Here is a 133877-nt window from a genome sequence, read left to right on the forward strand (position 1 = left end):
AAATCATGTTCTTCCGCTCTTTCACTCCCTCTTTCTGTTCTCTTCACCCTCTCTATTGCTCAAGGTCATCTGCCATCTGCTTGGAAATCAGCCAACATCACCGCTTTGCACAAAAAAGGTGCAAAAACAGATCCCAGCAACTACAGACCAATCAGCCTTCTCCCAATTATCAGCAAAGTCATGGAATCCATCATTGCTTCAGATATGAAATCTTTCCTCTTCTCCAATGGCTTGATCTCTGATCATCAATTTGGTTTCAGACCTGGTCACTCTACTCTGGACATGCTGCTTCTGCTTTCTCAACAATGGATGGAGGTCCTCAACGCCAAACAGGAAATTAGAGCTGTCTCCCTTGACATTTCACGTGCCTTCGATACGGTCTGGCACCCTGCTCTGCTCACCAAACTCTCCTCCTTTGGTATCCATGGAAATCTCCACGCATGGCTGGCGGACTTCCTCTCTGGTCGTAGTCAACGTGTGGCCCTGAATGGGTTTCTCTCATCTCCTCTTCCTGTTCAGGCTGGAGTTCCCCAAGGTAGTGTTCTGGGCCCTGTGCTTTTTCTGGTCTTCATCAATGATCTCTCTGACTCTCTTGAAAATCCTCTCTATCTCTTTGCTGACGACTCTACTCTATGTCGCTCCATTCCTCATCCCTCAGATCGGCAGTCTGCAGCCTCCTCACTCTCTGCAGACCTGGACAAAATCACAGACTGGGCAAACAAATGGAACATGTCTTTCAATCCTGATAAATTTCACACTCTTACGATGTCTCTCCGAAAAGACCGACTGGAAAACCCTCCCATCCACTTTCTGAATAATCCTCTCCAAGAAGTTCTGTCACTCAAGCTTTTGGGTCTCACTATTTTCCATGATCTTTCCTGGGAAAACCACATTTCAAATCTGGCCTCCAAAGCCAGTCGCCGACTGGGCATCCTCCGTTGTGCGAAGTCCTTCCTTGGCACACCTGAGCTCCTCACCACATACAAGGCTTTCATCCACAGCTCTATGGAATACTGCTCTCCCCTCTGGTCTGGTGCTCCTACCTCACACCTAGCTCGTCTTCACGCTGTTGAAACCAAAGCGTTCAGAATCATTGGAATCTCCCGCGATGAAGCTAACTGCAAGGGCCTTTCACTCACTCACCGCAGGCAGGTTGGTGGTCTTTCCGTCTTCTACTGACTCCTCTCTGGCCTTGCCCCCCCAACTCTCTCTGGGCTCTGTCCCCCAAATATTCCTACAGGTCACACAAGATCTGCCTGCAACCCTCTTATGGTTAAACTGCCAAAATCAAGACTTTCTGCTCACCTTCACTCCTTCATTCCTCTTTTCTCCCGCCTTCTGGAACAAACTCCCTCACTCTCTTCAATCCCACTCCACCCTCCAGGTCTTTAAAACAGCTGTTCACCACCATCTCTTATCCTCCCCCATCCAAAACCTTGATCTTTTCTACCCCCGCTAATTTCGGTCCCCTTGTGTTTTATACCTCTCCCCCCCCCACCCCCCTCCCCTTCCCACGCCTCCTGCCCCCAAGCCCTCTCCCTCCCACACTTCTCCCTGCTCTCAAATGTTGTGGTTGTGTGCTTCCCTTTCTCTCCCCATCTTGTCTTCCGCTCCCTCTTTTTGTATATTTTGTTTGTCTGGTTGATTTGTTTGTGAAATAAATGTTAGCTCTTTCACGAGCCTCGATTCAGTACACAAGAAAAATAATAATAATAATAATAATACTTTTGCACGCCACTGTATATATGAAATCATCACCATTCACCATAAAGTATCCATTTTACATCAATGAAAACAAAATACTGCAACCAAAGGTGTGCAACTCTCCACACCACCAATCTTTGGAAACTCACTTGATGCATTTCAACTGAAGTGTCTATTATTATTCCATTGGGCAAACTTTTTGATTCCAAATGTTCCAGAAACGAAAACCTGCAAGAATATAGAAACAAGTCAGTACCTCACTTCCTGAGTGATGAAGTAATGTGTTGATAACATTTTTAAAGGGGTTTGTAATCTTCACTATCCTCTTCATATCAAGAGAAGTATCCTCTTCACTTCATCAAGTGGAAAAACAAGTACAACAATAACCTCGTTCTCCCAAAAATTCAACTCTTCAAAAGCCTTTTACACTTTCACGGGCCAAGATTTGTTTTAATAGTAATCTTACTATAATTCACCAAATGTCCATCCGTCCGTTCGAAAGTACCGCAAAAACGGCTCAACCGATCGAAACGATATTTTAGGTGGGTATTCCTGGGACCCCTGGGAGTAAAATAGGCTATATTGTAAAATAGGCTATATTGTTTTTCCAATTCTTCCAAATTTTCCCAAACACGATGGAATAATATTTACTGATATGAACAGTGATGTGGCTTTTGTTGAAATTCTACAAATACTGTTTATTCTATTTACCAGGAGAGAGTAGATCGACTCATGACGAACTCTTCCTATATAAACGTGCGGCTCCAAAGTAACATGGCAGCGTGTGCAAAGCGACTGAGAAACAGGTGTAGCGGCCGCTTCCGTGTTGCAGATTCGGCGCGCACTCTTCACACATAAACGTGCGACTGAGAAAGCCGTGCAGCGGCCGCTTCCGTTTTGCAGAATTCAATCTTTTTTCAAAATAGGCACCATGTACTGTTTAAATTTTGATGATTTGCGTGCGATATGATTCAATGGATGTTTATATGAATCGTTTAAAATAAAATAAAAGCCTTCAATTTCTGATATTTTGCCTTTTCATTTGGGCTTCCCAATTGAAGCCCCGCCCATAGGGCAGGTACCGTTGCTAGTAATCATAATAAGTGAAAGGTTGCATTTGTCATCTTTACAGGGAACCAAGTATGCTTGTAAAATGAGATTTTGAAATGTCCAAAACACTACACGAGCAGAATAAGACAAATGATTGCAAACAGATTGAAAGCAATTTGCAACAAACATGATGGAGCAACCTTGTCTCAGTCAAGTTCACCTGTAAGCCACAGATCTTCTCAGGCATTAAGGCCTGCCAGGCACAAACAAGGATCCATGAATAGGGATGTAAGGAAAAGAAACGACATGGAATGAGAGAAGAGCTAGAGAAGGAAGAACGGGCAGACACAGGCAGAGATGGAAGAGACGCATGAGAAATAAGATAAAGAAAAAAAAATTAAGCAATCAGCTGAGTAGCAATGCTATCAAGGTTTCAACCCATAAGGGGGAACCCAAAAGCTCACCCACAGACGCTAATCTATCCCTTGATACCATACAAAATAGATATGGTATGCGTTTTTCCGATCTGCGATTTATAGAGTCGGCAATTTTGTGATGGAAAGTCGAAATCTTCATGCTTAACTGTGACGTCACACTCAGCAGTCGACCACTATTTTCATATTATCTACGGGTTACATGCGATTGAACACAAACGGCTAATAATTTTCGATTTTCCACAAACATGCTGAGTCGATGTGTTCTTGGTGGTTGTAATAATGCAAACCGAGATAGTTTCATGCCACACCAATGGACAAAAGATCCTAAGTTTGGCAGAAATTGGACTGGTTGGGCAACTCCAGAATTAGAGGTTTACCCAAAATACCCGTGTGGATGGGGCCTACAAAAATGTTCGCGTTTGTGCTCGGAACATTTTACAGACACAGTTATGAAACAACCGATGGCTCGATCTTGTGGTCATCCGCCAAAATGGAGAGAGGATGCCATCCCCACAATTACGCAGAAGAAACAGCCGTTACTCGAAACTGCAAGACCATCTCTACCCAGCTACCAGCATATGTGCATACGCGATTTGAGCGGTGAATCAAGAATCAAACAATTATGTTGGCCTGCCTGCATCCAATGTCACTTCACCCTCGCCACCATGCTCAAACTCCTCGCCACCATGTAACCCCTCCCCCACCCCCCCACCCCAACTCCTCTCCTGACAACAATCCCCCCTCTACATCAACCAACACGGACATCAACCAAAACGGCACGACATAGCACGACACACAGACACTAATGGTGTCCTGGGAAAGTATTAAACGGGACGATCCCGTAACATACAGGACACCGTTCAGCCTGTGACAATGGGACAAAGCATTCGTTGCCCATTTTGTCGGCAGTGCCCATGCCATGTCCATGCCTTATTTCTTCTGGAGTGATAAAGCGATTTATCAATTAATACAAAAATCCCTGATAAATCATCAATTGAAAGAGAAAACATAACCTACCAATCTGTAGTGAACATGCAACTTGAGCTTTCATTGCTCCATTGTTGCCATGTTCGGCTGAATCGCCCACACAAGTCTTGAAACGACAAGGCTCCATAATTCCACCAAAAGCATTTCCAATTTTCCATCCCTAAATGTGTCTCCAATAGTATCAATAGATCAGTTTCAATATACTGAGAACCTTCAGAGTTGCTAATGACGGTGGAAACAATATGGGAATCCAAATTCGAAATACACTTTCTCTATGCAAGTCGCCAATTGGATCAAAGTGGGCGTTCTGAGTGAGACGTCGCTGGCGAAAATTGGAAATCAACACTTTAAGGCCTTTTCCGCACTTCGATTCATAAAAAAAAATATATATATCAAAATAATCTTACATTCAAATTAGACCATGATGCATTTCAATGGTTTTCAGGGGGAAATAATTGAATTTGGGGTCTACTTTAAACTTTTGGGACTCTCCTCCCCACTCCCACCCAAGAACGGGATGCTACAGAAGCCTCTGTTTGATGGATAGCTTATTTTTCTGTACAGAATACTCATCCATATGGCACAGGATTTTACAAAAGCAAAAAAGGTCATCAACGTTGACCAATAATAAAATTGGTTCTATCATGTTGCCTTGCAGAACACCAACCTCAAGAAGTAGATCACAAGACAAAAACATCCAGTGGCTAAATAGGGATAACCCGTCCAGTCCGTGTTTAAGATCAGTCTTGGCACCCTTCTTGTGGATAGGGTTGTGTTGGCAACTTTTCAGGATAAAGGCAGGTGACAAACTGAAAACCATCAGACATGGACTGGTGGGGATGATCAAAAAGGGTGCAAAAAAAAACAACCAAATAACGTTTCTGCATATAGTATGAAAACATGGCAAAGGTGGAGGTGCACAACGTTTCAGGTCCAAAGGAAAAAAAAAAAAAAAAACCATCCCTACAACAGCCCTCCCCTATTGGATACTGGACTTGGTGAACAACAAGGTCAGTGAGAAAAGGAGAATGAACGCACATGTGTGATTCCTCACTTATCCCGGTTATAGAACTGCATTCGAGACAGTTGTGTCACACTCTTCCCTCCAGGGATTCAAACAAGCAGTGCACCCCCATCCTGATCCATGTCTGTATTCAAAACTGATACTCGTTTTTAAACTGATGCTTGTGTGCTTGAAAATTACCCCCAATAACAACCCTTCCTTATCCAATCGTCTTCCAGATTTCAATGCTTGCATTTTTCTCTTTCTTTTTGGTTCTCTCTATTTCCTTCTTTCATTTATCCCCTTGCTGGTTGTGCCCAACTGTTGCCCTGCTAACTCACTGTCATTTTTCCTTGCTCTTCAATAAGCCTCACTCAAGAAGAAATAAATGGAGGGGGAAAGAGAACATTCAATAGTGTAGCAATGAAGGGAAGATGTAATGCTACCTGTGCAAATATGCTGAACCGTTACTCATACTGCGACCAATGCAAGTATGTTGAACAGACTGTATTCAACAAAACATGTACAAGTTCAGGGGAAAGGAGCAGGGGGGGTGGGAGGGGATATCCAGGGTTAGGGAGCGCGTCAGCAAGACGAGGGTCGGGGGTAGGGGGCACGTCAGCACGACGAGGGTCGGGGGTAGGGGTAGGGGTAGGGGGTAGGGGGCGCGTCAGCACGACGAGGGTCAGGGGTAGGGGGTAGGGGGTAGGGGGTAGGGGGTAGGGGGCGCGTCAGCACGACGAGGGTCAGGGGTAGGGGGCGCGTCAGCACGACGAGGGTCAGGGGTAGGGGTCGCGTCAGCACGACGAGGGTCAGGGGTAGGGGTCGCGTCAGCACGACGAGGGTCAGGGGTAGGGGGCGCGTCAGCACGACGAGGGTCAGGGGTAGGGGTCGCGTCAGCACGACGAGGGTCAGGGGTAGGGGGCGCGTCAGCACGACGAGGGTCAGGGGTAGGGGGCGCGTCAGCACGACGAGGGTCGGGTGTAGGGGCACGCGTTAGCACGACGAGGGTCGGGGGTAGGGGGCGCTTCAGCACGACGAGGGCCGGGGTATGGGGATGCGTCAGCATGCTGAGGGTATGGGGGGGTGGGGAGGTGAGGTCAGCAGGGATATGAGGTGGGTGAGGACAAGGGTATAGGAGAGGAGTGCAATTGGAGAGGAACCAGAAACCATACCAGGACTTGACGAGTGGTGGGTTTGGTAGTCCAGTGTGCAGCAAGCAAAAGCAAAAGGGAATGAAAAGACCAGGGCAGACAACAGTGAGAGGTAAAGAAAACAAAGGTGGAAATTGTGCTTGCTTTTTTTTTTAACCGTCATCTCGAACATGCAAATATCAATGAGACTCGATGAGCATCCACCAATATTACCAGCAAACTCCAGTCGTGGGGTTGTACATACGATTTGGCATTCCCATAATGTGAAATCACATTTGAGGATTACAGTGCCTCCATCACCATCACAATGCAGTGGTGTGTCAGCATGAACCCTGATATAACCTCCATTCAAAAAATATATATACAGTGTATGTATGTATATGTGCATATATATATATATATATATATATATATATATATATATATATATATATATATATATACACGAGGTGTGTTCAAAAAGTATGCGACCTTAATTTGTCGTGCGTAAACAAATGAAGCTAGGGAGGTGTTGATTGGTGCACGTATGTAGGCGATCCTAATGCGCACGCGTGAATTTTTTCCCACCTGCAGAAGCTGTCATTCGACGGCAGACCGCCGATGAGTGAGGAAGTGTAAGTGAGCGCCGTCGGATTTTCGTTTTTGACAAAATGACGGAAAAACTTGAACGCTACTGCATCAAATTTTGTGTAAAGCTTGGCTATTCCCAAGTGGAAACGATCTGCAAGATTCAACAGGCCTTCGGGGACGAAGCAATGAGCACCACACAGATAAAGGAGTGGTACAACCGCTTCAAAGATGGCCGCACATCAGTGGAGAGTGAAGCACGTTCGGGTAGGCCCTCAACATCCCGAAATGAGATCGTCATTGACCAATTGAGGACCCTGGTGATGCAGGATCGTCGAATCACGATCAGAGAACTTGCAGACGAGGTGGGCGTCAGCATTGGATCCGTTCATTCCATTATGAAGGAGGATTTGGGCTTCAGGAGAATCTCAGCGAAGTTCGTACCAAAGCTGCTAACGATTGAGCAAAAGCAACTCCGTTTGGAGATCGCACAGGACATGCTGGAGACTGTGAACAGCGATCCCAGCTTCCTCAACACAGTGATCACTGGCGATGAGTCCTGGGTTTATGGGTACGACCCAGAAACCAAGTTGCAGTCATCACAATGGAAGCATCCAACATCCCCGAGGCCAAAAAAAGCAAGGCAGGTCCGCAGCAATGTCAAAGTCATGCTGACTGTCTTCTTCGACTCCAGTGGCGTGGTTCATCACGAGTACGCACCACACGGCACAACCATCACCAAGGAGTATTACCAAGAGGTTCTGCGTCGCCTTCGTGACGCTGTGCGACGCAAACGGCCGGACCTGTGGGCAGCAGGCAATTGGCAGCTCCATCACGATAACGCACCCGCCCATTCTTCACATTTGATAGAGTTTCTTGGCCAAACACAACACACCTGTGCTTCGTCAGGCTCCCTACTCTCCCAACATGGCTCCGTGTGACTTCTGGCTTTTCTCCAAACTGAAAATGCCCCTGAAAGGGACCAGATTTCAGTCCAGAGAAGACATCATGCGGAATGCGACGGACCAGCTGCACACCATCCCAAAAGAGGCGTTCCAGCGCTGCTTCCGACAGTGGCAGAACCGTTGGGAGAAGTGTGTGGCAGTCCAAGGGGACTACTTTGAAGGAGATTAGTGTGAGTTTGTTGTATCTGGATACGAGTATTTTTTATGAACAAAGGTCGGATACTTTTTGAACACACCTCGTATATATATATATTGTTACAGACGTGGCTTGGATGTTATTTACCGAGCGGTTTTATGGTATGACCACGTCTGCACAAGTTACCCGATTGTGCCCGAACGTTGACTAGTCGCGCGATGCTGGCTCAATAAGAAAAAGAAGACACCCGGCTGGATTACAATAACACAATACGACACCAATGTTTCGATTCTCAAGTATATTCGTACGGAAAAGGTTAGATTACAGGGGCTAGAGGTATATTACAGGAAGACAGGCACTTAGACACACTCTTATATTAACCCCGGACAGACGACAGACAAACGGGACAACGGCTGACTCACACGGGGGTTTGATGGCTAGGAAAGGCAGGATCGATGGCTCCAGGTCCTCCTGGGCTCGGGGCAGGGTACAGTACGGTCCGGTCCGGTCCAAAGATGCGGGGAGGTATCGTCGCGCTGGGGGTGGCGGTGGCTTCTCTCTCCAAGCTGAGGCGCATCTGACGTCACATCCGGCGCGGGGCCGCGTATATCCGGCGGGGAGTGACACGCCCTCGGCTCGTTAGCTCCGCCCCAGATGGAATCGGCACGTTGCTTCTCATTGGGTGCGTGGGGGGGGTTACTGGCTCCGCCCCTGACGAGGAGCTGACAGCCAGCCCCTTCGGGGTAACGCCGTGGAGCGCATGGTCATGGCGGGTAACCGAGCCGGTGTGAGGACGCACACTCCCCGCCCCTCTGTTGTTGTAGTCGTAGTTGTAGTTGTAATTGTTGTTGTAGTTGTTGTTATTGTTGTTGTTTGGGGAAGAAGATGGGAGGAGGTATGGGAAAGGTCCTAAACTCACTACTGATGCCATATAATCACATTCTGGTGCAACGAAGAGTCATAATTAATGGAAACGAGGCCTTAACTGACATAGATTAAGAATAACTAGGAAGATGTCCGAAAGTTGTCTACGTGTGGTGCGGTGGACCTGGGCACGACATTTAATGGGGGAATAAGGGGAAGGTCGGCTCTACTGATTGTTGTTTACATGCAATGGGACTAGGGAATGGGGGATTGGGGAAAGTTGGGGAGTATTGGAGAAAATAGGGGAATATTTACAAGCGGATATGGAGGCCAAATTCCATATTCGCAACAATATATATATATATGTATATGTGTATATATATATATATATATATATATATATATATATACACTGATGCTTGCGAGCATGTGGCAAAATGCTCCGAGATACAGTGGTGAGAAAAAGTTTGTGAACGCTGTAGAATTTTTTTGGGGATTTCTGCATAAATTTGACCTAAAATGTGATCAGATCTTCATCCAAGTCCTACCTAACAAGGGATCAAGAAAACCTGATTAAGCAAATAGCACATTTTAAAAATCGACTTTTTCATTTATTTATTGAGCAAAATGATCCAACATTCAATTTGTCAGAAAAAGTATGCAAACCTTTACATTCAGTAACTGGTGGCATCTCCTGGAGCATCAATAACTTCAACCAAACGTTTCCTGCAACTCTTGATCAGTCCTGCACATCGGCTTGGAGAAATTTTGACCCATTCCTCTGAACAGAACTGATTTGACTCAGATATTTATGGGCTTTCTTGCATTAATTGCTCATTTCAGGTTCTGCCACAACATTTCAATTGGGTTAAGGTCTGCACTTTGACCTGTCCATTCCAAAATGCAAAATCTCTTCTGCTTCAGCCATTTTGTTGTAGATTTACTTGTTTGTTGAGGATCATTGTCCTGAGACATAACTCACTTTCTGTTAAGCTTCAGCTCATGGACGGATGCCCTGACATTCTCCCGTACAATTTTCTGGAACAATCCAAAATTCATGGCTCCCTTAATGATGGCATGCCGTCAGGGTCCTTAAGCAGCAAAGCAGCCCTAAACCATGATACTCCCACCACCACACTTCACGGTTGGGATTGGGCTCTTATGTTGGAATGCAGTGTTTGGTTTTCGCCAAAAAATTGTTTTTCATTTATTGTAGGCCTTTTTCAGAATCATTGGAATCTCCCGCAATGAAGCTAACTCCAAAGGCCTTTCACTCACTCACCGCAGGCAGGTTTGGTGGTCTTTCAGTCTTCTACCGACTCCTCTCCAGCCTTGCCCCCCCAGCTCTCTCTGGGCTCTGTCCCCCAAATATTCCTACAGGTCACACAAGATCTGCCTGCAACCCTCTTATGGTTAAACTGCCAAAATCAAGACTCTCTGCTCACCTTCACTCCTTCATTCCTCTATTCTCCCACCTCTGGAACAAACTCCCTCACTCTCTTCAATCCCACTCCTCCCTCCAGGTCTTTAAAACAGCTGTTCACCACCATCTCTTATCTTCCCCCATCCAAAACCTTGATCTTTTCTACCCCCACTAATTTCACCCCAAATCCACTTTTTTGAAATACCAACTCCTGTCCTGGAAGTCCTTGGTGTCCTTGTGTTTTATACTTCTCCCCCCCCCCCCCCCTTCCCACGCCTCCTCCCCCCAAGCCCTCTCCCTCCCACACATCTCCCGATGTCCCTGCTCTCAAATGTTGCGTTTGTGTGCTTCCCCTTCTCTCCACATCTTGTCTACCGCTCCTTCTTTTTATATATTTTGTCTGTTTGATTTGTTTGTGAAATAAATGTTAGCTCTTTCACGAGCCTCGATTCCGTATACAAAAAAAAAAAAAAGCCAAAAAGTTCAACTTTCGACATCTGTCCACAGAACATTCTTCCAAAAACCATCTGGATCATCAAGGTAGTCATTGGCAAACTTGAGACAGGCAGAAATGTACTTCTTGCAGAGCAGTTGTTTCCTCCTTGTTATCATCCCATGTACAACATTCATGTTCAGTGTTTTCCTGATTGTGGACTCATGAACACTGACATTTGCCAATGCAAAAGAGGCATGCAGACTCTTAGATGTTAGCCTGTTCTTTGTGACCTCTTGGATTATTGTAGGCCTTGCTCTTGGAATGATTTTCGTTGGACAACAGCTCCTGGAAAGAGTAACAATGGTGTTGAATTTTCTCCATTTGTACACTATCTGCCTGACAGTGGTTTGGTGGTGCCCAACATCTTTATAAATGGTTTTGTAACCTTTTCCAGACCAACAAGCAGACAATTATTTTTCTAAGGTCCTCAGAAATCTCTTTTGATTGGGGGCATGACACTTCCACAAACCTGTGTGGTGAAGACCAGACTGATGGTGACGAAAAACGTTTGTTTTTCATATAGAGCAGGACCACCCAAACTCACTCCTGATTGTCATCCCGTTGATTGAAACACATGACAGTAATTACACACTTAATTGAGCTGATTAACCCAGAGGTTTGCATACTTTTTCCGACAAAGCAATTTAATGTTTGATCATTTTGAGCAATAAATAAATGAAAAAGTAGATTTTTTGTGTCATATTTGCTAAATCAGGTTCTCCATCATTAGGACTTGGATGAAGATCCGATTACATTTTAGGTCAAATTTATGCAGAAATACAGAAAATTATACATGGTTCACAAACGTTTTCTCACCACTGTATCTGCACCTGTTCATTTATTCATATATTATTAGGATCGGACACAAGTCCTAAAAGTCGTGATTGCAAGCATTACACAGGAAGCAATAAATCATCAATATGGCACATAAAAACACATCCCCCTCACCCCCCAATCACCACCCTCGGCCCCTCGGCCCCTCGGCCCCTCCCCCCCCACACCCATCCAAGCTGCTACCATCCTAGCTTTCTTTCCCCAGTTATACTTTGTGTTTTCATACCAAGTTTATGATTGCAGCACTTCAGATACAAATCTCCCTGTGCATCTTTGGCACAAACGGTAATGATAAGGGGAGTCATTTTGCCAACTTGCACAAAAAACATAATACCTTTGTATAAACCAATTTGCATGTGACCTTTGCTTTCAGGATGGTTGTAGAATTTTATTATTTCGCACAACTACTTTTTTTAGTTATACCCACCAAAATGCTTTCCAAATAGACATTCAAATAAAATTGTTCTTCAATCCCATGGTGGGAGACATAACATCATCCATGGATGCTCAAATAATGAACAAAATGAATTTTAAGGTTTAAAAATAAGAATTAACAATGGACACTCACTGGCCTCATGGTTAGAGGGTCCGCTGTCTGGGAGGGCAGCCGTTTGAACCCCAGGCACACCATCTGTACTCAGATGTTTAAAAATTGCTTTACAATGCCTGAGCCTTTGTAGCTATATGAAAGGTAATATTAAATTATCGTGTGTGTGTAATATCATATCAAATATACATTCTCCTTATTCGGTGTAGGTCGGGGAGTGTTGTAGGCACCTACAAATAAATGGAGAAAAAAAAATTGATTTCTTCAAAATGCCAACAGGTTTAGAACATCACCGGGCAATGCCGGGTACTCCTGCTAGTACCAAATAAATTTTAAACGGTGTGTGCTGCTTCAATTATAGACACTCGGCATTTAAAGATTCAAGAATGTATAATAATAATAAAAAATAAAATAAAATAAAAAAACCACCAAAGGTTGACATCCATGGGGAGGAGGAAATTCCTTAATTTCCCCACTGAGTGTGGAGAGAAAGGCAGTGTCATAAATAGGACGTCGTTGGTACCCAGGGGCTCTGAGAAGGGAAGTCAATTCCCCCAAACTCAGTGGCTGTTTGTGTGAAAGTAAAGTATTGTGTTGTTGCATGTGTGCACGATTTGTGTCACAGCTCCTCCACAAGCCTTGAAGCATGTAAAATAATAAATAAAGAAAGAAAAAGGTTCCAGCTTCATTTCAGGGATAAGGATACATCAACATAAAAAAATTGTCTTTGGTGATGTAGAGGTACAACCTTTCACATCTATAAACAAGAAAGAGCAATCAGAGATTGCATACCCTCGCCAAAACGTGTTTTTGGTGGTTTTTAAGGCTTTTGTGTTAAAACAAATATGGCGGCCAAATCACGGGACCGATGACGTCATTATTTTTTCTCCACCAATTTATCCCCAGATGACCCTAACCCTAACAAGAAATTTCATCTTGATCGGATGAAATTTTTACTTGTCAAATTATGACGTCATAAGAGGCGCCTATGACATCATCATAAACATGTTATTCCACATGGAGAGTTCTTTACAATGAGCCATCGCTCAATTTTGTCGATGCAGCGCTTTTGTAGATAGAGGTGCAACGTTTTTTGGTTTTTCCAAGATGGCGCCCATGCCATATGACCGAAGACGTCATAATTATCATTAAAAACATTCTACAGGAGGCTATGGTGAAATGGTTGGCTATGGAGGCTATGGCGCTATGGAGAAAATTTCCTGTCAATCGGACCAACGGTTGCAGAGAAAAATCATATTTATTCTGTGTGGACAAACAAACAGACAGACAGACTCAAATGCATTACCCTCTCCTCTGGCGAGGGTAATAAATATCCTAATATATTGTGGGAGCAATTTTCGAGCAATTGGTGTTCAGGTTTTAGAATATACTTATCCTCTCCCTTTCGCACAATTCATTTTATTCCTTTTATATTAAGAGCAGTCAGGGTAGGAATTGTGAATTTGGAAATGGTACCAGCATACTTGTCCACTCTTGATGAAGGACAACTTAGGATCTTTAATTTAATGACAGCCAGTAATCTGATAATGCTGAGAGATGGATCCCCAGCTGATCCTCCCTCCGTAGAACCAGCAGACTAACTGCGAAACACTGCTCCGACAGTTCAGTGGGGTTAGCAATTGAAGCCAGATATATACAGTCACGTGAAAAAGTAAGTACACCCCATGTAAAGTTTTGACTTTTTCAACATATTTCAACATACAGCTATTTGATCTTCATTTCAACAATATTGATAGATAAAGGTGATATAATATAACAAATAGCATGAAACATTTACATTTTGTAGTCCATTGTATAATTTAAGTAAACATAAATGCAAATTTCGCATGTGGAAAAATTAAGTACACCCTTGGCTCTAATAGGTGGTATGGCCCCCTTTCGCAGAAACAACCTCAAGTAGGCATTTCTTATAACTGTCTACCAGTCTCCGACATCGACTGGGAGAAATTTTTGCCCACTCCTCCATGCAGAATTCTTTCAGCTGTGCGATGTTTGAGGTGTTTCTTGCATGCACAGCTCGTTTCAAATCCCCCCACAACATCTCGATGGGATTTAGATCCGGGCTTCGACCGCCATTCCAGAACCCTCCATGTCTTTATTTTCAGCCATTCCTTGGTGAATTTACTGGTATGTTTTGGGTCATTGTCATGTTGCAAGGTCCACCTTCAGTTGAGCTTCAACTTTCCGACAGATGGCCTCACATTATCCTCAAGCACCCTCTGGTTCAATGAAGAATTCAGAGTGGATTCTATGATGGTGAGCTGCCCAGGCCCTGATGCAGCAAAGCTGCCCCAAACCATAATATTTCCACCACCATGCTTTACAGTTGGTATCAGGTTCTTGTGGTCAAATGCTGTCTTTGGTTTTGCCAAACAAGTCTTCTGGTACTGTGGCCAAATAGCTCTACCTTTGACTCAGCTGTCCAGAGCACATTGTTCCAGAAGTGCTGGTGTTTGCCGAGGTGTTCATTGGCAAACTTTAGTCTTGCCCTGATGTTCTTTCTGGACAGCAAAGGTTTCGTCCTGGCACACCTCCCATGTAGATCAAATTTGTGCAGCCTCTTTCTAATGGTAGACTCATGCACTTTGACATCAACAGTGGCAAGAGGTCCTGTGATGACATTCTGGGGTTCTTAGAGACTTCTTTCAGCATCTTGCGGTCTGCTCTCGGGCTGAACTGGCTGGGGCGGCCTGGCCTGAACAAGTTGGCAGTTGTTTGGAATCTTCTCCACTTGTATATGATCTTCCGGACAGTCGAATGATTGATTTCAAATTGTTTGGAGATCTTTTTAAATCCCTTCCAAGACTCGTTGGCATCTATAACCTTCTTTCTGAAGGCCTCAGAGAGCTCTTTTGATCTAGGCATGGTGACGCCGCACACTTCAACAACAAAGAGCAAACCAAACTAAATGTCTGAGGTTTAAATAAGACAGGTTCCTCCAAGATCTTCTCCAAGGATGTTCTAATCATTTGCACCTGAGCTGGTGCACCTGATTCTAATTTTAGGTATTTGAAGTAGTGATAAATGTAGGGGTGTACTTACTTTTTCCACATGCGAAATTTGCATTTATGTTTATTTAAATTATACAATGGACTCCAAAATGTAAATGTTTCATGATATTTGTTATATTATATCACCTTTATCTATCAATATTGTTGAAATGAAGATCAAATAGCTGTATGTTGAAATATGTTGAAAAAGTCAAAACTTTACATGGGGTGTACTTACTTTTTCACGTGACTGTAGCTCAAAAGTGAGTGAATGAAACACCTTTCATTTCCTGAATCCATTTCGGCTGAAAAAGATCTGTCGTACTTACATATCTCTTTCATCAAATGGTAGACTTGGGTCGTTGTCAAATGGGTCAGCCATCCTGGTCCTCCAAGGCAATGATCACCTGTATTATATAAAATAAGGGTAGAGCAATCACATACAAATTTCACCTTTACATAATAAACGATACCAGTTCTCGTTTCAAAAACAGATTTAACTGCACTCGGTGGAGCGTATACCTCCGTCAGGCTGAAGAGTTTACGTTTCGTAGCCCACTGATAGACCAGATCTGGATTCTGACCTTAAACAAAATTTAATCGGCTTGTTCTGGTCCTTAACCAACTCATTCCCCAAGTTTTGTCATAGCTCATCCACAACTTTTTGAAATCATGTGATATATCGTTTTGAGTCAAATGTCTCATTCGTGAAGAATAGTTTGGAAAATTAAAATATCCTTGTGTCCAGATTTTCACCAAAATCTAATCAATTCGTCATCACACACCCAACGCGTTCACCAAGTTTCATCCGAATCCGTTCAAAACTTGAGATATCCTGCTCAGACAGAGACAGACAGTGGTGAAAACATACCCCCTGTCCATCACATCTCAGGTAAAGTTGGTCTCGCTTTTCCAGCAATCCTCAGTCCAGAGAGACCATTATTTGCGTCGACCAATTAAAGTTCATGGGTTCCAATCTCGCCAATTTATTTGTCTGTTCTCAAGCTAATAACTGCTGCTTTACAGTAAATGGTATTATTCATATTAGCTCCACCACCGAAGTGTTGGACATTATGGTTTCACCCCAATCTGTTTGTGAACAGGGTATTTCAAAAAGTTGTGGACGGATTCGGACTAAACTTGGTGGACAGGTTGGGGGTGTGACAAGAACAAGCCGATTCGATTTTGGTTGAGGTCTGGGTCCAGATCTGGTCTATCAGTGGGATACAAAACGAAAAATGATCAGCCTGGTGGAGGAGGTTATGTTTTCACCCCTGTCTGTCCGATTGTCCGTTTGTCTGTCCGTCCGTTTGTGAACAAAATATCTCAAAAAGTTGTGGACGGATTCAGACGAAATTTGGCAGAGATGTGGCGTATGTGACAAGGACTAAATTATTAGATTTTGGTGAAGATCGGATTCGGATCCGGCTACTAGAATTTAAGTGATTCTTCACCATTGGGAGATATGGACAACCAGGCGGAGGTATGCTCTCTACCGAGTGCCGTTCTAGTTGATGCTGTGGACGTTGGTCCAGTCACTGTCCAGGACCAGGAGCAATAACCTGCGAAATCATCAATCCATGTAATTGTATCAACTACTATTTATATCAAAGTGAAGAAGATTCGACACCATTAAAGAAGTTTGGAATCGCCAGTTCGCACAGAAGTCAGAAGAGGAGTGGAGGAAACCACCACCAGTGCACAGGCTCAAGGAAACGATGTCTGTGAACAATCGGTGAACGACCGTCGTACAAACAAGTCAGAACATCCCTGGCTTAATAACACGGCTGCCGTATCAAGTTACCACAACAAACGCCTGACGTGAAATGTGTTTCGACTCGCAGACTTCGTTTCTTTGTCAATTAAAAATAAAAATGGGAAAATAATAAAGTACGATTAAAAGCAGATAAAAAGTATTCTTTAAGAGTTGGGAACCTGAAAAAAAAAAAAGAAAAAAAAAAGTGAGGTAAACCCCCATCCTGCTCCCCTCCCCCTTCTGCCAAAACATTTCCTCCATCGAAGAAACCCGAAGTGATGGCGTAATTAAATAATTAATCTGTATCACGTACCAAACACCAATCCACATATTCGGGTTCAACGTCTTCACCGTGAGGTACTCAACGTAAACTCGAGATTTCTTTTACAGGAAACGTAAACCTCTTCTCGTGATTAATGCACTTACCGAGGAGTGAAGGACGACGAACGAAGAATCCGCCACCTGCCCCGCCAATCGCACGCATGCACTAATCAATACAATACAAGTACACCACACACAGAACCGGAACTGTCCGCTTGAGGACGGGAAGTTTTATATTAATTTCGATTAAATTTCAAACAAAAGCACTAATCTTGTTTAAAAACAGATTGGAATGGGATGTCAGCGGTGAAGTAATGGTTGCAGTGTCGAAAAAATTCCATTTTGCATATTTTATAATGTAAATATGTTCGCCACGGCGGGGTGATGTATGATGACGCTGTGTGGCGTCAGGCGTGCGCCCTTGGTTTTTTGGCGGGAAAGGTGGAGGTGTGTGGCGCGTGTATCTCGGTGAGGAAACGCATCGCAGGCGCCATCTTGCTATCAATCTGTACAATGATACAAGTTCAGTTTTATTTATGTATGAAGTCTTGAACTTCTAAAGTATCGTTTCCAAAGGTGAACTGTGACGTCAAAAGCATTAAAACAACTCAGAAACGGCATAAAATATTTAGAATTTTTTTGGGATCGTAAGACTTTATACACCTTAAAGCGTCTCCTGAAGGTACACAGGAAAATCGATGAGGTAAACATCCACGATAAAAAAAAAGATTTCAACTTGATGCCACCGAGTTCCTCATTAGATTCTTCATTGACTTGCACCTTAGTACAACAGCCCTGCTCGTTCTGCACGTGCTTACCTGCGCAGCTCCGCCTGTCCGCCACCGAAGTTATTGTTGTGGAAGTGCAGTTCATACATATCCTAATGAGGGACTGATGACGCGTTGCTGTGACGTTTTTTTTTTTTTTTGTTGTTCTACAGAATGGAGGCTCGTGTAAGAGCGAACACATTGAACATGAAAACATGCACAGACACATTTAATTTAAACATGCAAGGAAGGGAGCGGCAGGGAGCGGGAGACAAGAGGGAGAGGGTGAGGGAAGCACACAAGCACAACAACAGTAGAGAACAGGGACGTCAGTGGACCTGTGGAAAGGGGAGGGCTGGGGGAAGGGGGAGGACTGGGGGAAGGGGGAGGACTGGGGGAAGGGGGAGGGCTGGGGGAAGGGGGAGGACTGGGGGAAGGGGGAGGTCTGGGGGAAGGGGGAGGACTGGGGGAGGAGGGAGGGGTACACGGAAAAAGCAAATGAACACTACCAGGAATTTCAGGAAAGAAGTTGGGGATTGAAAGAGGTGGATTTGGTGTGAAATTAGCGGGGGTAGAAAAGATCAAGGTTTTGGATGGGGGAAGATAAGAGATGGTGGTGAACAGCTGTTTTAAAGACCTGGAGGGTGGAGTGGGATTGAAGAGAGTGAGGGAGTTTGTTCCAGAGGCGGGAGAAAAGAGGAATGAAGGAGTGAAGGTGAGCAGAGAGTCTTGATTTTGTCAGTTTAACCAGAAGAGGGTTGCAGGCAGATCTTGCAGGAATCTTGCAGTGCGTCCTGCAGGAATATTTGGGAGACAGACCACAGACATCGCAGGGTGAGCAAGGCCAGAGAGGAGTCAGTAGAAGACGGAAAGACCACCAACCTGCCTGCGGTGAGTGAGTGAGAGGCCCTCGGAGTTAGCTTCATCGCGGGAGATTCCAGTGATTCTCAAAGCTTTGGTTTCAACAGCGTGAAGACGAGCTAGGTGTGAGGCAGGAGCACCAGCCCAGAGGGGAGAGCAGTATTCCATTGAGCTGTGGATGAAAGCCTTGTATGTGGTGAGGAGCTCAGGTGTGCCAAGGAAGGACTTCGCACGATGGAGATGTGTACTATAATAAAATAGTTCTATCATGCCTCCTCATTCATTCTCCTGTACTTCCACAACAGTTATGTTTTCACCCCGTCTTTCTATCTGTCTGTCTGTTACTTCCAAAATCGAAGATTTGTCAAGTATATTGGTTGGTCGACTTTGTTATTCCGTTTCATTGTTTATCACTCGCCTATAGGTCACAATTCTAAACCGGTCATCATGAAACTTTACCATGTTGTAGAGGGAGTCACAACTGAGAAGCCTATTGATTTTGAGGTCCAGGTCAACTCAAGGTCAAACGTCTAAAATCATCAATTTTTATCCGATTAACCTGAAAATTAATCAGCAATTGCATAGTGCATCACTGAATTGGGAAACCAACTATTTTTCAGGTCAAAAGATCAAAGGTCAATCCATGGTCAAACTTATGAAATCATCAAATTTAATCTGAAATATCATCAATTTTTATCTGATTAACCTGAAAATTAAACAGCAATTGCATAGTGCATCACTGAATTGGGAAACCAACTATTTTTCGGGTCAAAAGATCAAAGGTCAATCCATGGTCAAACTTATGAAATTATCATCAATTTTTATCCGATGAACCTGAAAATTAAACAGCAATTGCATAGTGCATCACTGAATTGGGAAACAAACTATTTTTCGGGTCAAAAGATCAAAGGTCAATCCATGGTCAAACTTCTGAAATTATCAAATTTAATCTGAAATATCATCAATTTTTATCCGATTAACCTGAAAATTAAACAGCAATTGCATAGTGCATCACTGAATTGGGAAACCAACTATTTTTCAGGTCAAAAGATCAAAGGTCAATCCATGGTCAAACTTCTGAAATCATCAAATTTAATCTGAAATATCATCAATTTTTATCCGATTAACCTGAAAATTAAACAGCAATTGCATAGTGCATCACTGAATTGGGAAACCAACTATTTTTCAGGTCAAAGGTCAACTCAAGGTCAAAGTTCTAAAATCGTCAATTTTCATTTGAAAAATAAATCTGTTTTCATCTGATTGACTTGAGCTTTAATTAAGATCGTCAATTTAAATCTTCATGAAATGGACAATTTGATGTGTCCATGGCAACTGTTTTTGGGGAGGGGGCGTGGATCTTGCAAAACAACTTTCTTTTCTGTTTGTGAGCAGGATATCTCAAGAAGTTGTGGACGGATTTGGATGAAACTTGGTAACCAGGTTGGGTTTTGGATGAAACATGGTGGGTGTGTGACAAGGACCAATTGATTCAATTTTGATGAAGATCCAAATCGGGATCCGGATCCGAGAATTTTTTAATTTGTGATTCTTCATTCACCCATTGAGGGCCAAAAACGATATATAGCATGATATTTCAAAAAGTTGGGGATGGTTATGACAAAACGAGATGGATGAGTTGGGTAAGTGACAAGAACAATCCAATTAGATTTACTTTGACAACAAGTATATTGACACCCCCCACCCCCTCCCGGCTTTTCTGCTCCCTTCTCAATCTCCCTCCCCTCCTCCCCCCACCCCTGTCCAGGAGGCTCTCCTGCTCCCCTTCTCAGTCTTTCCCCTACACCCTACCGCTCAGACAGTTCTCCTGCACCACCCCCTTGTCCCGGGCCACCGGCTCACCTGCCCCCCCCCCCCCTTCTCGGTTCTTCCTCCTCCCAGGCAGCACAAGCTACCCCTGCTAGTAGTCCATATCCACTGACAAGCACAATTCAAACCTAGTTACTTGCAAAGCTCTTTTCGCCGTGCCTTTTAATCACGTGATGCTGTGGAAGATATCATTCGAATCTCACAATGACATTATGACCTAATTGAATAGGCCTGGATGTCGGATTTTGCGAAGTGGTTGACAAAGCCTAGGTTCGACCTTGGCATCCTTCCTCTGCCTACAAAGCAGTAAACAAAGGACATGTTTTGTTTCACATTTATATGTTTTGAGGTCTCTCTGTCCTTTGAAAAAGTATTAAAGGAAATGTAAATTATGATTCGTGGTCGATATTGGTGCCTAGCTGTGGGAGTTAGGCCTAATATTCGAACCATGCATGTATAATCTTGTATATAAATACATTTCTTGTATAATCTTGGTCTGAATTGAGAAGGGGCTCATTCTGAGTCGGGGGTAAAAGGGGAAATCCACAACAATGCCTCGCATTGTCTGTGACACAGAAGGATTCAGGGGATCTGCAAAGAAAAGAAACTTTGCTTATTATCTCTTTTATACTTATAGTCAGGTTCACTATGTTAACAAATATAATTTCGTTCAATATTTTGGTAGATTAGCAAAACTATACATTTCTAGAATACTCAGAGCATGAGGAATCCAAAAATTAATGTTTGCATTTGCACAGACACCTGCATGGCCGCCATTTTGGATTTTGAAAATGGCCGCCATAAAATACATATTTTGCGCTATCTCGGCTTCTAGTCAACCTAGAGACTTAATTAAATATGCTAATCCTATGTTTTCTGGGTCAAGGAATCCAATAAAGGCCTTAAAATAGTGCTCAGGATTATAGAAAAGCAACAAACAAAGGTAATTGAAAACCATTGTCTTTATATTTGTGATATAACTGTATTACATAATACATGATATTGCAAGTCCTTTGAAGTTATAGGTTGTTATAGGAAGTTATAGGTAGTATCAGATTGAACTATTAGTCCTATACACAGGATCTACGAGGTCTATACCGTTCAGGAATTTGCTTTTACAGATCTTCATCACTGTCCTGAGTGTCATTGTCGCAAAGGTGTCTACGCAAATGTAAACATTAATTTTTGGATTCCTCATGCTCTGAGTATTCCAAAAATGTATAGTTTTGCTAATCTACCAAAATTTTGAACGAAAAAACATAGTGAACCTGACGATTATTTTTATTACAAATTTTTATGCATAGTGAAGGCTCATGAAAGAGCGAGTAATAGTACACTGAACGGATCAGGACATAACAGGATAAAAGTAGCAGTTGAGACAGGGGGGACACCAACAGCAGACCTCAAGGCCAAGACAGAGGTATTTTGGACAAACAATGTGTGGGAAGGAATGGGGGGCACGGGAGGATGCAAGGGGTGGACAAGCTGGATACAGAAGGAAAGTCTCAGGAGGAAAACTGGAAAACTCTCAGGCAATCTGGAAATTTGGAAGGAGGGATTTGGGTGGGGTTAATGAGGACAGAAAAGATCATGGTTTTAGATCGAGGACGATATGAGATGGTGATTGATGGACAGCTGTCTTGAAGACATGGAGGGAAGAATGAAATTGAAAAGGATATGCAAGATGATTACACAGGTGGGGAAAAAGGGGAACAACTAAAGAGGTGAGCAGTGATACTGGATTTAGGTCGTTTCAACAGAAGGGAGTTGATGGTGATGGTGGACCGTGTGATTGAAAAAAAAAAACACGATTATGCAATCTCAGATAGGAAACAAGGAGAACAAGAAAGAACAATCAGAAATTGCAGACCCTCACCAGGATGCGTTTTCAGTTGTTTTTAAGGCTTTTGTGTTAAAACAAATATGGCGGCCGAATCACTTGACCGGTGACGTCATCATCTTTTTTTCTCCACCAATTTATCCCGAGATTATGCTCAAGAAATTTCATCTTGATTTCTTGGAACATGGACCAACTTCTATCCATTCATCCCAACTTTCTCTTCCTCATATGTGGTGACTTAAACAGCTGGCTGGGTGTGGGTATTTCTCTCACCAGCCATGGAACCTCAGCAAAGGACTTCTGCGACTCACTGGGACTGACACAATCTGTCAATTTCCCGACCCGATCTCAGTCAACGGAGCATCTTCTCTTCTAGACTTGGTTATGGCCAACTTCCCTCCAAATGTCTGCTGCTCTTCTTCTGCTCCAATCGGTTCTTCTGATCATGTGCTTGTTAAAGTGGACATCTCTCTGGCCATTCTCAGAGAGCCTCCTCAGCGTCGACAAGTCTGGCATTTCACTCAGGCCAACTGGCACGGTCTTCAAGCAGCCATCAATCATCTGGACTGGTCTCCCATCTCTACCGCCTCTAACATCAACTCTTCCTGGGAATTCTTCCAAAGTAAACTGCTCTCTCTCTCATGCACAGATTTATCCCATCTCGTCTTCAGTTGTCATACCCTTCCTCCCGTCCATGGTACACTGAATCTTGTGGTGAGGCAGTTACCTTGAAACAACTTGCCTTTGCCTCATGGAAGGCTAATCCAACTGAAGGCAATCTCAGTTCCTTCCACCAAGCTCGGAACAACATCTCTCCACTCTCAACAATATCTCTCTACTCTCAAACCTGTCTCACTTCTCAAAATCCTGGTGGTATCTGTTCCCCTTCCATCCCCTCCCTTACCTCAAATGGCTACAAAGTTGACACCGCACGTGACAAAGCCAAATGGCTCAACTCTGTTTGCCTCAAAATATTGTGTCCCAAACCCATATCTCTCTGTACCCACCTTACCCAGTCGAACCCAGGTGCTCCTGGACTCTGTGTCTTTCTTTCCTGACAAGGTGGAGAAGTTTTTGTCAAAGCTCGACTCTGATTCTGCAACTGGACCAGACGGCATCAGTCCACGGGTCCTAAAATCCTGCTCTGCCGCTCTATCTCACCCTCTCTCTGTTCTCTTCACCGTCTCTTTTGCTCAAGGTAATGTGCCATCAGCTTGGTAATCAGCAAACATTACCGCTTTACACAAAAAAGGTGCAAAAACAGATCCTTGCAACTACAGACCAATCAGCCTGCTCCCAATTAATCAGCAAGGTCATGGAATTAATGTTCTGACGTCCCTGTTCTCTACTGTTGTTGTGCTTGTGCGCTTCCCTCTCTCTCCCCTTCTTGTCTCCCGCTCCCTTCATTGCATGCTTTCATGTTCAATGTGTTAGCTCTTACACGAGCCTCGATTTTGCATCCAAAAAAAAAAAAATCACGTAAAACTCAAAAGGAAAAATACAGCCATTCAGTACATGCTGTTAATTATGGTAACACGACGAACGGACTAGAACACCCGATTTATGTTCGTGGGTGTTACGTCTGAAGAGGTGAACCAAAGGATCAGGAGACGGGATTCTTCCAAGGTCAGTATATTCAATCCAGAACCGTAGAGCAATTACTCCAAAGGAGCGCAACATACACCAACATGCACCAAGTCATGTATGTGTAAATTGTATTTACACATGAAGTCGACTTGTGTAAATGTAATTCCTATAAACTTATGCATGATTTAAGTTGGTTTTTAAGTCGTATTTAACCTTTTAGTCCTCCAAATCGTTGGCGGACAGGAGTTGCCAAAAAAGGACTCTAACAAAGCATGGTACTTCAGAATCAGAATTATTATGTGAAGTGCTTAGAAACATTTGTATTATGTGCTCAATGAATGTAATTTTTATGATTATTTTAACCTCCAAAGAGGAAAACCTTTGAGTTTAATGAGAAGCATAATGGTCCGAGTACAGTGTGTGATAAACAGCCATGTGTTTACATTACACTACCATACACACCCATTATTATTGAACGCCTTAAAGTCCTGCGGTTATATACAAAAATGCAAACAACACACTCCCAAAAGAGTAAGTTATTTCTGGCACATTGGTGGAAAAAAAATACATCTTCCCATTCCCTAGTGTCACTGAAAAAACCCAGTCCCTGCATGAGAGACAGAATGCTCCCAGCAATGTTGAAAAACAAGCCCCCCTCCCCCTTCCCCACGTGTGGCGCAAGAATGAACAAGAAAGAGCAATCAGAGATTGCAAACCTTCGCCAGGATGTACACTACCGGTCAAAGGTTTTAGAACACCTCAATTTTTCCAGTTTTTATTGAAATTTACGCAGTTTAATGTCCAGTGAATAACCTGAAATGAGACAAAAGTAAGCAGTAAACTGCTCGAGGTTAAAAAAAAAAGTTTAGGTTAGCAAAAACGGGAAAATAATGTAAATTGCACTGTTATATTGTAAAAAAAAGGCCTTCTTCAGGGAACAAGTATTGGGTTAACAACTTACAGCTGTTCTTCAGCAATGTAAGTAAATTAAGCCTTGAAAGTTGATGCAAACAATTCCTACAGGTGTCCCAACCTCTGCTGATTACTTGATTACAAACCCCCTGTCTGCATAAAAGCAGGATAGGAACAGACGGTTATTACACCCTCCGAAGCATTATTTGGACAATATTTCACTGCAGGAAGTAGTACATTGGAAACTGGAGGAAACTGACAGGAAGACGTCTGGCAGACCCAAAGCCACAACAGAATCAGAAGAGAAGTTTCTGAGAGTCAACAGGTTGCGTGATAGGCGGCTCACAGGACAGCTTCAAGCACAGCTTAACACTGGTTGAAGTAAGCAAGTCTCAGTTTCAACTGTGAAGAGAAGACTTCGAGCTGCAGGTTTGACAGGTCGAGTGGCAGTAAGAAAGCCATTGCGAAGATGGCAAAAAAAGAAAAAGAGGCTTGCCTGGGCCATGAAGCACCGCCAGGGGCCTACTGAAGACTGGAAGAAGGTCTTATGGACCGATGAATCAAAATTTGAAATCTTTGGTTCATCACGCAGGGTTTTTGTATGCCGTCGAGTAGGCGAAAGGATGGTTCCTCAGTGTGCGACACCAACTGTCAAACATGGAGGAGGAAGCGTAATGGTCTTGGGCTCTTTTTCTGGATCCAGAGTCGGCGACTTGCACAGAGTCACTGGCACCCTGAACCAAAAGGGCTACCACAGCATTTTGCAGCGCCATGCAATACCCTCTGGTATACACCTAATAAAAACATTTATTATTTATTTATTCAACATTAAACATTAAACATTTATTAATATTCTGGTATACGTACACCTAATAAAATAAAAAATATCTGGCCATAAAAACATTGCCTCAAAAAGAGAACCATGACAATTACAACTACATATGGGCAGGGTACAGCCCGAAGTGGAGATCGGTTTCTGAGGTTTGGGACATGGAATATAGGGACAATGACAGGGAGATCAGGAGAAGTGGTGGAAGTATTGGTCAGACGAAGTGGACATATGTTGTGTGCAAGAGACGAGATGGAAGGGAAGTGGTGTGAGAATGGTGAAGGGTAGGCAGGGACAGAAATACAAGTTTATGTGGCAAGGGTGCCCGGAGGGCGTGAATGGTGTTGGTGTCCTGTTTTCTGAGGAGTTTTTAGACAGTGTGGTGAGTGTGACTAGAGTGAGTGATAGGTTGATGATGGTGAAAATGATGATTGGAAAGCTCTTGATAGGAACGTCATATGTTCCTTAGGTTGGTCGGAGCGATGAAGAGAAGGACAAGTTCTGGTGTGCGATAGAGAAGCTGATGGAAAACGTGAAAGATGCGGAAGTTGTTGTGGTAGGAGGAGACCTAAATGGACATGTGGGAAGGAGTATGGACGGTTTTGAGGGAGTTCATGGGGGTTACGGATATGGTGTGAGAAATGGAGAAGGTGAAAGGATTTTGGAGTTTGCTGATGGAGCTGATTTGTTGATTTGTAATACTCAGTTACAGAAAGAGGATAATAAGCTTACATACACATCAGGTGGGTCGACGACAACCGTTGACTACCTGATGGTGCGTAGGCGAGATAGGGGGCACCTCTGGGAAACAAAGGTGATCCCGGGGGAGGAGGCTGTTTCACAGCACCACTTGGTTGTCTGCGACATAAGGGTGAAAGGTGCGAGGAGAGCTCGGCGGGTGAAGTACCAACTGAGAATGAAGGTATGGAGGTTGAAAGAGGTGACAGGAAGGGAGGCTTTAAAAGAGAGGCTCAGTAGGGTAGAGGATGATGTGGTTGAGCTTGAACGTGGTTGGATGTCAATGAAAGATTGTCTGTTGGGAGCCGTTGGTGAGGTTTGTGGATGGACAAAAGGATCACAGAGGCACTCGGAAACATGGTGGTGGGATGATGAAGTTGGAAAGAGGATTGACGAGAAGAGGAAGAAGTTCAAGGAGTGGCAGAAGGCGAAGGGTACGGGAGCAGAAAAAGCAGAGCATGAAAGTTATAAGGCAGCCAAGAAGGCTGCAAAGAAAGAGTTAGCAAAGGCCAGGAGGTATGTAGGAAAACGTTCGGAGAATGCTTGGATTCGGAAGAGGGTCAGAGCGGTATTCAGGATTGCAAAGCAGATAGCGAAAGAGAGGTGTGATGTGATGGGGGTGAGTTGCTTGAAGGATGAGTGGGACAAATCGTTGTGGACCCAGATGGAATTAAAGGAAGCTGGAAAAGATATATGGAAATGCTGTTGAATACAGAGAATGAATGGGATGGCAACATAGAGACTAACCCAGTTTTAGGACCGGCAGAGAAGATAACTAAGAAGGAAGTTGAGGAAGCGATAAAAGCAATGAAGAGTAGAAAAGCGGGAGGGCCGACGGGAGTTGTGGGAGATATGTTGAAGGCAGCAGGAAGTTGGGGTGTGAAGAGAATGACAGAGATCTGTAATCTGGTGGTGAAAGAAGGCCGCATTACAGTGGATTGGGAACTGAGTACCCTCCCCTCTATACAAGGGGAAAGGTGACCCTCTGGAGTGTGGCTCGTACCGAGCGATAAAGTTATTGGAGCATGGAATGAAGGTATTGGAAAGGGTGTTGGAGAGGACGATAAGGAAGAAGGTGAAGATCGACGAAATGCAGTTTCGATTTATGCCAGGAAGAGGAATGACAGACGCACTCTTTATTGTGACGCAGTTGCAGGAGAAGTACATGGAGAAGAGGAAGAAGTTGTTTCTTGGGTTTGTTGATCTGGAGAAAGCATTCAATAGGGTTCCACGCGAAGTATTGACATGGGGCATTGAGGAAGTTCGGAGTGGAGGAATGGTTGATCAGAGTAGTGATGGCAATGTGCAAAAGAGCGCGCACAGCTATAAGGACGAAGGACGGGAACAGTGGTGAGTATGAGGTGAAGGTGGGAGTGCATCAGGGGTCGGTACTAAGTCCACTACTATTTGTAGCTGTGATGGAGGTGCTAGCTCAGAACGTAAAGGAGGGTTTACCAAGGGAGTTGTTGTATGCAGATGATCTGGTGTTGATTGCGGAAAGTATGGATGGACTGAAGGAAAAGATGAACAAGTGGAAGGAATGTATGGAGACAAATGGTCTGAAGGTGAATATAGGAAAGACGAAGGTGATGGCAAGTGGTAAAGCATGTGGTGAGGTGGAAAGAACTGGGAAGTGGCCATGTGCTGTGTGCAGGAAGGGTGTCGGAGTGAACTCCATTCAATGTACAATGTGCGCTGAGTGGGTTCATCAAAAATGTAGTGGTCTGAGAGGGTCATTAACCAGTGTGGCAGCTACATTCAAGTGTAAGGTGTACACAGAGGGAGCTGCAGATGGAGGAAATGTTGAGTTGGATCTTGGAGACAGCGTGAAGCTGGAAGGTGTGAAAACATTTTGCTACCTCGGAGACGTGCTGAATGGAGAAGGTGGATCAGACTCGGCAACGGTTGCTAGTGAGATGTGCATGGAAGAAGTTTCGGGAACTGAGTGGCGTGCTGACGAGGAGGGGAGTGTCGTTGAAGCTGAAGGGAAAGGTGTATGCTGCATGTGTGAGAAGTGTTATGATTTATGGGAGCGAGACATGGGTAATGAACGTCAAGCAGCAACGAAGGCTGGAAAGGCGAATGGTTCGGTGGATGTGCGGAGTATCGTTGAGAGAGAGGAAGACAAATGATGAATTGCGAAAGATGATGGGAATAGAGCCTGTGATTGATGCTGTGAAGAGGAACAGGTTGAGATGGTTTGGTCATGTGTTGAGGAAGGATGAAAGTGACTGGTTGAGAAGAGTGATGGAAATGAATGTAGAAGGAAGTAGAGGACGGGGAAGACCGAGAAAGACTTGGCTAAAGATGGTGGAAGAAGAAATGCGGGCAAGGGGGTTAACAAGGAGAGATGCATAAAATAGGGCAAAATGGAGAAGATTGTCATGGGGACCGCAAGGCTAACCCCCGCTCTAGCAGGGAAAATGGCCTTAAAATGCATGTTGTTGTTGTTGTTGTATACACCTAGTTGGTCAGGGGTTCATCCTCCAGCAAGATAATGATCCGAAACACACCTCCAGGCTATGTCAAAACTACCTTCGAGGAAAAGAACAAGACGGTAGGCTTCAAATCATGGAATGGCCAGCACAGTCTCCAGACTTAAACCCCATCGAGGTGGTTTGGGATGAACTGGACAGAAGGGTGAAAGCAAAGCAACCTACAAGTGCAACACATTTGTGGGAACTTCTGCAACAGTGTTGGGAAGAACTTCCCGAACAATATTTGATTTCCATTGTAGAAAGAATGCCACGAGTGTGTTCGGCGGTTATATCTGCAAAAGGTGGCTACTTTGCCGAGTCAAAAATTTAAATGAAATTTTGTTAAACAAAATGATTCTATGATTTCTTTTTTATCTCCAATTGTTTATTTGTTCTATGTCTAATTTCGGAGTACATTGAGACATTAAACTGCGTAAATTTCAATAAAAACTGGAAAAATTGAGGTGTTCTAAAACTTTTGACAGGTAGTGTATTTTATGTCGTTTTGAAGGCTTTTGTGTTAAAAACAAATATGGCGGCCGAATCACGTGACCTATGACGTCATCATTTTTACAAATATTATTTTACATTGTTGCATGAATGAGAATAATTACAGTATTCTCATTGTAAAGAACAGATTCGTATATTGTAGACTGGTCGTCTTGTCAAAATGGTCGTCTAATCAAAATTTGATATGCCAGGACCCAACCACCCCCAACAAAAAGGGCTCTCCCTAGCGTTTAGGCTGTTAGGGTGTGCTAATGGAATATATTGTTACGGAAATAACTCCTCGGGACTAATAATGCATAAATTAGAATAGTTATTTCCCTTAATTCATGTTTTCACACAAGTGTGAGGTAAAATAAACTAAAAGGTAGATATGTCGATAATCATTTAGGGAGCATGTCGTCTCTCCTCACAATGCTTGTGTCTAAAACAGCCTTTCCCTGAACTCCCTTTCATTGCTTTATCCCCAGTAATCTATCCTTTAGGTTTTTTTTTTTTTAAAGATAGCGACCTTGCAAGCAGGAGTGTGAGTTCAAGTGCACTCTTGCAGGACCTGGAACGTTCAAGAAAAACTAAGAAGCCCATGTGTGGGATTTTGGTTTGAGTGAAGAATGAATGGCCAATGAGAGCAGAGCGGGCAGGGCTTAGCGACATCCTGGGGCAGGGCATGAGTGGAATTAATAAAAAGGCTGGAGAAGGAGAGCGAGGAGGAGAGCAGACCTAAGCATGTTCAGACGAGGAAAAGCACAGAGATCTTCCCACCATCCTCTCCTCACCTACCCAGTGTTACAACCTCTGAGCCTGTGCCATGTCGATCCGCACTGCCACTGTTTCCTGCCTGCTTCCTGCAGCTCCCACGTTGGTCCACCCCCTGGAGTCCGTTTGTCCACCCCCAAAACCTTTATGGATTCAAGGCACCCAAATGGGCCACCAGACAGAATTCCTTAATCTCCTCCCACTGTCTATTGTCATATGATTGAGGCCTTGATATGAGACGATTATGGTTAGCATCCATTCAAGTCCACAGGGCACGTATTTCATGGCGGAGGTATGCTTGGCGGAGGTAGGCTGCCGTTCTAGTTATAATGGTTACTTTATTATAATTGTCTGAACTCCTATTTTCTTCCCTTCCCATTTAATACACATTTAAAATTCACTGCGTGCCTGTGCGTTTGTTTGGGCTGTTATTGATCGCTTAGGCCATAGAGAATAGCCGATTTGGAGGATAAATCCTTTCATCGGATGTTTGGGTTAAGCGCGCAACGTCCCGTTAAATGTAACTCTTCAGCTGAACAGAGGGGACCGCTCGCATCTCCATTTTGAATTGTGACCTCGGCACGGAAAGGAGTCCAGCGCACTGCCAGGTAAGCCGCAGGTGTTCCAATTTGAGCTAGGTATCGGAACAAATAGGCCCTTCCTCCAGCTCGGATCATCTTGGCCGTTTGGCCAGCCTGTTCCCACAGCAATATCGCAGCAACCGCCCAAAAATAAAATTCGATATCACCTTGTAATTTGGTCTGCAGTTCATGTATCGCAACAAAAGCACTTATTGAACTGGCCAAAAATGAGTTTTATTTACTTTGATAGTAGAAATTCTACTGTTTGTTATGAAGTTATTACAACAAATTTCTCGGCCAAGTGTCATCGATCAAAAATAAATTCGTCACATGCTCATTACAAGAGGAATATTGTAAAAGGAGGATGGGGAGATGACAAGTGATTTTCGCCTGTACACATGGAATAGTGTAAGTGCTTGAACCACTGACCCTTGCCAGAGGGAGGGTATTGAGGGTGGAGAAACAATGCCAATTTTGAAAAAAAATCCTCTCGCTCCCAGAGGAAGCGGGTATGACTAGTGCATCAAAACAGTTGAAGGGGATTTCATTAAATCCCTGCTCTGAGGGGGCAGCAGTGTTCCAGGTTGAAAAAAAACCCTGTGACCCAATTCCCTGGCGTCTGGTTGTCGGACTTTGAAAAACTGTTGACACAAATGTCCCATGATTGGCCTTGGTGAAGCATTCTTTCCGAATGAGACTTGTCCAGCCTTGTCAACTTTGTACAATTTCTCTTCGAGGCGGCAGTCTGAGTATTGTTATGAATTTGGGGGTAGAGTGATATATATCAGGTAGATCTGTGTAGGTATCATGCTCTGATTATCGTGATAGGGAACCCCACTTGTAATAAGTTTGTTTTGGCGGTTTGTTCGCGTAAGTGTATCTTTGTGATCATACAAAGATGATCCTTGTGCTAACTAGAGTAGAGATTATGCTCATTCCCCTGTTTGTGAGACCTGTGATCTATCCATTGTCCCATATGGCACTACACCATAGACACTAGTTAGACCCAATAACACACACACACTAATTAAATTCCCCCCCACAGAAAAACTCACCGGAAGCCAGTTCGGGGCGCTGCCTATAGACCCGCAGCCAGCTACATCACCAACTTGCATAGCAACACTCATTGTTCAGGCCGGCTGAGGCCATGCCACCTCACAATGGATTTGTCGAGGGGTTGATCACACCATTGGGCCAGGTGTCAACCAACGGGAAGGCCAGAGTAAGGAAGGACATGTGATTGGCCAAGGGGCAGAGGAAAGAGCGACCCGCTGATTGGTAGGCAGAAGCGACTAACTGATTGGCCACCGACCGATGGAATGGGGAGAGCGCGTAGCGCTCTGCCAATGGTGAGGGACTGACGCTAGAAGAACATTCTAGAGGTCGAGAGGCGACAGACTGATTGGAAGGGAGGATCGATGACGTCAGAGGACGGGTGGTAAAAGAACTCGCTGGCCGACATTTTCTCTCTTCTCTTCCTCGTGTGACGCTCTTCCCCCCTACTCTTGCTACCTTCCTGACGTTGTCCTCTGCCCTCGGCTCGTGTCCCTCATTCCGGACCTCGCAAGAAAACGATACCAGGACAGCAGGCTCCAGGCAGCGATCGGAAATGCCACCGGGAGATGTGCCAAGTTTTGCAGATGGAGAGCGGCAGTTTTGCGAGGCAGAAACGACCCGTGGACGAGCGCTGCTTGCCGCTGGAGCGTGACGAGGCCGGGTGGGCAAGACGCCGGTGGGGCCTGGCGGCGCGTGGAACCGAGTGGACTGCGGCCTTCTCCCCGTGCGGGAATGGGGGGCGGGGGCTGGACTAGTTTGAACAAGGTTCAAGCCGCTCGCAGCTAAGTGCACGATAATCCCACACCATTATTTTTTCGAGTTTATTCCTTCCTGTGTCTGTGTGCAAGTCTGGTGTAGGAACGCTCCATTTTAGGAACATTATTTAGTAACCGGTGCATTTCCTTGTTATCGGGTTCCGATAAATAAACCAGTTATTTTCTTTGTACATTTTAAACCCGTTCCCGCTTGAGTTTATTTCCACAGGATTGAAGGCTGCCGTCGGGATCCGTGAGGTGAGTTTCAGCATCCTCACCCTCCTGCTCCTTACCCTCCTCCCTCCCCGCGTGTATAAACTCTGTCATATTTGAACTGAATGCCTTCGGAGTTAAAGCTTGCTCGGCTAATCTGTTTCCTGGTAAAGATTTTAATCGCCAGGAACACGACAGTATATTAAGCCGACTACGGGTTGTGGCTGGCTAAGATGTTGGGGCCGGTTGTGTGAGGAACATGACGTCACTGTGATGTGGTGTTACTAGCCTACACGCCACGCCAAATGTCTCCCATGCATGTATTCCTATCTATATTATAATCTCCGTAGGTGATTGTCTGTCTGTCTGTCCGGGGGAGTGGCTACACCTGGTCTGGGAGGGGCTTCAAAAACAAATATCCACCATTTTGTTTCCTCAAATAGCTTTGAGGCCTCTTTTGTTTGGCCGTGGTGTCTTGTTCTCTTTCACAGTTTTATTTCAACTCTAATTCGATATCTCATTTCATATTTCAGTCGCTAACATGGTTTTAGACTCGGTTGGAAAAAAACGGGAATACAATTCGATAAAAGCTTCCTCTTATAGAACGAAATGCATTTTTAATGGCCTATAAAATAAAGGCCATTGAGACTCTCACGCCTTTTTCTCCACTCTAACACCATTTGATTTCATTTTTATCGATGGTTTTAGACTCGGTTTCAGCAATAATTGAGAAAATTCACGCACACACGGGAAGATGCCGAGATATAAAAAAAAATTGCTTTTTATTTTCCGTCAACATATATTACTTTTCCGTTTGATGGCAGTCGGCACATAAAAGTCAACAATGTGGGGAGAGGGGCAGATCTTCGTTCACGTATCGCCACAGACGGCAAATTGCCGAGATTTATGAAGAATTCGCGGCGGACTTTTCCATCGTCATGATGAAATGTTTAACTTTTACGTAGTCACAATAAAACGTCAACAATGCGGGGAGAGGGGCGAAGCTTCGTTGACGTATCGCCACAGACAGCTAATTGCCGAGATATATTAAATAATCGTGGCTTTTCGCGGCTCCATATATCTTGCACCGCCCAAATAACACAGACACTAAATTGCCGAGATATATTTATTCTTCATTCTTATTTGATAAGTTATGTGCACATACACTTTAAATACGTTTATTTGAAATCCTTAATTTTACAAATGTCATTTACTTGCCATTTGATGATTATGTGGCGACACTTCCTCTTCCTCTTGGGGATCGTGAAAATCCATGCGTTGTGTGGAAACTCCCATTTCCAAAATGAACGAGATGGTCGATGAACGGCTTGATGAACGTCAATGCAGACTTGAACAGAATGAGACAGGAGAACGAGACCATCGACGAACGTAAACGTAGACTTGAACAGGATGCAGCAAGGAAAAGAATGAGACGGGAGAACGAGACAAGTCGATGAACGTAAACGCAGACTCGCGCAGGATGCTGCTGCAACAATGATGAGGTGCGAGAACGTGACCACCGACGAACGTCACCACAGACTCGCACGGAAAGCTGAGCAACAAAGACATTGGAAGGTAATGTGTGCTCAGCAAACATATACAAGAGCAGCTGTAATGAATCCAGATGAAGTATTGGATAATATTGTTAAAGATCATCATTGCGGTGCGAGTCCGATGATGTCACCATGCGTGTACTGTTCTGTGAAACATTTCACTAATGAATGAACAGGACAAGGGGGTGGATTTACACTGTGCTGCTCCAAGAGAAAAGTTGTGTTGCTCCAACAGAAAAGTTCAATTACCTCTAATATTTACCGTAACTGCTCGATTGGAACAACTGCCGGAGTGAGGGAGGGAGAGAAGATTGAGGGAGGGGGAGAGGAGACTGGGGGAGGGGGAGAGGAGACTGGGGGAGGAGGAGAGGAGACTGGGGGAGGAGGAGAGGAGACTGGGGGAGGGGGAGAGGACACTGGGGGAGGGGGAGAGGACACTGGGGGAGGGGTAGAGGAGTGAGAAGGAGTTGGAAAGGAATGAGGGGGAGGAGTAAAGCGACCCTCACTCTCCCCCGTGTTGGACCCATTCTCCCCTGTATGTGACCCATTCTCTCTCCCCCGTGTGTGTGGCCCACTCTCCCCCGCGTGTGTGCGTGATATGGGAGGGATTGGGGTTGGGGAGGAGAGGATTGAGCTCTTGAAGTCACCTTTTACATGAGATGTAATGACAGATTTCAAACTGTATTTCCCATGTGCACGCACATGCATTCACATGTTATCAGAAGAAAATACATTGTGTAGATTACATTATTTGTGGATCTGATAAATTGGCAGTCACCATTTTGTAAAACTGAATGTGCAGGTTCAAATCTAATTGATATAATGTTCAAATATAATGTGCAGGTTCAAATGCAGCATCTAATTCAATATGTCGAAATGTCAGACACGTCCATGCCCATGGGATTCCCACGGGTAACCCCACTAGCCTATAATAAACCTCTTGTACACTGTCCAAGTTAAACAAGGTGCTTATTCCTGGGAAACGGATTCAAACCCATGACACAGTCAACCATTTAATAGCCACAAGCATCAAATATGCTCCAATATAAAGTACGTATTCATGAATCATGAGTAATTTGCTGGCTATCAGCATCTCCATGTGCAAATGGACACTGAGAGGTCTGCAATGGACAACCCTGAGGGTGATGCAAGTGGAACCAGCAAGGTCGACTTTTGCGGCGATCACAGGAAGCACGTTTTATCCTGGCCTTCTTCACTGGATGATCTAGCAAGTGTTGCCTCCAGTCTCGCATGTGCACCACTCCCCTCAAAACTGTCAGGCACATCACAGTTTCGGTTGAGATAGAGAGATGGACATGGAAAGATGTGAAGAGATAGAGATATACAGAGACATGAAAATACAGCCGAAGAAACATGACTTTTCTGATTTTTCTTCTCCCCTTCTTTCTTCTGTCACTCCGCCTTCACACACACACTATATATATACACAAAGAATTAAGTTAAGCACCCCCCCCCGTTTTTTTACAACCTCGCACATTACAAGTTTGTTGTCGTCAAAACAGTGTAATATACCCATGATATTGCTATATTTTCTGGAGAAGTGATATTATGGTCACATAAAAACATAACAATCATGCCGTTTTCAATATTTTATTCTGAATAATTTAAGGTGAAATTTTTTGGGAATTTTAGGCATATTTTCACCTCAATTTAAGTATGGAGCTATAGGTCCATCACGGACAGTGTGGATGACGTTTATGTTTTCTAACGTACAGTCATTGTTCTGAGAAGACCTCTAGCGATCTTTGCGTCAATAACGTGTGTAGGACCCACGTGATCGGATCACTGACTCAACCAATCACTTTTTTTCACTTTGATCACTCAATTTCATCAATGATAATTGCTAATGTCATACCAATCATTATTTGATCTCACATACCTTAGAATATATGCCAATGTATACATATACACAAAGAATATATATTAGGGGGTGCTTACCTTAATTCGTTGTGTAGGGGTGCTTAACTTAATTCTTTGTGTATATATATATATACTGTGTATATATATATACTGTGTGTGTGTATATATATATATATATATATATATATATATATATATATCCAAATATATGTGCAGTTCTCCAGCTTTCAATGAGCGCAAGTAATGACGTCACTGCCATGTACATACGCTCTGCCTGTCAAGCTCTCAAGAGAACCCTCTGACAGAGCAGAAACAAACGTCATTACTTGCGCTCATTGAAAGCTGGAGAACTGCACATATATTTGGATTGGTTTGCTCCCAGCTGCATCCAGGGGATTCCATATAATGAGTGGATACCAGAGGTAATGTGCCATGTGGCAGATGGCACTTATCGCTCCCATTAAGGTACAGCATAGCTGGATGGGATACCTTAATGGCGGTTCACCACTGATGGTATGAAATCGCAAAGTGACTGATATATATATATATATATATATATATATATATATATATATATATATATATATATATACAGTAATACCCCGGCCTACGTCATTAATTGGTTCCATAAGCCGTGACGTAACTCGGTTTTTGACGTAAACCGGGCGTAATGCCTTTAAAATGCCTTAAAATGAAGACAAACACGGTAAAACTAGAATAAACAACTCGCGAAAGTAATAACTATCATCGCTAAACCTTAAAGAACACTAAAAACACATTTTAGTCATATTTTTTAATGAGTAATGAACACAATTAATAAATGAATTTGTAAAGAATAATAAATAAAATTAATAAGATTATATTATTCACCTTAAACATGGCGTCTCTTCTGAACACAAACACACATTTTAGCAGTCTTAGCTGGCGGCGCTTTTTCAGTGACGTGTGCGAGAATACGTTCCCTATCATGAATGATGGTGGATACCGTCGACCGTGGCAGCCCTAAGGCATAGACCTTATCGTGAATCGGTAAATATCAACAGAGGGCGCTCCACCACAAAGCATGATGGGATCGAAAAGGGGGCAAACGTAAACACGAACCCAGAAGAGGAAGCGTCTGTCTACGATCGACGCTGTGTTTACGGAATAGTAGGGTCAATATACGAAAAAACTCACCTAACCCCCAAAAAATTGATACAAAAGGTTTTTCAATGGATTCTGGTACCATTGGGCATGCTAAATAACATACTAAAAATCTAGTAACATCTGACTGATGGGGGTCATTTTCAAGATGGCGTCCAAGATGGCCGCCAGGAGCTTAAAATGGCCATATCTCAATTATTATTCAACCTAGAAAGGTGGTTTTGGTGTCTAACCCTAGATTTTAGGGCCCAATGATTCCAATTGAATCAATAAAATTACCATCAGTTAATGATTTATTGACAAGTCCAAGATGGCATCCCAAGGTGACATCCTGATCCACTAAAATGGCTCTGTCGAATAGTAGTCAACCTAGAGAGATTTTTTCAGTGTGTATACCTAGGTTTAAGGCACCCAGGAAATCATCAAAATTACTTAAATAAGCACAAAGTAATCAGGTAATCCAGTAAGCCAGGTTTACCAGCCCATTAGGCATTTGTTGTCTTATACAGTTAGTCGCTATTCATCGTCATCCTCCGACTCCTCTGGAAGAAACTTGTTATGTGGATTGTCACATTCTTCTTTAGCATGCCCAATGGTACCAGAATCCATTGAAAAACCTTTTGTATCAATTTTTGGGGGGTTCAACCATATATTGACCCCTCTATACTTTTCGGTATCCACGAGACTCCAGAAATTTGTGACAGATTGCCTTAAGTTTCAACTGAATGTCATTTTGAAGGCTGATAATATGGATTTTGTTTATGTATACATGTACCAAATAATATACTTATTCCTTTTGAGATGAAAATAAATTGTTTGTCAGATTTTTGAGTCCCCCCCCCCCCCTCCCCCTCCCCAATATAAAATAGTCTGTCCCTTGCCATAACCTCTCAAGCTTTGTACAAACCTTTGTCTGTAATGATCACTGAATACTGTGGACTGGAGTCACAGGTGGCAGTGGTGTAGACACATTACACTTATCTCCAATCTGAAACACACACTTGGTTCATTAGCTGGTGAGTCGGTAAACCTGGCTTACTGGATTACCTGATTACTTTGTGCTTATTTAAGTAATTTTGATGATTTCCTGGGTGCCTTAAACCTAGGTATACACACTGAAAAAATCTCTCTAGGTTGACTACTATTCGACAGAGTCATTTTTAGTGGATCAGGATGTCACCTTGGATGCCATCTTGGACTTGTCAATAAATAATTAACTGATGGTAATTTTATTGATTCAATTGGATTCCTTGGGCCCTAAAACCTAGGGTTAGACACTAAAACCACCTTTCTAGGTTGAATAATAATTGAGATATGGCCATTTTAAGCTCCCGGCGGCCATCTTGGACGCCATCTTGAAAATGACACCTTTCCGGAAGTCAGATGTTACTAGATTTTTAGTATGTTATTTAGCATGCCAATGGTACCAGAATCCATTGAAAAACCTTTTGTATCAATTTTTTGGGGGTTCAACCATATATTGACCCCTCTAGAAAGGAAGATGGCTAATGTGAAAGAAATTCAGCGTTTTTTGGCATTAAAATCCAGCGATTTAAAGAAATATTTGAGGGAAAGGGGGGGTTCCCATTGGAGAAGAGAAACAACCTGCTTATGCAAGAACAGTTCCTGAATGTTGAAACCTCGATCGGCCATACAAATATCGCCGGGCTGGAACTTGTCTACAATGTTCGTCATCTTTACAATTTTTTTGTCCGACGTGTTTCCTCCTGTAGGTTTGGAAATGTATGAAATTGTTCCACTAGGTGTAATACCAACAAGGCACTTGAGAGTAGGTCTTGACTTATATTGGCTGTACACTTGCGAACAAAACTTGGGAGACAGTGCTTTGTCCTAATCCAAAGCGAAATGCGAGGTCCTCCTCGCGAAGATTAAGCCGAAGCTTCATGAGTGTCATGAGTAGTTGATCCTCTAAAGGAGGGCGAGGGGGAGGGGGGAGGGGGAGGGGGAGGGAAGGGGGGAGGGTGAGGGGGGGAAGGGGGAGGGGGGAGGGGGATGGGGAGGGGCAGGGGAAGGGGTAGGGGGAGGGGGAAGGGGTAGGGGGAGGGGGAAGGGGTAGGGGGAGGGGGAGGGGAAGGGGAAAAGGGAGGGGAAATGGAGGGGGAAAAGGGAGGGGGAGGGGGAAAAGGGAGGGGGAGGGGGAAAGGGAGGGGGAGGGGGAAAAGGGAGGGGGAGGGTGAGGGGAGAAGGGGGGGGTAGGGTGGAGGGGGAGGGGGAAGGGGGAGGGAAGGGGAGGGCCAGTCAACAATGACGTTGCAGTTCTCATGGTCGGAGAGCAGCACAACAATCGCGACATCGTCCTGCATCTTCGCAACAGCACGAAGCGGATTTGGAGACTCACCGATCCTGTGACGCCCTCCAGTACCGGCGTTGCCGGGCGGGGGAAGGGAGACCCGTACATTACACACATTACAACATTACACACACACAAACTGTGTTTTATGTTCAATGGTCTGGCGGCGGGGATGGAACATCACGTGATCGCTCTGAGCGAATCAGCGCACTGCTCTGCCACCAGGTCAGATTCCGTGTATAATATTCCTCGCTGAAATGCGCTGAGGTAAATATGAATAAAAAATATGGATCTCGTCAAATATTTTCGGTAGGCCATGTCCTTCCCAGGCTCAATGGCCATGTCTGTGCCAAATATCAAGTACGTGAGCCTCTCCGTTTCGGAGTCTATTGGTAACATTACACACACACAAACTGTATTTTATGTTCAATGGTCTGGCGGCGGGAATGGAACATCACGTGATCGCTCTGAGCGAATCAGCGCGCTGCTCTGCCACCGCTCAGATTCCGTGTATAATATTCCTCGCTGAAATGCGCTGAGGTAAATATGAATAAAAAATATGGATCTCGTCAAATATTTTTAGGTCGGCCATGTCCTTCCCAGGCTCAATGGCCATGTCTGTGCCACATATCAAGTATGTGAGCCTCTCCGTTTAGGAGTCTATCGGTAACATTACACACACACAAACTGTGTTTTATATATATAGATTTTATTTATTTTAAATATATTTTTAAGGAAAAATTAATTTTTTTCACGTCCGTAGGAGTGAGGTAAAGTCGCACACAATGACGTTCCCTGAACTGAAATTTACTCTCGAAGAGTGGCGTAAAGTCGGATTTGACGTAGGTCGAAATGGCGTAAAACGGGGTATGACTATGTATATATATATATATATATATATATATATATATATATATATATATATATATATATATATATATATATATACAGTGGAACCTTGACTTACGAGTTTAATTCGTTCTGTGACCGAGCTCGTAACTCAAATTGCTCGTTTCTCAAATCAAATTTCCCCATTAAAATGCATTGAAATGCTATTAATCCGTTCCAGCCCGCCAAAAACCACACCAATTTTTTTTTAAATATACAGTATATATAAAAATATCTCGCGCTTTATATTTCACCTGTATGCAGCATACAAGTTGGCAGGATGGCCTGGACTGGAGGTACGCACACTTGACTCTAAAGTCTAAACTGTCCAGCCTGGGTTTGAATCCCGACCCAGCTATAACCTGTCATGGGTGAATCACAGGCAGGGTGATTCATCAATGTGTGTACCGCTAAACTGGGCGCCCCGTTTGCGTCCCATTAGTTGTTGGATGTTAAGGATCTCACCGTGTTTTCCACAAAGAGAAGGCGAGCTATCGCCGGCACTCTGAACAAGTTGTGGCCTGGCATGCTCTTCTCCTCTGCCGTTATATACGTCCTCCTCGGCATCTTTTTCCAGAAGAGCCCTGTCTCGTCACAGTTGAAGATTTGCTGGGGGATGTATCGTTCGGCTTCTATCAGTTCGGCAAAAGTTATAATAAAATCTTCAGCTGCCTTCACATCCGCCTCACCAAGTCGACAACACGCACACCTCGCTCATGTTTTTCGACGATTGCGTGTTTTATATCCAAGCACATCATCCTCTTCTTCTTCTCAGTTATAATAAAATCTTCAGCTGCCTTCACATCCGCCTCACCAAGTCGACAACACGCACACCTCGCTCATGTTTTTCGACGATTGCGTGTTTTATATCCAAGCACATCATCCTCTTCTTCTTCTCAGTACCGTGTTTTCCACAAAGAGAAGGCGAGCTATCGCCGGCACTCTGAACAAGTTGTGGCCTGGCATGCTCTTCTCCTCTGCCGTTATATACGTCCTCCTCGGCATCTTTTTCCAGAAGAGCCCTGTCTCGTCACAGTTGAAGATTTGCTGGGGGATGTATTGTTCGGCTTCTATCAGTTCGGCAAAAGTTATAATAAAATCTTCAGCTGCCTTCACATCCGCCTCACCAAGTCGACAACACGCACACCTCGCTCATGTTGTTCGACGATTGCGTGTTTTATAGCCAAGCTCATCATCCTCTTCTTCTTCTCAGCACTGCACTTGGCACTCACTTTCTTAGGCCCCATGGTTAAAACTAAGAAATTTTCCAAAATAACCAAAATGCGAAAACAAAAATGCAGCGATATACGGCAGAGATACTGTACTTGCACGGCAAGATAACCACGTGACCAGAACCCACCTGGTGGCGGCTGGCGTAAACTCAAAATAACCAACATGCGAAAACAAAAATGCAGCGATATACGGCAGAGATACTGTACTTGCACGGCAAGATAACCACGTGACCGGGTGGCGAAAGCTCGTAACTCAGATCTCGGCTCGCATCTCAAAGCAATAAACCGCTCCGAGCGACGGCTCGTATCTCGAAAAACTCGTAAGTTGGGGCACTCGTAAGTCAAGGTTCCATTGTATATATATATATATATATATATATATATATATAATTATATATATATATATATATATATATATATATATATATATATATATATATATATATATATATATATATATATATATATATATATATATATATATATGACCATGGTAAGATCTCCAACCTTTAATTGAACAAACAATGACTCAACGTTTCGATTAACAACATGTGAAGCCACACGCCTCCGTGCCTGGTGTTGCCTGGTGTTGGGCTAGCGGCTAGGGTGCCAGCTTTGGATCCAAGGATCCTGGGTTCGAATCCCGGTCGATCGCTGAATTAACGCCAGGGGGGTTGACTCAGCCTGTCATCCTTCCGAGGTCGGCAAATTGAGTACCAGTTCACTGGTAATTCCCTGTGTGTCGTAAAAAGGCGACAACCAGGGTTGGCAGCAGGAAGGGCATCCGGCCGTAAAACATGGCTTCAAAAAGGGGACCAAAAAACAACAACAATCACGGTACCCGAAAAAGGCCAACCCCCGCTTGCGGGGAAAAATGGCCTCTAAACGGTGGGGGGTGGGGGGTGGGGGGTGGGGGGGGGGGGGAAGATCTCCAACCTTTAATTGAACAAACAATGACTCAACGTTTCGATTAACAACATGTGAAGCCACACGCCTCCGTTAATCTTCCTCAAGAGTGATAAAATCATCTCAACATCCCCTTATATGCAAAGTGGGCGCGGTATATGCAAAGTGGGGTGGGCAAAGCTGGACAGCCAATGAAACCGTATCACACCGCTCTGCTCTCGTGAACGGAGACGTTACTGACCAAATTCAAAAATCAACCGCATATTAACGGCTTAAAATAATCCTGTAAGCAATGCTGGATTATAACTCAAGTGTTTAGAAATCAGGAACAATCATTACATTCCAACCTTTAATTGAACAAACAATGACTCAACTTTTCGATTAACAACATGTGAAGCCACACGCCTCCGTTAATCTTCCTCAAGAGTGATAAAATCATCTCAACATCCCCTTATATGCAAAGTGGGCGCGGTATATGCAAAGTGGGGTGGGCAAAGCTGGACAGCCAATGAAACCGTATCACACCGCTCTGCTCTCGTGAACGGAGACGTTACTGACCAAATTCAAAAATCAACCGCATATTAACGGCTTAAAATAATCCTGTAAGCAATGCTGGATTATAACTCAAGTGTTTAGAAATCAGGAACAATCATTACATTTAATTAAAAGTTAAACTTGTAAACAATTAAATTGTAAATTAAATTAAAACTGTAAATATATTAAAGCAAAAATTTTTTTAAGATAAAATAAAATTGCCATATCAAGATCATCACATGTGGCCCTATGCGGTAAAGGGGAATGCGGGAAGGGGGGAGGTTATAGAGGGGGATAAAATGGGGGGGGAACCAGAGGGAGGTGGAAGCGGAGGGGGGGGGGGTTTGGGAGAGGGGTGGTTTGGAGGGAGGGGGGAGGGGGGAAGGGGGAGGGGGCAAATTGTCCGAATAAAAACCTTGTGTGACATATTATGTGGACTCGTTGTTCAAAGTATGGAATGCCTGCTTCGTTTACACAAGAGTGGGTCAAACGCTACCGGTAAGTCAACTACCTCTTGTGTGATCGAGGTAACAGTTTCTTCTGTGTGCCAAGCCTCCAAAACACGTCTTCTGTTTCTGTTGGGTGTGGAACCCAAAATATTAACGCTATCCCATAAAGGTGTGTGGCCTTCCTTAAGGCCGTGTTTGGCAATAGCAGATCTGCTGGGATAATTACATTCAAATGCTTTTTGGTGTTCAGCAATACGTTGACCTAAGGTCCTCCCGGTTTCACCCACATACTCAGCTCCACAACCACAGGGCACTATGTATACCACCCCTGACCTATCCTTCCTCGGAAGCTTGTCCTTGACCCTCATAAGGGCTTGGCGAAGGGTGAAAACCGGTGCGAAACTCACCCTCACTCCTGCCGATTTCAAAATTCTGCCGACCCTCTGTGAAACCCCCGGTACAAAAGGGAGAACACACAAACCCTTTGGTTGTTCTCTCGGTCTCAGCCTGTTGTGTGGGGAAGCCCTTATCGTTTTCCTGTTGGGTAGCAAGCTGTCAGGATAACCATTTGCCCTTAACACATTTTGAAGATGGTCCACCTCACTCATCTTGTCTTCAAAGGTAGATGGTAAATGACGTGCTCTTTTTGAGAGGGTGTGCACCACCGATCTTTTGTGTTCCATTGGATGGCAAGAATTGAAATCAAGGTAGCGATCAGTGTGTGTTGGTTTTCTGTACACCATTACCTTTAAGGCTCCTTTGGAATCCCTTGCTACGAGTGTATCCAGGAAGGGAAGGGCTCCATTTTTCTCCTCTTCAATGGTGAAATTAATGGAGGAAAAAGTTTTATTTATGGTCTCATGTATGATGCCCACCTCATCAGAATGACAGATGACAAATGTGTCATCCACGTACCGGAACCAAACACGTGGTCGCACTAACAGGGCTGGAATGGTGCGTTCCTCCAAATCCTCCATCACCATGTTGGCAATCACAGCCGATACCGGGGAACCCATCGTGGTGCCATAAACCTGCTTGTAATATACCTCATTAAATACAAAGTAGGTGGAAGAGAGGCAGGTAGAAAGCATGTCACAGACGTCCATCGGGCTTAAAGCTCCCGCAGTCTTTTTCCATCGATCATCTTCCATCAAACGCCGGTTTGCCACCTCAATCGCCAGGGCTATGGGCACGTTGGTAAATAAAGACAACATCAAACGAAACCATGGTCTCGTGTGCTTCGATGGTGAGCTGCTTCACTCTTTCAGCAAATGCTGTGCTATTGTGCACGGTTCTCTCTGTTGTCCCCACCAAATGCTTCAAAATGTTAGCCAAAAACTTGGATAGAGCAAAAGATGGACCATTAATACAGGAAACGATTAACTGTAGCGGAAATCCCTCTTTGTGCACTTTCAGTAGCCCGTAGGCCCTGGGAGCCACGCCCTTACTGCTGTACAGACGTTTGTACGCCGCAGCTGATGGTCTACCAGTCGCTTTTAATCTGACAAGCATTGAGTTTAACCTTCGTTCCTCCTTCTTAGTTGGATCTGCGGTTAACCGTTCATAAGTACTTTGGTCCGCCAACATATCCTGCATTTTGTTGGTGTATACAAGACGATCCATGAGCCCCGTTGCCCGTCCTTTGTCCGCTGGTAAGAACACCACATCATCCATGTTGCGTAACTCTCGTAAAGCTTGTTGTTCTTTCGGGTCCAAATTGAAATTGTTGTGTGAAAATTGCGGATGGCAAAGTAAAACAGCAGCCACAAGTGATCTGATTTCGTTCTTGGTGGTGTTATCAAGATTCATCATCGCAGATTCCACCCGTGATACAATGGTGTCTTTCGGAACAAATCGGGGAGTGATGGCAAAATTAAGGCCCTTCTGCAATAAGATGGTTTGTGCCTCCGGGAGCTGCGTAGTCGACCAGTTAACCACCCACCGGTTCCGAAGAATGTTCACGTCAACGACGGGAGTCATGCGATGTGTGGTTTCATCAACCAATGCTGTGAACTTTCGTTGATGTCGTTTCCCCACTGATGTCCGAGTGTGCTCCGCGAAAGTGTGAGCTCTCCGTTGTACTCGATCCCATAACTCGCCAGGTAGTCTTGGCGCAATAGTACAAGCCAACTGTTGCACATGGTCATACCGTTTAGTGAGGCGATGGTGGCAGTTTGAAATGTGCAAACGAAGAAACCTCCGTCCTGTTGCTTGCATGATCTGCTTAGCTTTCAAACCCGGCATGGGAGGTCTGAAACGTAGAGGCTTCGGAAGAATGTTCTGTTCCAAACAGAGATGGTTAAACCGAAGATGTGCCTTCGTTACTTCGCTCCACAAGGTTGGTGTAATGACGGCATCTCTTGGCAATGTCCTGCCCATGGCTTTCGCCAATAATTATAAGCAAAGATTTGCGGTTGGGAGTAAATCCAAATGACTCCATGGTAAGATCTCCAACCTTTAATTGAACAAACAATGACAACGTTTCGATCAACAACATGTGAAGCCACATGCCTCCGTTAATCTTCCTCAAGTGATAAAATCATCTCAACATCCCCTTATATGCAAAGTGGGCGGGGTATATGCAAAGTGGGGTGGGCAAAGCTGGACAGCCAATGAAACCGTATCACACCGCTCTCGTGAACGGAGACGTTACTGACCAAATTCAAAAATCAACCAGCGATCTCCAACAAGCCCTTCTTTACCGGGCGCCTTTCTCCACGAGTCCTCACAATGCGCTCTCTCCAACAAAGTCCTTTATAATGAGCCCTCCTCCGCGTAAGTCCTTCTCATGCGAGCGAGCTCGGTCAGTCCTTTCAAAGGGCTTTGCGTGCGCGGTTATATATCGCCGCTTTTGCCAGCCCTCTCGAACCTCTAGCCACACCCTTACCATGCCCCTTAACCATGCCCACTTGAGCCCTGGTTGGTTGATGGGGTCTTACCGGCTCCGCCCTTGATGGCTGCTTGACGTGGCCACACCCCCAACCTCGTGCTCCGCCCCCTTTTCGGGCCTTACCTCGTGGCATTTGGGCTGGTTTGAGCGAGCAACTGGCAGCTAACGCTGCCGGCCCAACGCGTAACAAACTGTGAGCAACAATGGGGTGCAGACTGGATAGCGCTCAATGGTGTCGGTTGGAGGGAGGCTGCAAAATGGACGGGGCCTACTCTTATTTGTTTTACACAACGCAGATGCAACTATTGGAAATGGCCTTATCCTAAACACATACTATGAAATAACTAGCGTTCTAAGGTGACCTACGTGTTGCTTGTGGCCTAACTATGGGGTGCAACCTTTAACCTTTAATGATGTTACCTGTGTAGGTTCTCAAAACCGCAACACTGCACCCCTCCTTTCGCCAGGCTCGTCCCCAAGCCAAACCACATACCACATACCAGTGAGGACGGCCGGCTTCGAGCAAGGGTCAGGACTACCTTTTAACAATTAGTGTGACACTTAGGTGTAGTTTCCCTTTACATTTAACCTAACACCCTGGGTGCAACAGTTTTAAACACTAGATATGTCCCACCTGCTGCGTTGTGTACTACCTAACTGACTCACACCCACAATTAACGGAATTACGGAATTATTTTCAAACTACACATAAAGCCGGTGGAGAGCATGTTATTTACAAGACGACTAATTATTTACAAAACTACAACCCAGGACCTGTCTTTTGTGGGAAAAGAAAAGAGATTTTTGAAAAGAGGAAACACCGATTGCACTGCACTGCACCAATACACCATACATGCATATGCACCTAAATAATAATAAAAAATGCACAAAAAGCACAATCACCAAAAATGCACAAAAACATTTCAAAATAATTAATGATGATGTCTTGTGCTTGGCTGCTGGGCCGATGGATTTTCTTGCTTCATGTTCTTCGGTGTGCCATCGTTAAACTTAATGTCTTCTTTTCCGGACACACCAAAGATAATCAATAAAAAGTGCACGAACCGTGTCCGCTTTTTATTTTGGCCAGCAGGGCCAGCTTAGGTGGTCCGACTGCATGGCATGTGCGCCACTTAAGAACAGTGGTCCGCAAGTAAGATGCTGCTGGCAGCAATGGTTTGCTCCAGCAAAGGTGCCAGGCCACAGAACGTGTGGTCCATATGGTGTACCGGTGCAGGCAGCAGGCAGTATGGTGCAGCACAAGAGTGCAGCCGCACAGCTCAGGGCACCTGCACACTCCCCTCAACAAAAGACCATGGGGTTCATGGGTGGGGAGGAAGACAAAGCAGAGGTTAGCGGGGCAAGGGCGCAAGGGTACACGTCAAAACAAGGTAATGCGACATGAGGGGCGCGGGAGGAGCGAGCGGAGAAAGCTCGTCCCTAGCCGTTCGTGACCCCCCCCCCCCCCCCCCCATGCTGCCTACACTACCCTTGCCCTTCCCCGTATGTACACAATTTACAAATTCGTCTCTACCGTCTCGTCTCCCATATCTCCCCCTAAACCAAATTCGTCCCCAATCCCTCCCAGGAAGGAAGGGATGGAATATTACACAATGTCTCACCCACGTCATGATGCGTCTTTCATTCCAAACATTTGCAAAACCTGGTGTGGAGTCATGTCACCTCGGTGAGTGGATGTGTATGGTGCAAAGAGATTTCATCCTAACTATCCTCCTAATTGACATTAACTCTTTAAACTACCCGGGGTCTTGCCCTGCCAATCCAATTGACCACTTTACACTATGTGGTTCTAAAAACCATTTCCCATTGACCATCCTGTGGTGCTCATCCAAATTTGGGGTCTCACTCCCCCCATTTTTCAATACTGTGCCCTCACACAATTTTGGGGCTTGGTCGTGTGGCTCTAACAGCAGGTCTACCTACCTGCGCACCTCCGGCACTGAAGTCACCACCAGAGCTTGCCTAGCTCCTGCGACTACCCGAACTTGGGGAAGGCCCTCCTGGCTCTCTCACCCCACTGATACCCTCTCTGGCATCGGGTCCTCTCCTCGGATCCTCGGGCCCCACTGAACGCTACTCTGAACACTACCTGGCTCCCAGAGCCTACTTGCGGCCTCACCTGGCCAACAGACTACCAGTGGCGGAGTGCCCATTTAACCATACTCACTAACAGGCTCACACGCCCAGCCATCCGCTTACTCATGCACCCCTCAAAGCAACAACTTGCTACGACTCACACCACAGATGTCAATATCCAACAATTTACCTACTCCCTCTACCTAACTTTAAACTACCCTCCCCGGGTATTCGTGAAGGGGTCCATCTTCCCCCATCCACTCCTTCGCACCATGCACTCCACACCACTCATTCCACACACCATGTACTCCACACCATTTATTCCATACCACTATTCTCACCATTTATCCACTTGCACACCATGCAAGCCATTCACTCAATACACTTACACTTGTCCACAATACTGGACTCATACACGCGCGCGCACGCACACACACACACACACACGCACGCACGCACGCACGCACGCACGCACGCACGCACACACACACACACACACACACACACACACACACACACACACACACACACACACACACACACACACACACACACACACATCATTCTCGACCATTGCCTCATTTGCTCACTCTCACCACAAACACTATCATTCACAATTCCTCATTTGCGCCTAAAGCGCATCCTCAAGCTCATACACACAGCATCATCTAACTATCTACTTCCCTCTAAAACTCGTGCTTTCCCCGTCTTCCCTTTACACTAAGCACATCCCTCGTCATTATTATCCACCTAATCTGACTACGTCCCCACTACTTGTACAATGTCTCTACTTAAATCTTGGTCTCCTATGGTTATATTTCTAGATCCCTAACAATTATCCTAGCCCGCCCTGGCTAGTTCATACTGCCAAACCCCATAAACCTACTGGTCCTTTGCCCCAATGATGTGAGGGATGGCAGAGCTACCATCCCTCTACATCGGACACTATTTCCCACTATCACCCCCAGTCCTCTCGCACTATGAGCCCCCGTCATGTGAGGTACTGGGTCCTGCCTCGGCATCTAAAGCCGAGGCGATCCATGAGGGCGCCTGCTCGCCTGTGTAGGGTCTTAACCGGTCGGCATGGACGATCCGAGGGAGGGCTCGTGGCCCCATCTTGATCTTAATGACCATGTCACAGACTTGCGACAGGACGACCCCCGGGCCTTGCCAGGGAGAGGTGAGTTTGGGGCACCTACCCTTCCGCCTCCGGGGATTGAAGAACCAAATCTTCATCCCCGGAGCGTACTGACTCCCCTGGCTCCAGTGGTCGTACCTGCGCTTCATCTTGGCACCCGCCAGCTGAAGCTGGCGGCGTGCTAAGGCATGGACCCTCTCCATGCCTTCCTCCAAGTGACGTGCATAGCCCTCCCTCGGCGGTGTATCGGTGGACTCTGGCACGGGACCACATAGCAAGTCGGCGGGAGCCCGCAACTCCCGCCCATACATAAGCAACGCTGGACTGCATGCGGTGGCTCCGTGATGGCGAGTTCGGTCGGCCGTTAACAAATACGGGAGATGTTCATCCCAGTTGTCCTGATGGGTGGTGGTAAACAATGCCAATTGTTGAACCAGGGTTCTATTGAACCTTTCCACCATCCCGTCAGTTTGAGGTCTTAAGGGCGTTGTTCTGGTTTTCCTAATTGACAGGAGCTTGCACACATCTTTTAGCAATTGGCTTTCAAAATTTCGACCCTGGTCGGTGTGCAGCTCCTCCGGAATCCCATGCCGACATACAAATCCTTCCACAAAGGCCTGTGCCACCACCCCGGCTTCTTGGTTGGGGAGGGCATAGGCCACCGGCCACTTGGTGAAATAGTCCATTACAACGAGGATGTACTTGTTACCTTGGCGGGTGCGGGGTAGTGGTCCTAGAATATCCATAGCCACCCACTCAAGGGGGGCCCCCACCTGGTGTAACTGAAGGGGGTCCTCATCCTCCGTGCTGGTCCCTTTTTAGCAGTACAGGCGTCGCATCTCCGACACTAGTCCTGTATGTCGCGCCCCATATTTACCCAATAGAACCTCCGGCGGACCCGAGATGTTGTCTTTGTCCTGCCCAAATGGCCGCCGGAGCAGGTACCATGCACCTGCTGTAATATGATGTTCTTAAATTTATCTGGAACTATCACCAGCCAGGAAGTTCTCTCAGAGGGAACCTCCACCCATTTGCGGTACAAGATGTTATCTTTCAATTCCAGGGTTTGCCACTGAGCCCAATATGCCTTTGTTGGCGCCCATAGGGGGGTGACCTCTTCCCCATTAGGTCTTTGTCCCAATCGAATCCATTCGTACACCGGTCCCAGTATGGGATCCTCCCGCTGGGCCGTGCTCCAAGCCAATGTTCCGAATTCCTCATCTGCGGTTAGTGGCAAAATTGGCCCCCTCACCCGGGTTGCACGGACTACGAGGGTAGGGGTTGAGTCTGCCAATTGTTCCCTCTCCTCGTGTCTCACACAAAATTTACAGTTTTCCCCCAAACAACGACGTCGAGAGAGTGCATCGGCATTCCCATGGGCCTTCCCGGCCCTATGGGTCACACTGAAATCGTACTGCTGCAACTTTTCCAACCACCTTGCAATTTGGCTCTCAGGTTCCTTGAACCGGAGGAGCCATTGCAAGGAGGAATGGTCAGTTCGAACCAGAAATTTCCGCCTGTACAAGTACGAGTGGAAATGGCTCATGGCAGCCAGCATAGCCAATAACTCTTTACGAGTGACGCAATAATTTCGCTCGGGCCTACTCATGGCCCGACTATAATACGCGATCACTCTCTCCACGCCCCCCTGTGTCTGGGACAAAACTGCGCCCAATCCTTCCTGGCTTGCATCCGTGTCCAGGGTAAATGTCCCGTCACTAGTGGGGTACGCCAGAATGGGTGCGGATGTCAAACACCCCTTCAATGCTAGGAAGGCCTCTTGGCACTCCCTTGTCCAATTAAATCTCGTCCCCTTCTCCGTAAGCCGGTGAAGGGGCCGGGCCAACTCTGCAAATTTTGCCACAAAGCGCCGGTAGTAGGAGCGGAGTCCCAAAAATCCCCGCACCTCCTTGATGGTATGTGGTGCGGGCCACTCCTCTACCGCTGTAATTTTGCCTGGGTCTGTTATTACCCACTCGCGACCAATGACGTGACCTAGATAGGCCACCTCTCTAGCAAACAAAGTGCATTTACTCGGACTCAGCTTTAACCCTGCCTGTCTAAGGCACCCAAACACCTGGTCCAAATTAGCTATGGCTTGGGGGAATGTTTTAGCATGTACCAGGATGTCATCCAGGTACACCAGGCATGACTGCCATGGCATGCCGCCCAGTACATGCTCCATCAATCGTTCAAAGGTGGCGGGGGCGTTACACAAACCAAACGGCATCACAGTGAACTGATACAGCCCCTTACCTGTGGAAAATGCCGTTTTCTTCTTCTCTGCCCTATCCTTCTACACCTGCCAATACCCAATCTTGAGGTCCAAGGTTGAGAACCAATTTGAGCCCGCAACAGCATCGAGGGTATCGTCAATTCTTGGCAGGGGATACGAGTCTTTGAGTGTCACGTTGTTCAGCTGGCGATAGTCCACACAGAAACGCGTGGTCCCATCTTTCTTTTTGACCAGCACAACAGGTGACATCCAAGGACTTCCCGAGGGCTCGATGATACCTGCATCGAGCATTTTTCTACCTGCTCGTCAGCTTCCTCCCTCTTGCTCCAAGGGCGGGCTGACGAATAGGCCGGGCCTCACCGGTGTGGATCTGATGTTTCATCAGGCCCGTACGTCCAATATCCTCGGAGGACAAGGAGAAGATATCCAAATGGGATTCAATTAATTTGTGCAAGGCCTCCCTCTGGGTACCCTCCAACTCTACGCTACTTCGATTTACCATCTCACAAATGGGATCGGGCCAATTCCTAGTACTTTCTGAAGACTCCCTCTGGGGCCGGCTCGGCTGGACGTTGTCGTCCCTCACAGGCGCGACTTCGTTAACTGGGGTGCAGCCGGCTATCTTCGTGCCCCGTCCTATAGTGCGTGGTTCCGTACTAATATTAATTACTCGGACGGCCACCACCGACCGGCCAGTCCGTTTTTACGAGGGTGCGGCCCATGACTAAACCCGGGATGGACTGCGCTGCCACCGGTTCGACTAGGCCGCAGGACTCCTGCCATGTTGGGCGAGCCAGCCATCGGGCCGGCAATATTGCCTCGGCCCTCGGGGGAATGGTCACGGCCTCAGAAGCCTCCAGCTCCGTCCTCTCGGCCATGCTCACCCCCCTTAATGGCAGCCCATCTACTCCCACTTGCAGGGTCCCCCGGCACAAATCGATTTTACAACCGCTGGCAGTCAACAGATCCAACCCTATTAAGCATGGGTCGCACACCTCCGCCACCCAAACTTCTATCTCCCTCTTTACCGACCCTAACTTGAGGGTTACAAAACCACGCCCTATGATAGGGGCCGTTACCCCGGTAGCCAGCTGCAAACTATGATTTTCCAGACACTGGATTTTATCCCAGCCATCTGCACTCGAATTAGGGATCACAGGGCTGATGATCGTGGCGCTAGCTCCTGTGTCCACTACGGCGTCTACCCCCACGCCGGCAATTTTGCACCGAATTGTCAAGCTACCTGTACCAATTTGGCCACAATAAATGACCTGTCGCGTCAATGAGGGCGCTTCACCATCCCCTACTACCGAACACGGCCCTGTATGCTCGGCACCTTCTAGTTTCCCGGGCCCTGGCGGGGGGGGGTGTCTGGGGTCGGCTTGTCCGACCCGTTCGAGGTGGAGTTGATGGTCTCGGCTGCCGGGGTCCGTCTCGGCGTGGAGCTCGACACTCCCACGCACGGTGACCCAGCCGGCTACAATTAAAGCACCTCACCTGGTAATGTGCTTGCCTCCTGAATTCCAAATTTCCCCCCTTGAAAGTCCTAATTGGGGCATTTGTCCGTGGCCTACCAGGGGCCACCTCCGGAGCCGCCTGCCATAATGGTCCAGGTCCCGCCAGGTGCTGGTCCACCAGCCTTCGGACCATGCTTTCCAGGTCAGGGCCCCTTTCAGGGGCGGGCCGCCTCAGGGGGCCGCCACCAGCCACGGGCCCTACCTGGCGCACCGCCACTGCGTGGCGCTCGCTTCCCCGGGCCAGGGGCCTCGCTGCTTCCCAACGGGCCGCAGCGTCGGCCGCCTGGCTCAAAGTCCGCGGGCGCCACATGGCGAGCAGTTGCCGAAGCTCGTGAACTGGGAAGGCCTAGATGAAATGGTCCAGCGCCAGGCTTTCCTGGGAGGCCGCCGCCATGTCTTCGTGTGCAATCCCTACCGCGCGGCGAATGTCATAGGCCAGGTCCCCGATGGTCTCCTGGGGCTTTCTCTTTCGCACCGCCAGCTGAGCTTTAACAAGCTCGCTTTGCTGTTCAATTCCAAATCGATTAATTAAGGCCGCACGGAGGGCTGGCAGGGTGATAGCACCCGGTGGTAAAGCTGTCAGCACCTCCCCGCCGCACAGCGCCCCCACGAGGTGTACTCCACCTTCGTCCAAATTCCAACCATTCCCCCTACACACATGGTCGAATTGCGCCAGGTACGCCCTCAAATCACTTTTGCCGTCATACGGCGCGAGTGGAAACTTATGGCTGCCTGAAGGCCGGACCCCGTGCGTCGCTCCTTGTGGAGTTAGCGTGGGGACGAACCGTTCGGGCCCCCACAGTACACTATTCCCGGGGGGCTCGCGTGCGTCCCCCGTCCCTCTAAAGACTACCCCTCTCGGTGTCGATGCTTGGGTCGCCTCGTCGCAACCCGCTACCCATGCCATACTCGCACACCCCGGCTCACCAACACCTCTCACACTCCCCATGGTCGGACATCCCTGCGCATACTCTCTCTCCACACACTCCGGACCAGTCGCACACCTTACCATTGGCCTCTCACGAACGCCCGGGTCTATAACAACCCCCAAGCTTACTGAACCTCCCCTCACACCATATACATTTCCACGTATATCGCCACTCACCTTGGCACCTCGTCTCCGCACCTCCTCCGCCACCTGCAAACTCTTTATTTGGTTAGCAAGCACGTCATCACGATGTGAGCACAGACCTTGTACAAATTCCATCACCTCCTCCTTTAGTTGAGGGATGTACTGTGGGGGCCCGAACTGTGGGTACTGTGGGGGCCCGAATGTAACGTCAACATTCTTAGTCTCCCTTCGTCTCTTTTTAATTTCACTCACCCCTTCTTCTACCTCCTCCAACTTTTGTTTCACCCCCTCTATTTCCCGGTGCGCCCCCACAATTTCTTCTTCTAAGGCCACATTGGTCGTCTCTATATGGTTCCCGATTTCTCGTTCTCTCGCCCCAACGTCTTTACCACCTCATCCAACCTCTTGGTCAGCCCCTCGTGTACCATCTGGCACTCTTTCTTCGTCGCCATAAGTTCTCTTTTTATTTCTTTCTGTGCCGATTTCAGCCCCCCTATCACGGCCGTGTTCTTACCCACTTGCTCCCCTAACTCTTTCTGTTCCACCGTCAGCTTCTCTACCTCCCGCGTCAACTCCTCTATGGGCCCCTGTAACCTAGCCGTACTCTTTTTCACCTCTTTCTCCACACGCTCCTCACACTGCTTTACCTCGTCGCGTACCCCCGTGACCTCTTCGCTCACCCCGCGCCTTATGTCCTCCCCCATTTCTTCTATTTCCCTCTTAGATGCCGCCCTCATTTGTTCCAATTCATTCTTCTGGGCGTCCATTTTGCTTTCCAGCCCGTTTTTACCTCCTCTATCTGATCCCCCATTTGTTTTATTTCCCGGGCAGATTTATCCCCCATTTCCCTCAATTGGCCCCCCATCTTGTTTTCTAACTCCATTAACCCGTCCTTCATTCCCTCCATTTGGTTCTCTTGGGTGGCCATCCTGTTTTCCAACCCCGTTAACCCGTCCTTCATTTCCTTCATTTGGCCACCCACGTCCTCCAATTGCCACCCCAATTTGCTTTCTAATCCCCCCAATTTGCTTTCTAATCCCCCCAATTTGCTTTCTAATCCCCCCAATTTGCTTTCTAATCCCCCCGAATTTGCTTTCTAATCCCCCAATTTGATTTCCCCATATCATTTCTCAATCCCCCAATTTGCTCCTGCATTCTGTCCCCCCCCCCCCCCCCCCCCACATTTGTATGGCTGCCTGAATCTGCGCCATGAGAGCCTGCACATCCATCACCCCCATTTGCGCAGCGGGCACGGCCCTCGTCGCCATGTGCGAGGCGCCGCCATTTTGTTCGCCTGCCACCCCGACTGCTGCACCCTCATTGATGTCCTCTTCCATTTCTCCCAATTGTCCCAATTCTTCCCGAGGGGTCCTGGGTTAATTCTAACTCCTCCTCATCTACCCCCACCGGCATCCGACCGCCTTGGCTATCCATGGCACGGTTTAATTTAGATGGTAATGCTAAATTTGGGTCGCACGTAATTTTGACCAAATTTGTCCAAAAGATAAAAAAATTGGTTCGGGTTCCAAATCCCACTCCCCGACACCAATTGTTGCAGATTTCCAACGTCGGCCTCCCCCTTATAAAGGGGGGGATTAATCCTCTTGTCTTTTTACTAGCCGACGCGATCCCGGGCCTATCACGTTCCTTCCAGTCGGTGTTAAATAGGGTTGTAAGCCGAATTAGTCTTATTACCTAAGTACTAACACCGGCCATGAAGCAAGGAAATAACCCCACCCGAACCACGGCGTTAGTGGACACGCCGAGCGAAGCGAGCCGCGATTCGGGCCGTCAACAGGTACTAAACCCGATTTGAGCGGTTGTGATCGTGCCACGCTTACCCAATGGAGAAATCACTAAGACGGTCGAATTAAGAGGAAAACAGGCAGAACAGGTAATTTATTCACACTTTGTACAAATAAGAAGAGGAAGAAAAAGAAAGAATATACAGGGAAGAGGAAGAAGCAGATACACAGGGCAGCCTTATACAGTCTTATACTTATCCCTGGACACGGGCCCGTTCGCACTCAGACTCACTCACATGGGGTTGTAGATGGTCGGGTTGAGGGTCCAAAGATGGCGTCCACAGCTCGTCCGGTCCCCGACTCGTACCGTGCAGGTGATGGAAGACAGCAGGCAGCTCTCCGCATGGCGTAGGCGCGAGGCGGACAATTATATATCGGGGGGATCGGTAAGCGGTTAGCGGTTATGTTGGGCTCACGGTCGCGAATGTGATAGGAATGCTGGCGCTTGATATTCGCTCACCGCAAGTCCAAGCCAAATTCCCAACCAGCGATCTCCAACAAGCCCTTCTTTACCAGGTGCCTTTCTCCACGAGTCCTCACAATGCGCTCTCTCCAACAAAGTCCATTATAATGAGCGCTGCTGCGTAAGTCCTCCTCCGCGTAAGTCCTTCTCATACGAGCGAGCTCGGTCAGTCCTTTCAAAGGGCTTTGCGTGCGCGGTTATATATCGCCGCTTTTGCCAGCCGTCTCGAACCTCTAGCCACACCCTTACCATGCCGCTTAGCCATGCCCACTCGAGCCCTGGTTGGTTGATGGGGTCTTACCGGCTCCGCCCTTGATGGCTGCTTGACGTGGCCACACCCCTGACCTCGCGCTCCGCGCACTTTTCGGGCTGGTTTGAGCGAGCAACTGGCAGCTAACGCTGCCGGCCCAACGCATAACAAACTGTGAGGGGCAATGGGGTGCAGACTGGATAGCGCTCAATGGCGTCGGTTGGAGGGAGGCTGCAAAATGCACGGGGCCTACTCTTATTTGTTTCACACAACGCAGATGCAACTATTGGAAATGGCCTTATCCTAAACACATACTATGAAATAACTAACGTTCTAAGGTGACCTACGTGTTGCTTGTGGCCTAACTATGGGGTGCAACCTTGAACCTTTAATGATGTTACCTGTGTGGGTTCTCAAAACCGCAACAATATATATATATATATATATATATATATATATATATATATATATATATATATATATATACTGAAACGCAAAAGAAACTTACCACCTTTGAAACCTTTAAATATCAACAATAACACGGCGTGTAGTAAATGTGTGAACTTATTTGTGGACAATAGTGTCCTCACTGTCAGACAAAACGGTCACGGATGGTCACTTGAACCTTCAATGGTCACTTCATAGCACAGCTGTTGAACAGCCGTTTTGACTGTCAGTGATTAGCCAAGGGGTACGGGATGATTTTAATGAGCTGCACATGATGTCTTGATATTGGCTTTAAAAAGGCCAGTGCAAAATGGGCATTTCAATCAACATGCCACGATTGTCAAGGGATCAACGGCAGCGTGCCCTGGGCATGCTGCAAGGTGGACTGAGCTACCGTGAGGTGGCACGTCGCCTTGGCTGTTCACACCAGACGATATCGGCCCTGGTGGACAGAGACACCCTCCACAACTCTGCAGATGACAGACCTCGATCAGGGAGGCCAAGAGTCACCACTGCAAGGCAGGACAGGCAGATGGTCCGAAGTCACCTGCGGGATCGATTCCGTCCAGCATCCTGCACTGCGGCAGAAACTCCGGGGCGTGCAAACCCACGGATCTCCAATGATACTGCACGAAGACGACTGCATGACTATTGCAGTCATGCAAGAAACTTACCACTTGTTTGAAATGTAATAAAATTGTAACAGTTCAAAATAAAACAAAACAACAATTGCTAATTGAAACATTGGCATTTTATTGATGACATGTCAAGTTTTTGACCAAGATACACCATCTCATCAGTTTGTTCTACAGTACAGAACAGCACAGGGTGCAATGTCAGTCCCCTTTCAATAGCGTGTGTGGCCACCATTGTTTTGGATACAGGCAGTGCATCGTCGGCGTATACTGCCTACCAGTCTTTGGATGGATTGCTGCTGGATTCTGTCCCACTCAGTCCTCAATGTCTGAAGCAGCTCTGCCCGTGTCCTGGCCCTGCCAACTACGCGTCTCCCAAGCTCATCCCACAGGTGCTCTATGGGATTCAGGTCAGGGGAGAGCGCAGGCCACTGCATGGTGTTGATGTTCTCGCCTTGGAGAAATGCAGTGGTAAAGCGAGCAGCATGGGGACGAGCGTTGTCATGCTGAAAGGTTCTCAGTTCTGGGTGGTCTAGCAGGAATGGCAGCAGATGAGGTCGCAGGATGTTATCCACATACCGCTGGGCATTAAGATTCCCATCCACAACCACCAGTGGCGTCCTGTACCGGCCTGATATGGCAGCCCACACCATCACACTTGGGCCACCCCACCTGTTGGCTTGACGCACGCAACAATCGGCATATCGCTCGCCAGTTCTTCTCCAGACACGCTCACGCCCATCAGGACTGTCCACACAGAACCTTGACTCATCGCTGAAAGCGACCTCGTTCCACTGTGCCAAGGTCCACCGCTGATGCTGCTGGCACCATCTGCGTCGGTTGCGGCGATGGGCAGCCATCATCACGGGGCCTCTGTATGGTCTTCTGGCAGTCAGACCATAGTCATGCAGTCGTCTTCGTGCAGTATCATTGGAGATCCGTGGGTTTGCACGCCCCGGAGTTTCTGCCGCAGTGCGGGATGCTGGACGGAATCGATCCCGCAGGTGACTTCGGACCATCTGCCTGTCCTGCCTTGCAGTGGTGACTCTTGGCCTCCCTGATCGAGGTCTGTCATCTGCAGAGTTGTGGAGGGTGTCTCTGTCCACCAGGGCCGATATCATCTGGTGTGAACAGCTAAGGCGACGTGCCACCTCACGGTAGCTCAGTCCGCCTTGCAGCATGCCCAGGGCACGCTGCCGTTGATCCCTTGACAATCGTGGCATGTTGATTGAAATGCCCATTTTGCACTGGCCTTTTTAAAGCCAATATCAAGGCATCACGTGCAGCTCATTAAAATCATCCCGTACCCCTTGGCTAATCACTGACAGTCAAAATGGCTGTTCAACAGCTGTGCTATGAAGTGACCATTGAAGGTTCAAGTGACCATCCGTGACCGTTTTGTCTGACAGTGAGGACACTATTGTCCACAAATAAGTTCACACATTTACTACACGCAGTGTTATTGTTGATATTTAAAGGTTTCAAAGGTGGTAAGTTTCTTTTGCGTTTCAGTATATATATATATATATACAGTCACGTGAAAAAGTAAGTACAACCCATGTAAAGTTTTGACTTTTTCAACATATTTCAACATACAGCTATTTGAGCTTCATTTCAACAATATTGATAGATAAAGGTGATATAATATAACAAATATCATGAAACATTTACATTTTGTAGTCCATTGTATAATTTAAATAAACATAAATGCAAATTTCGCATGTGGAAAAAGTAAGTACACCCCTACATTTATCACTACTTCAAATACCTAAAATTAGAATCAGGTGCACCAGCTCAGGTGCAAATGATTAGAACATCGTTAGAGAGGATCTTGGAGGAACCTGTCTTATTTAAACCTCAGACATTTAGTTTGGTTTGCTCTTTGTTGTTGAAGTGTGCGGCGTCACCATGCCTAGATCAAAAGAGCTCTCTGAGGCCTTCAGAAAGAAGGTTATAGATACCTACGAGTCTGCGAAGGGATTTAAAAAGATCTCCAAACAATTTGAAATCAATCATTCGACTGTCCGGAAGATCATATACAAGTGGAGAAGATTCCAAACAACTGCCAACTTGTTCAGGCCAGGCCGCCCCAGCAAGTTCAGCCCGACAGCAGACCGCAAGAAGCTGAAAGTAGTCTCTAAGAACCCCAGAATGTCATCACGGGACCTACAGGTAGCTCTTGCCACTGTTGATGTCAAAGTGCACGAGTCTACCATTAGAAAGAGGCTCCACAAATTTGTTCTACATGGGAGGTGTGCCAGGAGGAAACCTTTGCTGTCCAGAAAGAACATCAGGGCAAGACTAAAGTTTGCCAATGAACACCTCAGCAAAGACCAGTACTTCTGGAACAATGTGCTCTGGACAGATGAGTCAAAGGTAGAGCTATTTGGCTACAGTACCAGAAGACATGTTTGGCGAAAACCAAAGACAGCATTTGACCACAAGAACCTGATACCAACTGTAAAGCATGGTGGTGGAAATATTATGGTTTGGGGCAGCTTTGCTGCATCAGGGCCTGGGCAGCTCACCATCATAGAATCCACCATGAATTCTTCATTGTACCAGAGGGTGCTTGAGGATAATGTGAGGCCATCTGTCGGAAAGTTGAAGCTCAACCGAAGGTGGACCTTGCAACATGACAATGACCCTAAACATACCAGTAAATCCACCAAGGAATGGCTGAAAAGAAAGAAATGGAGGGTTCTGGAATGGCCAAGTCAAAGCACGGATCTAAATCCCATCGAGATGTTGTGGGGGGATTTGAAACGAGCTGTGCATGCAAGAAACCCCTCAAGCATCGCACAGCTGAAAGAATTCTGCATGGAGGAGTGGGCAAAAATTTCTCCCAGTCGATGTCAGAGACTGGTGGACAGTTATAAGAAACGCCTACATGAGGTTGTTTCTGCCAAAGGGAGCAATACCACCTATTAGAGCCAAGGGTGTACTTATTTTTCCACATGCAAAATTTGCATTTATGTTTATTTAAATTATACAATGGACTACGAAATGTAAATGTTTCATGATATTTGTTATATTATATCACCTTTATCTATCAATATTGTTGAAATGAAGATCAAATAGCTGTATGTTGAAATGTGTTGAAAAAGTCAAAATTTTACATGGGGTGTACTTACTTTTTCATGTGACTGTATATATATTGTTGCGGATATGGGATTTGGATCCATCCATATCCGCTTGTAAATATTCCCCTATTTCCTCAATACTTCCCAACTATCCCCAATCCCCCATTCCCTAGTCCCATTTTCTGTAAACAACACTCTGTAGACCCGACCTCCCCCTATTTCCCCCATTAAATGTCGCATCCAGGTCCACCGCATCTCACGTAGACAACTATAGGACATCTTGCGAGTTATTCTTAGTCTATGTCAGTTAAGGATTCGTTTCCATTAATTCTGACTCTTCGTTGCACCAGAATGTGATTGTATGGCACCGTTAGGAAGTTTAGGACCTCCCAATACCTCCCCGCAGCTCTTCCTCACGGTTCAACAACAACAACAACAACAGCAACGGCGGCGGCGCGGGGAGTGCGCGTCCTCACTCCGGCTTGGTTGGTAGGTGGTGTTGGGAGGGCACCAGGCCTTTCCAACGAGCCGCCATCGAACATGTGCTCGACGGGGTTACCACGTAGGGGCTCGCTGTCAGCTCCTCGTCAAGGGCGGAGCCCGGTAACCCCCGCACCCAATGGGAGCGGCGGACCGGTCCCATCTGGGGCGGAGCCAAGCAGCCGAGGGCGTGTCACTCCCCGTTGAGCATGCGCAGGAAGAGGGAGGTGACGTGAGATGCGCGCTGAGCTTGGAGAAGAAAGACGCCACCTCCGAGCGCTGTGAGGCCTCCCTGCATCTTTTGGACCGTGCTTGATCCTGTCCCCGAGCCAAGGTGCACCTTGTGCTATCAACCGACCTGTCCTTCCCTGCCATCAATCCCTGTGTAAGTCAGCCTTGTTCCGTTTGTCTGTGGTCTGTCTGGGCTGGATAAGATTGTATCTAAGTGCCTATCTCTTCTGTGTCTTTTACCTCACTCTACCTTGTAATCTACCCCTTTTCTCCACCACTAATTATATCCTCCTCCGGAGGTCTTGAGAACTGTACCCCTTGCGTCGTTTCATCTATCCCAGTCGTTGTGTCCTTTCCATCATTGATTTAGCGTAGCGCGATTTGGCCAACGTCTGGGTGAATCGGGTGAGTTGGGGAAGAATCGGGTAAACTGTACGAACACGGCGGCCATTCCGCTCGGTCAAGCAACATCTTTAGCCGTGTCCGTAACAATATACATATATACATTATATACAGACTTGGCATTTAATATGGAATATTTTTTTTGTGGGGGTGCACTTACTATTCAAGATGTCTTAGAACCAAAAGTTCATTGGAATTATGTTGAGATTATTCTAGATTTTGTTAATGTGACCTTTAAAAGAAACAAAAACCACATTTGACATTTCGAAACAAATAAATTGATCCTTGAAAGTGATGTAAACTGATATCGAACTCAATTCACGGACAGTACTGTGTTAAACTTCTGTGCGTTTTCCAGAAGTATCTCTTTATTTTGCACATTAGCCAATTTTTCTTTTAACATAAACAAAAGTTAAATTACGACTGGGATTACGGACAGTAAAATTACAGTTCAATATTTCGTGTAACCCCCACGAGCATTCAGGAGAGCACGTACACGTTGCGGCATGCTGTTCACGAGATTTGCCAAGGTTTGGACAGGAATCGCTTGCCATGCAGTGACAATAGCCTGCTGCAATTCACGCACAGAGGTCGGCTGCTGGTCCAAGTGGTCGATTTGACGCGTTAATTCTGCCCACAAGTTCTCTATCGGATTCATATCCGGGGGCATGGCAGGCCACTCCATATGCTCTACACCGTGGTCAGCAAGAAATGTTGGATCATGCGAGCATGATGAGGCCGTGCATTGTCATCTTGGAAGACAAAGTTTCCTCGAAAGGCTGCACGAGCAAATGGAAGCAATGTTCCAGAATGGCCCTGTACTTGAACTGGTTCAGGTTTCCATTCAGAACAACCAGGTCAGTTTTGCCCCCTGCATGAAAAGCAGCCCAAACGGTCACCCCACCACCTCCAGCTTAGACTCTTGGCACTATACAATCTTTGTTGTAGGCTTCATGCACTTGTCTGCACACTCGGACGTGGCCATCTTGACGATAGACCAGAAATCTAGACTCGTCACTGAAGATCACGTGATTCCAGTGTCCTGGCTGCCATCGACGGTGCTCTCTGGCCCACTGCAATCGGCGCTTGAGGTGTTGTCTGGTCAGGCGTGGCTTTCTCAGGGGACGCCTGGCATGATAGCCTGCTTGAACCAGTCGTTGGTTGACTAGCTTTCTGGATACACGCACATTTGTCAGTTGCTACCACTCAGCCCTAAGCTGATTAGCTGACTTGGTATGGCCATTGCGGACTAACCGGTGCAGCTGGCGATCATCCCTCCTTGTGGTTCTGCGGGGACGTCCTGGCCTCGGTATTGGAGAAGGGACACCCCTCTTTGCATTTCGTTTCAGGATCTTTGAAACCTGACCTTGAGTGATGCCATACTGCCGAGCAATAGCACGCTGTTTCATGCCGTAATGTCGTAAAGCCACCACTCCATGACAAACAGCATTGTCAAGTTGACGCACCATCTCCAGAGGAAGCGGCAATAACTTTTGGAGACGTGCAGCAGTTGTTTTCCACTAATACAGAACACAACAACCCTTGTATACCCGACTGTGAAGCCAATCATCAAAGGCACCTGTCCGTACATTTTGCCATGCCACCTGTGATATAATCCTGTTGTTGACTTCTTGCTGCGACAGACAATCAGTGACATGGTTCTTTAAACAAATAAATCACCAAAGTGTAAAAGAAACTCACCAGATTGATATACTGAGTTAAGAAAGTAAACCCAAGTCAAGAAAAAAATATATATTCCATATTAAATGCCAAGTCTGTACATACACATGTCGAAAGATTTGCAGCTCAGGATTCATATTGTAAAGGATAGCATGCTGAGCAGTAAAATAATTTAAAATTCTTTATTAATCATCTGACGTTTCGAGAGCAAACAAGTTCTCTTCCTCAGAGGCGTTGAGTGTGGTGTGGTGGTGAAACCGTTAAGTTCCGTTGGGGACGGTTCAAGTCATGGATTGGTCCAAGTCCTTGCCAATCACGGAGCTTTCCTGCATTCAAATGACTGTCGTTTTTTATGTTGTAATTTATTGCGTAGTGCTTTGTATGTGGGATGCAAGTCAATGTGTCGGTTAATGGAGTTTTCATCCGAGTACCAGGCCTCGATAATCTCGCGGTTCACTCTCAAAGATGCTGTGCCAAGGATGATGGTCTGATTCCATGAGGATTTGTGTTGGTGTGTGTGATGCAACCAATGACAACTTGTATTGTCATCTTACTTGGTGTTCATTTAGCTTATTGCTAATAAGTTCTTATTGTTGGTGTTCATTTAGCCTTGTGGTTAAGCGTTTGGATGATTGACCCACACAATTGGCTTCACAATCTTCACATTGTATGTTGTCGATGACATTCTTTCTGTCAAATTTGTTCACCTGGTCTTTTGGCTTTGACAGCTGTGCTCGTAAGGATGTTTGTGGTGTTTGGGTGATGTTGATGTTGAACTCACATAGAATGCGGCTTGTGGTTTCAGAAGCGTGTTGTATGTATGGAAGTGCCACCGTGTATGGAGGTGTGGTTGATTGTTGTTGCTGTAGTTTAACAACACAAAACAACCCATTCAGCACACAATGTAAAGAACGCTGAAGATTTTATCAACCGAATCAGAAATGTCCACATCAAGAGTGATGAAATAATGATTTCATTTGACGTGGTTTCATTATTTGCATCCATACCCGTCGAATTAGCAATGCAGACCTAAGACCAATAAATCACTAACGACCAAGAGCTAGCGAGCAACAGCCACCTCAGCTCTGGTCATCTCATGACATTCATTCAACTCTGCCTCAAATCAACATCCTTTGTTTTCGACAGCACCATATATCATCAACGTGAAGGAACCCCGATGGGCTCACCCATCTCAGGGCTCATCCCCGAATTGGTGATGCAACGCTTTGAAGATCTAACACTACATGGTGAGCCTTCTCTGAGGTTGTGGCTGCAGTACGTTGATGGCACATTCATGATCATAAAGAAGGCAGATGTTGACCGTTTCCACACAAATATAAATTCAACATGGCCAGCAATACAATTAATATGTGAAGTAGAACAGGCTAGGTCTCCACCATACCTGGATGTACATCTTTCCAGGGACGGAAATGGCAAGCTACACACGCAGGTGTACCGTAAACCAGTGCCGTGTATATTGAGAGTCTGGCCAACTGAAATACTGGCGCCATGTTGCATACCTAACTTCGCGCGCTGGCATTGCGAGATGTATGTCAGCTGTGGCAATCCTGTAGTTCTGTGACGAGGGAATCGATGTTATTACTGTTTGGTCGCAGATTTAATGAGGAACAACTAATTCAAGTTAAAGTGACATGCTGTTTGTTATTGGAATAATAAAATCTGCAAGCGGCGTCATTTATTCACACGAATTGTTTGCCTGTCGCGGCACACGATTTATTGTCAGCTGCATACAGCATACTGATTAATTTTATTTCTCTTGGCATGAAATTGTAATTTGATAAAATGGAGCTTGTATACTACTTTTCATCTATTATCTGGAAACGTAACATACAATATTCCCATAATGCTACGAAAGTACAATGTCTATTATTTTATTCATTAGCTTGGGTTCACAAATGTTGTTATAACTTGACTCGCACCATAATCAGCAATAAAAAAGTAAACAGACTCAGAGGTACATTGTACATGTACATTGTACATTATTTTCCGGCAAAAAAATGTTACGTTTTCAAAGAACATTTTACTCAGGAAACTGACACAAACAGTGACAAATATTGCATCATAAACAAGTATTTCCTGATATATAAGCATATATAAACAGTGCATGTTACAGGGTATATGTATAATAAGGGATTATGTATAATACCTGATTTTCAGATATTATACATAATCCCTTATATATATATATATACCCTATACACTGCATATGTACACAAAAAATGTTACAGGGAATATGTATAATATATATATATGGTTGATTAAATAAATGTTAAGCTCACCAGAGACCTAATATATATTAAGCAATTTCACTGACCGAACATAAATATGAGTAAGGTGATGGATTCCATCCAACTCGGCGTATTTTAACCGCCCAAATAGCACTTCGTTCCTTGTCTCGAGGAAATCTGTGCATTATACGACCTTGTCCTGGTCTAACAGAACATCCCCAAGCGTCACAACACACCATATTGGTTGATTTTATTGAAATATTACTCAAATGAAATATGCAACGATACGAAGCAATGGCACGGAATGGGTGCAGCGGGAAAGCTGCTCGGCTGAGGTGGTATGCAAAATGGCGCCTGTAAACCACGTGACGCGGGCTCGACCAATCACGGCGGTAGTTGAGCAGATCAAAGGCTGGCCAGACTCTGTTAATATACGGCACTGCCGTAAACCTACTAACACAGACAAAGTATTGGATTACCGTAGTGGCCATCTGTTATGGATTCGTCACTTCCGTTGTTGTGGTTCTCATCCACTGTAAACATTTTTGGTTGCATGTACTATTATTGTTATCGTTTAAGTGAATTGGAGATAGCTGTTTTCAAAAGGTAAAAAAGTTAGTGTTTTAAAAGAAACCGGAAACCGGATCGGGAACCGGACGACGAAAAGAAGAGGAAGAGGAAGAAGAGGCGGAGCGAGTGAGGTCGGAGAAGGAGCCGAGCTGTGTTGAGGTTTTGAGCAAACGCTGGCGAACGGGGGTCACTAGCGAGCTTTGGGTTTCCTGGGAAAGGGATTCCTGCGACAGAGTTGTTATCACTGTGACAGATAAACCTGCGTGACAGGTTTTGCGGTTGATTCCGAAGAGAATCATTGGAGTGCCGTTACGTCTCGAGAATGGACCGTTCGCCATTTTGCCTCGCGCCTGATTTCGCATCGCTCCAGGTTTTTTCACCTCGCTCCAACGATTTTCACCACATCCAGACGTTAACCTGGTGTGTGTGTGTGTAACGTGGATTTTGAGTGTGAATTTGCAGTTCGCCGATTGGGAGCCGTTGAACGTCCATACCCGAAGGTGTGATTTCCCAACCGCCTCTTGAGGACACTTTTGCCTATCTTTGGCAGTGCGACTGTCAACCGAGCGGGATTCTGGTCTCGATACAACATCGTTCTGACGATCACTGGAGCATGGATCGACTTTGGCTTGAAGCTGGGACAGAGACATTGGGAATGTTATTTTCGCTCACTTGGAGCACAGTGAGTTATATTGTACGAAACTGATGGTACCATCATAGGAATGATACATTGGTTGTACAATTGATTACTATTGTTTTTGTACTGTTATTCTTGTGTGACCTTAATACAAGACTTGTTTGTTGGTAACAATTGGTGTGGTTTCACCATTGATCTTTGACACACAGAATAACACATCTTTCTGCCGTGACTCCTCTCGGGGCTCGGAGGTACACCGTGACCGGGGTTTGGGGAGGAGCACGTAACAGAAATTGGGAGCCTCGTCTGGGATAGAATTCTCTAACATTCCCAAAATTCCCAAATTTGGAATTTCCTAACATTCCCAAATTTTTTCAAAAATTGGAATTTTTTTTGTGTGAAGGTGATAGCTTCCATACATACAACACGCATCTGAAACCACAACAGATGCTAACTGATAGTCACCATGGTGTTTGACGCAGAAAAGTTTGCGAGCAGAGGAAAGGAGAGCTGAAAAGGAACTCAAGGAGAGAAGAGCAGAGGAAAGAGCAGAGGAAAGGAGAGCCGAAAGGGAGTTAAAGGAACGGGACATGGAGTATCAGAAGGAACTTAAACTCAAGGAGCTGGAATTACTGGGAGAATGGAGAGAAGTAGTATCCATGCCAGCTAGTTCGACAACTAGTCAGAACACTTGGGATGTTGGTAGGCATGTGAGGCTGGTTCCACTCTTCAATGAAAAGGATGTAGCCAAGTTTTTTTTTACATTTTGAGAAAGTGGCTCAAATGCTAAAATGGCCTGTGGGGTCCTGGACTATGTTAGTGCAAAGTGTTCTGGTGGGTAAAGCTCAAGATATATTTTCGGCTTTACCGATTGACCAATGTGCAGATTATGAGATAGTGACGAAAGCCATATTCTCAAAGCCTATGAATTGGGACATCCCACTTGCCACAAAATAAGTTGTGTTTGCAGCTTAGTAGATCATGCAAAAACACACTTTAGTGACCATGAACAACGCCGGATGGAAATGCTGCACATCACTCAACTACAGCGAGATAACCACTACCTAAATGCATTCATCAAATCTTGTCACCGGAAATCCAACTACCTCCACACACAGTGGCACTTCCATACATACAACACGCATCTGAAACCACAAGCCGCATTCCACGTGAGTACAACATAAACATCACCCAAAAACCACAAACATCCTTACAAGCACAGCTGTCAAAGCCAAAAGACCAGGTGAACAAATTTGACAGAAAGAATATCATCTACAACATACAATGTGAAGATTGTGAAGCCAATTGTGTGGGCCAAACATCTGAACGCGAAACCACAAGGCTAACTGAACACCAATGTGCTGTAAGATGACAACAAAAGTTGTCATTGGTTGCGACACACACACATATACACACACCAACACACATTCTCATGGAATCAGACCACAATCCTTGGCACAGAATCTTTGAGAGTGAACCACGAGATTATCGAGGCCTGGTACTCTGATGAAAACTCCATCAACCAACACATCGACTTACATCCCACATACAAAGCACTATGCAATCAATTACAACGTCAAAAACGGCAGAGTCATTTGAATGCAGGAAAGCTCTGTTATTGGCAAGGACTTAGAGACCAATCCATGGCGTGAACCGTCCCCAACGGAACTTAACGGTTTCACCAACACACCACACTCAACACCTCTGAGGAAGAGAACTAGATTGCTCTCGAAACGTCGTGATTAATAAAGAATTTTAAATTACTTTACTGCTCAGTGTGTTATCCTTTCGCCTCTCCCTTTGCAAACTACCTGTAATTACCTCCGCCACCAAAGGTGGATGGAGGTTATGTTTTCACCCATGTCTGTCTGTCTGTTTGTTTGTTTGTCTGTCCGTTTGTGAACAAGATATCGCAAAAGGTTGTGGACGGATTCAGACGAAATCTGGCAGTGATGTAGCATATGTGATGAGGACGAAATTATTAGATTGTGGTGAAGATCCGGATTCGGATCCGGATCCGGCTGCAATAATTTTTAAAGTGATTCTTCACCATTGGGAGATAGGGCCAAAAACGATACATAGCAGGATATCTCAAAAAGTTTTGGACGGATGATTTTTATTAAATGTGATTCTGTACTGTGTAATGTGTGATTCACATACGTATAATGTGATTTTCTGGTCTACTCTGGGATACAAAACGTAAACTGTTCACCTGGCGGAGGTATGCTCTCTACTGAGTGCCGTTCTAGTTACTAGATGGCTCAATATCTGGAAGTAACGGGAAATTTACTGAGCTCTCATGATCTTACGACATACCTTAAAGTTAATGACAATATTACAACTTGTCACCGTTCTACTCAACTTTGAGAATCGTCATATTGCCTCAACATACACAAGGCAATGAAATATAATGAACAATTTTATACAAGTGTTAACATCGCACTGAATCAATACACCACCCATCTGTACATTGTAAAAATAATTGCAACAACATGCATATCATTATGGCAGATTTGGCATGCATGGTCCGAAAGGTTTTCTTTATCTAAGCTCAGTATCTAAGAAAATTTGATTATTGAGGCAAACATCACAAACCTTCAAAGACTTGATGCTTATTCCTGAGAAGTGTTTGTAGTCCTCCAAACTCACACTTCAGTTGTTTTAACGTTTCACTATCCAGCAAGTTGGCGACTTCACCCAAAGTAAGGCTGCCTGCAAATAAAGAGCAATGAGAAAAGCCACACCATACATAACATGGACCAAAGGGAAGTTGTGATGATCAGTAATCATCTATATAATAATACACTTGTTTGTATGTCGGTCCATCCATTTGTAACCCTCCTTTCCACCCATTGGTTGGACAGTTGGCTAACTCAACCGACAATTGTCACCTGGAAAAAATATATCATACGATCACTATTTTGGTGATATGCTAAGCCAAAGACATCTTTGGAGCTGTCATATTCACAATCACCATGCCCTCCCTATAAGATTTCCCTTCAGTGTAAAATGACCAAATAGACTTAAAAGGATCATCAAATATCAAAAGGTTAGAGCCAAAAGGTATCACAGCACGGGCCTTATGAAGGCTACAGCAAGTATAGGCCTCAGGCTTCAGGCCTCTGGTCTGTGCTAGTGCAAGGAATAGACGCACTTAGATTTCAATAGCAAGTAATTAATAGACATAATCATGTTTCAGGATCATGTAATTAATAGACGTACTCCTGTTTCAGTAGCATGTAATTAATAGACGTACTCATGTTTCAGTAGCATGTAATTAATAGACGTACTCGTGTTTCAGTAGCATGTAATTAATAGACGTACTCGTGTTTCAGGATCATGTAATTCATAGACGTACTCGTGTTTCAGTAGCATGTAATTAATAGACGTACTCGTGTTTCAGTAGCATGTAATTAATAGACGTACTTGTCTTTCAGGATCATGTAATTAATAGACGTACTCCTGTTTCAGTAGCATGTAATTAATAGACGTACTCATGTTTCAGTAGCATGCAATTAATAGACGTACTCGTGTTTCAGTAGCATGTAATTAATAGACATACTCATGTTTCAGTAGCATGTAATTAATAGACGTACTCATGTTTCAGTAGCATGTAATTAATAGACGTACTCGTGTTTCAGGATCATGTAATTAATAGACGTACTCCTGTTTCAGTAGCATGTAATTAATAGACGTACTCGTGTTTCAGTAGCATGTAATTAATAGACGTACTCATGTTTCAGTAGCATGTAATTAATAGACGTACTCGTGTTTTTAGGATCATGTAATTAATAGACGTACTCCTGTTTCAGTAGCATGTAATTAATAGACGTACTCGTGTTTCAGTAGCATGTAATTAATAGACGTACTCGTGTTTCAGGATCATGTAATTAATAGACGTACTCGTGTTTCAGTAGCATGTAATTAATAGACGTACTTGTCTTTCAGGATCATGCAATTAATAGACGTACTCCTGTTTCAGAAGCATGTAATTAATAGACGTACTCATGTTTCAGTAGCATGTAATTAATAGACGTACTCAGGTTTCAATAGTATGTAATTAATAGATGTTCTCAGGTTTCAATAGCATATAATTAATGGACGTACTCATGTTTCAATGGTATGTAATTAATAGACGTATTCAGGTTTCAGTGGATCATTTTTATTAAAATGGAAGAAACGTATATGGTTATGTGTTTATATTTATGACCACAAAGTCTTCTTCAAATTTTCTTTAACAAATTCCGTCATGTTGTTTATATATATAGATTGATTATACTGAATATATATATACAGTGGAACCTTGACTTACGAGTGCACCAACTTACGAGTTTTTCGAGATACGAGCCGTCGCTCGGGCGGTTTATTGCTTTGAGATGCGAGCCGAGATCTGAGTTACGAGCTTTCGCCACCCGCCACCAGGTGGGTTCCGGTCACGTGGTTATCTTGCCGTGCAAGTATCTCTGCCGTATATCGCTGCATTTTTGTTTTCGCATGTTGGTTATTTTGAGTTTACGCCAGCCGCCACCAGGTGGGTTCCGGTCACGTGGTTATCTTGCCGTGCAAGTACAGTATCTCTGCCGTATATCGCTGCATTTTTGTTTTCGCATGTTGGTTATTTTGAGTTTACGCCAGCCGCCACCAGGTGGGTTCCGGTCACGTGGTTATCTTGCCGTGCAAGTACAGTATCTCTGCCGTATATCGCTGCATTTTTGTTTTCGCATGTTGGTTATTTTGAGTTTACGCCAGCCGCCACCAGGTGGGTTCCGGTCACGTGGTTATCTTGCCGTGCAAGTACAGTATCTCTGCCGTATATCGCTGCTGCTTTGTTTTCGCATTTTGGTTATTTTGGAAAATTTCTTAGTTTTAACCATGGGTCCTAAGAAAGTGAGTGCCAAGTGCAGTGCTGAGAAGAAGAAGAGGATGATGAGCTTGGCTATAAAACACGCAATCGTCGAACAACATGAGCGAGGTGTGCGTGTTGTCGACTTGGCGAGGCAGTACGATCGTAGTACTTCTACGATATGTACGATTTTGAAGCAGAAGGAGTCGATAAAGGCTATAACGCCAGCCAAGGGCGTTACGATTATTTCAAAGCTCCGGACCTCTATCCATGAAGAGATGGAGAAGTTGTTGTTTGTGTGGTTGACGGAGAAGCAGCTCGCAGGAGATACCGTGACCGAGAGCATCATGTGTGAGAAGGCCCGAGACATTTACGGGGATTTGGTGCAGCAGACGGCGGGAACATCAACGGACGAGGCATCGGAAGAGTCATTCAAAGCCAGTCGGGGATGGTTTGATAATTTTAAGAAGAGGACCGGCATTCACTCCGTCGTCAGGCATGGTGAGGCAGCAAGCACGGATGTGAAGGCAGCTGAAGATTTTATTATAACTTTTGCCAAACTGATAGAAGCTGAAGGATACATCCCCCAGCAAATCTTCAACTGTGACGAGACAGGGCTCTTCTGGAAAAAGATGCCGAGGAGGATGTATATAACGGCAGAGGAGAAGAGCATGCCAGGCCACAAACCCATGAAGGATAGGTTAACCCTTGCACTGTGCGCGAATGCGAGTGGTGACTGCAAGATTAAGCCGCTACTCGTATATCACTCTGAAAACCCCAGAGCCTTTAAGTCTCATAGGATACTTAAAGAAAAACTGCAGGTTATGTGGAGAGCAAACGCAAAGGCGTGGGTCACCAGGCAGTTCTTTGTGGAGTGGGTAAACCTGGTCATTGGTCCTGCCATCAAGAAGTACCTTTTGGAAAATAACCTACCCCTGCAAGCCCTTCTCGTCCTTGACAATGCTCCCGCACACCCACCAAACCTCGAAGACGACACCCTTGAAGAATTTAAGTTCATTAAGGTCCTCTACCTTCCAGCCAACACCACCCCTATCCTGCAGCCCATGGACCAGCAGGTGATTTCAAATTTCAAAAAGCTCTTCACCAAGCACCTGTTCCGGCGCTGCTTTGAGGTTACGGAGAGCACAAACCTCACCCTTCGAGAGTTCTGGAAGGATCACTACAATATCGTGACCTGCCTCAGAATTATCGACATGGCCTGGCAGGGTGTTACAAGGAGCACCTTAAACTCTGCATGGAAGAAGCTGTGGCCTGAGGTTGTGTCCGAAAGGGACTTTGAAGGATTCGAACCTGAAGTGTCAGTGGTGGAGGAGATTGTGTCCCTCGGAAAGTCCATGGGCCTGCAAGTGAATGAAGAAGACGTTAACGACCTCGTCGAGAAGCACAACGAGGAACTGACAACGGAGGAATTAAAGAAGCTACAGCAGCAGCAGAAGACGGAGGTTTTGCAGGAAATTAACGCGGAGGAGCCAGAGGTGGAGGTGGTTATCGCTACAAGTGAGATTAAGGAAATGTTGGGAATGTGGGAGAAAATTTCAGAGTTTATTGAAAAGAAACACCCTGAAAAAGTTGCAACAGGTCGTGCGTTGGCGCTGTGTAACGACACTTGCCTCACTCATTTTCGAAACATTTTGAAAGGGAGGAAGAAACAAACCTCGTTGGACAGGTTTTTCTTGAAACGCCCTGCAAGTGAAAGCGAGGAAAGTGTGGCGAAAAAGGCAAAAGTTATCCCCTCCACCTCCGCCAGCATCTTCGTCTGATCTTCAAGGTAAATACACTTAATAAAACCAGTTTATTTCTTTACATTGTCTTTTATTATGTACAGTATATACGAGGTCGTGCTTGTTTATACATTATTTGTTATTTATAAAGTACATTTTTCTTATTTAAAAACACGTAACAAAAAAAATTGGTGTGGTTTTTTGGGGGCTGGAACGGATTAATAGCATTTCAATGCATTTTAATGGGGAAATTTGATTTGAGAAACGAGCAATTTGAGTTACGAGCTCGGTCACAGAACGAATTAAACTCGTAAGTCAAGGTTCCACTGTGTATATATATATATATATATATATATATATATATATATATATATATATATATATATATATATATATATATATATATCATTATATACACACATATATAGCTAATCTACGAAACACATTCGTGACTTGCCTATATTCATCAACGTTAATTATTTTGTTACATTGACTTGATTAATTAAGATCGAGATATGGGAAAAAGAAAATATACGGCATAAAAACTCGGCCGGAAGTCTAAGGTAAGCGGTGTATTGGGGGCACTTCTGCTCGGTAAGGCTGGCAGTTCGGCTTTCCCATCCAGTTTTTGATAAGTTTGTGTTGACTTTCCCTTCCAGCTCCAACTGATAATTGAAAATAAATATAAATTTGTGCTCAGTTCCTTTTTATTTATACATGTTGCGTTCTGACTTCTGATTTCAGTATCTATTCAATCAGAGCACAAAATGTATTTGGCCGACCGCCCCCACCATCCCCCCCATCACCATTCACCTCTTCCCCCACTCCACCATTCCCCCATCCCCCACAAGCCCCGATCCACCATCACCACTACCAACTCACATCCACCACCCCCCCCCCCCCCCCCAATCACCATTCACCCCATCCCCCCTCCACCATTCCCCATCCCTCCTCCACCATTCCCCATCCCCCCTCCTCCATTCCCCCAACCCCTCCACCATTCCCCCAAGCCCCAATCTACCATCACTACCACCAACTCACACCCACCATTCCCCCCTTTCCTCACTCCCAAAGAAATCAGGCATGGTCAAAGATGCCTTTACGTCTGTAGTGACGTGTGGTAAGGCTTGCGGAGCGTGCAGAGCCATGCTAGTAATAATGATATTATTACTAACTCACACCCACCATTATTTAACCATATATCTAATTTTTAACCAATAATAATATTAATAAATAATAATAATAATAATTATTATTATTATTAGTAGTAGTAGTTTTAACTCGGTGAAAATCGATCCTGAGTTAGTGTTTCACCGAAAACAAACATGGCATACTGAGCACGCCAAAATAATTTATGGGATTTACAGAGATCAAAGTTCCCTCATTCAGTGATCAAACTCGACCTTGGGCTGTGAAGAGCGTGATGATCAAAGCATCCTTGTAGTTTTGAGACAAAATTCATATTACTGGCTAATACATATTTCGGAATTTACTTTGCCCAGTTAAGCACCCTTTTGCCTGGTCAAGTATTATAAAACTGCAAATTCCTGATACAAAGAGGTGCAGATTGTGAACGTACAAGCAGTGGCAGATCATTAACTTTCTATTAACTTCAATTTTTTTAACCATATATCTCATAGCCATAGAATAGAACCATAGATATTTATCTCCGCCACCAAAGGTGGATGGAGGTTATGTTTTCACCCCTGTCTGTCCGTTTGCAAACAAAACATATCTCAAAAATTTGTGGAGGGATTCGGACGAAATCTGGCACAGATGTAACATATGTAACAAGGACGAAATTATTAGATTTTAGTGAAGATCCAGATTCGGATCCGGCTAACAGAATTTTTAAAGTTATTCTTCACCATTGGGACATAGGGACAAAAACGATACATAGCAGGATATCTCAAAAAGTTGTGGACCGATATGGACGAAACTTGGTGGAGAGGTTGGGTGTCTGACAAGGACGATTCGATTCGATTAACTTGTTGGACAGGTGGTGTGTGTGACAAGGGAGAATCGATTCAATTTTGGTGAAGATCCGGATCCAGATCCAGCTAGTATAATTCTTTAAATGATTCTTCACTGTTGAGTGATATGGCAAAAAATGATACATAGCAGGATATCTCAAAAAGTTATGGATGGATTTGGACGATACTTGTTGGAGAGGTTGTGTGTGTGAAAAGGACCAATCGTTTCGATTTCGGTGAAGATATGAATATGGATTCGGCTACAACAACTATTTAATTTCTGAGTGATTCTTCACCATTGAGAGATCGGGTAAAAAGCACCATACAACAACAACAACAGGCATTTTAAGGCCATTTTCCCTGCAAGAGCGGGATGTGGCCGTGTGCTGTGTGCAGGAAGGGTGTCAGAGTGAATTCCATTCAATGTACAATGTGCGCTGAGTGGGTTCATCAAAAATGTAGTGGTTTGAGAGGGTCATTAACCAGTGTGGCAGCTACATTCAAATGTAAGGTGTGCACAGAGGAGCTGCAGATGGAGGAAATGTTGAGTTGGATCTTGGAGACGGCGTGAAGCTGGAAGGTGTGAAAACATTTTGTTACCTAGGAGACATGCTGAATGGAGAAGGTGGATCAGACTCGGCAACGGTTGCTAGAGTGAGATGTGCATGGAAGAAGTTTCGGGAACTGAGTTGCGTGCTGGCGAGGAGGGGAGTGTCGTTGAAGCTGAAGGGAAAAGTGTATGCTGCATGTGTGAGAACTGTTATGATTTATGGGAGCGAGACATGGGTAATGAACGTAGAGCAGCAACGAAGGCGGGAAAGGGTGGAAATGTGAATGGTTCGGTGGATGTGCGGAGTATCGTTGAGAGAGAGGAAGACAAATGATGAATTGTGAAAAATGATTGGAATAGAGCCTGTGATTGATGCTGTGAAGAGGAACAGGTTGAGATGGTTTGGTCATGTGTTGAGGAAGGATGAAAGTGACTGGTTGAGAAGAGTCATGGAAATAAATGTAGAAGGAAGTAGAGGACGGGGAAGACCGAGAAAGACTTGTCTAAAGATGGTGGAAGAAGAAATGCGGGCAAGGGGGTTAACAAGGAGAGATGCAGAAAATAGGGCAAAATGGAGAAGATTGTCATGGGGACCGCAAGGCTAACCGCTATCGCAGGATAGCAAGAGCGATAAAAAGCGATATATAACATGATATTTAAAAAAGTTATAGACGAGTTATCAATAAACTTGGTGAACGAGTTGGTTAGGTGACAAGAACAAGCCGATTAAATTTTGGTTCAGGTCGGAATCCAGATCTGGCCTATCAGTGAGATACAAAACGTAAACTGTTCACCAGGCGGAGGTATGCTCTCGACTGAGTGCCGTTCTAGTTGTTTCTGAGTTGTTCATCTACTTTAACTTTTTTGGACTTTGCTGTTCTGATGCGATTTTCTTTTTTGGCAGCAATGTATAAACAAACATGAAGTACAACAAACCATTTTGATCACAATCAAAAGCGATAAAATGCACTAATGCATGGTAATTTGATGGTAATACACAGACTAATTGAATGGGTAACAAAATGGCGCCTGAAAATCATGTGACGCTGCTCGGCCAATGACGTCGCAAAGCAACAAGATCAAAACATGGTCAGACTCCAAATATACAGCACTGCCTCTAGACTATCCTGCCATTACCACTTACATATTGTACAATAAAAATAAAATAGAAAATGACCATGGCAAGATCAGACTAATTCTTACCTCCACGCTGCCAAGATTCTTCTGGGTGAAACTCGCAAACTTCTTTGTTCTCTTGCTTCTTGTTTGTTGGTTTTGGTGCCACGAGTAAAGCTTCAAAAACTTTTGCAACAACTTTCTCAGTCAGCCCGGCTGGCAATCGAGTACAGTTTCTCACCCTCTCCTCTTTCTCCCTCGGTCGAAAACTTCCAGCCCAAGAGCACGTAGATGATGCATTTCCAGGAAGGGGATGGTTTGTCTGCACAATCCACGAACAATTAAACTCTTGTTTTCCTGTTATCTCACCAGGTTGTCCATTAGGTTCATTTAATTTTTTTTCTTCCTCTTTGCAAGAAGAGTCTGTCGAGATCTGATTACTAGCCTCGTCTTCCTTCTCTGACTGCAATGGTGACAAATACTTCCTGTTACCACGATCACCAATGACCTTAGGTTTCTCAAAGGCAGAGTCTTGCGGCAGTCTGTCGATGTGTGTGCCATTGTCAAGATGTGCCGTTGCCATCTCCAATGCAGTTTCATCCAATTCCAGGGATTTGCTGATACACTGTTCGCCATGAGTTTCCAACTCGGTTCCTTGTGTCAAGCCTGAATCTTCCTTCTTAGCATAAAGAGGTGATGAAGGAGATCCAGCTCGACACTCGATGTACTGTGAGCGTCGTTGTTCCATTTCCTTTTCTTCATCCTCTGTGTAATTTCTCCGACGACCAATTTGACAAACCTGCAAGAAAATATGAAATTGTTATTTCAGAAACGAAAAAGTTTGTAAATTCAGACAGCATCTCTTCCACTATTACAAAATTACAAACCCAGATATTTGCATGTCCGATGTGCAAATAATTGCATTTTCTGGTATTTGACCTTTTGACCCCACTCCAGGGGATGGGGCCAAAAATGATACTGCTCTCGCACCTTCTTGCCATGTGGCGATCATGACTACCAAGTTTGGTGAATTTCTGCACAACCATGTATGAATAGATAGCGGGACAGATGGAAGGACAGTGACAGACAGAAAGACGGAGCAGATTACGATATTGTTTATGCTTTATCTTTGTGCCAAACTGTTTCCTCATCACATATTTAGTTGTTTATGAGGAAGAGGTCTACGTTCTATGGTAAAAAAAAAATAATGTGATGTGGAATTTGCATGCTGGATATGATCATAATGTATTTATCCCACCACATCCACTTAGTTTTCCACCCTCCCTACCCCTTTTCTAAATTATAGGGAGTATGCCATGAATGATACGAAACTCCAATTCTCCATTACGGGAGACAAACAAACGTGAAAACTAAGCCGACCTCAGATACACATGCAGATAAATACCAAAATACATAAATTGATAGTGAGTCTAGCATGGGGGAAATACATACCACTGACACAGTGGTTGACACACGTGTGTATGCGTGTGTGTAAGTCTCCTTCATAACTCCAAAACCACGCACGCACGCATGCACACACACGCACAAGACGATGAAGCATCATACAAATACCTTGGGAGTAGAAGGGGGCCACCAAGTATGTCACAAACAAATGTGCAAAACAATCGCCAAAGAATATATACGTAGAACGAAACTGATTCTGAAAACATACCTCTCCCCAAGAAACAAAATTAAAGCCATAAACAAGCGTTACGCCTTGGTCCCCCGTCGGTGAAGTGATGCGAGTTGACAAAGTGGAAGACGCAAGGCGGCCATCTTGGATTTTGACGTGGCGACCCAATTTTCAATAGCGTTCTCCCTTATGCATAGATACACCCACACACCAGATTAGAAGTTAGTAGTTCGTTTATTTTTCAAGATATTTCGCTCACAAGGTTCAGACATATATATGGTGGCGGCCATCTTGGATTTTGACGTGGCGACCCAATTTTCAATGGCGTTCTTCCTTATGCCTAGATACGCCCACACACCTGATTAGAAGTTGGTACTTCGCTTGTTTTTCAAGATATTCCGCTCACAAGGTTCAGACATACATGGCGGCGGCCATCTTGGATTTTGACGTAGCGACCCAATTTTCAATGGCGTTCTTCCTTATGCCTAGATACATGCACACACCAGATTAGAAGTTGGTACTTCGCTTATTTTTCAAGATATTCCGCTCACAAGGTTCAGACATACATGGCGTCAGACATACATGGCGGCGGCCATCTTGGATTTTGACGTGGGTTATGCATGGACACCAAATTCGAATTTCACCCACACACCAAATTCGAATGCGGTCCTTCGCTTACGCACGCACGCATGTACGCACGCACGCACGGAGGGGAAAACCATAGTCCCCCTTTCGCTCCGCGGTGTGACGGGGGACAATAAACCAGCTCGCAGTACCAGTGTTCAAATATAGCTGCGGAATAATAAACTGGCCCCAATCAGAAATCAACAAGTTAGACTCAAAACAAGAAAACTCCTTACCATCGACAAAATGTTTTACAAAAACCACTGCATCCCAAGAATGTACCTGCTGAGACGAGAGGGAGGGAGCGGCCTGATGGAACTCAACCAGGTGCACAGAGCGACAAGTGTAGGACTATCTGTGTTTGTGAAATGCTCAACAGACTATCGGATTGAATTTGTAAACACATGAACACAACAAACCTGAAAAACATCCCGAAAAGAGTCCTCGAAACAACTCTGAGAACAACAAAAATTCAACAGCTTGGTACGTGAACCGTGATCCTTTACCGAAGCGCAGGTAGACAGTTCGAGTCCTGGGAGGACTCCGTTCCACCTCCTGAAACCCACAAATGGAGATAATAACCAACAACACACCCAGTGTAATGGGGGCAGAAAGATGCAGCCTCGTTCTTACAACGGAAGCGACATCTATTTCATAATACCTGTAGTTCATTAAACAGCACTAAAAAAAAGTCTTCCTGAAGTAGTTTCCAACAACACTCCTGTACAACGACGCAATGATTGCGATGAATAAAAGCTAACCCACTGCTTGTCCCATCATCAATAGCATACACGTTTAGTGGATGGGATGCGCATTGTGTCTTCTTCCACGTGAAAGCCGCAAACGGTGCCAACTTCTGCCACGAAATCCAGGTACTCGCGATACTGGCCATTGCTGCTTTGCCTTCGAATGTACTTGCCAGTAAAGTCATGGTAACAGCAAGGAAGCACAAAATATTTACAGGAATGGGATGATCTGCGAGAAAAAAATATATGGAAGAGCAAGACAAAGAAGGGGCGGGGAAAGGGAGGATTTGTAAAAATTATACATACCATTAACACTTACTCAAAAACACCACTGGAAAGCAAAGGGTTGATGATGGCTCAGAAGGGTGACAAATATTCAGCATAAAAAGTGAAGTATATTTCTTACAACAAATAAAGTCCATAATGAAGGCATAATGCAGAGTGTCAGGAAGAAACAGTTATTTTAGTACATATTTATATACAGGCTGAGATGAGAGCAGGAATTTTGTACTTTTCATTTCGGTTGATAAAAATATATTTTCACGTTCAGGAGTGGGATTAACAAGAGCTATGGCTTCCAGTGCAACGTACCTGGCTGCAATGACAGGGATCCATGGTGTAAGCTCATCCGAGTGGTTTCCTATCAGCCAGTCAACCTCTGGAAACAAAGACCCATCTCCAGGAGTGATGGTGCATTCCTGTAGTGGAGACCGTCAGGGATGGGAGTGATGCGCAGATGTTTTACAGATTTCAGATTTTTTGCTTTGTCAAAAAGCTATTTAAGCAAACATATTTGCACAATTACACTGGACAACAAATATTTTGCTGCTGGGGTAGAAACATATGTTCTCGACTAAATCGAGTATGCCGATTCTGAATCTGAAGTCAGAAGTTTCTCAGCACGTCAGGATTTTGAGTTGTACATATAGTCCAATTTCAGTAGCTACTTGCCTTGTTGGGTGATTTTGAGTGATCACAAATTATTATTTTTTTGTATTTTTTGTTTCAATTATAGCAATACAACTGTTAGAGTATATTATTTCTCATAAAAAGAGCTTTATAATGCACTTTAAATTATTAAAAATGGATGAAAACTGACCAAGCTATGAATTTTTAAGTAAATTTTCCACGTGGCATTACAATTTTGCGTGCCGCTTCCGTGCTGAGAGGAGTTAATAATTTGAAACTAAAATGTTTAAATGCAATGTATATTGTCGTGTCCCCGGGGTTAACACCCCAAGATGGCGAATGACCGAAACGAGCTTTAACTCCGAGGCGTATGCCCAAACTTGGCGGGATTATTTATGGAGCGCATGGGGCAGGGACCGACCAAAGCCTTAACTGATCGGACGGCCAACACTGGGTTAATCCGAACCCACAGAACAAAGGAACGAAACAAGACAGGAAATGAAAGACACAAATAATGATTGAATGAAAATAATGCAAGCAATTAAAAATGTGAGGTTAAAAAAAAACTATTTCCTAATTTGAGACATCGCCATCAGACTCGTATACAAACAAGGGGGAAACAAAAGTAAAAAATAAATTATGTAAAGTTTCAAGCCGGCCGGCACTTAGCTTTGCGTCCGTCCCCAAATGGCTGGTAAGGCTTGCTGGACGTCGCCTCGAACCACCGCGTGGGAAACGCACAAGATGGTGCGGAATCGTGCCCGTAGCCAGCCGCCGGCGTGAGGCAAGCAGGCAGGATCCTTCTTTGCTAACACGGCTGATGATCTCGCCGGCGCACACAGATGATCGCCCGTTGTCCTCCCACGCAAAACAACCAAGTGACCGCCGCGATCAAGACCAGGACAAGAGCAAAAGGCAAACACAGCTGTCCTCTTTGAAAGCCAGCACAAAAGAGAAATGTGACCGCCTCCAATGAACGCCATTACCAGACGAGAGCAAGATGGTGAGTTCGACCATGGCTTTGCTCTCTACCAATCGCCTGAGCCTGCCCATCACCCCTCCATCAAACACGAAGCTCAGGGCATGGTCTCTCCGTTACGAGTCGTTTGGGGTGGGGGGGGGGGCGGAGTCTAGTCGCTGATCAGGAATGTTCGGATGATGTTGGGGTTTACTTGCCAATCGGCAAATGCTGTTTCTGTCGGCCCTGTGGCATGGTTGGCTAATGGAGCCCATCGCCTTGCCAGCTGAGTTTTATAAGAACACTAGGCGAATGCACCCGGCGTTGCCCGGGTTCTTTTTGAATGAATTTACTACTATAATTCAGCTTTTACTCGCGGCCATAGAAGATTGACTACTATAATTCAGCTCAGCTTTTAATTGCGAAATGGGCCCAGCCCGACCGAGGTGGCCTCAACCGGCCTCACCACATAGCCTATAACCTTCCCGGGGTCCGTCCCGATATTTTTTGTTTCAGAGGTTTCCTCCTATCTTTCACTGTTCAGGAGACTAGCGCATGCAGACAAACAAACAAAAACTTTCTTTTATATATATAGAAGAAGAAGAAGATAGAAGATAGATTAGGGAAAAATCACAGGGAGGCAATACATACTGGGGATTATTAACCATAAGCCCTATAATTAATTAGCACAAAACCACCATCCTTATGGAGACATGCAAACACTCTTAACATGAACATTTACCCCGCTTATGTACATTGAGATGGCTTCTTCTTCGCGTCATATGGTCCATACTAAACTATACATTCCTGACTTTCCTAAGGTATTTATGCCAACCTCCACAAACGTAACAATATATTTTAAGAATGTATCAAGTTTGGCATTCATATCATGCTAATAGTATCTATATATTTTCAGGTTATAACCGAATATATTTTTCTGTATATTTTCAGGTTAGGCATATATTACTACAGGCATCATCAGGTTAGGCTGTGTAAATCACCCTGATAACTTTTGTTATATTTGTGGGAAATACACTCCATGTAGCCAGCGCAAGAACCTTACTAAAGCCACGGTCCCATAGAGCCTGCGTTGGTATACGATGGGCTACGATGGCCCAAACCTACGATGGCCAACGATCACTCTGAACAAGTCGGCATGAACTGATGATGATGAAGTGATGGCTGATGGCTGGGGTTTATATACCCCCAAAGTAGCTACCCCCAAAGTAGCTACGAGGACGCAGGATCATCCTGCGTCCTCGCAGGATTGTCGTACGTTGTCGTACGATATCGTACGACGGTCGTACGATGGTCTACGATTGTAGGATCGTGGACCATCATAGACCATCTTTTGAACATTTCAAAAGATGATTTTCCAACCTACGATGGCCACAAAATCGTACGTCGACGCAGGATGGGCTCCACGATGCTACCATCGTAGACCATCGTATACCAACGCAGGCTCTATGAGACCGTGGCTTAAGAGGGTGAAAGCTGCTTCCAAGTATTATTTTGAATGTAAAGTTGGAGACCAACACAAGAGCTGGGCACCTCATGTTTGCTGCAACATGTGTAACTCGGGGCTTACGCATTGGTTGAGTGGCAAAATGAAGAGAATGCCTTTTGCTGTGCCAATGATATGGTGTGAGCCAACGAATCATCACTCTGACTGCTACTTTTGTATGACAAATATTGCTGGTTTCTCAACGAAAAACAAGTCAAAAATTGTATATCCAGATTGTAAGTCTGCTCTGAAGCCGGTCCCCCATACCATCTCAACACTTGTAAGCCATGCTGAGGGATTACAGGTATTTTCAAGGTATTCATATATCAATGACTATGCTGTTGTACATGAGTGAGCCCCATCCTATTCACAAACTTCAATAACAATCTCACTGATTCTCTGGAAAATCCCCTTTATCTCTTTGCTGATGACTGCACTCTTTGCCATGACATCCCTCATCCTTCTGACAGACTGGCAGAAGCCTCTTCAGACCTTGACTAAAATCACGGACAATGTCTTTTATCCATGAGAAATCCCACACACTAACTCTGTCTCTGCGAAAGGATCATATCACAAATCCTCGCATCTACTTTCTCAACAACCCTCTCAAATAAGTTCAATCACTCAAACTCTTGGGTCTCACTCTCAGCCATGATCTCTCTTGGGCAAACCACATTTCAAAGTTGGCCTCCAAAGCCAGACGCCGACTGGACATCCTCCGTCGTGAAAAGTCCTTCCTTGGCACACCTGAACTCCAATCCAGCTCCAAGGCTTTCATCTGCAGCTTGATAGAGTACTGCTCTCCTTCTTGGTTGGCTTCCCTCCCTCACATCTTGCTGAGCTTGATGCCATGGAAACCAAGGCCTCAAAGATTATTGGAATTTCTCATGATGAAGTTGACTCTGTCAAAGGGAGGCGCAAAACACCCCTCCCTTTATATAAGGGATCGTTTCTCTATATGCAGCTTTAACATGGGGACTGAAAATTAGTTTCTCGGCTTCTACTGGACGAAATCGGCTGCATATCTCAGAAGTAAATGCTTTGTACATTAAGGTAACTAGCAACGGTACCCGCCATATTGGCGGGGCTCCAATTGGGAAGCCCAAATGAAAAGGCAAAATATCAGAAATTGAAGGTTTTTTTAATTTTAAACGATTCATAAAAACATCCGTTTAATCATATCACACGCAAATCATCAAAATCTAAACAGTATCTTTAGAATTTCAATAAAAGCCACATCACTGTTCATATCGGTAAATATTATTCCATCGTGTTTCAAATCGTGATCGATACACGATGATCGTGATCGTGAATCGTGATCGATAATCGTGTTCACAATCGCTATGTCGTATGTACTCCCTATACGTGTACCAAATTCCCGATACGTGTAACTGTACCAAATCAACAGTTAAAAGGATTTTGAGCAAATAGTTGTTACGGCCTTGGCATGGAGACAGCGATCTGTTACCGTATTCACCGCCCAAATAGCTATGTGGAATTCTCTCATGGAGAGATTAAACGTTACGGCTGTTACGGCCTTGGCAAGATCGATGGAGACAGCGTTTTTTGTCCCCCGTCGCACCGCGGAGCGAAAGGGGGACTATGGTTTTCCCCTCCGTCCGTGTGTCCATCCGTCCGTCCATGCGTGCGTGCGGGCGGGTGTGCACGCGTACGTGCATAAGCAAAGGACCGAATTCTAATTTGGTGTGTGGGTGCAACCCACGTCAAAATCCAAGATGGCCACCACCATGTATGTCTGACGCCATGTATGTCTGAACCCTGTGAGCGGAATATCTTGAAAAATAAGCGAAGTACCAACGTCTAATCTGGTGTGTGGGTGTATCGAGGCATAAGGAAGAACGCTATTGAAAATTGGGTCGCCACGTCAAAATCCAAGATGGCCACCACCATGTATGTCTCAACCTTGTGAGCAGAATATGTTGAAAAATAAGCGAAGTACCAACGTCTAATCTGGTGTGTGGGTGTATCTAGGCATAAGGAAGAACGCTATTGAAAATTGGGTCGCCACATCAAAATCCAAGATGGCCGCCGCCATGTATGTCTGAACCTTGTGAGCAGAATATCTTGAAAAATAAGCGAAGTACCAACTTCTAATCTGGTGTGTGGGTGTATCTAGGCATAAGGAAGAACGCTATTGAAAATTGGGTCGCCACGTCAAAATCCAAGATGGCCGCCTTGCGTCCCTCCACTTTGTCAACTCACATCACTTCACCGACGGGGGACCTAGGTGTAACGCTTGATATACTTTTAATGAAGGACACTGTCTCAAGCCCCAGTCCCCATCACGGATGGGGCTCAGCGGTTTACCCGAGCCTGACGGCGAAGGGCAAGGTACACGCTGGCCCGTCCAGTGTAGCGCGCGTGCGGCCCCGGACATCGAAGGGCATTAAACGTTCATTAAACATTAAACGTTCATTAAACATTACACGTTCATGAAAGGATTACGAAACGAAAAACATTACGAAATTACGTTCACACCGTCACGTCAAACACTACCATGAGCACATACATCCTCACAACGAGAACATCGTCACAATGAACGTCATGTGAACGTGAATGTTATGCGGGAGCCCAAACCTGAGAATACTGGAGACCAAAGCTGAAATTGGGAAAACTAAAGAGCCTATTTTACTCCTGGAGATCCTAGGATTACCCACACAAAATATCGTTTCGATCGGTTGAGCCGTTTTTCCGGTACCTTCGAAAAGACGGACAGACATTTTGTGAATTATCGTAAGATATGTTCCAAATTTCAGCAACGTCCGTTCCCACATTCTTGAGTTTTATTTATGAAAGCCTCTAAATCACGTTTTTGTCTTTCCGTTTGTCTGTCCTTCCGCCCAAAATGTGTTGGCGCTCATATCTCAAAGGCTATACATTGAAACTAGCTGAAATTTCATATAAAGGAGTGCCAATTTGATTCATACAGCTGCACGAAGAAGTAAGTGCATTTCATTTGCCAGATGTTGGGCGCCCCTTGAAATGAACTTTTCTAGAGCATTACTTGGTTCCTCCTCAGAACACAGGGTAGTCCAGCATGCACACACGAGATTTTTTGAATGCCTCTTATTTTGTATTGTTCGGCATTTTCTACAAGCTATGGAATGTCCCTTCATTTCTATACTTTGCCCCATGGCACATACCCTTATATAAAGGGGCCTTTTTCTATGCACCTGGCATTTTCCCCACGAATGGGCCTATCACTTCGCCATCGGCAACAGGTGGGTGGTCTCTCTGTCTTCTTCTCCTCCTTTATAGTCTTGCACCCTCTGCTCTCTCTACCCCAAAAGGTATCTGTAGAATGCAGGGGGTCCATCAGCAACCCCCCCCCCCCCACCCCCCATCTAGTAATACTGCCTAAACCCAGAACCACTGCTCACATCCACTCATTTATTCTATTTTTTTTCTCCACCTGTGGAACTAACTTCCACACTCTCTTCAATCTCATTCTTCCCACCAGGTTTTCAAGACAGCTTTTCACCACCATCTCAAGTCATCCCCCATCCAAAACCATTACCTTTTCTACACCCTTTAAACCACCCCCAACCCCTCCCAAACTTTTGCTTCTGTATCAATCTTGTTCACCCCTTATGTTCTCTCCTACCCCTCATCGTTACCTGCATCCCTGATTCGTCTGACTCCACCTTCCTTCTCCCTCCGCCCTTGCTGTTGGCGTTTTCCCCTTCTCCTGCTGTTGCTTTTATGTTATGTTATATCCTGATCTGTTCTGTGTTATAGCTCTTCCACGAGCCCCGATTGTGTATACAAAAAAAAAAAAAAAAAAAAAAAAGGAAATGCTACAAGCGGTATGCATCATATCCCAAAATCAGAACCAGTTTTGAAGAGAATGCCTAATACAAGCTGAACAAGGTTGAGTAAAGTAAGTTTACATCCCAGAAAATTATTCAATCTCACTCTACCCTCCAGGGTGGGTTCAAAGCAGCTGTTCACCATCACCCCCAGGTAATCCCCCATCAACAACCATGAATTGTTCTACCTCCCCTCCCTACACCCCAAACCCACCTCTTTGCGGGTTTCCATTCCATATTTGAGAGTTTGCAACTGTATCCATCCTGTTCACCCCCTCAATCCCTTCCCCCCCATCCCCCGTGTCCTCCCCTTGCACTCATTCTTCCCATCTATATATATAATAATACCGTAAGGACTCGACTTTGTTATCCCTTTTACGCCGCACCCAGTGACCCGATGCCCACGGCACTAATGGATTTACGATCTACGAACCGCGCTCTTTGTTTATCACATACAGACATACTCGAAAAATCTGAATTAGCTGACATTGGGGCCCAAAAGCATCCGATTAACTGTCGATACGACACCATCTTACGACGCCATCTTATTGGCGTCTGCTGGGCGAAGGCGAAGCGAGCCGTCGGCTGATTGGACAGTCGAGTGGTGTGAACATGGGTGGTGTGAACCAAATGGTCTTTTTATTCCCTTGAACATTTTAAATTAGGATATATAAGGAAACGTCTTTATCGTCATTTTAATAAAGTTAAATGGAGTGACGTTGCGATACTCGGGGTGCGTTGCATAAATCCTCGTAACTCAGAGAGGTGTAGCAGGTGGCGAGACGTAAGGAAGCTTAAAGATAACGAGCTGAAAACAGACGAACGATATTTCAATCTCTTTCTACACCGAACGGAAATAAAAGTATGAGAGCGGGAAGGCATGGCCTGAGCACTTCGAGCAGAGAGGACTGATTGGACTTAACTTAAAGAGAAAAAATTGGAGCTTAACGGAAGAAGAAGATCCCCTGAGCGCTCCCCGATGCCATCCATAATGGTACACTCTATCCATACACCACATCCTCCCTTCCGTGGATGTTCCACGGGTTTCGGCTAGTGTCCAATATTTCTCCAAAACTTCCTCTATTTTATCCCTTAACTCTGCTGTTTATGTGCCCCCTTCTTTTTCTACTGTTTTTTTTTCTTTTTTGCTCAGTTACATACTGATCTGTTGTCTTCCAGCTCCTCCACGTGTCTCAACACTGTACACAAACAAAAAATATATATATATATTTTTCATTTTAAAACTTCTACAAAATATCTCGGGATGTGTTGTGTGTCTCAGGATGTTTGTGTGCAGAACATGGTGGCAGAGGTCATGTTTTGAGACAAGCTCCAGATTGGCATGCTGAGATTATCCCTTGGAAGAGCAAAGTCATCAGTCAAGAGACATCCCGAGATATTTTGTGGAATGCCTTGTGTTGTATTTGAACATCTATCACGAGTCGAGAGATGTTAAATGTGATTAGTCAACATACCAAAATTAGAATTAATGAAAATAAAATAAAATGATAGAACTACCTTTGGGCCAATGTATTTATTATGTGTATGTGAAACAAAAAGGTGGGGGAGTGGGGGTGTCAAATTGAGAAAAGGAAGAGAAGCCAGGAAAAAGTAACGTTGTGAGAATGACAAGAAGTGGAAAGGAAAGTTGAGGATAGAAGATGAAAAGGAGGGACCGAGGCATGTGGAAACCGAGGCATGGGCCAATGTATTTATTATGTGTATGTGAAACAAAAAGGTGGGGGGGAGGGGGTGTCAAATTGAGAAAAGGAAGAGAAGCCAGGAAAAAGTAACGTTGTGAGAATGACAAGAAGTGGAAAGGAAAGTTGAGGATAGAAGATTAAAAGGAGGGACCTTCACGGGCAGGGAAGGAATGGAGGGGAGGGGAGGAAGGGTCAAAAAGTCTATTATTACATCACAAGTAAAAAACATATGGCTCTTGTGAATCCCTGCCAAAGTTTCTGAATAGTGTGTGCAAACCTCAAGCCTTGTGTCAGCACCATACATGTCCCAGATCTTCCTTTTCCGCAAGTCAATACCACGACCAGGGTACTGTCATATCAACATCATCAAAGCAAATCACAAAACAACAAAAATAACTCAAATATTTGCAGATGTTAGTCGTTTACAATGAAAAAAACAAAAAATTATGAATAGAGTACTTACACCTTCCCGAGTGAGTATGTGAACAAGGAGGCCGTTTCCACAACCAAGGTCCACAAAACACTCCCGTCTGTTTTCCCTGCTCGTTGTTGTGCTGTCCCCTGCCCACAGAACCTGCCATTGACCAAGCCTATTAGTGCCAATAGTAATCACCGTACATCCTATTACACAGACCTAAATGGCCCTGATCCCAACAGCACACCATTTTGCATTCTCTCCCATTTTCACAAAATAGCTACCCTAAAAACAATGCCTTCTGTTGTTTTTGTACATAGCTTTTAACCATTGCTAAACAATATATACACTACATGGCCAAAAGTATGTGGACACCCGAACATCACACCCGTATGTGCTCGTCAAACATCTCATTCCAATATCATGGGCATTAATATGGAGTTGGTCCCCCCTTTGGCCCACGTGGGTGGAGTGGAGGGAGGAAAATCCATATTGGGGGACCAACTCCATATTGCTTCCATTGAAGCTGTGTATACATCGGGGATTTGTTTCCATTCAGCCACAAGAACATTAGTGAGGTCAGGCACTGATGTTGGGTGATTAGGCCTGGCTCGTGGTCGGCGTTCCAATTCATCCCAAAGGTGTTCGATTGGGTTGAGGTCAGGGCTCTGTGCAGGCCAGTTAAGTTCTTCCACACCGATCTTGACAAACCATTTCTGTATGGACTTTGCTTTGTGCATGGGGGCAATGTCATGCTGAAACAGAAAAGGGCCTTCCCCAAACTGTTGCCACAATGTTGGAAGCACACAATCGTCTAGAATGTTATTGTATGCTGTAGCATTAAGATTTCACTTTACTGGAATTAAGGGGCCTAGCCGGAACCATGAAAAACAGCCCCAGACCATTATTCCTCCTCCACCAAACTTTACAGTTGGCACTATGCATTCGGGCAGGTAGCGTTCTCCTGGCATCCACCAAACCTAGATTCATCCGTCAGACTGCCAGATGGTGAAGCGTGATTCATCACTCCAGAGAACGGGCTTCCACTGCTCCAGAGTCCAATGGCGGTGAGCTTTACACCACTCCAGCCGACGCATGGCATTGCGCATGGTGATCTTAGGCTTGTGTGCGGCTGCTCGGCCATGGAAACCCATTTCATGAAGCTCCTGATGAACAGTTGTTGTGCTAACATTGCTTCCAGGGGCAGTTTGGAACTCGGTAGTGAGTGTTGCAACCAAGGACAGACGATTTTTACGTGCTATGAGCTTCAGCACTCGGCGGTCCCGTTCTGTGAGCTTGTGTGGCACATGACTTCGCGGCTGAGCTGTTGTTGCTCCGAGACGTTTCCACTTCACAATAACAGCACTTACAGTTTACCGGGGCAGCTCCAGCAGGGCAGAAAGTTGACAAATTGACTTGTTGGAAAGGTAGCATCCTATAATGGTGTGACGTTGAAAGTCACTGAGCTCTTCAGTACTACTGCCAATGTTTGCCTATGGAGATTGCATGGCTGTGTGCTTGATTATATATACCTGTCAGCAATGGGTGTGGCTGAAACAGACAAATCCACTAATTAGAAGGGGTGTCCGCATACTTTTGGCCATGTAGTGTATCATATACAGTTCTTATAGGTTGAAGAATTACAAATCTGTATAAATGTATAAACAGCATTACCTATTAACAAAAGGGAGGTTGCCAAATACAACATCAATAAAAGCACAGACTACAGTTCGCATTTCCTGGTATACACATTTCAACAACAACAGAAGAATTTAAAAAGTGAATTTTTCATATAAAGATGGATTGTGATATTCCTACAAGTGGTTACTCATTTTTCACTGGTACAGTATCCCACATTAGTTTGACTGTAGCTTTTAACCAAGGCATTAAATCATGAAAATCCACAAAACCATTTGTTGTTTCTGTACAATGTACTTCCTGAAACTTGAATACCTAATCTTGGTTCGATTTAGCAAAATACACACAAGTTAAAAAGGCAAACTATCCTTAAATAAGACAATATTAACACGAGTGGGCATTTAACAATGCAGAGCCTTGCCGGGGTATATAGATTCCAGCAGATCTGAGAATAAACAGGGTATATTAAAGTGGACGTGCAAACTCATTACAAGAGCCTCTCCAGTCCGTTTGACAATGGGCGCGGATAACAACCATTTTCTTATCTACTTCAACATGGCAGATACCAGCTGAGTTATGCTGTTATGCAGGCAATTTATTACAAATCGTATTTTTTGACGAGACATTTGCCTTTTCGGTCATATAGTTGAGCATTTTCAGTATGCTGATATGGTCCAGCACACATGAACTCTTCCTTCCTGTCCATCCCCACCTCTCCTTCCCCTTGAATATGCTCTGCACACTTTTGCTATGCATCATCACAGCTCTTCATACGCCGTATACCCCCAGAACCAAATTGTATGGAGATCAGGCCAGACATTTAAAGCAAGGAATTGTACAATGTTACATCTAAATTTCTACCAAATGATGGTATAATGTGTTAATGAACGTGTTCATGCTGTGCAACTCATCACCACACCATTAGATAGGTCGCAATTGCAACATCTTCAAAAACAAACTTCTCCGGGTCAGTAACTTCAGGCCAAACCTAGGCAGAGCACACAAACAATAATTAGCATGAAGTACAGTTTCATGGCGAGTTCACTGAACTACCGGAGCATGATGGGACATGAAAAATGATTATTACTGAAGCAAACGGTGCCAGGCACTTTAGCAAGATCAAGGATGAAACAAACCACCCCAAACAAGGAAAATTGAAATGCATCAGAATTTTTTTTTTTAATGAATGTGGAGCATGCGGAGTTTCATGTGGAGTTTCAAATTGGTTTTAGAATGCGAAATCGCAGAGACACACTGTCACCTACCTTTACCAGCTGCTTGTACTTCATCTTCAGTTCCTGGTAGAGCAGTGCATACTTCTCAATAGGTAGTAAGGAAAGCGATTCAGGGAATTCCCGCCTCTGTCTGTTCTCTCCTTTGTGTGCCTGCACCATCCACTTGCAGAGTTGGGGAAGCAGCCGATCCAGTAACCATGGTACGGACGGAACTCCGACCCCATTTGCCTTCCAGTCATGGCTGTCAAGTAGCCACAAAGTAAGGCACCTGCAAAATAGTCATGGTGGGCAGACTATTTCCCATGAGAAACGTAAACAGCCAAGATGAAAACTTATTTTATCAATGAGATAACATTTTAATTTGAATTATAAAGATTGAAATAAAGATTATAAAGATTAATGAATGCATAAAAATTGAAAACACCGTGATACAGGTGCTCGCTGCGGAGAGAAAAAGCTACATGGCCAGACCCATGGTGGCTGGATGAAGGTAGCTAGATTGAACGTCTCAGCAGCTATGGGTTGTGCATGCCAACAAGAAAGTGGCAGCATGGGTCAAAGGGTGCTGTGATGAACTTCACTCTCAGAAGCCACGCCTTGTCCAGAAGCAATAAAAGACTGTGCATTCCGGGCACCTGAGCTGCTCGTGTCTGAGGAACGGAAAGAGGAACTGTCTGGGAGATGGATCGGGACGAGCTATGCTACCCCAACGAGGGTGAATCTCTGCCAGGGCGAGCAGGCTGGGCCACGAGTGACCGAGTGGAAGAGCAGCACAAGTTTCTTGGACAAAGCAGCCACACACTGATTCACACGATCATTTATTGCTATCCCTACTTTCTAATTGGTCTACTTGAAACGCAAAAAAAGAAGAAAAAAAAAAAAAGAGGCCTCAACGTTTGCCTGGTGACCAGTCAGCATACAAGGAGCATCAGCTATACCCCTTGACCCGTCCGGATGGGGTTACTGACGCGCACCCTCACAGTTTCCTCTATGCATACAGTTGCATCTCTCCTGCCATGCTGCACCACATCACCTTCCCTTTCCTCCCTCCACTCCACATTAGGACCCACGTGGGCCTGCCGGTTCATGTGAAAGTGAGCAAGGGGTCAAAACCATGCCCCGACTTTTTCTTCATAAATAGACGAGTGGTTGTACCCCATTGATTCACTTCGCTAGATTAGTCGATGTCCGATGTTTTTTCCTCCCTGGACAAACGGCATATTAATCTGTATAAATAGCTTATCGTGGCGTTTTGTGGGACACCCCTACTAGGAGGAATAAAAATAGGTCCTGAAGCCCACCTGGATCAGGAGCAACAGTCACTCAAACCCCAAACAGACCGACCACCTTAGACCTTGATTATTTTATGCCGTGAAAAAACATTGGTACATCATGGGTGATGAAGGTTGTGGGCAAGTTTCATCAAAATCGTGTGTGTAGTTTTGGAGGAGAGAGCAAATACCTATTTTTGTGGGGGTGTCAAAACCCTCCTGTAAACCCCCACAATGGGCGCAGATTTTGATGCAGTCAATACACCTTCATTAGGCATCAGATATGAAGCTTGTGGGCAAGTTTCATCAAAACCGTGTGTGTAGTTTGGTTCAAGAGATAATGACTGAAGTGTTTACAGATTCACTCACTGACTGACTGACTTACCTACCGACCTACCTACCTACGGACACTGCTTGATCGCATAAGCTCACCAGATTAAAGTCCAGGTGAGATAAAAAAATATTCTAAACCACTAATACGTTGGTGTACCACCGAGGCACTCGGAAACATGGTGGTGGGATGATGAAGTTGGAAAGAAGATTGACGAGAAGAGGAAGAAGTTCAAGGAGTGGCAGAAGGCGAAGGGTACGGGGGCAGAAAAGGCAGAGCATGAAAGTTATAAGGCAGCCAAGAAGGTTGCAAAGAAAGAGGTAGCAAAGGCGCAGGAGGCATGTAGGAAAATGTTTGGAGAACGCTTGGATTTGGAAGAGGGTCAGAGAGCGGTATTCAGGATTGCAAAGCAGATAGCGAAAGAGAGGTGTGATGTGATGGGGGTGAGTTGCTTGAAGGATGAAGTGGGACAAATCGTTGTGGACCCAGATGGAATTAAAAGAAGATGGAAGAGATATATGGAAATACTGTTGAATACAGAGAATGAATGGGATGGCAACAAAGAGAGTAACCCAGTTTTAGGACCGGCAGAGAAGATAACTGAGTAGGAAGTTAAGGAAGCGATAAAAGCAATGAAGAGTAGAAAAGCGGGAGGGCTGACGGGAGTTGTGGGAGATATGTTTAAGGCAGCGGGAAATTGGGGTGTGAAGAGAATGACAGAGATCTGCAATCTGGTGGTGAAAGAAGGCCGCATTCCAGTGGATTGGGAACTGAGTACCCTTGTCCTTCTATACAAGGGGAAAGGTGACCCCCTGGACTGTGGCTCGTATCGAGCGATAAAGTTATTGGAGCATGGAATGAAGGTATTGGAAAGGGTGTTGGAGAGGAGGATAAGAAGAAAGTGAAGATTGACGAAATGTAGTTTGGATTTATGCCAAGAAGAGGAACGACAGACGCGATTTTTATTGTGAGGCAGTTGCAGGAGAAGTACATGGAGAAGAGGAAGAAGTTGTTTCTTGGGTTTATTGATCTGGAGAAAGCATTCGATAGGGTTCCACGTGAAGTAGTGACATGGGCATTGAGGAAGTTAGCAGTGGAGGAATGGTTGATCAGAGTAGTGATGGCAATGTACAAAAGAGCGCGCACAGCTGTAAGGACGAAGGACGGGAACAGTGGTGAGTTTGAGGTGAAGGTGGGAGTGCATCAGGGGTCGGTACTAAGTCCACTACTATTTGTAGCTGTGATGGAGGTGCTGGCTCGGAACGTAAAGGAGGGTTTACCGTGGGAGTTGTTGTATGCAGATGATCTGGTGTTGATTGCAGAAAGTATGGATGGACTGAAGGAGAAGATGAACAAGTGGAAGGAAAGTATGGAGACAAAAGGTCTGAAGGTGAATATCGGAAAAACGAAGGTGATAGCAAGTGGTAAAGCATGTGCTGAGGTGAAAAGAACTGGGAAGTGGCCATGTGCTGTGTGCAGGAAGGGTGTCGGAGTGAATTCCATTCAATGTACAATGTGCGCTGAGTGGGTTCATCAAAAATGTAGTGGTTTGAGAGGCTCATTAACCAGTGTGGCAGCTACATTCAAGTGTAAGGTGTGCACAGAGGGAGCTGCAGATGGAGGAAATATAGAGTTGGATCTTGGAGACGGCATGAAGCTGGAAGGTGTGAAAACATTTTGTTACCTCGGAGACATGCTGAATGGAGAGGTGGATCAGACTCGGCAACGGTTGCTGGAGTGAGATGTGCATGAAAGAAGTTTCGGGAACTGAGTGGCGTGCTGACGAGGAAGGGAGTGTCGTTGAAGCTGAAGGGAAAAGTGTATGCTGCATGTGTGAGAAGTGTTATGATTTATGGGAGCGAGACATACGGTTACGAGACATACCGTATGTCTCGAGACATACGGTTACGCGGACGACCTGGCCATCATGCTGCGACGACCAACATGGAAGGCGATGGAAAACGGTATCAACCAAGACATGGGCACCTTGGTAGCCTACCTCCGGAGGTGGCGTTTGCAGCTCAGCATTGGTAAGACAGTGTCAGCGGCATACCATCTTAACAACAGAGAAGCAAAAAGGGAACTGGACGTGTTCGTTGACAACAAACGCCTGGAGTTCCAGCAGGCCCCAAAGTACCTCGGTGTACGCCGAGATCGGATACTGTCCTTCAAGCAACACCTAGAAGAAGTTAAGGCCAAGGTGACATCAAGGGTCTCGCTTATCCGACGTCTCGCTGGTACGACCTGGGGAGCCTCCGCCAAGACCCTACGAATATCCACGCAAGCCCTGGTCTTCTCTGCAGCCGAATACTGCGCCCCAGCCTGGAGCAGAAGCCCACACGTGAGAAAGGTTGATGTTGCCATTAACAACACCCTCCGCTTTGTAGCTGGTTGCTTGAAGTCCACCCCGGCATTCCACCTGCCAGTCCTCGCGGGAATCGCCCCGGCCGGCCTCCGACGGGAGGCTGCTACCCTCGCCCTGGCAAGGAATGCCCAGAAACACGACTGGCACATCCTGCACAACACCACAACGATAGTGGCGCCTCCAAGCAGACTCAAGTCCCGCCATCACTACAACAAGGCGGCACAAGAGATGCTCAGTTCTATCCCTGAGGACCTGTCTAGAAGTGCATGGCTGGCGGCATCTTGGAAGCAGGTGTGGGAAACGGCCGGGCCCACCCGCATCCACCGCTACATCTGGGACCCAGGAGGTGGCGTCGTAGGAGAAGACCTACCACGCCTGCAATGGACCTTGTTGAACCGTCTACGTACGGGGGTCGGCCGCTTCAAATCATCGCTGAAGATGTGGGGCCTGGCAGACAGCGCCGTGTGCGAGTGCGGCGAGCCTGAGCAGACTGCCGAACACATAATTACCACCTGCCCCCTATACAGACCACCTTCAGAAGCCGGCCTCTTCGACGAAGGACCAGAGACGAGGGCATGACTGCACGACACTGAGCTGGCCATCTGATGATACACGAAAGAAGGAGCAGGACATGGGTAATGAACGTAGAGCAGCAGCGAAGGCTGGAAAGGGTGGAAATGCGAATGGTTCGGTGGATGTGTGGAGTATCGTTGAGGGAGAGGAAGACAAATGATGAATTGCAAAAGATGATGGGAATAGAGCCTGTGATGGATGCTGTGAAGAGAAACAGGTTGAGATGGTTTGGTCATGTGTTGAGGAAGGATGAAAGTGACTGGTTGACAAGAGTGATGGAAATGAATGTAGAAGGAAGTAGAGGACGGGGAAGACCGAGAAAGACTTGGCTAAAGATGGTCGAAGAAGAAATGTGGGCAAGGGGGTTAACAAGGGGAGATGCAGAAAATAGGGCAAAATGGAGAAGATTGTCATGGGGACCGCAAGGCTAACCCCAGCTCTTGCAGGGAAAATGGCCTTAAAATGCCTGTTGTTGTTGTTGTTGTACTAACACGTATGCTTAACTTTTAAAAACACGCTACCGCTGTTTAAAAAACACTAAATGGGAGGAAACCCGGGGTGTGTTCACTTGGCAAGCAGCTTGCTTGAGCTTGCCAAGCCAGCCGTTCCTTATCAACGGTTTTGAATTGAGTGCTTGCTCGAATGCTCAAGCCGCTTGGCGAACGCTCTACAAGAAACTTGGTAACTGAACAGACCCCCGACGTTCTTGTGGCCCGACCCAAGATCTACTGTAATCTATAGACCAAAATGATCCTTCCTGCCGCTCCCATACAGAGTGGGTGCACTCGTTAAACAAATGTACAAACTCTTCCATTCGTCAGAAAAACAAGTGACCAATTTTTTTTTTTTTTCACTTGCTTGCCGGTAGACTATCAAGCCAAACAACAACACTGTGTCATATTTACCTATTTAACTTTTTTTCTCTTAATGCATTTTCCCAAGCATACCATCATAAGTCTCAGTAAAAGGTAGTGGCCAGCACCTTGTGTGCACTTAGGGAAGAGTACACCAACTGTTTCTGCAGGAGTTTGAAAATAAAATCATACAAATATAACGAGCTTCCAGGGAAGCAGAACTCAACTGAACTGACTGTAGGTCGGGTCTCACATGCCAAGTTTGATGAAAATTCGTCAATATATGTGGACGTTAGATTGTTAACGTCGTTTCAGAGCTGAAAAAATATGCTGGCCTATGGCGGCCATTTTGTGCCAGATCGGGTTGACATGCGATAGCAACCTACCTTCTGTGGTAAGAGTCTCACACACCCAGTTTGATCAAAATCCATAAACATTTGTGGACGTTGAAGTCTTAACGTCGTTTCGGAGCTGAAAACAATATGGCGGCCTATGGCGGCCATTTTGTGACGGATCGGGTTGGAATGCAATAGCAAGCTACCTTGTGTGGTAAGGGTTAAACATTCTAAGGTTGATCAAAATCTGTTAATATTTGTGGACGCTAGAGTGCTAACGTCGTTTTCATGACCAAAAACAAAGTGGTCGCCTACGTCCGCCATTTTTCAACGGATCGGGCTGAAATGTAATACCAACCTGGTCCTTGCGGTAAGGATGCTGCATGTCAAGTTTGATCAGAATCGGTTGATATTTGTGGACGCTGGAGTGTTAACGTCGAAAAGTTAACGGACGACAGACGGTTCAGTGTGTGATGAACTCAACTGGACAGTAGTCCAGTTGAGTTTAAAAAAATTTTTTTTATATATCGGGAGTCCTCGTTTATCGTCATGGTTGTGTTCCTGAAAATTATGTTAAGTGAAACTACGTTAAGTGAAACGATGTAAAGTGAAGCGAATTTCCCTGTATAATTTAATGTAAATATGGGGGGGGAAGGTGGATTCGGTTTTCGGGTTGATTTTATTTCCCAACAAAGACTATTGTATACATCAAATAAAGTACAATTATTAAATTATTGAAACACACACTTTGATACAGCTGACAGGGTGAGGGTGGAGGACTGGTGTGGGTGACGTAGTCAGAGGGAGGGTGGAGGATCGTCCACCTCCTTCTCTCGCATCTCTTGCTCCTTCTGCTTCTGCTTCTCTTGCTCCTCACCGAGCACCATGCCAATGTTTACCGCACTTTTAACCCAGGGCAAAGTGATTCAAAATTTTCAATTTAATTCCAAAACTGATGCTTTTCCATGATTTAATGGGAGAAGAAACAACAATGTCACTGCTTGGTCACTTTTGACTCATCTTGGGGATGAAAAACTAATATAAAGCACCAAACTCTCTCATGTAAGTAAATTGTAAATTAATTCACTAAATTATTAATTAATAATTAATTAATTGTAAATTAATAATAAATTAAATTAACAATTAATTGTAAATTAATAATTGTAAGTCTCATGTAATGTAAATTGCTCTCTCATATGCACAGATTTATCCCATCTCATCTTCAGTTGTCAAGCCCTTCCTCCCGTCCATGGTACACAGAATCTTGTGGTGAGGCAGTTGCCCTGAAAAAACTTGACCACCTCCTGGAAAGCAAATCCAATGGAAGGCAATCTCATTTCCTTTCACAAAGCCCGGAATAAGTGTGTGTCTACCCTCAGGAGAGCCAGGAAAAAATATCTCTCCACTCTGGTGTTGGCTTAGCTGTTAGGGTGCCGGCTTGGGATCCTAGGATCCTGGGTTCGAATCCCGGTCCAAGAGTTGGCGTCAGGAAGGGCATCCGGCCATAAAAACATTGCCTCAAACAGGGAACCATGATTGTCATGGGGCCCGCAAGGCTAACCCCCACTGTAGCGGGGAAAATGGCCTTAAAACGATCATTCATTCATTCTCAAGACTGAACTCTCAAACCTGTCTCCTTCTTCCAAATCCTAGTGGCGTCTGGTCAAATCTGTTTCCGGTGTTTGTTCCCCCTTCATCCCCTCCCTTACCTCAAACGGCTACACAGTTGACACCGCACGTGACAAAGCTGAATGCCTCAACTCTGTGTTTGCCTCTAAATCTTGTGTCCCAAACCCATCCCTCTCTGTACCCAGCTGCTCCTCGTCTCTGTGTCCTTCTCTCCTGACAAGCTGGAGAAGTTTCTGTCAATCCTCGACTCTGATTGTGCAACTGCACCAGACGGCATCAGCTCTGCCGATCAGCATCAGCCTCTGGAACAAAAGTCCTGCTCTGCCGCTCTTTCACACCCCTCTCTCAATTCTCTTCACCCTCTCTTTTGCTCAAGGTCATCTGCCATCAGCTTGGAAATCAGCCAACATTATCGCTTCACACAAGAAAGGTGCAAAAACAGATTCTTGCAACTACAGACCAATCAGCCTGCTCCCAATTATCAGTAAAGTCATGGAATCCATCATTGCTTCGGATATCAAATCCTTCCTCTTCTCCAATGGCTTGATCTCTAATCATTAAATTGGATTCAGACCAGGTCATTCTACTCTGGACATGCTGCTTCTGCTGACTCAACAATGAATGGAGGTCCTCAATGCCAAACAGAAAATCAGAGCCGTCTCCCTTGACATATCTCGTGCCCTCGATACGGTCTGGCACCCCACTCTCCCCACCAAACTCTCCTCCTATGCTATCCATGAAAATCTCCACGCATCGACTGCGGACGTCGGAGCCAACGTGTGGCCCTGAATGGATTTCTCTCATCTCCCCTTCCTGTTCAAGCTGGAGTTCCTCAAAGCAGTGTTCTGGGCCCTGTGCTTTTTCTGGTCTTCATCAATGATCTCTCTGACTCTCTGGAAAATCCTCTCTGTCTCTATCTCTATCTCTTTCTCTTTGCTGATGACTCCACTCTCTGCCGCTCCATACCTCATCCCTCAGATCGGCAGTCTGCAGCCTCCTCACTCTCTGCAGACCTTGACAAAATCACAGACTGGTCAAATAAGTAGAACATGTCTTTCAAGCCTGACAAATCTCACACTCACCATGTCTCTCCGAAAAGACCGACTGGACAACCATCCCATCTACTTTCTCAACAATCCTCTCGAAGAAGTTCTGTCACTCAAGCTTTTGGGTCCCACTATCTACCATAATCTTTCGTGGGAAAACTACATTTCCAAGCTGGCCTCCGAAGCCAGTTGCCGACTGGGCATCCTCCTTCGTGCGAAGTCCTTCCTTGGCACACCTGAGCTCCTCACCACATACAAGGCTTTCGTCCGCAGCTCAATGGAATACTGCTCTCCCCTCTGGGCTGGTGCTGCTGCCTCACACCTAGCTCGGCTTCACGCTGTTGAAACCAAAGCTTTCAGAATCATTGGAATCTCCCGCGATGAAGCTAACTGAGGGCCTTTCACTCACTCACTCACCGCAGGCAGGTTGGTGGTCTTTCTGTCTTCTACCGACTCCTCTCCGGCCTAGCTCCCCCAGTTCTGTCTGTGCTCTGTCCCCCAAATATTCCTGCACGTCGCACAAGATCTGCCAGCAACCCTCTTCTGGTGAAACTGCCAAAATCAAGACTCTCTGCTCACCTTCACTCTTTCATTCCCCTTTTCTCCCGCCTCTGGAACAAACTCCCTCACTCTCTTCAATCCCACTCCTCCCTCGGGGTCTTCAAAACAGCTGTTCACCACCATCTCTTGTCTTCCCCCATCCAAAACCTTGATCTTTTCTACCCCCATTAATTCACCCCAGATCCATTTTTTGGAAATACCGACTTCTTTCCTGGAAGTCTGAGCAGTGTCCATGTGTTTTATACCTCTCCCACCCCCCCTCAGCCCTCCCCCTCCCATGCCTCCTCCCCCCCCCCCAAGCCTTCTCCCTCCCACAGATCTCCCGATGTCCCTGCTCTCAAATGTTTTACTTTTTGGTACAAAACCTTGTGTGATTTACTTGTGTTTGGATGTACAACACCCAGTAAATTCCCACACCTGCACGTCGTCCTAACAAGACAAACTTCTCGTTGATTAAAATTTAACTACACATCGCTGCTGATGCATCTATCATCAGAGCACACTTCCAGCAAGAACAATCATATACACGAGCCTCAAACTGCTATTACCATGCTTATAGACTATTATCAGCCCGATTACCATAATGGCATCAGGTTGCACATCCTCCTCAAAGTATATATCCAGGTTAAACTATTGCCAGGCTATATGCAAGTTGTGGTGCAGATACAAAGAGAAACAAGGGTTCGATATACATGAACTGTAAAGCTTACCAAATGTTATCATCAGCAGTGCACCCGACAGCATATACACACCCAGGACTTAGACGTGGCACTCCAGATTTGTCTGGCAGGACAGCAAAGCTGTAGAAAGTACTGTTTGGGAAATCTGCCAACATAAGCATTCACCTTCTATAAACACTTTGACAACATTCTGCAATGTAATGTACAAAGGTAGGGGCCAAAATAAGCAAATAAAAGGTTGGGAAAATAAAGTGGTGGTGGTTCGTATGCAGCCTGTGGCTGTTTGGTTGCATCATTTTCTGGGGGCGTAGCTGTGACACTGATGCAGTGCCCCTCCCACCCCCCACACCCCCCATTACCAGTCAGCTGGCACTCATTTTGCCAACCACGGAAGGATGACAGGCTGAGTCGACCCACCTGGTGCTAATTCAACAGCATGACAGGGGCTTGAACTCGAGACGCTAATATCTCAAGCATGTTGAGGGGTGCGGGATTGAGTCATAAATTATTCGATTTTTTCAAAAAAAAACAAAAAAAACGAGTCATGTTCAAGGATGATGTGGACTTCTTCCATAGGGAACAAATGAAATGCGTTGTCAAAAGGTACATTAATGAAAAGCTATTTCCCACTTAGAACTTCTCAACCCAATCATGCAGCCAGGTACCAAGGTCCGGTGTTACCCATCTTGTACTAGCCTTCTTGAATTTAAAATGAATATAAAGATTTACCGAGTTACAACAATGGCATTAAAATGTTCCAAAATTTGATGCAAAGTAATCGAACAATTCACCAAAAACGAAGCCGAAGCAGTCTGTCGGTTTCACCACACAGGTCGACTCCGTTTTGTGGCCTCGGCCTCTGTTGTAACAGCCTTTCCTCTGGGCTATCCCTCTCTACCCTCCCAAACAACTCCAGAATAACCCCTTCCACCTTGAACTTCCAAAATCCAGACCGATTGCACATCACAACAATTCTTTTCATTCCTTCTCCAGTCTGTGAAATTGCCTTCCAGAGGATGTTCTATCCGACTTTTCCTTCCAGGGCTTCAAGCATATTGTTGCGGTTTTTAGAACCCTCCAATTTGTAAATATTGTAATAATCCCTTATAAATAATCCCCTGTAAATACTCCCATTTTTGGTGAAAGGTCAAAGGTCGCACCCTAGTTAGGCCACGAGCAACACGAAGCACACCAAAGCATCTTCTTTAGTTATTTCATTCATATGTGTTTCAGGTAAGGATTTGTTCCCAATAGTTGAATCTGCGTTGTATTAATCAAATAACCTCGGCCCCTTTTTCCAATCCTATTCATATTGCGGCGTAGCCTTCCTCCAAATTGGGCTCCCTTGCTTGCCAGTAGCGTTCGCTGCCTGGCTCAGCCACCATTACGCACGCGGTCAAGCTGGAGAGGAAGGGCGGAGCGCCAAGAACGAAGGCGTGGCCCCTCAACGCCCCATCAAGGGGCGGACCGGTGAGCGCTCGCGACCACTCAGAGCCGAGGCCAGCTCACCGGTAGGCGGATCCAAAAGGCAAGCGGCTTGATACGCGAGTGGGCAATATAAGCGGGTGCGTGGGACTACTAGATGAGATGAGCCAGAGAGATGAGTGAGAGAAGAGAGGTGCCCGGGAGAACGATTTGAACCGATGCGAAAGGAGTCCTTGCTTGCCGTTTATGAACTATTGGAGGCGCACAACTGGCGAAGGCTAAGGGACAATTTGTTGCGTACGCCGCATCCCAGTCTTTCCCCCGCGATATAATTGTCCGCTCACGTTAAACGCCACGCGAAGCTGCCGGCCGCTTGCCGTGGTACGAGTGAACACCCGGAGCGTGGACCGAAGGGGAGCGTGAACCTGGGGCCGGACCTCGACGCCTACCACCTGCTTGGACCCTTCTCTTCCTTCCTTCCTACCATTACCAACTCCCGTGTAAGTCTGTCTGTATTGTCCTGGGCGTGTTAATTAAGAGTGTTTAAGGTTGCCCTGTGTCCTTTTATTTCCTCCTTTTGTATATTGTGACTCATTCGTTTCCTCTTCATTAATGTACAATAAATTCTGTGTTCTTCCTTTATCTGCTTTCGTCCTGTCCCCAATTGAATATCGGTGGCACGATATAGGAACCGCTTATAATCGGGTCTAGTCTTTGTTAACGGCCTGAGTCGTGGCTCGCTTCGCTCGGCGTGTCCATTACAGCCGCGGCTCGGGCGGGGCTCATTTCCTCGCTTACCGGAAGGCGTTGGTAATTAGGTAATAGGAGCAATTGGCCTACCACCCTATTCAGCGCTGACCAGAAGTGACGTCATAGCTCCAGGACTCGGACGGCCAGCTTAATAGACGAGGGGATTGACCCCCCCCCCCGCCCCCCTCGGTAAGGGGAGCGCCATAATCCGAGATCCGCAACAATATGTACATTGCCATTTCGTACCCCTCTACCTCACTTTTCAATGATTCTCGATCTTGTAAAGAAGAAAAAAGGTGTTCAACACGACGACTTGGTTGAGTGACAGCAGTTGGCTGCATGTGAGAAATCTCAAGATGGGTACTCAGCAATTTTCAGCCATCTTAGAATTCATTGCACCGTTTAAAAACTCAATAAAGTGAAAGGCAGGCATCAACAGATTGTGCAGATGTCAACATTTCCTGGTAATTACCTCCACGCCGATGGTGGATGGAGGTTATGTTTCCACCCCTGTCTGTTTGTCTACGGGTCTGTCTGTGACCGGGATATCTCAAAAAGGTGTGGACTGATCGAGACAAAATTTGGTGGAGAGGATGGGTATGTGGCAAGGACAAAATAATTAGATTTTGGTGATGATCCGGATCTGGAACTGGATATGAGAAATTTTAAAGTGATTCTTCACCATTGAGCGAAAGGGCCAAAAACGATTTGCAGCATGACATTTCAAAGAGTTGTGGATGACTTATGACAAAACTTCGTGAATAAGTTGGTTCGGTGACAGGAACAAGCCGATTCGATTTTGGTTCAGGTCTGGATCCAGATCTGACCCATCAGTGGGATACAAAACATAAACTGTTCAGCCTGGCGGAGGTATGCTCTCTACTGAGTGCCGTTCTAGTTACCTCCGCCACCGAAGGTGAATGGAGGTTATGTTTTCACCCCTGTTTGTCTGTTTGTTCCTTGCAAAAATCGAAGATCATTCACGTATATTGGTTGTATATTGTGCGTTATTCTGTCTGTCTGTTTGTCTGCCTGCCCGTATGTCAGTCACCTACAGGTCACAATTTTCAACCGATCTTCACAAAACTTCACCAAATGGTAGAGTTGGTCATACTAGGGCATTGCCCGTACGTGGGTGCCTGTTGCTTGCCAAAAAAAAAAAAAAACGCTACCCGTACGCTCTACCCCGCCCGTACGCCCGTAAACAAAAAAAACAACGCTCTTCGCTTCCGCCCTTCGCTCTGACTGAATTGGGAGAAATAATGCGCATAAGAAATCGAATTACGTACCGTAATGGCGGTCAGCTCGTAACGCGCTCAGCTCCGCTCGTCTCACATCGGCCACGCCTACGCAACAAAGCGTTCTGTGATTGGCTGCCGGAAGTGAAGTCGTCACTGTCCGGAAGTTCGCAAATCGCAGTTACGATGAATCGTTTTAATTTAATCGCAGTTTGAATTCGTTTTAAAACATAGTTTAACGGCAACATAGTTTTCCAACGTGAAATAAATGAATACGCTGTCAAATGTGCCGTCCGAGGCAGAGTCTGATCGCCACGTTCGGCACACGTGATAGCTCGCTGCTCTCTGATTGGTTGAAGCGTTTTTTGGACATAGCTCGGTAAGTACTTGTCCGATTAATTTAAAACCTTGAAAAGGCACATCCTCGGGTCCCCAGCAATATACCTGGCAAGTTTCAAGTATATCGGACCCGTGGTTGTCGAGAAACAGCGGTCACAGACAAACACACAGACACACAGACACACAGACACACAGACACACAGACACACAGAGATTGCTGGAATTATAGATAGATGCAAGAAGCCTATTGTTTTGGGGTCAAAAGGTCAACATAGGCCAAAGGTCACAAACTTTGTCAAATTTCTAAAATCTTAAATTTTCATCCGATTAACTTGAAATTTGAAGAGAATTTGCATATATGGTCACTAAATTCAACCACCACCTATTTTTGAGGTCAACATAGGCCAACAACTTATTTTAGGGATTTCGCAAGTATCGTGCTACGCAAGACATATTTCTTGTTTGTTTGTCTGTTTGTGAACAGGATATCTCAAAAAGTTGTGGACAGATTTGGACAAAATATAGCAGAGATGTAGCGTATATGACAAGGATGAAATGATTATATTTTGGTGAAGATCCGGATTCGGATCTGGCTGGTATAATGTTTAAAGTAATTCTTCACCATTGGGAGATTGGGCCAAAAATGACACATAGCAGGATATGTCAAAATGTTGTGGACAGATTTGGACGAAACTTGGTGGAAAGATTGGGGTGTGTGACAAGGACTAATCGTTTCGATTTTGGTGAAGATCCAGATCCGGATCCGGCTGGTATAATGTTTAAAGTAATTCTTCACCATTGGGAGATTGGGCCAAAAATGACACATAGCAGGATATGTCAAAATGTTGTGGACAGATTTGGACGAAACTTGGTGGAAAGATTGGGGTGTGTGACAAGGACTAATCGTTTCGATTTTGGTGAAGATCCAGATCCGGATCCAGCTAGTATAATTTTTGAAGTGATTCTTCACCATTGGGAGATAGGTCTAAAACCGGCATATAGCACAATATCTTAAAACATTATGAACGGATTCAGACGAAACCTGGTGGGCAGGTAAGGTGTGTAACAAGAACAAACAGATTAGATTTTGGTTCAGGTCCGAATCCAGATCCGGCCTATCAGTGGGACACAAAACATAAACTGTTCAGCCTGGCGGAGGTATGCGCTCTGCGGAGTTCTGTGCCAGTTTCTGCTGAATTGATGTTATACTTAACCAGCAACATAATGACAACAGCAGATGGCAAGCAACTTTGTTTTACCCACAATGCTTTGACAGAATTAATATCACTTCCTGTGTAACGTGATTGGGGTAGCCAATTGTGTAATTGCACAAAGTTTCAGCATCAAACATTTTTTTAAATGTTCTACAAGTGAATTAAAAGTCCATGTCAACGATGAAGATCCCTCCAAAATAATAATGACATGCTTTTACAACAAAAACGTCCTCAGGCACACACACTTGCCTCTAAGCTGTCTAGCCGAGGTTTAAATCCCGACCAACCTATAAACTATCATCCTGGTATTTCACAGACAGGGCGATTCATCAATGTGTGTGCCATGGACGTTAAATGGGCTTCTCCGTCCCGACTGCCAGCATTTGCTGGTGGACAATAACCATCCAAGGGTGTCCTTTGCAAAGAGTAGGAGAGCTATCGCTGGCACCATAAATAAATTCCAAATTCCTGTCCTACCCAGCAGAGGGCACTGCATCAGCTGCACAGCCACACCCTCAGCCAATGATGCTACCCCACAGCCTTGTCCTGCATAGAAACGTCGAAGAAGATCACCCAGGTTAATAAAATTAAAACTTTCAATGAAACCAAATTTACTTGTTACAGAACCTTACAACGCGGCTGTGATAGTGGATCAAAACATAATTCTGTTGTTACGTACGCACTCGTGTGTGTATATGTCAATGTATATACACACCATCCAGGCACAAAGGAATGTTCCAGTAAATAACACAAAGAGCTTATTCCATGTTAATAACCAATCGGCCATGTATGGCTTTTTTTTCTTTTTCTTTTTTTTTTTGTATACAGAATCGAGGCTCGTGAAAAAGCTAACATTTATCAAACAAACAAATCAAACAAACAAGCAAACAAGGTATATAAAAAGGGGGGCGGAGGACAAGATGGGGAGAGAAGGGGAGGAAGCACACAAACACAACATTTGAGAGCAGGGACATCGGGAGATGTGTGGGAGGGAGAGGGCTTGGGGGGAGGCAGGATAGGTATAAAACGCAACGACACCAAGGACTTCCAGGAAAGAAGTTGTTATTTCAAAAAAGTGGATCTGGGGTGAAATTAGCGGGGGTAGAAAATATCAAGGTTTTGGATTGGGGAAGATAAGAGATGGTGGTGAACAGCTGTTTTAAAGACCTGGAGGGAGGAGTGGGATTGAAGAGAGTGAGGGAGTTTGTTCCAGAGGCGGGAGAAAAGAGGAATGAAGGAGTGAAGGTGAGCAGAGAGTCTTGATTTTGGCAGTTTAACCGTAAGAGGGTTGCAGGCAGATCTTGTGCGACCTGTAGGAATATTTGGGGGACAGAGCCCAGAGAGAGCTGGGGGAGCAAGGCCGGAGAGGAGTCGGTAGAAGACGGAAAGACCACCAACCTGCCTGCGGTGAATAAGTGAAAGGCCCTCAGAGATAGCGTCATCGCGGGAGATTCCAATGATTCTGAACACTTTGGTTTCAACAGCGAGAAGACGAGCTAGGTGTGAGGCAGGAGCACCAGCCCAGAGGGAAGAGCAGTACTCAATTGAGCTGCAGATGAAAGCCTTGTATGTGGTGAGGAGCTCAGGTGTGCCAAGGAAGAACTTCGCACGACGGAGGATGCCCAGTCGGCGACTGGCTTTGGAGGCCAGCTTGGAAATGTGGTTTTCCCAAGAAAGATCATGGCAGATAGTGAGACCCAAAAGCTTGAGTGATGGAACTTCTTGGAGAGGATTATTCAGAAAGTAGGTCGGTTGGTTGTCCAGTCGGTCTCTTCGGAGAGACATCGTAAGAGTGTGAGATTTGTCAGGATTGAAAGACATGTTCCACTCGTTTGCCCAGTCTGTGATTTTGTCCAGGTCTGCAGAGAGTGAGGAGGCTGCAGACTGCCGATCTGAGGGATTAGGAATGGAGCGGCAGAGAGTGGAGTCATCAGCAAAGAGATAGAGAGGCTTTTCAAGAGAGTCAGAGAGATCATTGATGAAGACCAGAAAAAGCACAGGGCCCAGAACACTGCCTTGGGGAACTCCAGCCTGAACAGGAAGAGGAGATGAGAGAAACCCATTCAGGGCCACACGTTGACTACGACTAGAGAGGAAGTCCGCCAGCCATGCGTGGAGATTTCCATGGATATCAAAAGGAGGAGAGTTTGGTGAGCAGAGCGGGGTGCCAGACCGTATCGAAGGCACGTGATATGTCGAGGCAGACAGCTCTAATTTCCTGTTTGGCATTGAGGACCTACATCCATTGTTGAGACAGCAGAAGCAGCATGTCCAGAGTAGAGTGACCTGGTCTGAAACCAAATTGATGATCTGAGATCAAGCCATTGGAGGAGAGGAAAGATTTCATATCCGAAACAATGATGGATTCCATGACTTTGCCGATAATTGGGAGAAGGCTGATTGGTCTGTAGTTGCTAGGATCTGTTTCTGCACCTTTTTTGTGTAAAGCGGTGATGTTGGCTGATTTCCAAGCAGATGGCAGTTGACCTTGAGCAAAAGAGAGGGTGAAGAGAACAGAGAGAGGGAGTGAAAGAGTGGAAGAACAGGATTTTAGGACCCGTGGGCTGATACCGTCAGGTCCAGTTGCAGAATCAGAGTCGAGGGTTGACAGAAACTTTTCCACCTTGTCAGGAGGAAAGGACACGGAGTCCAGGAGCAGCTGGGTACGACTGGGTACGGTGGGTGCAGAGAGGGATGGGTTTGGGACACAAGATTTAGAGGCAAACACAGAGTTGAGGCATTCAGCTTTTTCACATGCGGAGTCAGCTGTGAAGCCGTTTGAGGTAAGGGAGGGGATGGAGGGGGAACAAACACCAGAAACAGATTTGACCAGACGCCACCAGGATTTGGAAGAGGGAGACAGATAAGAGAGTTCGGTCTTGAGGACGGAGAGATATTGTTTCCTGGCTCTCCTGAGGGTGGACACACACTTGTTTCGGGCTTTGTGAAAGGAAATGAGATTTCCTTCCGTTGGATTTGCTTTCCAGGAGACGAAGGCAAGTTGTTTCTGGGCAACAGCCTCACCACAAGATTCCGTGTACCATGGACGGGAGGAAGGGTATGACGACTGAAGACGAGATGGGATAAATCTGTGCATGAGAGAGAGAGCAATTTACTTTGGAAAAATTCCCAGGATGAGTTGATGTCAGAGGTGGTAGAGATGGGAGACCAGTCCAGATGATTGATGGCTGCTTGAAGACCGTGCCAGTTGGCATGAGTGAAATGCCAGACTCGTCGACACTGAGCAGGCTCCCTGAGAATGATCAGAGAGATGTCCACTTTAACAAGCACATGATCAGATGAGCCCATTGGAGCAGAAGAAGAGCAGCAGACATTTTCAGGGAAGTTAGTCACAACCAAGTCCAGAAGAGTAGATGCTCCATTGACTGAGATCCGGGTCAGGAAATTGACAGATTGTGTCAGTCCCAGTGAGTCGCAGAAGTCCTTTGCTGAGGAGCCATGGCTGGTGAGAGAGGTACCCACACCCAGCCAACTGGCATGGTGACAATTGAAATCACCACATATGAGGAAGAGAGAGTTGGGATGAGTAGATAGAAGTTGGTCCATATTATCAGACAACGAGATGTCGATGGAGTCATCACTGTTTGATGGACGGTACAACACACATATGAACAAGAGGTGGGAGCGAAGGGGAAGCCGTAGACAGAGGTATTCCTGGGGGTGAGGTGGAGAGAGTGCAATGCAGGGCGAGTGAGGAAGAGAGTTTTTGATAAAAATAGCAACCCCACCTCCAGGACGAGGCTCAGGTCTATCATACCGGAGGAGGGAGTAACCCAGGAGAGATACTAAGGAATCAGAGACATCATGAAGGAGGAAAGTTTCTGTTCAGCAGATCATGTCTGGTTTGTCAGAAGCAACCTGTATGGAGAGATCAGTTAAGTTTGAACGAAGGCCCCGGATGTTTGAGGTCCATACCGTTAATGAAGAGGAAGGGGGAGCATCGGATACAGAACAGGGGGGAGGAGGGGTAGGGTAAGATGTGGAAGAGGTGGAAGACGTAGGGAGAGCTGTTGAAGGTGTGTCAGAGATTTCAGAATAGCTCAGAGAAAGGGAAGGATGGGGCAGACAAAAGGTTTGATGGTGATTGGGTGAGGCACAATGAGGTGTTATTTGAGGAGGGGGAAGAGCGAGGCAGAAGGTTGGGGGAGATGGAGGTGAGAGTTGGAAGGGGGAAGAAGCGGGGAGGACGCTTTGAGGAGGAGGAGGGGTGAGAGGGGGGAAATTGAGAAGAAATGAGGGTGGGGAGATTTGAAGGGGAGGGGCGAGTTTATGAGGGGAGGGGTTAGGGGGGAGTTTAGGAGGGAAGGGACAAAGGGAGGGATTTGAAAGGGATGGGTGATGGGGAGGATTTGGAGGGGAGGGGCAAGGGGGAAGGGGGAAGGGGGAAGATTTGAAAGGGATGGGTGATGGGGCTGATGGTATATATCATGATTTCATCAACGGTGAGGGATCAAAACATCAGGACTGTAGTTCATTTAGTCAAGATACATATGTATGTATAACTAACCTTTTATTATGAGTTCCAGTGATCGAGAAAACCTATTAGCATCTTTGGGTAACAATGTTCTTACAATCACTTCAAACATTGGCAAGGGGAAAGACTCGTCCATGTTCTTGTCTTTTGTATTCGACTCTTCGGGGGACAAAGCAGCCAATATGAAGCCAACATCCTCAACGGACAAGGTCAAGTTCCTTTCATCGGCTAGCCAACATTTCAGCGCAGCTCGATCCGCCACCGCACCTTTTGCAATGATCACACAACCACATAGGCGGTGGTTGAGAACGTGTGGTCTATTTACCCAAACTCCCACAGCTTGCCATAGCTCCTCTGGAGGCTTGATGTGTCCTTGTATCCACAGGCAGCAAGCTCCCAATTTCTCCCATCTCTGATATTCCACCATGTCCTAGTAAAGCAAGCACAGGTCGACCAGAAACACACTTATAGATCCAACATGGCCTTGGGACGTGGATAGAGTGCAAGATAACAGGTGGATAGAGTGCAAGATAACAGGTGGATAGAGTTCAAGATAACAGGTGGATGGAGTGCAAGATAACAGGTGGATAGAGTGCAAGATAACAGGTGGATAGAGTGCAAGATAACAGGTGGATGGAGTGCAAGATAACAGGTGGATAGAGTGCAAGATAACAGGTGGATAGAGTGCAAGATAACAGGTGGATAGAGTGCAAGATAACAGGTGGATAGAGTGCAAGATAACAGGTGGATAGAGTGCAAGATAACAAGTGGATAGAGTGCAAGATAACAGGTGGATAGAGTGCAAGATAACAGGTGGATAGAGTGCAAGATAACAAACAGGTGGATATAGTGCAAGATAACAGGTGGATGGAGTGCAAGATAACAGGTGGATAGAGTGCAAGATAACAGGTGGATAGAGTGCAAGATAACAGGTGGATAGAGTGCAAGATAACAGGTGGATAGAGTGCAAGATAACAGGTGGATAGAGTGCAAGATAACAAACAGGTGGATATAGTGCAAGATAACAGGTGGATGGAGTGCAAGATAACAGGTGGATAGAGTGCAAGATAACAGGTGGATAGAGTGCAAGATAACAGGTGGATAGAGTGCAAGATAACAGGTGGATAGAGTGCAAGATAACAGGTGGATAGAGTGCAAGATAACAGGTGGATAGAGTATACATTCATAGATAAGACTGTTGTGCCTTCCTTACCAAACTGTGGCGCCGACGATCTCAAACCTATCATTGTCATTGGTTCGGCCTACATAACACTCATGGGAATCTAACCTACGTAAATGGATGGGGCTAGGGGTGGTGGGTGGGGGTGGGGTGTGTGGGTGATTGTGTGTGGGTGATTGTGTGTGGGTGGGGTGTGCAGGTGGGGGTGTGGGGTGTGCGGGTGGGGATGTGTGGGTGTGCGGGAGTGCGGGTATGTGGATTGGGGATTGGGGTGTGGGGTATGGGATATGGGGTATGGGGTGTGAGATGTAGGGTGTGGGATGTAGGGTGTGGGATGTAGGGTGTGGGATGTAGGGTGCGGATGTGGGGTGGTGGTGATGGGTTGGGTGGGTTGGGGTGTTGGGTGGAGGGTGTGGAGGGTGTGGTGGGGTAGGGGTATGGTGGGTATGGTGGAGTAGGGGTATGGTGGGTATGGTGGAGTAGGGGTGTGGGGGTGGGGGTGTGGTGTCGGGTGGTTTCGATATGGGTATGGTGATTGGTGGGGTTGTGGGGTGTGGTGTGTAGGGGTGTGGTGTGGTGTGTAGGGGTGTGGTGTGGTGTGTAGGGGTGTGGTGTGGTGTGTAGGGGTGTGGTGTGGTGTGTAGGGGTGTGGTGTGGTGTGTAGTGTAGGGGTGTGGTGTGTAGGGGTGTGGTGTGTGGGGATGGGGTTTGGGGGGAGGGGGGGCAAAAAATAGAGTCCAAAACACAATAAGATCAAACCTCCAAACGGACAATCCACTTTACTCAACATCTTATAATATAATTCTCGATCAGGTTACCTACCATTTCATCGATTTCTTCCATTAATTAATCTCTAAATCCCAAGTAGTCGTGTAGACATTTTTCCAAACGTAAACGAGAACACAGTTTCACGACATCCGTGATTCCCCACGTTAGATTCAGCTTTCATTCACGTTATTAAAATGAACAGAAATTTTCTCGACGTAACTGGTCACAGAAAAGGGGGTGAGAGAAGAGCTAAAAATGAATTTGTTTGAAATGACTAAATTTACGTCGATAATAAAGCTACCGGCACTCTTTATCCCATCATGGCCACCATATACTGCACAAAGTCTAGGTCCAATAATATTGGATTCCCTTTTCATTTTCTCTCACTCCACAGTTCAATTTTTAGCGCACTGTTCCAGACTGTTACTCCATTCCACACATTCAGGATTTTACCGCTACACTTTCACCTAACTGGAATATTCTGCTTCTTTCAATACCACAACCCACAGAATCTTGTTTCTCACAGTCTGAGAGTCCTTTAGTTTAGGTGCTTTTTTGCAAACTCCAAGCGGGCTTTCACGTGTCTTTCACCGAGGAGAGGCTTCCGTCTGGCCACTCTGCCATAAAGCCCAGATCGGTGGAGTGTTGCAGTGATGGTTGTCCTTCTGGAAGTTTCTCCCATCTCCACACAGGATCTCTGGAGCTCACTAGCTCAGCCAGAGTGACCATCAGGTTCTTGGTCGCCTCTCTTACCAAGGTCCTTCTCCCCCGATTGCTCAGTTTGGCCGGGCGGCCAGCTCGAGGAAGAGTCCTGGTTGTTCCAAACTTCTTCCATTTAAGAATTATGGAGGCCACTGTGCCTTGGGAACCTTCAATGCAGCAGAGATTTTTTTGTCGGCTTCCCCAGATCTGTGCCTCGACACCATCCTGTCTCTGAGCTCTGCAGGCAGTTCCTTCGACCTCATGGCTTGGTTTTTGCTCTGATATGCATTGTCAGCTGTGAGACCTTATATAGACAGGTGTGTGCCTTTCCAAATCATGTCCAATCAATTGAATTTACCACAGGTGGACTCCAATCAAGGTGTAGAAACATCTCAAGGATGATCAAGGGAAATGGGAGGCACCTGAGCTAAATTTCAAGTATCACAGCAAAGGGTATGAATACTTATGTCAATGTGATATTTCAGTTTTTTTTTTTAAATAAATTTGCAAAACTTTCTAAAATCCTGTTTTCTCTTTGTCATTACGGGGTATTGAGTGTAGATTGATGAGGGAAAAATGAATTTAAACGATTTCAGCATGAGGCTGCAACATAACAAAATGTGATAAAAGTGAAGGGGTCTGAATACTTTCTGAATGCACTGTATGTTGAAGACTAACAGTTGGAAATTCATTTTAGACTTCCACAATAGTTACGAGAAATATCCATGGATGAGAGATGTTGGGTGTATACCATTTCTTGTAAATATTGTGGCAATCATCACTGTCCCGGTTGCCCACTTCGAACCCGGCGAGTGGTGTCAAAATGACCACGGTGGTCACCAGTTTCATAATCCCCCTGTGGATCCTCGCCGTCTGTCGTCATGATACCGTGCAGGTGGAGGTCTCTAAATAGAACTAGTGTTGAGGTAATAGGCAATCACGTGACAGAGATATTTTCAGGGCCGAGCGAGCCTTAATCACTGTCGTGTAGCCTACTGCTTTATTGGTAAGGCAAAGGCCACGCCACATACTTCGCAAGATCACAGTTGATCCCATCCCAGCGTGAAGGCCATATGTATATCACTCACAAAACATGGAACCAAACTCACAAATATGGACCAGGAACATAGCATTGCATTACCTCCGATCCTCTCCATCAGAACGAAAAGCAACTTGAAGATCGAGTTGGTCCAGACGTTTTACAACATGCCCTGAGCGAGTAGTACAGGCAACAGGCTCGGAGAACTGTTCATCAAACACCACAATGGGGCGCAAAGGAGAAACATTATGGTGCCCATCATCGGTGGCAAGAGAAACAATCGTTGAGGGGAAAACATCGTTGACCTCATCATTGTCCGATCTTACAATATCTGGTTCGCTCACATAGCCAGTGATTGGCCAGCTTGCTTGAAGATCGGAGATGTTGGTGATTCCTGCCGAACAAATAGTTGCCTGCTCTGAGCATGAGGGATTCATGTTTTTGTACAATCCCACCAGGAACCCATTTCCCAGTGCCTGGAAAGGTCCATACAAACCTGCTGATCCTGAACTAAAGGTGGCTGCCCTCTCATTATCTGATCATGATAAACCTTCTGCTTTGTCTTCTCCAAGTCAAAATGACGTTTAACATCATGAAAGCTAAAGGATTTTGGTACAAGGAAGCTGCGCTTTGCAGGCAGCTTGTTATGTGGTCTTCTACCCATCAACAACTCCACAGGGGACATCCTTTTCGGGGACCAGGAACGTAGCATTGCATTACCACCACGTGACATGATCTTATCGAACATCAATCTGTTTTTATGAACCGCTAAGAGCCATTTCCACAGCAATATATTGTAGAGGATCCGAGTTTTGGGTTCTACCACGAGGGAACTTCTCGAGCTACTCCCGAACTACCGGTCCTGAGGCCACTGTCTGCAGATAGCTCCGCGGTCCCATGGATTACTAATCAACCATGAACGGAAATTAGATGACCAAATCTCCCAGGATCTCCAATCTGACACTGCTTACCTGGGAGTGATGTGGCCGACCTAACCAGGAACAGTGTCCTACTGTTACGGATTCATCACTTCTGCCTTCTTTTTTTTGTATACAAGATCGAGGCTCGTGAAAGAGCTAACATTAATCACACAAAAATCAAACCGACACATAAAACACAAAATAAGGGGAGCGGTAGACAAGATGGGGAGAGAAGGGGAAGGACACAAACAACATTTGAGAGCAGGGACATCGAGAGAACTGTGGGAGGGAGAGGGTTTGGGGGGAGGTGGGAGAGGGATAAAACATATGGACACTGCAAGGACTTCCAGGAAAGAAGTTGGAATTTCGAAAAAGTGTATCTGGGGTGAATTAGCGGGAGTAGAAAAGATCAAGGTTTTGGATGGGGGAAGATAAGAGATGGTGGTGAACAGCTGTTTTAAAGACCTGGAGGGAGGAGTGGGATTGAAGGGAGTGGGGGAGTTTGTTCCAGAGGTGCGAGAAAAGGGGAATGAAAGAGTGAAGGTGAGCAGAGAGCCTAGATTTTGGCAGTTTAACCATAAGAGGGTTGCTGGCAGATCTTGTGCGACCTGTAGGAATATTTGGGGGACAGAGCACAGCGACCTGGGGGGGCAAGGCCAAGAGAGGAGTCGGTAGAAGACAGAAAGACCACCTACCTGCCTGTGGTGAGTAAGTGAAAGGCCCTCGGAGTTAACTTCATCGCAGGAGATTCCAATGATTCTGAAAGCTTTGGCTTCAACAGCGTGAAGCCGAGCTCGGTGTGAGGCAGGAGCACTGGCCCAGATGGGGGAATAGTATTCCATTGAGCTGCGGATGAAAGCCTTGTATGTGGTGAGGAGTTCAGGTGTGCCAAGGAAGGACTTCGCACGACGGAGGATGCTTTATTGTTATTATATTGTTACTGACGTGGCTTAGATGTTAGTTTACCGAGCGGTTTTGGTATGACCACGTCTGCACAAGTTACCGATTATACTCGACGTTGACGAAGCCGCGCCACGCTGGCTCAATAAGAAAAAGAAGACACCCGGCTGGGTTATAAAATGACGACACCAGGGATACGGTTCTCAAGACCTCCGGAGGAGATTATATTCGTTACGGAAAAGGTTAGATTACAGGGGCTAGAGGTACAACATAGAAAGACAAGCACTTAGACACAATCTTATATTATTCCCCAACAGACGACAGGCAAACGGGACAACGGCTGACTCACACGGGGGTTGATGGAAAGGACAGGCGGGTAGCGATGGCTCCAGGTGCACCTGTGCTCAAAGGTTAGAATCGACCCGGTCCGGTCCAGAGATGCGGGGAGGTCTCGTCGCAGCGCTCAGAGGTGACGTTCTTTCTCAGGCGGGTTCTCTTCCTCTCAGCGGTCGTAGGCAAGGCAACGTTCTTTCTCCAGCTGGGGGCGCATCTGACGTCACGTCCGCTACGTGGCCGCGTATATCCGGCGGGGAGTGACACGCCCTCGGCTCGTTAGCTCCGCCTCGTGGAATCGGCACGTTGCTTCTCATTGGGTGCGTGCGGGGGGGTTTACCAGGCTCCGCCCTTGACGAGGAGCTGACAAGGAGCCCCTTCGTGGTAACCCCGTGGAGCGCATGGTCTGGAGCGCATCGTCTGGAGCGCATTGTCGATGGCGGCGAACCGAGCCGGTGGGAGGACGCACACTCCCCCCCGCGCAGCGCCATGCCCCTCTGTTGTTGTCGACGGGGAAGAAGATGGGAGGAGGTATGGGAAAGGTCCTAAACTCACTACTGATGCCATATAATCACATTCTGGTGCAACGAAGAGTCATAATTAATGGAGACGAGGCCTTAACTGACATAGAATAAGAATAACTAGGAAGATGTCCGAAAGTTGTCTACGTGTGGTGCGGTGGACCTGGGCACGACATTTAATGGGGGAATAAGGGGAAGGTCGGCTCTACTGATTGTTATTTACATGCAATGGGACTAGGGAATGGGGGATTGGGGAAAGTTGGGGAGTATTGGAGAAAATAGGGGAATATTTACAAGCGGATATGGAGGCCAAATTCCATATTCGCAACATTGCACCCTTCTCTACCCTCGGGGCGTCCCGACCCGATAAATTTTTACCTACTTTAGTGTGGCACGCAATGTAGTTCCCTCTACTATTAACTCTACCCTGAGTGCGACAGTTTTACAGATATTCACAAATGAGTAAATATGTCCCCCTGCGACGTTGCACCCTTCTCCTCACAGAAACACACCCACAGGATAACCGAATCCGGAAAGAATTCTCAAACTACACATACAGCCGGTAGGGAGCATTATTTACACGACTACGCTGCTATTTACACTACGATCCAGGACCTGTTTTTGGAGGGACACATGCAGATGTTATGCATAGAGAGAGCGCGCTTGCCAGCATCGATACACCAACCCACGAGTGCTCTGTGGCCGACGGCCTTTAATAACGTGCAGAGCACCCTTCCCGAGCATCAAAAGCACCACCCCACCACCAATCGGTGCAGTCACCATTGTTCATTGGAATAAAAATAAATTCGACAACCCCTAACCCTGCAGGTGTCTCTTGCTCTTCTTGTGGTGCACTTGGTGTTAACTAAAAGTGTTCACCTGTATGGCATAGGTGCCACGTTGACCCATAGGTCCATCCCCGGGTGGTGCTTGGCCGCAAACGAACTGCGGTCCATTGTGGGTGGCCACAAACATTGCGGTCCATATGGTGTATCGATCCCGGCAGCAAACAGCGAAAGTGCAGGCCCACAACTGCGCAGCCAGCACCTCTCTCTCCTCTCTCTCTACCCCAAAGCCAGATCCTCGGAGGTGGGAGACAAAAGAAGCAGACAAGTGAGTAAGGTGGTAAGGGCGCAAAAGTGCACGCAATACAAGGTGATGCACACTGGGGGCACATGGGAACCAGGTGAGACAGGTACGTTCCTATCGTACGCCCCCCCCACCAGGTAACCTACATGGCCCCTCCCTTACCCCTTACTGTATCCACAAAACACAACACTACCCATAAACATCTACTTTACAAATCAACAACCATCCCTACTGTCTTCCCCGTTCCTCCCATATACCAAATTCGTCTTCTCTCCCTCCTAACCAATCAAATTTGCCATTGTCAACTTTCATCAAAATTTGCCATCTCCAACTCAACATCATAATTTGCTATCACCAATTCATCATCAGTCCCTCCTAGGGAGGGAGAGATGGAATCACCCCAATGTCTCATCCACGTCGTGATGCGTCTCACCAATCCACACAGCAATTCTCATTTCCTGCACACAGAACAAAGAAAACACAGGTGTGGAGTCATCATCATCACCACAGGTAAGTGGCTGCGTATGGTGCGACAGGTTCATCAATCCGAACTATTTCCTAAATGATTTTAACAACTTTACACTACCCGGGGTCTTTCTCCGGCCAAACCATTGGCCCTCTTACACTATGGGTTCTAAAAAAACCAATTCCCATTGGCCAAACTGTGGTGCTCTTCAATTTGGGGTCTCACTCCCCCGATTCATCTCCCGGTGCCCTCGTACAATTTCTGGGCTGCGACGTGTACCTCTCCCAGTGGGTCTACCCACCTGCACACCTCCACCACTGCAGTTGCCTCCGAGCTTACCTGCTCCTTACCCTAACCTAACTACCTGGGGAAGGCCCTCTGGCACTCTCCCCACTCGGTGCCCTCTCTGGCACTGGGCTACCCGGGTCCATCCTCCGGATCCTCGGGCCCCATCCACAACTCTACCGGCTCCCAGAGCCCACCTGCGGCCTCACCTGGCCGACATCCTCACAGTGGTGGAGTGCCCAACCAACTACACACACTAACAGGCTACACGCCCAGCCATTTCCACAACACTAATGCACCCATTCACAACACCATTCTGCAACCGCACCACAGATGCCAATATCCAACCACAATTTACCTGCACCCTCTACCTAACACTTACACTACCCGCCCCGGGTATCCGTGATGGGGGTCCACTCTTCCCCCATCCACACCTTCGCACCATGCACACCACTCCGTACCACTTACTCCAACTTTCTCCACACACCTGTACTTGCACACCTGTGCTCTCACACCTGGTGCCACCGGCACCCTTCTCTCCCCAAGCGCATTCGCGCTGATCCACAACACTCACTACTCATACACTGCTCCACACACCTGTCCAGTTGCACACCTGTGCAATCACACCTGTTCAATCCTCACACACACAGCATCATCTCAGCTAACTACTCCCTTCTGAAACTTGCGCTTCCCAGTCGTCCCTTTAACTATTGCGCTCCCTCGTCATTATAATCCACACTAATCTACCTGCGTCCCCACTACAGGTATCAGTCACTAACTAACCTTAACGTTACCTACTGTCATCTTCGCTAGATCCCTACACACAATATCCTAACCCACCCGGGCTAGTTTTCACTGCCATACACCCCATAAGCTATAGCTCCTTTGCCCCCAACATGGGAAGGGTGGCAGATTTGCCATCCCACCACATCGGGGGTCTCTCACTACCAATTTTGCACATCAAATTTCAACAAATCAAAAATTTGCCAATCATCTGCCAATCACTGTACCATTACCAATCATCACACTGCCAATCCTTTGCCAATCATCAAATTTTGTTTTTCTCTAATTTTGGGTCCAAAACACTAACCTCATCACCCAGTCGACTCACTAATGCCTCTCGGTGCGCCAATTCCTGTCCAAAGCCCGGCTTCGTAACGCCAAGCCATGAATGCGGGTTGTTCTGTGCCGGCGGCTGGATGCGTCCGGCATTCGGGGCAGGGACGGGGGCTTACCCGTGCCGAGATCCCACGCACCATCTCGGCACGGAGCCATCCAATGTCCCGCTCTCGACCTGCCGGCACGTCTCACCAAAAAGTGGTCGCCATGACGACCCTTTCTATCGGGCTGCCAGCTCCGCCTCGTGGAGCACGGACGCGGCCGTTCAAAGCGAGGCCCAGCACGCACCGAGGGCCCGATTCGGCTATAAGTCGTTCTAAACTCTATCCCGTTTAACGTCGATGCTTCACCTGGACGCTTACACCCCGCAGCCCGTTCCTTGCTCACACATCCAGCTGTGCCCATGCTCCTCGTACCCTTCCTTACACACCCAGGTACCCTCATTCCACTCACAGCCTTGGTCACACACCTGACCACCGAACACTTTGGCACACATTCGTTGGTAGCACACCTCACTAACACACCTCTTCGCGCCCCCTCCTCTGTCACCTCCTCTGTGACAATCACAGGGGTGCTCTCATTCGCACACCCAACCACGTGCCTCACCACCAATTCCAGCGTGCATTCCCACTCACGCTCTACCATTCCAGGTGTGCATCCTTCCATCCCAGGTGTACATCCTCGCTCACCTGTCACAACTAACTCACGCTCCATGTCACTCTCTCTACTTTCACCTCCATTCCTGACAGCGCACTCACCCTTACTCTTGACAGCGCACTCTTTCCTCATGCACCTGTCCGTCACACACCTTTCTCGCGCACACTCTCCCGTTACACCCTCTGTAACACTCACCACAGGTGGACACTCTTCCTTACTTCTGACAGCGCACTCTTTCCCCATGCACCTGTCCGTCACACACCTTTCTCGCGCACACTCTCCCGTTACACCCTCTGTAACACTCACCACACCGCGCTCCCATGTGCTCCCTCGCACACACGCTACGACCGACTCACTCTCGCCAGCACCCTCACTCCTTGGCACGCACTTTTTCCTCACACACCCCAGAGTCGGACTTTCTCGCACACCTCCTCTTTCGCACACCAGACCTGTCGCACACTTCACCAACGGCCTCTCACGAACACCCGGGTCTATCTCGACCCCCAAGCTTATTAAATCCCCTGGCGCATCATACGCACGACCATATTGGTCACCACTTACACCGGGTCCTCTTCCTCTTCGCTTCTCCTCCATCACCTGCGAATCCCTCATCCGGTTAATGAGCACATCATCACGATCCAAACACAGACTTTGGACCAATTCTTTTATCTCCTCTTTTATTTCTTTCTTATCCCCTCTCCGTCGCTTCTTAATTTCGCTCATCCCTTCTTCCACTTCTTCTAATTTGTGCTTCACCTCTTTTATTCCCCGGTACGTCTCCTCAAGCTCATCCTCTAAGGCTACCTTGACCGTTTCCAGGTGCGTCCTCACCTGCCGGTCCTTCGTCTCCATTACCTCTACCACCTCGTCCAACCTCGTTGTCAGTCCCTCACGTACCATCTGACATTCCCGCTTTGTCGCTATCAAGTCGTTTTTTATGTCGTTTTGTGTCGCTTTTAAACCTCCTAATACCGCAGTGTTCCTTTGAACCTGCTCCACTAACTCCGTTTGTCCCACCGTCAGCTGCTCCACCTCCTGCGTCAGGTCCTCTATGCCCCCTTGCAATTTTACAGTCCCCTTTCTCACCTCTTTCTCCATGCGCTCCTTACAGTGCCTCACCTCCTCGCGCACTCCTCCGACCTCCTCACTCACTCCTCTTCTGATCTCCTCTCCCATCACTTGCATCTCCTGCCCAGATGCCACCCTCATCTGCTCCATTTCCTCCCTGTGAGCATCCAGTTTGGTTTCTACCCCCATTCTGACCCCCTCTATCTGCTGCTCCATTTGTTTAACTTCCCTTTCCGCTTGGTCCCTCATGTCCCTCAATTTGCCTTCCATACTGTTTTCTAACCCCTCTAACCCATTTTTCACTCCCTCTATCTGATTCTCCTGGGCAGCCATTCTATTTTCTACCCCCATTAACCCATTTTTCACTTCTTTTATCCCGTTGTCTAACCCCTCAAAATTATTGTCTAACTTCCCAAATTTCTTGTCTAACTCCTCAAAATTATTGTCTAACTTCCCAAATTTCTTGTCTAACTCCTCAAAATTATTGTCTAACCCCTCACTGGTACCCCTCGCTTCGTCCCTCATTACCCCCATTTGGTTTCCCATTACCCCCATTTGGCCCTCCAATCGCTCACCCTGAGCATCCATCCGGTTCCCCAACCGCTCACCCAATCGCTCAATTTGGCTCCCCATACTCATCTGTACAGCTGCCTGTAGCTGCGCCATGAGGGCCTGTATGTCAATCGGCTGCATGTTAAAGCCCGTTGATACAGCGGGCTCGGCTACCGCGCGCTCTTGCGAGGTGCCATTTTGCGTGCCTGCTACCCTCGCTGTTTCGCTCTCCTCATGTCCCTCATGTCCCTCAATTTGGTCCTGGACCGACCCTGCTTCACTCTCCCCTACCGGACCCCAGCCGTCTTGATCCGCCATGGCGCGACTTTCAAAATTCGAGTTTCGTAACACAAATTCGAAATTTCGCCGTTATAATTTCGTCGAGCGCAGTAACCGCGGGACCGCGCTCCGGATCGATTTGGTCGAGCGCCGTACGCGCTCCGGCTCGATTTTCCCTCCCAAAATTTGGGCCTAACTAATTTAGTCCCGGGTCCGAATCTCACTCCTCGACACCAATTGTTACCGTACTAACACAATTGGTGTCCAAAATTTGGGCTAAATAAATTTAGTCCCAGGTTCGAATCCAACTCCTGACAACCAATTGTTACTGACGTGGCTTAGATGTTAGTTTACCGAGCGGTTTTGGTATGACCACGTCTGCACAAGTTACCGATTATACTCGACGTTGACGAAGCCGCGCCACGCTGGCTCAATAAGAAAAAGAAGACACCCGGCTGGGTTATAAAATGACGACACCAGGGATACGGTTCTCAAGACCTCCGGAGGAGATTATATTCGTTACGGAAAAGGTTAGATTACAGGGGCTAGAGGTACAACATAGAAAGACAAGCACTTAGACACAATCTTATATTATTCCCCAACAGACGACAGGCAAACGGGACAACGGCTGACTCACACGGGGGTTGATGGAAAGGACAGGCGGGTAGCGATGGCTCCAGGTGCACCTGTGCTCAAAGGTTAGAATCGACCCGGTCCGGTCCAGAGATGCGGGGAGGTCTCGTCGCAGCGCTCAGAGGTGACGTTCTTTCTCAGGCGGGTTCTCTTCCTCTCAGCGGTCGTAGGCAAGGCAACGTTCTTTCTCCAGCTGGGGGCGCATCTGACGTCACGTCCGCTACGTGGCCGCGTATATCCGGCGGGGAGTGACACGCCCTCGGCTCGTTAGCTCCGCCTCGTGGAATCGGCACGTTGCTTCTCATTGGGTGCGTGCGGGGGGGTTTACCAGGCTCCGCCCTTGACGAGGAGCTGACAAGGAGCCCCTTCGTGGTAACCCCGTGGAGCGCATGGTCTGGAGCGCATCGTCTGGAGCGCATTGTCGATGGCGGCGAACCGAGCCGGTGGGAGGACGCACACTCCCCCCGCGCAGCGCCGTGCCCCTCTGTTGTTGTAGACGGGGAAGAAGATGGGAGGAGGTATGGGAAAGGTCCTAAACTCACTACTGATGCCATATAATCACATTCTGGTGCAACGAAGAGTCATAATTAATGGAGACGAGGCCTTAACTGACATAGAATAAGAATAACTAGGAAGATGTCCGAAAGTTGTCTACGTGTGGTGCGGTGGACCTGGGCACGACATTTAATGGGGGAATAAGGGGAAGGTCGGCTCTACTGATTGTTATTTACATGCAATGGGACTAGGGAATGGGGGATTGGGGAAAGTTGGGGAGTATTGGAGAAAATAGGGGAATATTTACAAGCGGATATGGAGGCCAAATTCCATATTCGCAACAATATATTTGTAAGATTTTTAGTTTCAGGTAATATTGTTGTTAAGATTTTTGTGTGAAATGGAAATGACTTTAGTAAAAGGTAAAAATCAATGTTTGTGAACGAAAAAGGAAAACGTGGCAAAGAGACCGGAAGAAGAGAGATGGAGAAGGGCAGAGAGAGAGGAGGAGAGAGCTGTGAGTCACATCAAGGCTGCGAGCAGACTTTTATTTTATATTGGTCGCGAATGAGTTGAGGTTTCCCATGAAAGGGATTGCCCGTGACATCGTCCTATATTGCAATTGCAATTAAACCTGCGTCTCAGGTTTTATAACCAAGCGTGTTATAGTTGGAGAAAAAGCAAGAACCTCCATTACAGGCTTATATGCCATTTTGTCCTCGAAGAGGCTGTCCGCTTAGTGCATCTTGTTTTGTCATTGGGATTTCCATATCGACCTCATCGTGTGGATTGCCGTTGGTTTCCATATCGGCTCAATTCCCATAATCCACCTTGTTGTGGAAAACCAATCAGGTCCACACAACTTTAGTCCAACTTGTGGTTTAATTCCATTTAGATCATGACATCATCCTGTAATGCAGGAAATGCAATAAGTATACGATGTGGCATCACATGGGACCATTCATAACATTCAATGCAAGCAAGCTGGATATTCTATGCTGGCGTACCGTTAGCGAGTCTACCAGATGTAACGTGTCACAGGAGAAGTCTCGGAGCACCGTCCGCAGCAGCGGGTCTTATAGTCACGCCCCTAGCGGTGTCAACGAGCAGCGAGCATCACCCCCGGGTTCAGTACGAATACGATTTCACTACATTCTCCCCCCCGTCAGAATTATACCACGGTGCGGCTAGAAGCAAGCGAGCGTCAGCACGAACATGGTACGGAACATCAGTCGACCCAACCGTATCGGGCCGGGCGGCGAATTTCTCTGCCAGCTCGCGTCCGAAATTCCCCGGGTACGGCATCACGTATCCCTGTGTCCCCGGCGTCGGAGGCGCCATCAGGGTCGGGTGACGAAGGGGGTAACTCCAAGTCGTCGGGCCCAGGTAGACCCGGCAAGGGGAGAGTCGGTAGACTTTCGGCGATGGGAGCGTCGGGAGAGGCCATAGTCTCATAGATGGGTTCGGTCGGTCCGTCCGATTCCCTACTCAGGTCGGCGACCCCGCAAGGGGCAAGGTGACGGACGGAGACAGTAGTCTCACGGCCATCAGTCGTCATCACACGAGCATGCTCAGGATTAGCCTGGAGAATCTGCACTTTGTCCACTAGGGGGTCGTACTTGCTAGCGCGAACCGCCCGTTTAAGGTAGGCCGGCCCGGGCCCAGCGAGCCAACTGGGCAAAGACCGTATACACCCCGTGCTCCTGGGGTGGTGGAAAAGTCGCTCGTGGGGAGTTTGGTTGGTTGCCGTACACAGGAGAGCCCTGATCGAGTTCAACGCCGCAGGTAGCGACCAAGCCCATTTATCGAGGCCCCGGCCGAGGGTCCGGAGGTTGAGCATGACGGCCCTCCAGATAATCCCGTTGAAGCGTTCGATCTGCCCATTAGCCTGGGGTCTGTATGGCGTAGTGTAACTAGAAGCAATGTTATTTTGGAGCAGAAAGCCACGCACCTCCTGAGACAAGAAGACCGCACCCCGGTCGGTATGGACATAGGCCGGGTACCCGAACATTGAGAACAAGTTCTGTAAGCATCGCATCACCGTGGCAGCAGTCATGTCCGCGCACGTATAAGCAAAGGGGAATCGCGAGTACTCATCGACGATAGTGAGCAGATAGCGAGAGCCGCTCGACACCGGCAATGGGCCCTTGAAATCCATCGCCAAGCGTTCCCACGGTCGCGTAGCCTTAACCAGAGTCCCCATGGGAGGGTTATAGAAACGCGGTTTGATTTCCGCGCAGATAGCGCAGTCGCGACAGATACGGCGGATATCGTCAATCGAGTATGGGAGATTGACACGCCGCACAAAATGAGCGAAACGCGTTACGCCGGGATGGCCCGCAGTGGCATGCAGCACCCGTAGGCCCTCCAAAGAGGTGATACCCGCGCATGTAGCCGGTCGCGATAAGGCATCGGCGGCCCGGTTATCCTTCCCCGGGCGATATTTGATGGTGTAACAGAAGTCGGCGAGTTCGATACGCCAGCGAGTGATTTTCTCATTCTTAATGCGCTGGGCGTGTAAGGTGTCGTACATGAACGCAACGCTTTGCTGGTCCGTGATGATTTGGAAGCACCGCCCGAGTAAGTACGGGCGCCATCGCCGAATAGACTCGACGATCGCATACGCTTCGTTTTCGACGGACGAGTGTCTCCGCTCAGCAGTGGTAAGAGTCCGTGAAAAGAAAGCCACGGGACGCCCCCCTTGGGAGAGGGTCGCCGCGATGGCCTGATCCGAGGCGTCACTTTCGAGGACGAAAGAGCCGCTCTCGTCGATTGTCGCCACGGCGGCTCGGGCGATGTCGGCCTTAAGGCCTTCAAAGGCCGCCAATGCGGCCGGACTCAGTGGGAAGGTGTCGCAGGCCACGAGGGGGCGAAGTTTCGCGGAGAAATTTTGCACCCATTTGGAGTAATGGGCGAATAGCCCGAGGGCGCGCTTCAGGGACGCCCGATCACAGGGAGGGGCCATGTCGAGCAAAGGACGCAGACGCTCCTTATCCGGAGCGACAGAGCCATGGGTCACGGTGTACCCCAGAAGATCTATCGTGCGTAGGGAGTATTGGCACTTATCCTCGTTCATAGTTAAGTGATACCTCTGCGCGACCTCAAGGAAGCGCTTCAGATTAGCATCATGGTGCCCTTGGTCATATCCACAAACCGTAAGATTATCGAGGTAGACGAAAACATCGGTTAAGTGCTCCCGCGCAATGAGGTCATCCATGGCCCTCTGGAAACAAGCGACCCCGTTTGTTACCCCAAAAGGCAATCGCGTAAATTGGTACAACCGCTGCCCCGACTCAAAAGCGGTATAGATATGATCCGCCCTAGAGATAGGGATCTGGTGGTATGCACTACGGAGATCGAGAGTGCTATAGACCGAATACTGGGACACCTGTTGCACCAGCGCGTCCATCCCCGGAAGGGGGTAGGCATCCAGCTGTGTAAAGCGGTTAATCGTTTGGGAATAGTCGATTACCATGCGTCTGCGGTGGGCCTCGCTGCGCACCACCAAGACCTGGGCGCGCCACGGCGACCTGCGAGGTTCTATGATGCCGTCTTTCAAGAGCTGAGCCGTTTCGTCCGCAATGAATTGCATGTCTGCGCGAGAGTAGCGCCGTGATTTCACCGCGACAGGGGTGCAGTCGGAGGTTAGATTGGGGAACAGCGAAAGCGGCTGGATGTCCATTTGCGCTAGGGCGCACACCGCAAGCGCGTCGTCCGCCCCCACAACAAGCGTGTCAGGCCCACCAAACTCCATTACCAGACGTCCATGCAGCTTAAGAAAATCGTGTCCTAACAGAATATCAGCACATAAAGCGGGTAAAACCATAAGGTGTACATCAGGAAAAACCCGTCCCTTTAGCACGAGTTTCAATCGGCATTCCCCCTTCGTGCTGAGTCGAAGCCCCTGGGAAGCCATGAAGATCCGTCTCGTAGACCTCCAGATCCGCCATCCATGCCTGAGCACAAGTCGCTGGTCGATAAAACTATCCGTAGACCCTGTATCCACCAAGGCCCGAACACAATGGCCTTCGACCATGAGGGGAATAAGGGCTTGAGCCAGGCCAGACGAGGCTGCTGGGAGTGGGACTGAACCCCCCGAATGGGTCGGACAAGCCTCGCGGGTGGATCCTATGCCAGCAGCAGTTTTGCGGCCGTGGCCGGAGTATGCGTTGTCCATGGGGAATCCATTAATGCCATCAGAGGGCTTTCCCAAGCATTCCGGTGTTTCGCGATTCAAAATCTGACAATTCTGACGGGAAAAGGCCTCCGTAGTATTTGAAAACGCCTTTTGACACTTTTGGCAGGAAAAGGCCTCCGTAGTATTCGAAATCGCCTTTTCCGGGGTGAGGGCCACCGTTAGCTCGTGGACGACACGAGGGGAACATTCCGCTGGGGCTTGGCGAGGCTTCAAAGCCCCTGGCGTGGCCCGGAGTTTGGTCAAGGACACGTATTTCGTGCCCGATTGAGGATGAGACTGTGGTGGCTGTCCGGTGACGCCCGCCAAGGACGTCTGAGCGCCCAGGGGCCCGCAGAGAGGGGCCCTCCCCTTCGAAGACGGGTAAGGCGCCGGGTTTCGGGCTCGGCTCGCAGGCTCCGCAATGAGCCCATTCAAGGTCGCCGCGACCACACGACCGCGACCGCGCGATTCAATGAGCCGCGAGCCGGGTGCCGTTTTCCTGCACACTTTCGCGTAATGTCCCTTTTGCGAGCACAAATGGCATATAGCGTCTCGTGCCGGACACATGGGCCGGGCATGGCGTGGCCCCCCACAGAAAAAGCATGCGGCCCCGCGTAAGGCCTTGGGTCTGGTCGTAGCGGCAGCCGTCAGGACTGGGTCTTCCTCCGGAGCATCCCGGAGTTCCGCGAGCAGGTCCGCGTCCTCGGCGGTAGCACTCTCCGGCCGGGCGTGTAGTGTAGTGCCCGCCAAGAGGCGCGTGCGATCATAGGTGTTCGATTGCATCCACGCTTCGGTGTATACTTTCCCTTGCTCGAGTGCCGTAGCGAAGGTCAGGTCGGTCTTCTCTAAGAGCTTGAGCCTTAGTTCCTGGGAGGAGACCCCTGCAATGAAGGCATCTAAAAGATCATCCTGAGCCTGCGCGGGAGTCCGTGGCTCCTTGATGCTGTCCAGCAGGAGCTGCCGGAGCTCCTGGGCATAGTGGTCCATCGCCTCGTTGGGTTGCTGACGTCGCGTTAGCAGCAAATATCGTGCATACACCGGGCTTTTTTCCTTTATGTACAGCCGTTTGAGCTCCGCGATCGAGAGGTCATACGTCGCGAATTGAGCGATGGAATTGTACACCTTGTAGTCGATTTTTGAATGAAGCGTTGCTAGCTTCGCGGCAGCCGTCGGCGCGGTCTCAGGCTCCTCAAAATGATTCTCCAATGTTCTGAGCCAGTGCTTCAGTTGCAAGCCACCATCCGGGGCTTGCGGGTCGGCGCAGAATACGGCAACCGCCAGCGTCTTGTTGCCAGCCATGTCGGTAGATATAAATGGAATTAAGTGTTGTGGAAAACCAATCAGGTCCACACAACTTTAGTCCAACTTGTGGTTTAATTCCATTTAGATCATGACATCATCCTGTAATGCAGGAAATGCAATAAGTATACGATGTGGCATCACATGGGACCATTCATAACATTCAATGCAAGCAAGCTGGATATTCTATGCTGGCGTACCGTTAGCGAGTCTACCAGATGTAACGTGTCACAGGAGAAGTCTCGGAGCACCGTCCGCAGCAGCGGGTCTTATAGTCACACCCCTAGCGGTGTCAACGAGCAGCGAGCATCACCCCCGGGTTCAGTACGAATACGATTTCACTACACACCTCTCACCTCGTAACTCATCCACAGCCGCACCAATACCTGCCTGTTGTTTTGCCGTTGTGCACGAACTCGACCTTCAACCAGCGTGGGGATCCGTGCACGTACTTTGGGATTGTTACATTCCACTCAGGTTTGGCGTATCGTGAGTTCATTGCTTTGAGAGCATTGGGGAATGAAGGTACCATTATATGTATTGCTCATTTGATGCAAGCGACATTTTCATGGTACTTTCTTTAATAGTTTTATCATTGTGTATGTTAGAGTTCTTAATGCAATTACTTGTTTTGTTCTACAATTACATTGGTGTGGTTTTACCATGGTTTATTAGAACACTCAAAATAACAAAACTTTCTGCCATGATTCCGCTCCAGACTCTGAGGTGCACCATAACTGGAGTTTGGGGAGGTGATACATAACACCTACATACATGTCTTATTTCATCAGGTGCAGCCAAGCGAACTGCCAAGCACGTACCAGCTGATATTGTGAAGCCAATTGGTTGGAGAAGAACATCCAGAACTATTACTATTACACCTTCGCAGAGTCAACAGGAAAGACGAAATGGGCAGGTTGAACACACTTTCTATTAGGATCGCAAGAAGTAATTTAAAGCACAGACAATACACAACACATTTACAAAGCAATTATTAATACAGTAAAGTACAAGCAAAAGGAACAATAAAATAAACCACACGGTCAATAATCACAAACCCAAAAGTCTAAATCCCCTTATTGCTTAAATCACTCTGCAGTCTTAATTACATAACACGTATGACAAGGGCCCATCAGACACGCTTTGATGAAATTAGACATAAAGAAATAGAAGAGCGGGAAAGTCAGGTCAGGACTTGCTTGCGAACCTTTGACTCACCCGGGCATCACCGACGGATGGGTACTGGTCCTGGCACAGTTGGGATAGGAAGGGGAAGGAAGGTCAGTGTAGTCATAGTGCAGCCTCGTCATCCACCAGAGATCTCTGCCTAGCCTGCCCGCCCTCCACCACTTGGATGGTGCCTTATGCCCAGCGCAACACACGTCTCTCCCTGAGCACAACGAGTCTTTTCACAGCGCGACACGGGGTTTTCTTCCAGTGACAGGCATGTGTTTTCTCCTTCACAGCAGATATCTGGCTCAGTCTAAAGGCAGCAAACAGCGCCTTATATCCATGCTCAAGGGGGGCAGAGCCTGGTCCCGCCCAGAGCATTGTTGAGGGCGGTTCGCAGAACAGTAACAATATTTCAAAACAATTTTAAGTTACTTTTTCTTTAAATTGTCATTTTTCACCTTGGAAACAAATAATCGTCATTTTCTTTTCCTCTATGTTTAGCAAGGAACTTTCCACATGCCCCTCTTAGATCTCATTCACTGCTGGCTGCCACTTTATTTTAAGAAGAAGCAATATCTATTTTCTGAAAGTCCATCACATTTCTGCTGGTGTAGCTAAACGGCATCTTCACTGCTTATACAATCCATTTCATTTGAAGATTTAACTTTATGAGTACATCTTTCAAAAAAGTTCTGTAAATTACAAACTCTCCTGGAATAGCTTGAATAAATGAATGGATATTGATAATAAATTCGTTTGGTTCATGGCAGAAGACAAAGACCTTATTTTTTTGTCGACTTGTGGATGCATGCTGGAGATTCCAAAGCAAGTTCAACATTTCAAACAGCCTTTAGTCCCAAGCCAGTTAAAAGCCTTCTGACCATTTGGTCACCAAATTAATAGCATTACAAACAGAAGAAAGCTATATAAATCACTTTAATAACTGCTCCGTCTGGAGCGAGAGCATTTGTTTTCAGAATTGGAAATCGTTTCCTCACCCTCAATACATCTCTGTATATCTTTCCCTCTGGCATTGGTCAGTGGTTAAACCACTTGCACTATTCTCCATGTGCAGGTGAAAATTGCAAGTCGTCTCCCCATTCTCGCAGGGGCATTGGAAGGAGAAGGGGAAGGTGATTATTTGTTATGTGTAATTATTTTGTGTCCAAGACCTGACCCTGGGTACCCTGAGCACATATGCCAAATTTGGTGGACATTGGCTCAGTCGTTAAAATTTTTTGTAATTATCAGTTCCTGCGGCAGCTCTAATCCACCCATAAAACGGACCTATGGGCCAATGGTGAGTGAGAGGGGAGGGGTGCGGGACGTCACAGCTTAAGGTTGGAGCCGGAGGCAATAAAAGCCAGACACGCCTCCCTTCTCCCCATACTCCTTCCTGGAGCGGGCTGTTCTCTGCAAAGAGCTTGACTGCTACTTTTCCACTCAGCACCTGTTCCAGCTATGTCCCACCACACAGCTTGTGGTATTTCATTCTTGTCACTCTATCTGGTCTATCTCCTGTGGTGTGTCTATGGGCCCAGATAAGGCATAGTTATTTCAGGATATCGATCATTTGTTGTTTCGTGGATTCGTATGTTCGGTAGTGGCTCGTGGGTATGGGTTTATTATCGTCATTTATTGTTACTAGTACAGCCGCTCACTAGGGGAGCGGCAAGAAGGGTCATTCCTCTTTGGGGTATATAGATTACAGTCGATCTATGGTCGGGTCTCAAGAACATTAGGTGTGTTCATTTACCAAGTTTCTTGTGGAGAGATCGCCAAGTGGTTTAAGCATTCGAGCAAGCATTGCATTCAAAACCATTAAGGAACGGCTGGCTTGGCAAGCGCAAGCTAGCTGCTTGGTAAATGAGCACACCCCCGGTCTTCCTCCCTTTCAGTTTCGTATCAAACAGCAGGAGCAAGTTTCAAAAGTTCGCTACGAAAAATGCCACGG

At 46.2% G+C, this 133877-nt stretch overlaps 2 protein-coding genes across 7 annotated transcripts in view; both read right to left on the minus strand.

The window, feature by feature from the left end:
• Positions 1 to 18122, minus strand: part of LOC137420781 (tumor protein p73) — a 141400-nt gene extending 123278 nt beyond the window's left edge. For 3 of the 5 annotated variants that reach the window (XM_078772317.1, XM_078772315.1, XM_078772318.1), the window contains exons 1-3: positions 17361 to 17468; positions 15508 to 15585; positions 1854 to 1932 (exon numbers count right to left, since the gene is read on the minus strand). In XM_078772317.1, coding sequence (XP_078628443.1) covers positions 1854 to 1932; positions 15508 to 15560 — 132 coding nt within the window. In that variant the 5' untranslated portion in view covers positions 15561 to 15585; positions 17361 to 17468. Of the gene's footprint in view, positions 1 to 1853; positions 1933 to 15507; positions 15586 to 17360; positions 17469 to 18073 lie in introns of those variants that run through there. The other 2 variants (XM_078772319.1, XM_078772316.1) reach the window with 2 other exon arrangements.
• Positions 18123 to 35182: 17060 nt separating this feature from the next.
• TRMT44 (tRNA methyltransferase 44 homolog) lies at positions 35183 to 114407 on the minus strand. Of its 2 annotated transcripts, XM_078772314.1 has the most exons (13): positions 114271 to 114404; positions 112536 to 112698; positions 112302 to 112427; positions 102838 to 102952; positions 93193 to 93430; positions 92847 to 92915; positions 90338 to 90448; positions 90152 to 90223; positions 81562 to 81668; positions 81016 to 81199; positions 78055 to 78766; positions 70339 to 70455; positions 35183 to 35790 (listed from the first exon to the last, which is right to left on the minus strand). In XM_078772314.1, the coding sequence occupies exons 1-13, from the start codon at positions 114289 to 114291 to the stop codon at positions 35576 to 35578; spliced, it is 2250 nt and encodes a 749-aa protein (XP_078628440.1). In that variant the 5' UTR covers positions 114292 to 114404; the 3' UTR covers positions 35183 to 35575. The 2 variants fall into 2 exon arrangements, with proteins under 2 accessions (XP_078628440.1, XP_067962234.2); XM_068106133.2 differs by having other exon boundaries at positions 112302 to 112698; positions 114271 to 114407.
• Positions 114408 to 133877: the final 19470 nt, after the last annotated feature.

The sequence above is a fragment of the Myxine glutinosa genome, chromosome 2 (genome assembly GCF_964187855.1).
Source record: "Myxine glutinosa chromosome 2, kmMyxGlut1.1, whole genome shotgun sequence".
Classification (NCBI taxonomy): domain Eukaryota; kingdom Metazoa; phylum Chordata; class Myxini; order Myxiniformes; family Myxinidae; genus Myxine; species Myxine glutinosa.

Bases quoted from the DNA above. Each gene is read 5' to 3' on its own strand.
- TRMT44 (XM_068106133.2), bottom strand. From the start codon at position 114,291: ATGGAAGAAATCGATGAAATG. The intron at 90,449-92,846 runs GTGTGGTGATGA...GGTCAATGGCAG, and splicing joins CAATTGCGACCTATCTAATG to GTTCTGTGGGCAGGGGACAG. The intron at 70,456-78,054 runs GTAAGAATTAGT...CTTTATTTGCAG, and splicing joins AGAATCTTGGCAGCGTGGAG to GCAGCCTTACTTTGGGTGAA.